General features: G+C 39.8%; 1 protein-coding gene and 1 long non-coding RNA gene across 2 annotated transcripts in view; one reads left to right on the forward strand and one right to left on the reverse strand.

The window, feature by feature from the left end:
- Positions 1-1,630, forward strand: part of LOC122982949 — a 2,007-nt gene extending 377 nt beyond the window's left edge. Inside the window, exons 2-3 of the long non-coding RNA XR_006403563.1 lie at positions 247-348; positions 692-1,630. This is a non-coding gene — a long non-coding RNA (uncharacterized LOC122982949). The remainder of the gene's footprint in view (positions 1-246; positions 349-691) is intronic.
- Positions 1,631-48,004: 46,374 nt separating this feature from the next.
- LOC122981694 (chemokine-like protein TAFA-2) lies at positions 48,005-120,945 on the reverse strand. Its single transcript, XM_044350364.1, has 5 exons — positions 120,346-120,945; positions 87,643-87,743; positions 57,070-57,219; positions 52,573-52,697; positions 48,005-48,946 (listed from the first exon to the last, which is right to left on the reverse strand). Exons 2-5 carry the CDS (start codon positions 87,740-87,742, stop codon positions 48,935-48,937), a joined length of 387 nt encoding a protein of 128 aa, XP_044206299.1. The 5' UTR covers position 87,743; positions 120,346-120,945; the 3' UTR covers positions 48,005-48,934.
- Positions 120,946-133,027: the final 12,082 nt, after the last annotated feature.

Below are 133,027 nucleotides of genomic sequence, written 5' to 3' on the forward strand. Positions count from 1 at the left end.
TCATTTATTTTATGATTTACTTTGGAATTCTTTTGATAAATGTGAGGTTTTTTTTAATCAATGGTTTTATTAACAGTTTTATCATACTGTATCCTGCCTGGTATTTAAATTACAAAAATATATACAAATACTGATATTACCGAAAACTAAAATTTCATTCTTTTCAACAGCATATTATAGCTGAGCAACTAGCCCTAACTTAACATACATGACACTGTAGTAATAAATATACAATTTGTATTGCAGGCTTTAGTACCAATATAGCTGCTGTTAGGCAGAGCAGGGGCCCAGTGAAGTTCCACCAGAGGCCAGCCAAATTGGTTCACAGAGGGAAATTGATTGAATAAGGTACAATTTGTTATTTTGTTTTGTTTTTTCTTTCTTAAAAACACAATTGTTTAACTTTTCAGAAAACACAGTTATGAAAAATGTATATACTGTTCCATAAGATGGCCAAAATCATTACTAGACAAAAATTTGGCATTAGAGCCTGTGTCTTTTTTTAATTTAATTTTAGAAGAAACTGATATATCATGTATATATTGTAAATAACTCCATCCTAAGGCTATTACAAGGTAAAGATTTTGTAAACAGTCATTGAAGAGTAAGTTCTATAAATTAATCGGTATATTTTCTAAAAGGATTGTAGTATTCCTGTGACTGTTTTAAGCCTAATTTTTGTCATCTGAAGGTGAAAATTGGTCCAAATACCACAATCACTGCCGGCCAATTTGCACAAATCAAGTGGGGGGATTCCAAAAAGGCCACAAGGGAGCTGTACATTGTGGTCTTCGGAAGGCAAATGCTTGCAAACCAGAGTGTGACTGGCAAAATACATGTGCAAAATACAATGCATTCAGAAAGAGGCAAAGCCACAGCTGGACCCAGATAAAGTTTCTGACATTATTGGTGAGCCAAAATCCAGAGAAAGTTTTGAGGTTTACTTTAATTTACTTTATTTGTTTATTTGTCAGGGGCAAGACATATTGGAATAGATAGAATACATGTGTGTCAAATCAGGTCTGGGAAGTAAAGCATTTGATTGCAAAGAGGTGCAGAAGATGAAAGAGTTTGGCGACAATGTAACTTAAAGGTTTGTTTAAAGGTGATGTAGGATTTGAGTTTAGAGTAGCTAAGCAAGCAAATCAAGTATGTATGTGAAGACATAGATGTGTCATCTGTTGTTTTCTTAGCCATGAATGCTAAAGCTTTACTTTTTGTCTGTCTTGCTGTCTTTGCTGTTATACACTGTTTCAAATTACTTGTCTCCAGTTAAAAAAAAATAATGGAAGCATAATTGATTACCCACCACAACTGTGAATAGGTGCCGTAGCAGTGCTGTAGTAATGGACTAGAGCAGTCATTGGATCAATTCAGTTGAGTGGGCATTGTTGGCATAAAAGTTTTAAAGCTATATTGCCAAAGTACAACATAGATAATATTAACAGTAATATAATTAATATGTCCTTGAATCACTAATATGATAAATACACAGACACGTCAGTAGATACGAACTGTACCTTGTATTGATCTTATTAATTGCTTGTCCCCTCTGTGTTTCTCTCTGTCTGTCTCTTTCATGACCTCTCCCCAAGTGTCAAGATGGAGTTTAAAATCTTATTTTTTTCTTTGGATGATGAATGTTACTTTTGTAATAATTTCTGTAATGATTTTAAAATATTAAAGTAAGTTAACTGATTAATTGGTTGAGTGTATCCCTGATTATACCATATTAATTTTTAAAATGCTATATCTAGAAATGAAAGGTACGTAAGGTCAATCAAAATTTCTTTAAGAAGCAATAAATTAATTTAAAACCATTTAGGATTTTGAATAAGACAAATAAACCTATAATCCTATAGAATTATAGGATTATAATGATTTTTATACCATGGTCTGGGTGAACACTCTTTTCTGGTTGTAAGCCTCCACGATGTGCCTTAAAACCATTTAACGCTCACCTACTCATTGATTATCCTTTACATAGTCAATCCTATAGGATCATTAATTATCAAAATCCTATAAGAGTATACAATTTTGGAACTATAGGGCCTTTTGTCCTGTAGGACAACCTTATAAGATTTTTGTAGTGTTAATCATATATACTGTAAATCCTATAGGATAAAGTACTATTGGACTTTGTCTGATAGGATTGTTTCCAAAATCAAATAGAATTTTTGGAACTCTATAGGACTTTTTGACTAAGGGTCATCCATCTTTATATGCAGTCTGTGCATGTAGTTAATAGAAGGTTAACATAGCTAGCTTGTGTCATGTAGACTTGATAAAAAAATTGTGTAAGTCTGCAAGACTTAACTACACAACACACACCCCTAACCCTAACCCCTAACCTTAACCCTAACCATCTCACTGCTCATGCCTAAACCTAACCAAGTGGGTGTGTCATGTAGATACTGCAAGTCCACAGATAGACCTACTTGGACCAATGCGGCTTTAGGCTGAGGTTTGGACCACCTACTCAGCTGACATACTGACACAGAAATACAGAGATAAATAAATGAAGAAATGTAGAAATACAGAAATAAATAAATGTAGAAATACTGAAATATCCTAAATAAAAGTTGATGTATGGAAATGTAGAAATAAATCCAAGACATTAATTTAATTATGTCCTTCTTCATTACCAAAATGTATTTATTTATTTTTTTATTTATTCATTTTTTCATTATTTGCTCCATAGTCAGCAGGGTGATTCTTAAATCTTATTCTCCTGCCATCATCTAGCTGATTATGTGATCCAAAGGGCAGAAGTTCTCCCTCACCTTCAGCTTGTGCAGTAATGAAAGAGGCTCAGATTATGAAAATAACCCCCCTCCCGCTGCCACTGACACATATCAGGAGCAAATGGGAGGGCCTTGATTTCTCTGTTCCCTGCTCAGTTTCCCATGCAAACTGTGCGGGTGGCCTGGAGGTCTGGTTAAAGATAGAGATGGGGATGGCAAACACATCGAAATTAGATCAGGATGATTAGATGCTGCATTTGACTTCCACAGTATTATTGAAGAACTCCTCAGACCGAAACTTTCACTCGTTTCAGTTTGGCAAGAAGACGGAAGCAAATGATTACAGAGATAGAGATTCTAAGAAAGAAAATAGGGAGAGCAGAGAAATCAAGGATAGAGGCTCACTCATTGCTACTGTCAGTAATAAATTCCTTTTACATAAAACCTCCCTTAAAGTTGAATTCAGTTTGATTTTGTCCTGCAACTGTAATTGTTCTTTCACTTGCCAGAACGTCATCCATTTGTCATTAAGGAATGTATGCGGCTTATATACATTCACTGAGCACTTTATTAGGAACACTTGTGCAATCTAATGCAATCCAATACAATGGCTCTGCCATAGATTCTACTTTTACAAAGCTTATACATTTTCAGTTTTTGATGACATTGTCAGTAAGGTGATAATTCAGCTTTATGTTTATTATTGAGGTCGTAGTGGGTGATGATGGTGTACTGGAGTACATTATATTGAAAAGTGTTCCTAATACAAAAATACAATTTTCATCTTGAATTATAACCTTTCTTACAATGTCAACAAAAACTGAAAATGTATGAGCTTTGTAAAAGTAGAATTTATGTCAGAGCTGTTGGATTGGATCAGGCCACATTCAGACCAAATCCAGCAATGCGTAAAGAATGGCAGCCTATTCATTTGAATGCTGTCAGTGGGTTTACGCTGCAGGCGTGGGGACCACATGGGGCTCAGCAAAAGAACCCAGCGGCCGTCCAGCAAAAATTTGAACCAAACTCAACTTTTGCCGGAACACAACTCGATGTCACGCTATGTTGGCCATTCTCATACCTGCAAGCACACATTCCTGGCAGATTACTTTGTAATGTGAGCGCCGTATTTAACTGGTTACTTTGCAACCGTCAAGATGAAAGACAAATCAGTTGCCGCTGTGAAAACTTTCCAGAATTATAAATCCTTCTGTGACTTTTACAAGCAATTTTGCAGTGTTTTGGGTTCTTAAAAGGCCTTAAATGCATTAATCTGCAACTCCAACTAGACCTCCTGGATCTTATTTCTTTGTCTCACCAGTACCTCAAACAACTTGTCCCCACAGACAAGTTGTTTGAGGTACCAGTGCAGACCCCTGTACTGTAGTGCTGGATTGCCAAATTTGGTCTGAATGCAGCCTTAGATTGCACAGGTTTTCCTAAAAAAGTGGCTGGTGTATATTCAGTATATTTCCACAATAAGTAAAGTGTAGGTAACCACAGTGAAAACACACAATAAGTAATAATATTCTTTATTTTATTCTACATTTTATTATATTTTTTTTTGTCTTATTCTAAGTATATTTATTCAGACTCTTGCTCAGCAGCTGTAACACCTGAATTTCCCCCACAATTTTTAAATCTTGTCATGGCCCTGGGTAGTATTTCCAAAGTTATAGTCAGTGAACATGACCAAAGAGCTCTATCCATGGCACCAAGAAACACTTTCTAATGGATCTGTGTCTGTGGTGCTGAACTGACTCTGCGTTGCGTGACTAAAGAAGCTCTGTACATTCAGTTGATTTTTGTGACGCACACCCTGTCAGAGGACACACATATGCAATTTTATATAAAGCTGAAGGCTGTTATTAGCGTTGTAACCACTTTGTATCTCAGAGCCATGTATATGCCGCTGATGGCACTCACCCTTATGGACTGCGCACTGCTGGACGGTAACGTCCCAATGACTGACGACCAGAGAGGTAATTGGCTAATGGTGGAGAGAGCATTGCTTAATTACTTCCTTCATTTGATGGGATTGGAAGCAGCACCGAGGTGACATTTGGCTACATCATGTTCGTTCTCTTAGTCAATTAGCCAATCAAGTGAAAGGGAATGAGTAGGAATGGAGGCAGATGCATTAGTCTACCGAGTAATGCCAAACATCTTTTGCCTGACTAGAAGTTTAGTGTAATTCTGCATATTTATGCATGCATGAACACATGTGAATGAGAAACATCCCGGTTTCCTAGTCACTCTCTCTACCTGAAGGTGTCCATTCTTCTCATAAACACACACACACACACACACATTTTTATTTATGTAATCATTATAGCCAGTCTTTCCAACAATCATAGAAGAGTCTGGATGACCTCCTGCAGCTAGAATAGAGATGGGAGCCACTCAGTCAGTGAGAAGTTGCCTTCATTATTATTATGGAGCTGTCTAGATAAGTGAGTTGATTTTCAGAGCATATAGAGATAAAACTGAGCTGCATATTTCCCTGCCAGTGACAGACACACACACACACATACACACACACATGCATAAACGCATAGACATATTTTCTTGCTTATACTGTACAAGCACAGCTACACTGACACACACAGATATACACACAGTAACACACACATGGCCTCTGGTTATATATCTCTCTTTGATGTGGACTCAGGGGACATAGATTTATGACTCTTGTCTCCACAATCACTTTTGGATTCAAAACTCTGTTGAGGACTACACAAAAAGACTGCATGTGTGTGGCAGAGCAGGCAGAGAGGCTGTGTGTGTGTGTGTCCTTGTGTCATCATATCAGAATGATAAATGCACATAACATATTGAGCTGCACATAATGCACCCAAATTGAGATAGCTTCAGGAAATACTTCATGAATATTAAGTGATGGATATACTAGTGTCTACCCAGAGATATTTGAATGCTTTCTTCTTTATAGTGTGATTGTACCATTTCACAATCCATAACTGCAGCCCACAGTTCTTTGAGTGTCCATTTGATGTGACTTATTTCTTTGCAATCATGTCATAATTGAACCTTTACCATGTCATCAGCTTAAAAATGAGCTGCCTCTCTTTTGTTAATCACAGACACTGATTCTGGCTTGTATACAGACTCCCATAATACTATTGTAGACACAGCAGCATTAGGAGTTATCCTCAAGAACCACCTCACCAGTCTCACTCCAAGGGCTTAGAAAGAGGAGCCCCCTGGGACAAATCTGGATTTTGTACCAACGAGACTGCCCCAGGAATATTACTGACACACGAAGCACATGCTTGTCTCAATCATATTCATATGCAGGGGGATTTATTTTTTCATTTAAGATTATGAAAGATTGTCTGAGCGTCTCAATAACAGGGTCTCAACATAAGTAATCTCCTTTGAGGAGGGATAAAAAGAGGAGGGCCTGTGTCTATTTATGTCCAAGACGTTTACCGTAAAGCTTTGCATCGTAGACCAGAAGAGTGCGCATTCACTTCTGGCCTTTGTGAACGAGTTCATAGGGTGTGTGGCTCGTTTAAGTGTGCGTGTCACCAGGGCTGCCAACCATGAATTAATGAATCAAGTTGAAAATGTCAAAGCAGGTCCCATATCGCTCTGCTGTGGCTCAGCTGTAGAGCACTGTCAGCACCAGGCAGCTAACTGATGGTAAGAGGCCTCGCACACAAAACAAACACAGTCAAACACACACACACACACACACACACACACACACACACACACACACACACACACACACACACACTGGCTGCCAAGTCTTCCATTTCTCTTGTTATAAAAAAGGTCATTCTTGTCTCTTTTCCCCTCTCTCGCTTCAGTGGGTGGTCAAATCTATGCACTCTAGCCCCACTATGTATCCGAGAGTGATTACTGCTTGCGAGTGTTGGTACATCATTATTATGTACAATATGTGTTGATGCTACACACAAAATGTTCTCATCCTCCTGCAGCCAGACATTTTCTTTCCATATTTACTTCCTGCTTAGACCCAACATTTTGCACAATAGTTTTTGTCCAGATTGTCATTATCAGACAGGAGGTGTATGTATTCATGTCTGTCTATTTTGGGGTAAATAACGCATCACACAGCTGCATGAGAGGCAGAAGGGTGATAATCTCCTCTTCACACTCTTATTTTTAATCACCACCTCATCTTTCTTTGCCTTTCATCACCCTCTCCTCCTCTGTGCATGCCTGCAGTAACATGTGATTGATAAGGAGAGTATAAACAGCATGACATGTGGACCAGCTGAGTTCATAAAGGAGAAACATGTAAACATTGCTGTTTACATTATACATATATAACATAATTCTTCCTAATCAGTACTTCAGTGTCAATTTTTTTGGCAGATGATGCAGTTTTATATGCCTCCAGGCTCCACCCCAGTCCAGGCTCTGACTTGTCTTCAGTCTGCCTTTGATGCTTTCCAATTATCACTCCTTGATCACAGACTAGTTTTAAATGCACCAAGTACATGGTATTCTCCACCTCCACCAGTGACATTGACCATCCTGCCATTAAAACTTTAAATGGTACCCATATTACTCTTGCTGAGTCATACAAATACTTAGGAATTTGGCTTGACAGCAGACTATAATTTCATTTTAAAGATTCATATTCAACATTTGACTCAGAAATAAAAAATCAAACTAGGCTTCTTCTGTAGAATTAAAGAATTTCTGTCTTCTTCCAACTTTAAAACTATTGTGCAACCTTCATGTCTGTCCTTGACTATGCAGATGTTCTGTATTGTCATGCTGCCCCGTCAACACTTCAGCAATTAAACCCTGTGTATCATAGTGCATTACATTTTTTCACAAATGACAGATTTTGTACTCATCATTGTTCTCTGTATCACAAGGATGGTTTGACGTCCTTACAGTTAAGAAGAAATAACCATCTCATATTATTCATTTATAAAGCTTCCAAACTACCTCACATCTCTTCTCTCATTTAAATCTAGTAAATACAGTACAGGATCCAGTACCTACTTAACCTTAGATATCCCTCATGTTCGCACTAATTTTGGCAGAACTAGTTTCTGGTATTATGAACCTTTTAAATGGAATGAACTGAAAACTGCCCTCAAATGTGACTCTTACATTCCTCTTGGAGATTTTAAAGCCCTGGAAAGGCAAATTTATGATTGGCTATTAATTATGTAATTTGGGATCTAATGTGCATATAGTAAACACCTAAAAAATATGAGAACATAGCCTTTGACATAGCATATGTAATTCTTTAGAACGGTTCTCTCCCTTCCCTTGTTACTGGGTTGCAGTTAGGCGGGGCTAAGCTAAGGAATTTATTACATAATAAATACCTGCCCAATCACATTTAAGAGAAAGATGATTGACGTGGCTATTGGCCAAGCTGACTTCACAACACTTACTCTCATCTCCCCCATAAGAAAACAATGCACTGCACTTTTCTTTGCTTTTAGCTAGAATGAGAATTCAAATTAGCCTGATATGGTTTGAAAGTTACCGTGTTAAGCTAACTAGCAGACTTGGGTACACCATCCAAATCTGTATTAATCACTGAGTAGATAAGTAGCTCAACAGTGTAGCATAGCAGTGCTAATGCTAACCGTTTCATGTAAGTGAATGAAAGATGCTAAAACACTTAGCTTTGTAGTCTGGAAGGTATAGTTCAATAAAAACAGATATGTGTGGTCTACTCTATTCTGCTAGTTAGCCGATTAGTCAATATAACTAGTAGACCACTGGGGTAGTTGATAATAAGCTCAAGAGTTTTGAATAGAAAAGCTAATGCTAACCGTTTCATGTAAGTGAATGGAGAACACAGATTTGGGTGGTCTAACCTATTTTGCTAGTTAGTCGATTAGTCACACTTTCTAACCAAGTAGGGTCCATTTGATAGATTTGGTATTTTATTCCATATCAGCAAAACGTTTTAGAGAATGAATAGAAAATAAAACGGTACTTGAGCTGAAAGTGAGCTGTCAATCAAATGTGATCTGGACACGCCCACACAGTCCTGAGAAATGGTTTGAGCAGCCAAATGAGCTGTTTTTTAGCTAAGTTTTCTAATAGTTATGAATGTTTATTTTCATTCAGATTTTTGTGGATGCTTAGTGAGACACTCAACTTTGATATTATATATGCATTTTTATGATTTCAAGCCACATTTCTAGAGGCTTTAAAGCTTTATTATCTGATGTTTTTTATGATTCTTGTAACAGTTTTCAATAATTCCTTGTTGATTGAGTAGTTGTGTTGTTTCTGTCTGCTGATTGTGTTCTTGTCTTATGAATGTTTCCTGTTCTCAGGTCTCTCTTGGAAAAGAGATCTTTATCTCAATGAGATTGCCTAATTAAATAAAGGAATAAAAAATGAATTAAATTAAATTAATAAAAAAAACGTTATGTACTGAGATTGTTTTTAGGGTTCACAAACAGACACATACATACACTAATACCTACACACAATCAGACTATAATTGCACAATATCATTTTTCTGCTTCCCACGTGTTTGCGTTGTTCTAATGTTCGAGCATGTGTGCTGTGTGATTCACTGTAAGCATCAAGATCATACAGGAGCAATCTAAATCCAATTAACCCAAACCAAATCAGCTGACTGTTTTTTTTAATCAGCAAGTCAAATAAAGCACAGGACACTTTTCTTCTCTTAGCAACATCATCGTATTAGCAACAGGAACAGCTTTCCACCTCTATAATCAACACTATACCACTGTCATAAACACACTGAAGCATGTATACACAAGCCAGTGACTTTCTCGCAGCCTTTAAGTGTGTTTTTCTTTTTTTTACACATGCGTAGATGCAAATTGCCTCTTAAATGTTGTCATATATGTACTGTATATGGATGGATTCTCACTTAGATCTGCAGACACATACATGTGTCAGTAGTGATGCAGCTAATGAAGCTTGCAGCAGTTGGTCATTCAGACAGACAAGCAACACCCAATTATCTCCAAGACATCTTTTAGTGCTGATACATGGTGTATACATCACTCTTCACAGTTTCTCCCCTCTCTCTCTGTGTTTGTTTCCTCCTCTTAACCTTACTTCACAGTGTACATTATTACATAAACACATAGTAATGTTACTTTTTTTGTTGTTGTTTTTTTTTTGTTTTTTGCCGTGGTATTTCTCTGAGAACCACTCTTCGTTCCTGGGGATGGGGCTAATTATTGGTGAGGGTGCAAACACTTGTACATTGCGTGCAACTGAGCTTAATTTAGTTAATGGTATTTCCTGTCTTTTTTTGGAGACAGGCTTTGGATTTAGATTTAAAGTAATTACAAAATCAGACATATCCCAAGTGAAAAAAAATATGTATTTAAGTGTATTAAAAATGCATTGAAATACATGTATGTTTCAAGTACATTTATATAAATGTGTGCTTATTTATTATAGATTGAAAGTATATTGATTTATTTATTTTATTTTGTATGCTATCATGAAATACTCAATCATATATTTTTCTATCACACTTAATTTAAAATTGAAATGTAGTGTACTATTAATATACACTTCTGTGAAATATATTTTTAGTAAAATTTGAATTCAATATTTGAAGTGCACTTTTAAGATAATTGCTGCCAAATACTTTTCTACATATATTTTCAGTGAGTGTACTAAAACACTATCAGCAGGATAGTGTAGTTAAAATACATTGATACAGGTTGAAAGTATATTACTTTTATGCTATCATGAAATACTCAAAAGTGTGATGACCGCATCATGTGACCTACATCAGGTCGTCTTCTGTCACCTTCCACCTTTAAATTTGAAAAACAGCCACCATACCAATACAAAAAAAAAAATCACATTTTTTTTTGTTTTGTTTTTATCAACTTCTCCTTTTACTTTAACCCTGGAGGAACCTTTTTTCAGTGCACTGCATTGTGGGACAATAGTGTGCAGTTGGATGCTGTTTGGGTGGTGAGAGTATTGTTTATTTTATTTACCCTAATTTTCAAAGAAAGAAAAAATACTTGTTTATGTTAAGCAATACTTTTTAAAGTTGTTAACTTTAAATGTTTATTTGTAATTGCATTTTACACAATAAAACTGATGACACAGTATTCATCGAAATCCATTATTCATAAGTACTGGACTCAATTCGATGTATTTTAATGTTACTTAAGTGTATTTGTAATATAAAAAGAACTAAATTTAATTTCTATGTCTCTGCTAATGGCATGTCCTAACATTAAATACAGAGCAGCTGGAGCGCCCTGGTAGCAAAATGTTTACCTCTCATGCCCCACAAGTGCAATGTCCCCGGTTCGATGCCAGCCAGGGACCCTCATCGCCCTTCTTGCTCTCCCCTTGTTTTCTGTCTACCTCTTCACTATCCCCCATCCAATACAGGAAAAACTGAAAAAAAAAAATAAAAAATAAACAAAGCAAACATAAAAAAATACAGAGTAGCCCTTAATACATAATTTGAGTGAGTATATTTAAGCACATCGGTTTACACTTTAACGTCTCCCTTACAATACATTTCTTGGAGTTTTCAAGTATACTTAAAGTGTATTGGAAATGCTCAAGCAGTGTGTAAAATACACTAGTAGACTAATGTAGATGTATTTGTAATCTATTAATATTAAATTTTAGGTACACTCAAAGTACAATTTACAATACATTATAAATGTATTTCAGTTGTAGTGTAAATTAAAGAACAAAAGTGAACATAAAAGAATTAATATATTTTCAGTATATCACTATAAGTATACTTAAAATAGTTCCATTTTAGCACAGTCACATATTATTAATACAATTAAAGTTGGGCTTTTGTACTACTTAAATACTATTTAAGTGTAATAAGTACAAAAATAGTTGTTCCATTTTAGCACACTTTAAGTACACTATTTAATAGTCTGGACGCAAGTACACTTTAGTGTGCTGTAGCATACTAACATTTAGTATACTTTATTGAATTATTTTTTCATTAGGAATGTCATGCTTTAAAGAGTATTGACTGTAAAAAATCAGTAGGTCCAGACAATCTTGACCCTTATTTATTGAAAGTTGCTGCAAATTTTATTGCAGAACCAATCACCTCAATTTTCAATGTAAGTCTTAACTCTAACTTCATCCCTAAAAAAGTCCTGATACAGAATATACCTATCAAAGAGCAGTCATGGCTAAAAATACTTGAATCATCCTTATGAAATACTTAACTCACTCTGTACCTTTTCATTTTTAAAGCCATCATTGGTAAACTTCTTGGTTACCAATGTGAGATGCTTTCTTCTGTTTCTAACAGGTATCAGTATTTTCATATGATGCAACCTGGGCTTTGTTGTGTTGGATGTGATTATTGTAAATTAATGTGTATTTGTGTAACTTTGTGACCCCCTTTTACATGCTGCCATTTCAGCCAGGTCTCCCTTGTAAAAGAGATAATAAATCTCAAGAGTCTTCCTCTTAAATTTTTTTTTAGCATCATTAACTGTATACATTACTGTTAGCACAGCCCCATTTAAGACTGCCTCACTCCCTTTGTAGCCAAACAAGGCTTTTAAAAAACATTAGCCAAAATATCCACAAAACCAATGTCTTATTAGCTTGTTTACCCACAACAGCTCTTTACATTTAAGGTTGTTGAGCAGTTGCTTCCTTTGTCAACATAAAAAAGATTCCTCTGAGGATTCATCCAACTTTTAATACCAAAACTCAGCCAAACTGACTCAACCAAGCCCGCTGTGCCTGTTTCCTGATAGATAATATTAATTGGTTAGAAACAGCTTTATTTTTGTGTTGAGATTGGTTTATTAGTACATTGTCAAGAAATGTACCCTAACCTATCAACAGTATATTGAAGTTTCTCATTTTCTTATCGAGAAGAAACTCCATTACAATCGGTGTTTATATAGTTTATATCACCCTGCCCTACAACACAGAGCAATCAACAGATGGAGTGACTCTTGATGGATGCGTGGCCAGACTATTTCAGCATCCAACACCATATGATTGGCAACTGATATTCGAGATTGCAGGCTTTCTTCATATGTTTACTGTCAATTAGTCTGAGGTTTTGCTTGTCCTCTTGCTACCTGTGCATTTCCAAGACATTTATGACAGCCCTGACTATTTTTAAAGGGATTCCTCTGTTATTCATCCTTCAGTGTAATTGAATTTTAGACTGTTTTGAAAGCAATTGCTGCAATCGTAGTCCTAGAAATCAGATTTTATATAGATATTGCAGACTCCATAATCCATTATGTCTTTTATTATTATGTCTTTTGTGTGTGTGTCTACAGTAGAAGAGTACAGTATAGCCTTTGTCTCGAAATGAACAGATGGAAGAAGCTTTCAAAACTGTTAAAAGAATCAAGTAGATTCTCGCACAGATAACTGATCTTCAGGGCAGGGGAAGAGTACGGTTTTGTCATCTCTCTTTGCCATCAGCCTCAGGGCCAAATGCTGTTAGAATACTTACTATCTAGTGTGTGGTCTATCTGCCACAGACTATGTACATACATATTTTACTTTCTCCTGTACTACATATGTGTCTCAGGGCTGTGACTCAGCAGTGAATAACCCAGTTCCTGACACTGGGGGTGTTAAGTCTGGCTGTAAACACTGCCAGAAGCTTCAGCTCACCATTTACCTCTTTTCCTGTCCCCTGTGGAGTACACATCAAGCCTGAATCCACACTTACAATTTCAGACTGTTGAAAAGATACACACAGCTCTTATACAATCTACAGAGTTAGTCTACTATCGTTGAGGCTTGAGTTACCAAATCTGCTCTGTCTCTTTTTGCATTACGTAGATCAAATGAAGGACAATAGAAAGACACTGTCTTTAAAGAAAACAACAGCATGGGGCTCCCTGCTGGTCTAGGGGTCAATGGTCAAGACCATGAACTACATTGTCCCATGTTCGTGTCATGTCATTCCCCATTTCCCCCCCCTTCTTTCCTGTCATGTCTCCACTATCCGCTATCTAACAAAAAAAAATAAGGCAAAAAAAAAAAACATCAGCAGACCAAAATAAGAGCTTGATGTGACAGTTTGATTGCATGGAGGCCTGACTGGGTTGGCAAGAGATGGGATCATCAGGTACAGGGACATCCAAACAGATGGTTGACATGCGGAGGAACTATGTCATGTTCATCCGCTCCTGAATCATGTGTTGACATCATCTGTTATTACTAAAATGAATGAAATAGTTTCCATTTCTCTCTAATATCTGTAACCATTAAAAATCATACTTTTCCATGTTTGATTATCATTTCATAAGGGGGATAAATACCCAGATATCAGTAACTGCAGAAACCTGAGTTTAACTTATTCTGTCAGTATTTTATGTCTTTCCATTGAAGATGACATTCACTTTGTTTGTCTCACTAACTAAACGCATTTTTAGAGGTGCTAGAGTTCAATTTTAAGACATTTCCTTGATTTACCTTTTAACAGAAGGAAGCCTGATACATTTGTTTGAATAAGTCTTTTTAACAGGGAAATGGACCTTTTAAAATCCTTTCAGGATAGTGGCTGATAAGAGGGTGCTAAAAGGCTGACACAATAAACAGTAAGTTATTTAAGGCCGACAGATGACTTACAGAAACAATCACACACACACACATACACACATTGGCACACACCAGGATCTAAAGAAAGTACTGTGCTTGCACTCTGGGAAAAAACGTTTTCAAAATACATTACCATTTTACATTTGAAGCGTTTAGCTGGAGCTGCTATCACGACTCACTAGAGACAAACACAGTCACTAGAAACTGTGTGCTTGTTGAGCTCAGGTCATGTAGCTTGATTTTACACCACCAAAAGTGTGCTTTTCTTCACCTTGTTCTCCAAAACCCTACTGTACCTTTAATGAACTCATAAGTCTTGTGATACATATTTAGTATCTTTGTGTATGTTTGCATGTGTGTGTGTCTTTTTGTCCAGCACCACGCTGATGTCCACTGCTTTTATGAGGCTTTTGAGTTACGCCCTTTAATAAGAAGGCGTTGTGGGAATTTTTCTCCAGAATTACAATCCTCTGAGGTTGTGCAGTGATAAAGTTGTCAGCTGAATATTACCCATCCAGAGAGAATTTACTCTGTTTTAATGTGTGTGTGTGTGTGTGTGTGTGTGTGTGTGTGTGTGTGTGTGTGTGTGTGTGCTCAGCCTTGTGGCTTGGCTGTGACATTTACGTTGAGTATTATTGCCACACGGAGGCCTGTTGACTGACAGACGTTAATTGCACTTTTTGGGACCATTTTTTTAATTGTTTTTTTCATGTTTACAGAATTTGAAAGATGTCTGTGTTCTGCTTATACTCAGGAGTGTCTCTCCCCACACAGACAGGCACAGATGCACTAATCCACCCTCCATGACCCACATTCTTACCCCACATTTCCACCATTTTGCCCCAGAGACTTGCTCTCTCACCGGGGAAAGTTCTCGGTTTAACCCTCTTTCTTCTCCCTGGATGTCTGGACCGTGTAATAGCAGTAAAACTGTCAATGATGGATGCTGACTGCATAAAAGCTGTGTATGTGTTTGTGTGTGTGGTCCCCACAGATGTCTTTTATGGGGAGCAGGGAGGGATTGTACATGGAGTTTGTTAACCACAGGCTGAGTCTCTCCACTGTATATGCATCAGAGTTTATGATAATCATAATAATGTAACAGTTACAGTCATACCATGTGGTAGATTAATTTGTAATAAACAGCTTGGAAGAGTGTCGCTACATTAAGTTATCTTTCATTTATTTTGTAATTATTCTACCAGTTTGTAAGACCAACATGGATGTAGAACGCCTCCCCTCTCCTCTCCCAACCCTGTCACCTAGAAATTACGTTCATATACTATTAAACTGCAACAGAAAATATGTTTTGCTAGATATGTAATACTGGTTGAATTGCGTTTTCTCTAATAATAATGAGAAAATTTGGTTAATTAACATATTTGGCAATCTGCAAAAATGTTGATACTGAACGTAAGAGTGAAATCTTCAGAGACAACATACCTAGTTGGTGTTTTTCAACCAAAATATCCAATCTTGCAGTACAATATCTGCTAGTAGAAACAACAGCAATATTAAATGTTTGATGTTCCTCCCTGCGACTTCAGAGTGAGAGTATAAATGTAGCATTTCATTCAAAAATGTTACCTGTGAACACAACACAGGCAGTGATTATGTTTGCCATAATTGGGAAAAGAATTTAGTTATATATGAACATCATTTCTAGGAGACGGGGTTGCCTCCTCGCCTCCCTTTTAATCTCCTCTCCTCTCCTCTCCTCTCCTCTCCTCTCCTCTCCTCTCCTCTCCTCTCCTCTCCTCTCCTCTCCTTTCCTCTCCTCCTCTCCTCTCCTCATATATATAAGACAAAATTTCATTAGGAGTTTGCCTGCTCTTCCTTTTTCATCTGCTGAATTGCAACACTGTGTACTGTGACTTTCACTTCACCAGTCAGAAGTAAAAATAGAAATAATCACGTCATTTCAGCTCAACACAGACGTGTTGACTGTGATAGATTTTGCACACTGCCAGTCCATAGCTGTCTGGGGTTGTTGCTATGCTCTATAAACCTGACCCTCCTCTGAATGCAGATCACTAATGGGAGAGAATGAGGCACATGGAAAGAAAGTAAAGGACAGTAGTCTTCCTCATCTTCCACTGAGAAACTTGGTTCATACACTATTCTCCACAGAACGCCTTCAGGGATGCTGGGAGTTGGAGGCACTCGAGTTGCTTGACTGTACTTCTTTAGCTAAATTGAGCTCCAGTTGAATTCCCTGTGGATTAGCCCAAAACAGCAGCCGGCCTGACTGGCAGCTCACAGTCGTCGCCCGCTGTCACTTCAATGCCCAGAGTATAATACAGCAAAGTCCACCACAGCTTTCACTGCAGTAGTGAGACATTATTAATGGGTCATCAGCCTTCTAACACCTAATAGTGTTGACGTGAAGATGGACTTTGACTAAAATTTATTTTGACAGTGTGTCTAAATATGTGAGGGATGGTGAGAGGGAAAGAGAGGAGAGAGTGATGCTATTAACTGTTTTAGAGACTTTTTGAGTGAGAGAAAAGATGGAAGATCAGGCTGTTTTTAGAAGAAGCTCAGAAACTTTCCTTATTTCAGAGGTGTGCAATTTGATGAATCATGCCGAGGATTGATTGGCATTATCTGCATGACTGTATGAGCTTCTTAGCAACCTTAATGTAATGAATTCAAAACACGAATACACACGCATAAACCCTCTTTATCAAATAAATTCTGAGAACCACTCAGAACACAGTTCAGAAGCTGATAAATACATTGATGACTGAAGTTTTAATTCACATCTAGTTTAGGATGAAGTTTCCTCTGTAGTTGATAAGTATAACACATGGAAATCCAACGTGGCACTAACCAGATTTTTGTTTACAACAGTACATGAACACGGCGACCGCTGGAAGACAACAGTGAAATCAAATTACCATGACAACACAATCTGTTCAGTGCCTTGTGCCTTTGCATGTTATAAACTGTTGTTATAAATTAGTAGATAACTGAAGCAAAAATAAACGATTATTCATTGTCACGACTGCAGTATAAGAGGGTGTCAAAAAATACTTGACTTATTGACCTGTTATAATTAAATTCTAATCATGTTTAGGCTTAATATTTAAAATGTCAGTTTGGACTCCTAACATCAGACAACATACATACTGTTGGTCTATCTGCACATAGCTGTCATATCTACCTCCCCCTTCACAAACTTGAGTTCCAGTCCCTCTCTACTCCAAGTTTGCAGCAATCCATGGTCAAGCCCCTAACCGCATGCTAATGCTAATATATGCTAATCCACTCAGAATTTACATGCTACTTTTAGCCAATGAGCTCAGCTAGAACAAAAGGCTGGAGCTAACCTTTCCCTCCTCACTCAGCCGCTGCAGCTCAGGATAAAACTCTTAGGTAACACTTTCTATGAAGCCTGTGTCTATAATACATTATAAACATACGTACAATGCATTATAATCTGCTTATAGCACTGTATAATTATAGTTATCAGCACTCATAAATATTCATAACATTTTATAACAATAATCATAACACATTATAAAGGATTGTATAATGACTTATAAGTTTTTGGCTTACAACTTTTTGATGATGAACAACTGAAGGATGGAAATTTACATTGGTTTCCCCAAAAAACTCACTCTAAAGACTCAATTGACTCAAATATAGATGATACCTGAAACTATTTCTACTTTACCTGTAGCTGTATATTTTACTTTTATGTAAACATTTGATCAACAAAAGTGATTCCTTAAAATAAAAAAATAAAAAACAGGTATAAACCATTGTGTTAACACTTGGTAAGGGCTTGTGTCCATACAGCATTTCTTTCTGGCAGAAAAGCGCTGCCTCGGTGCAGGGGAGCACTGGGATGAAGCGTTTGTGCAGTGAGAGAATCAAAAAGTTGTGTCAAATTGGAGTACTCAATTTCTGTTATGACCCATTAAACATATAAATTAATTTTGGATTTCTCAATTTTTTTAAAAAAAATTCCTTTAGGTTGTTCTTGCATAGTGTCACGGTGCAGGCCCGTGCCCTCGAGAGAGTAATGACCATGGATGACTGATAATTCTTTGGCTGACTGGTTAGCATAGCCATCTATGGTCTGAGAGACTGAGATTTGAGACCTGTTGTGGGAACCCTCCCTCGCTACACATAGCTTTAATGATATTTTTCTCACTTTACTTAAAGCACCCAATGACCACTTAGAGTACATTATAATCACATTATAATGTTTTATAACAGTGATCATAATGCATTATAAAATGATTATAATGTATTATAACTATGATAATTATAATACACTATGATACTTGACCTTATAAGTCATTATAAAATGCTTTACAATGTGTTATGATTATTGTTATAAAGCAATATGAATATGTATAACTATAATTATACAGTGCTATAAGCAGATTATAACGTGTCATAAGTGTGTTTATGATGCGTTATAGACATGGGCTTCATAGAAAGTGTTACCAGCTCTTTTTCAGACAAGACATGCACAGAGACACATCCAGCCTTCCAAACAGCTCCTGCTGTGCACACTTGATTTTTCTACCACACCTTCTCAATGTATAAAAGTGAGAAAATCCCCAGCGAGATTTCAGAGTAGGCAAAGAGTGAGTAATATTCAGGTTTATATCGGTGTGGGTTTCAGTGGCCCTTTCACTAACGAGATAATCCTCAACCTCTCTTCTCTGGAAATCTCCCAGAAAAGGACTTCTTTTGAGTTTGGTCATATTCACCGAAGCATTTGTTCCCTCACCACTAGAGTTTTCTTTTACTCCTTTCTGTGAGTGGAAGGCTGAGTGTGAAAAGTCTGGTTAACCTCAGTCAGGGCCTTGGGGGATACTAGAGTGCTGTATGCTACATGTCAGAGGCTTAATGATGGCTCACAGTCAACTCCAGCTCAACTCAGCCTCCATGGTGTGAGTGTGCATGCACTGTATGTGCACATGGTGAGTGTGTGTGTGTGATTATACATCTGAATGTGCCTCTGTGTGTGTTTCTAAGATCAAGGGTTAACTACATAGGGCATGATGTCAAAGGCAGGTCTTTGGTCGGTGAAAACACTGCCGGCTCCACTCAGCGGTTACCATGGAGACAGCACTACTAATTTTTAGCTCCTCAACAGCTCTGTTACTGTTATCAATGCTATCTACATTGACTTGGTCCCTTTTGTAAATTGCTGTTCAAGTGAGAGTGAGTTTAAATAAATGTTTCAAATGTTCGCTCATCTCAGTTGTTTCATTTTGACAGTTAATCTTCAGCTTTACAGCAAACATGTCAGAGAATCAGTTGCAATTCAGAGTTTCACATGTATTTAAACGTATGTAAAATATTTATAATTGCTTCTAATCACCAGCAGCAGTTGGTTTGAGTTGGGTGCTCTGTTTTACTTTTACTCTTGTTTACTAGATTAACTTCCCACTGGGACTTACCACACTATCACCCGCTGGTTTGGGTTGGAATTACTTCTTCCTTATTGTTAGGTGTTATTCTTCATTGTCATAAGTACAAAAATAACCACTTTTTTAAGGTTAGGGGATGATTGTGGTCATGCTTAAAAAAAAACAAAACAGTGTTGACTCATGGTTGGAAATGGGAAGCAAACTGTCAGAAATCAGGGTGGATTTTTGTTGACACATCCATCCACCATGATTTCCTCCTTTTGCAGACTTTGTCACTATGTATCTACATCATCTGATTTTCTCCTTTACTCTGATCATAATTACTTTACAGAGGGCCTAGTATTGGAGCAATTGCATTTACAATTGATCTTGTTTTTCTTGGGAGGACAGTCTCAAATTAAGGTGCATATGACCTATCTGAACTATACTATACTAACATACAAATGCACATTTATTTACAAACACACACACACACAAAGAAAGTTTCAAGGATAAGCTATACATGGACATTTGACAGCAGAAATCAAAGACAGCAAAGAGCAGTATGACTCAAATTTGAGATTTTCTCTCCATGTTACCAAAAGTACTGAGATTCTTACAATTACTAGACAAGAAACTCTTTAAAAATGGACAGAGGAAGTGGCAATCTATTAAATTGAACACAGTGGAAAAACTGTCAAAACCACCAAAATATTTTCTTATCTAAATTGAAGCACTCAAAGCTTAGCGAGACATGCTTTTAGATATTAGAGCTGTGAAATGACAAACTCGGGACCTTTCATCAGATATTTAATTTGATTTGTAAGCTGTTTTTTAAAACTCAGATCTTTCATTTCTATCAAAGAAAATGAACTGAATAAAAGTGATAATTCAGATGCTTTGAGGACACAAAGAGGTCTCCTGGTTCTGCAGACATTGTGCTATTTTCACAATTGCCTTGTCAGATCACACTGAATTGCTAATCCTGCAGTAGCATGTATTTTTTTATGGTGTAGAGTTGCTCAGTTTCTAGCATGAGATTAGTTAGAGATAGCCAACAACAACCACAATAATAACGACATACAGCACTAATACTACCACTACTACTACTAATGATAATTTCAAATGTAGCCTACCTCACAAGGCCAAAAACAACTATTTTCACATTACTTCACAATAACTTAAACGTTACCTCAGAATACTTTTTACATTCACAGGAACAGTGTGTTGGGCCAGTCCTTGAGAGAGTTATAATACAGATATAGTTTAGGGTAACACTCAGGATGAGAGGAGAGATGATCTGGCACTTAACATTATGTATTTATTATTATGACTCCTTTTGAAATGCTGAACTCTGACAATATAAAGTCACTATCTGCACATGACCACAGCTGTAGCTATGAGCTATGAAGCTGTGGCATTGGACATGGTTATTTCTGGGGCTACAGCTGCAGATGTGGTGACATAGTATGGCTATGCTGCATATTATGGCTATACCGTAACCATGTCCAAAGCTCCGTAGCTTTGGATATCTTAAAGTCCAACACTCTGGATTTGAATGTGTTATCATACACCACAGGAGTTCAGGAATACCTTCACCACAAAGCTCAGCCAGCACAACCATGTCACTTTAGCCCTCACTGTAGTTAGTATTACACCCAGTTAGTGTTATGATGACGTCTTGGTCATCATAACAATCAAAGCCACGGCCATGGATACAGCCACAATGACGGCAACAGAAACTGCTAGCAACACAGAGAATGAGGAAAATGTCCAGAATAGGAAGCAAAAGAAGGCCTGAACACATACAAGGACTGGACCAGAGTGGATGGCACGACGGAGTAAACTTCCAATAGTCTTTATTTTTTGGGAATGAAGACTGTGATATCTAAAAAAAAACAACTAATCATCAGAGTATGATGAAGTTCGTTAAAAGTGGAGCATTGGCACTGCCTGACTCACATCCAATAAAATTGACTAATGGGCACAAAGAAGTGTTTGAACGTACGTATTTGTGTGTGTGAATGGATGTGTGTATCACGCCTCGCAGTGGTTTTCTACTGTGAGAATCTCCAGAGCCAAATATCAGTAAAACTCTCTGGGGCCACACCATCGCATACACAAACACACAAACATGTGCACAACCATTACACAACAACACAACAAACAGTTCTATTAGCCTCCCCCAGACACAGCTACCCTGGTTGCAGCATTAAAGGAAGAGAGATTATTTCCTCTATTTCCAGGGAAATGGATTTTATATCAGTTGTGTGTTTGTAAATCAGGCCTCCATTTCCAAGAAAGCAGGGGGTATTACCCTTATCTCCTTGACTGTATTTGTTAAAGCACAACAATATAGGTTACAACTTCTCGGATTTCCTACCTGCCTGCCTTGGGAACATGCTTTTCCTGTTGCAGCTGGTGTATCTCCAGTGAAATAAATCAATTAAAGTGCAAAGGCAGAATAAAGAAACATGACCATGGCATGTTTCCTGCTACTTTTGAAAATAGATTTTTTTAAAAACCTCATTCCCAGATCTTGATTGGTTATCGCTCTCCTTGAACCCAGTCTTCCAACAGTAAGTTAAGGAACAGTATATCATTTGCATTTAGACAGATAAGTTACTGCAGGAAATTCAGTTCTCACTATTGACTGCTTGCTGAATTAAGTTCAATTTTGCATGCCTTCAATTCATTGCTTAGAGTTTTGAAATGCTGATCCCAGTTTTCTGATAATATGGGAGCTGTTGGATAAGAGATCCTGGACTCCTTAGACATCGCCCTACCCACGCACGCCCACTGCGGCACAGTAAAGTTGGGCACAGCCACCATCAAAGTTTTTTTTTTTTCGGTTCATCATAGACTTGTAAGATACCCCACCGACAAGAGGGGAGATGGAAATGCAGAGAAAGAGCAATCACAGATGGAAATTGATGAAGATGATGAAGACTAAGGTAGTCTGATTGAAATCTGCAGAGCTTAAGTCATTTATGAGATCTGCAAAACCAAATGTGATTACCCATACCTCCCTGGACCTCCCTCCCCATCCCCCCCTACTCCTTCTCTCTTTTCATTCTTCACTGGATCTGTCACTCAGCCCTGAAATATTCATGCCCGGCTCTGAAAAATGAATGCATCTGCCGAAAGGAGCAGAAGTTGAAGAGAGAGAAGTTAGTGGTTTCGATAGATACTCTCTCATGATGAAAGTGACAGAGGGCTTTGAGTTGAGCTGTCGCTGCAGGAGATTTGGATGGCGTGATGCCTTGAGGTGACAGTAACGTGTTTGTGTGTGTTTGTGTATGTGCACATGTGTCACGTTTGCATGTGATCACGTGAGAAAATCGAGGTAACGTTATGCAATTTTAAATGATGCAGGTTCGAAGAAAATTAAAATTGATACAGGGAATCACAGTCTTCTCCTAAGAGAGTAAATGAATGAATGAATGAGGGAAAGAGATCTGAAGATTTGCTGAGTGTGTATTACTACCACATGAATAATTGAGAGATGAATTCTGCAATATTTGACCTCTGGATTCTACAGGTTGATGAGACTACACACACACACACACACACACACACACACACACACACATACATAATAACAACAGGGTGAACATGGTTGTGTCCGGATCAGTGTAAAGAAAATAATGGATCTTCATCAGATGGTCTCAATTAAATATAATTCAGTATGCTTTATTGGCATGAATGTAACAAAGACAATATTGTGAAAGTGACAAGTGATAATGAGATTAAAAAGAAAAAGATACAATTCATGAAATCAAGAAAACAGTGAACACTTGCTCTGTGTGTGTGTTTGTGAAAGACTGTGGAAGTGAGTGTTGAAGTTGTTAGTGTGTGTGCATGCATGCGGATATTGTTGGTGTGTGTGTGTGTGTATCAGTACCTGGACAGTGGAGGTCTACATTAGATCCTCCATCACACAGTGAGTATCAGTATCAGTCGTTTTAAGAACAGGAATTGTTTAAAATTATCAAATTTTTAAAGTCTTAAGAATTATAGTAACACAAATATGTATAGCAACATATATATAACCAGGTTATAATAGCAAAATGTAATCATTAAATTATTTAAAAATCAAATAATGTATACCAGTCAGGTTTTAATAAACCAGATCAATTATAGGTCTATCAACCACATTGACTGATATATACAAAAGAAAAAAGATGAAATAATTAAAAATTAAACCCTTAAAAAGAAGTCAGTACAGAGTTGTGTTTCTCAGGTTCCTCTGACTGGCTACTTCTCTCTCTCTCTCTCTCTGATCTTTCTATTTAATTGGCTGCAGAGTTTCTCTGCTCTCAGTCTCCACAAAGTACATTTTGTATTGATCCTCTTTCCTTGGCTTCACACACTCTGCTTCCCATAGTTATCCCATCTACTGCTGGTGTCTCTATCAGTTGGTCTCACACACCCACACATACACACACACCCTGGAGAACACAAACACTAAAATAGTGCCTCTTTATGAAGTCTTTGAGCCTTGGGAAATTAAATTGGGCAGAATTTGTCACAGATAATCCTGTAAGTTTCTTTTAGTTTTCAGTTTTTCCTAATCACTCTGCTTTGAAATGAGCACAGGTGTAACTTTACCCTGCAATCAAATGTTAAAACAAGCAAACAATCAAAAAATCATGTTCACTGCTTTCAGAAGAAGAAAAAAAAACATTTCTTCATTTTATACCATGTATAATTTACAAAATTGGTAATATTGTAGCATTTCATCTTTTATACTGTAACTAGTGTCTTCCCTTACTATAGAGTTTAGTGGGCGAGTTAGTGCACAGGCAACTTACCAGCCCAGTAATCGTTGGCATAAATATCGATGGTGCAACCGGGGCCCAGAAGCTGTTAGGGGCCGCATTGACTGTTTCATGCAGTCTTCAAAGTAACCATTCAATGATAACATTAAAATTACTTGTAACACTTACGGTTTTGAGTCATAGCCTATTTTTATGTATTTTTATTCGTCCTTATTGAATTGTTCCAAAACTGCATGTTTTATTAAAAATAAATATCATATCTACCCACCACTTATTTAATTTAGTTGCTTTCTTCTCAAAAGTTATGAAGTAAGAAGGCTAGCTGGGAAATGCTAATTTATTGGATGACCTTGCTCCCTGTCCTTTGTGATAACTCCCATGGACGTCAATTTTTTTTCTCAACCTTTTAGCGAGAAGCAAGTGTTCTTCAGCAAATGGACGTTAAGCTAGCAGCATAATGTTTAGCAAGCCCAAACAAAAAAGCAGCAGTCAAAAGAAGAAGGATAAAAGAGAACAGGATGAGTATACTGCTAAACTGACAAAATTAGAGTCTTTTACTTATAACCATCCTGCATCGAATACTAACAATGTTGACATGCAGCTGGAGGCTAACGTTAGCTCACCATTGCCATCTAGCTCCACAAGTGGAGCTGTATTGGCCCAGCCGAGACCCCCTTCTCCAGCCAGCCAGAAGGAGATTTCCCTGCCGCTGTGGCCTCAGAGGTCGGACTTGGCTGTGCCCGGCGATGGTCCTACAAAGATTCCCCACATAGACAGGAGAATCTGGGCCTCCCGACACCAAGATCAAGAACTAGGATGAACTAATGTGTGAGTACAGGTTTGTCCTTGTTATGAAGTGGAATCAGGGATTTAAATCTATAGCAATGAAACTGTTACCTCTCATATGTTGGAAAATGCACAACTACTGTAAGCTGTGTCTGATGAATGAATGATGAATTCTATAAATGCAAGTGATTGTATGATCAGGTGCTGTCATCCATTCATTCATACTGTGTAGGCATATAATAAGTTGCTCTGCTTTTCTTGATCTGTTCCATGCTTATCGACATACCATGTGAACTACCTTTGTGTTGATTTGTTAGTGTCAGCTGGCTAAAGCTATTTCAGATGTTTGATAGTTGGAGAAATCAGGATGTGGAGGTTTGACTCCAGTGACACCTGTTTTAGATTAGTGTTGTCAAATTTGGCGCTTCACCTGCTGTTCATGGTGCTGATTAAAGGGTGGTTTGCAGGGCGGGAGTTGTATGGTGAGCCTCTCCATGGTGACATAGCAACTGTCTGCTTTGCAATAGTCTGGAGCAGTTCTGTGTGTCAGTAGAAAACTAATAAACAAAAGTGATTTGTGATGTAAGTATTTTGTTTTTATTGGAAACATTCTGAATCGCCACACGTGTTGCAATGATTAATTCTTTAGTTGATCGACAGAAAATTAATTAGCAACTATTTTGATAAATAAATATTCACATCAGTCAATTTTTCAAGCAAAAACATTCCCATGGCCTCTAAGAAATTGTGAATGCAATTTATTCACAATTTTTCAACATTTCACAGAGACTAATTGATAAATTGAGAAAATAATTAGCAGATTAATCGATAATGAAAATAAGCGTTAGTTGCAGCCCTAAACTGAATGTCATGAAGAGGCATATTCACCCACTTTTGTATAATCCACTCAAATTCATCTATTTTTTCTTCCCTTCACATATCCTCTCTACAGATCCTAAATGGATATTATTAAGAGCTCATAATGTTTATTAGGAAGACTTTGTTCACTTTGTTACAGAGGAGTATGGTCAGCTAGCAAACCTATAGTTGGTGATGTAGTGAAGAAAATGGTGCAGTGACCTTAACAGGAAACAAATCAGCTAAAACACAGTGAAAGATCCCTGTTGATGTGGTAACAGTGCTATAAAAAACATTCACTGAGGCCTGTCTCTTGACATCCCCAATCACTTAAATGCCTGCTGATGTCAGAGGTGATCAGCACACCTGTGCAAAGCTTTGATGCTCTCCTGTTTTGGTTTGTCAGGCCTGTCAGAGTCACATAACTGGATGGGGGTACTCATGAATAATACACACCTGAAAGGTTGTACACAACACACTGCTGTACTGACACATAGTGCAACTTGTGTACCACCACGCTTACAACATCAACGCGTCTGGAACAAGATGTTGGGATTGATATTCATGCTGTTTCACGCACATACACCGAAACACACATGCAGTTGTGCGGGGCGTCCCACAGGTAGCTAATGCAGAATAACATTGTTTCCAGCACGCTGGGCTATTAATCATGGATGAACTCCTGCATCACTGACAAATCAGCCTAATCTCACAGGGGAGGGTGTGAGTGTACATACACAGGCATACACACACCTAAACACACACACAGACACATGCATACACACAGAGGAGTGTGTGTGGACACGCACGCGCTTGTACACACATGCATTTTATCAGTCTAATCTCATAGGAAAGAGCATGCTCTGACTGGCAAACAGAGAATTAATGCAGAGCAGGGGGCTCTCCTCCCCTCTCCCTCCTCCTGTCTCAATCTTTACTTATCTGTCTCTCTCATGTCCTTCTCCTCCCCTCTCGTCTTCTCTCTCTCCTTTTCCTCCTTGTTTCTTTTTTTTTGTTGAAAACAACAAAACAACATCTGCACCACAGTCCGCAGACAGGCTGGTGTAACACGGCCAGCAGGCTGATGGTCACAGCGACAACCCTCGCATTTCCCCTGAATTTTTATCAAGTAGCACACATCTACAGCATTTACTTTAATAACAGAATGAATGCCAGAATAAAAATTTTTAAAAAAAACAAAACAGGGGCTTCTTTATTCAGCAAACACATGAATGCACACATGCACATTTAATGACTAAGCAGACTAATGGCCTGAGCCACGCTGGAAGAGGAAGGCTACGCCGCAGCAGAGAATATCCACTTTGCATGAGGTGTGTGTCAACGTAGGTTTACATATGCGTGTTTATGAGTGTGTGCATGGTCAAGAGAAAGAGAGCAAATGAGAGCATAATCTGAACACATGTTTTGCTAAATAAATAAAATGTTGTAGGCTTAGCTAATCAGTTCAGAATGAAGGGGGGGAGTGAGTGGAAAAGGATTGATAGGGGTTACTGAAGGGGAAACTTATTTTCGCGTGTGTGTGCGCGCATGTGCTGTTGACACAAATATGTGCACATATTGTATGACAGTGTGGGTGGAAACGCATGTATTCATGAAACAAACCTTTGACTTCTAAATCCTCCTTCAGCTGTGTCTTAAACACTTGCATATCTTAAAGCCCTGTTGGAACACACAATGACATCCTGTCCCCTTAACGCCCACCTCTGTTCCATTCCCTTTTCCCTTGGCCCTCTGACTGGCTGCTTTGTACCCTGACAGATATACAGCTCTTGGCCGCCCTAAAGGGCTCTGGGGAAATGAGATACAAATGCCACAGTATCTGCGGTATCACTGCCCAAAACCGATGCTATAGCCTGTGGCAATAAAACAGCAGCTAGGACACTGACACCACAATGGTCGGGATAAAACAACACAATACATGATAAGATGATTCTAGGCATACTGTAGAATTGGAGATGTCCACCTCGATTCTAACTCTCTCATTTAATCTGGTACAATGTATTTAACTTCCTCTGGCCTCCAGGCTAATCTGTAAGTTTATTTCTTTGATGCAATTAAGGGGTTAAGCTTCAAAGCATTGTATGAGTTATTACGAATGCAGGGCATGTCTTCTATTCACTGCTTCTGATGTAGTGTAAATACGCTCTTAATCTCTGATCCAAACATGGAAGACACACAAAATGTTCTTACATCACTGTATATCTAACACAGTGTATCTATGTGTCCTTTAATTTGCCCGGCTAATGCAGCACTCTAGCATAGTGATAAGAGAGTGTAATCTTCTTAGGTGTGGCGAAAGCTTAATCAATATTAACATATTCCTCAGCTCCCTCTCCATTGAATAATTGATATCCCCACACAGTCTTGCTGAGAATGAAATAAGATGTAGGAGTATTAAAATAACTTCCCCGAGATAAAAGAAAATTGATTAAAAAAAGATGGCTGAAAATTAAAGAGAAGGAAAGGGAGCCTAAGGGATTGGACTTTGCATACAAATGAAGAAAAGGGGTTTGGGGGGGTGGAGAAAAAAGGAACTTTAGGGAAGTTATGAGCCCATTTATCTAACTCCAGTCATTGCACACTCGGTCGGCTGGGTTTTACCGAACCAATCACAGCGCTTAATCTGAAGGATCCACTGTACCCTTACCAATCCCTGACCCCCTTGTAAAACATGTAGTTATTAATCAATGATTGCTCATCTGTAATTTCCGCATGATTACCTCTTCATTAAAACTTACGGCGATGACATCTCAGAGTTCACCTGGCAGGCTACCTCTCTGCTCCCAACTCGAACATCCTAAGTATTCTCCAGGCCTAACAGACCGTGTCTGCAGGCTCCAGCCGACCCGGCCAATAATTTCCCAGCTAGAATGATAATTAGAATTAATTGAAGTTTTTAAAACTTATTTCCACAAGGTCCTCTAGTTCAACCGCTGTGTTTAAAGTTTAAAGTTATGCCAGCTAGCCACAAATTGCTAAATTACTTTGAATTAAATAAAAAAAAATCACAGTGCATTTAAGTCTCTGGCCTTGGGATTGTAAGCTCATCCTCCATAGCTGCAGGGACAACACAGGGATGGATTTTCAAGATTGATGCAGTGAGAGGATCAGGGTTAAGAGAAATCATGCATTTGGACCACCTCAGCGCTATCAGATCACTGCTGACACCTCACCTACTGTACCAACCCCTCCTCGGGGCTTTAGCACAGATCACGAGTTGAGAGGGAGAAGGCGGACAGATGCTTGTGAGTTCGCGTTTGTGTGTACGTGTGAGTTTGTCTGCGCAGTTTCTGTATGTGCCTGTTGTGTATGTTTGCGCGTGAGCGAAAAAGAAGGACAGAAACTTCTTCAGCTGTCAGCAGACGGGGACACATTCATCTCAAGGTTGCTGCACTCACAGAGGCGACACATGAAGGACAAATGTTTGTGAAGTGTTGAGCGGCGCATCTGACAGCTGTGTTCAATCAGCGAGAGAAAAACTGATGGGTGAAAATGAGATGTCAACAAGATGAGGACATGGGCGATATGGAACAAAGATATAGGCGACATCCACACATACATACAGTAAACCTGTATATGATACAAATACACAGGAGGTAAACAGCAGTTGTGTTCTCTGTAGAAAATAATTACATGTGGGAGATGATGGCTTGAATGAAATTAGTCGAGTAGGCGCTTACAGTACGGGCGTTGACTGAAGAAGTGTTCATGGGTGAATATATATATAAGCATGTCTCTCTCATTCATTCAGCACTGTATCAGATACCCTCCATCTCCATTTGACAGGCAGCTGACGTGCAGTGAGGTGAGATAGCAGCTCTAATCAATGCCTTCGATTTACACTCACTGACAGTTACTAACACACTCGCAGACCTATCCTTCATGATTAACTCTTGTTTTTTATTTTCACTTGGAAAAAAAATGTCAATTAAACTCATACTGCCTGTCCTCCTCCCTTTCTCTAAATAGAATCAACCATCTGTCACAATTAATAGTCGGAGGATTCACTATAAACACCTCCTCTAATTCTGGAAAGGCTATGGTAGGTAGCCATAATAATAACTTATGACAGTGCAATTAAAAATGACTAAAATCTTTTTCATAGCCTGTTAAAGTGTTATTCTTTTAATAGCTGGCATTAAGATGTTGAATTCATGGGGAGAAAATGGCAAATTGCAGTCATTCATACCTCCATCTCATACCTCTGACTAATCAAACTGTAGCCTGTTAACTGTCTGTTCTAATTACACTGCATCAATACACAGAGTGACTTTACTATCTGCCTGTCTGAGGGTCTGGTGGTGCTTTTTTATGAAGGAAAGCTTGAAATGCACTAATGCTACACACTGATTTTTCTTTTTTTAGGTGCATGCTGACACAATTTTCTTTCTACTTTTTCGGTTTCTTTGCATGAATTATGGGTAAATGTGTGAATTTTGTGTTTGATATGAAGTAAAATATTCCCCCTGTCCTTTTCTCACTCCTTCTTTGTCCTCTGTCTTTTCCCCTCCTGTTCTATTTCCTTTCTCTCGTTTTCTCTCTCTGCTGCACTGAGCTCCTGTCAGCTGAGACAAATCGCTGTTTCTCAGACAACCAGAGCACTGGGCAGATGTCAGTCAGGCTGCAGAGCGCAGAAATTGATCACAGTTGGGTACAAAGTCAATAAAAACTAAAATAACATTTTGTCTTACCAGCAATATACATGCATGTAATGTGCATGCAGTACTTAGGTTGTGCACTTTTCCATCCATTATTCCATCTATCTAGTATGACAGGTTCCGCTTTGACATGCTGCAGTAATTTCTAGTTGAAGTATCCAAGCACTATAAACTATATATCACATCTCTCATCCCAATTCAGTAAATTCATAATTTGTTGCTGTCTTCACATTTAATGTTGGCACATATTGACCTACTTCAGATTCAAAGGTGCAAAGCCTTCCTACCACTGATTTTACCAAGAGTTCCTGATCATGCGCAAGTGTTCCCTGTATTTTAAGAGGGTTTTTAGAGGATATTGGTATCTGATATATTGTATTCAGTACAAGTCAAAGGTTTGGATATACCTACCTATTCATGGTTTTTTGTTTGTTTGTTTGTTTTTTTACTATTTTCTACATTGCAGAACAAAACTAAAGACATCAAAACTATGAAATAACATGGAATTATGTAGTAAACAAAAAAGCGTTAACTGGTACTGTATATGATATATGTGTGATATAAAGTAAAGCCTGATTTATAGTCAACTCAAGGGGTTTGATACCTACAGTGTAGCTTCTGACTTTATTTCAGGGTTATGGCTCAGGAGGTAGAGTGGGTCATCTAATAATCACAGGGTTGGCGGTTTGATCCCTGGCTGCTCCTGTCCATATGTCAATGTGTCCTTGAGCAACACAATGAAGTTGCTCCTGATGGATCTTGCATGGCAGCTCTGCCTCGATTAGTGTCTATATGTGAGAATGAGAGGCAAGCTGTAAAGCGCTATATACAGGTAAGTGCAGTCCATTAACTATTTATAGTTCAGCGTTGGATTTCTCCCGTTGACATTGATGGATGTATCATACATGATCAGGCTGTATCATGCGTGAATTATATTCCCCACTGTAGCTCTGTTTACATTCTTTTATTTACTTTGTGATATGAACAAAGGTGGAAAGGTTTGTCTTAAGTATTTATATTGTTTCATTCATTCTTTGTGATAGGAAGCCGGCTTGCAGTGAGCAGAGGGTGAGTTATTGAAAGGAGTAGATAACGGAGTCTTTTTTTTCTCCTTCACTATCAACAATCCCAACAAAAAAAAAACAAGCAGCCCATGCTATATGGAGCCAATGCCCATAGCGACTGGAAGTACACCTCAACACAGAAGTGAAAATAAAGCTGAAGAGTACTGTGATCAGAAGATTAGGAGGTTGTAGTTTTTTTATGAACAGACCAAGAAGAAACAAAAAGGTGATGAAGCATACAAATAAATGTAGACAAACATTTCTAAAACGGACAAACCTCTATCTCTCTCTCCTTGCAAACTGAAGAAAACTTCCCCTTGTGAGAGTCCTATGACTACAGCTGAACAGGCAAGAATGGTGTCAGCTAATGTTGTTCCTGTTAATGTGTGAATCAGACCCCATTTACAGCCTTCTTGGTCTGCCTTCTGGCCTCACAAGTAGAGCTGCATTCGGTCAGCCATCTTTGCTTCACAGTTTCAACTTCTCAGTATCTCGTAGTCCTCTGTGTTTTGTGATACTTGACTGAAGCGTAAAGCGATGATGATGAAAGACTTTTATCTACTTGATGACATGATTTGATCTGTCTGCAACTGATGATAATTTTCACTGTTGATCAATCTTTTTTTTATTTTTCTTAATGAATGAATGAATGAAATGTGAGAAATTGTGAAATATGGCCATCAGATGTGCAATCTTGAGGTCCATTGTTTTGTGTTATCAACAGTCCCAAACCCAAAAGTTTTGAATTTACAATTATATATATCCAAAAATTTCCAGAATTGTTATAAACACTGTCATTATAAATCTTTGAGAAGTACCTTTCTAATCCCCTTCAAATTACTCTCCTTGTGGTGCGACACACACGTCCCAGCACTTCTCTCATTCCTGGAAACATTTCCTGTGGTCATCTTTTATCAACTATGCTCAGAGTCTCCTATGATTTTTCCTGGATTTCTTCCATGGTGGTGAATCTTCTCCCTTTCAGTCCCAATTTTAGTTTCGGGAAACAAAAAGAATTCACAGGAAGCAAGATCCGGTGAACGTTGTTTTTGATCAAAAAAAGCTTGTTCAAGCATAGTCACCACTTCAGCAGCAGTTTCACCAAGCAAAAAGACAAAATTTTGCACAAACTCTTTGCTCTTTAAAATCTGCCATGGTAGTTTGATGAGAAAAATCACTGAAGTTACGATTATGATCGTAGAAAAAAAGCCAGAGATACCACTTCTGCAATCCACTTTAATTGTTTCCCCATTAATCTGATTAAATGTTGAACTGGCTTTCACACAACATATTTGACTGCACAAAATGAATCAAAACTAAATAAAAGAAGAGATAAAGAAAAAAAGGAAGAGAGCGTCAAATACTTTGTGTACATGAAAAAGACTCATAACGTGCCATGGCAGGTTAGGTGTACGAACACATCACATCACCCCTCTGCCAGTCTTTTCTCGATTTTCTGTTTTCCTCTCATCTCTTCATCAGAAATATCTGATTGAGAAGGCAAACTAATCCTCACACGAAACAAGAACATCTCTTTCCGCAGTGTTCTTTTTTACACAGTTATTCCCAGCTCGCCAGTACTTCTGTTGTTAACCAGCGAGTCGTTACACACGCACAACAAATCTGCCACTCGCATATGGTGAGTGAAAATGTAAAGAAAACAGCAAAGGGAATGCTGGGTGTCTTGCAGGTCTTTTCACGTCTCACAGATGTCCAACCCACGTTGCAGCTATTTTTGACCGCCTGTTTTCTGCTCTTTTTAGTTGACATGCATTGAAGCTGACTTCTTCCATTTACATTCAGGAAAACATGGAAGGAGAACCTCATCCACCTCATCTAGTCCATCAGAGGGAGAGAGAGAGAGACAGACGGGGGGACAGACAGAGCAGGAAATGTTTGAAAGCACAGGAAACACAGCTAAAAACTATTTCCATCGTCAGACCCCACACCACCATCTCAAACGTCACTCACTGCCCTCCCCACGCACACACTAAAACATTTATACACTCAGGCCTGTCTGCTGATGGCTCTGCCTGTGAATTATTTACCAGTGGAAATGCAGGAACAATCTAATTGAATAGGAGGGAACTCCATTGGAGATGAAACTCTGCTTTTTTTTCCCCCTTATAAGATAAATTCCTTTCGGTTGATGTGGTTCGATTCTGTTGCCGTCGTCTGTGCCATTTTGTATTCTCAAAGCTCGCTGTCTGCAGCTGTCCGCAATTACCGCAACGGTAATGACTTCTCCTCTGCAAGTTACATATTGGAGTGCTATCTTTAAATTTATATTTTCAGGAAGTACGCGTCTACTTCATAGGCTGTTTGTGTCACTTACGCAGTCTGAGGCAGTAGGAGGGAAATGTTGTTCACAGTAAACATCTGGCCAATTAACACTGGTGTGCTGTAAAGGATAGAATAGGAGATGTATTGATTTCAATTTTCACACCTTTGTGGATGACTTCTGAGTCTTGTTATTTGAAGAGAGAGAGAGAGCGAACACAAAGACTTCAAAAATAGCTCCATCTGTATTCTGAGGGATGAATATATCGCCAAACTAGACTTTTCTTGAGGGAAAATCACAATTTGTAATCTGAAAGCAACAATATTTAATCTTAATCAATCAGTTCATGCGACTATATAACAATATATTTCCACCACCACTGTGAATCTTGAATTTAGTGTCATGAGAAAACAGAAATGAATGGTAATGGAAGGGAAAAGACCAATATATTACCAAAAACGACATTTTTACATTTGGCTCTGGTGGAGAAGTTGCTTTATCTGTAAAAATATACAAAAAAAGCCATAAATGACATGACATGCAGGAGCTGGTCACCTTGTCCTTTCTGTTTTATTTCTGACATGGATGCTGCTTCACCATACGGCTGCTAGATTCCATTTCTGCTCTATCAGAGAGGTGAAAAAAACTAAAGACACAAAAATAGTGTCGAACAAAAACACCACATTTTAAGCACATAGAGGGGAAAAATTAATGCAGTGGACATAAATGGCACATTAGGTGAGATGCAGCAGAGGTACAGGAAATCGGCGGTAATGCATTCTTGATGCGCCCTCATGGTCAAACACATTGATGCACACTTTTTACTGGTTGAAATTCACTCAAAATTTGCATTTGGAAAACATTTGAATGGAGAAGTGCCTCCTGCTGCCTACTAACAAACACAAATACAAGCAAACACCCTTGCAAGACATCTCGCTTTTGAGCCAAACCCAAGTTGCTTACAGCACATTCCAGATTAAGAAAAAAAAGTTTGCACACACTGCAGGATAAATATTGGCTGAGGACATCACTGTTGTGCGCCTGATGATGAGATTCCCTGCACAAAGCAAAACAAATCTCCCACTTACACTGTATTGCACGTGTACACACTCCCACTGCTACACACACGTGCAGCTCCCCCCCCCCTTTGAAGTGCTGCATCACTAGGCTGTAATGAAATTCTACTAGCTGACTGCTGACTGGAGGCTTTGCAGGGGGATGGATGGAGAAATGGATGGATGGAGAGAGAAATGAAAGGAGTGGTAGGAAAGGTGGGAAAAATTGATTGAAGGAAAAATGGTGGACTGTTCTTGTGTTCGTGCGTTTGAAAAATTGCGCCCCCCTGCTTCGTCTGGGTTTTGCATGCATGTCAGTGTGTGTGTGTGTGTGTTTGAGCACTCTTAGGGTGATGCCATCGATATTACGTGTGACATGCTGAGGTACAAAGGTTCATTTTCTTCTAATGCCTGATTTAAAAACCCCACCTTGCTCACAACTTCAAAAAGGCTCCCGAGGGTGAGGATGTAAGTGTATGCAACACCTCCCACCCTCCTTCCCTGCCTCCTTTTCAATCTACGTTTTAGCAGGGGACAAGAGGGTACAGTAAATTACCTTTTGATTCATCCCCTTTAATTATGCAAATAGACTTCATTATCTGCAGTGACTCTAAAGTGTTGTGGAATGTTTTCATTAGTCTGCATGTGGAGCTGTGAGAGTGTTCATTGAGAGGTACTCAAGTGTGTACAATTTGGCATGCTCCCTTTTTTTTCATAGGTGCAAGTGTCCAATATATTCAACAAGGTGTGTGTGTGTGTGGATGTGTGTCTGTGCAACTTTCTTGTTCAGAGTGAACTCTTGAAGTCATGGTGAAACGTTTAGAGTGTTTTTAGATTTCGTACTGTGGCATATTGATGAGTAAAGAGGGATATGTGGGTGGGTTGTGATTTACTAAGAGGAATTAAATCAGATTTGATTGTATCGCTCAAAGGTGGGCGTGACTTAGCTAATACGGAGAGATACAGAGCTGTAGAGAGGTATAGAGGTGTAAGATGATACAGAATTTCTTCATCTTGCCTTCACTTTTAACATTTTAACCGTAACCTTCATTACATTTCTGAGGAGGTGCATGTCATCACATATATAGTTTGCCTAGGCTTCATTGCTGCGCCATAACCATCTAACACGAACAGATAAATTAGCCTTAACTGTGCGCATTGGTCTGTGTTATGACTTATTTCCCCCCATAGAACTTGTTCATTCTCCCAGCGACAAACACAGAGACGTTCTTTGGTCGAGACTATCTTTAGAGCAGGAACTCTCCTGAGTTTTGGCTTCAGCACAAAATGTATGTGACTGTAATTATGCAAAATAGGTCATTAACTTAATAAACAGCATCTGTAAACAACAGCACAAAGACAGATTCCCCACTTCCTCCCTTTCTTTTCTCTCTCTCTCTCACTTTCACTCTCTGTCTCTCTGTCTATTACCTCTTTCCCTTTATCCCTCTCCAAATTTAACACTGAGGTCTTTCAGTCTTGGTGAAGAGAAGCGTCTGAAGTCGAGAGAAGAAAACATCCGCACTATCTCAATAGCTGAATAAACAGCTGATGGCGCAGCATGGGAGCTGAATAGGTTTAATGAGTAGACTATGGCAGTGTGACCTAGATCTAGTTTCTAGACTGTCACTAAGCTGCCTACAAAAAGCGAACTGACAATAACAATCATCAACAACAAGTCTCATTAATTACAGTGGCGACACTCACGGTCTCCATTCTCAAAATCGACCGAAACAAACTCCCTTGTGTCTGCTGTGTGTGTGTGTGTGTGTGTGAGAGAGAGAGATATCTCTCAATCGTTCCTCCCCCCTAATCTCTGCTTCTCATCCCCCTATCTCTTCCATGTTCTGTAAAGCTCTTACTCTAACTTGGCATCATCCCTCCCTCACATCCTAACTGCTTCACACTAAATGTCAACAACTGAATATTCATCACAACGCTGACACCCCTCCTCTCTGTCTCTCTAAATCTCATCCAAGACTGACGATTTTTTTTTGTCTCTCTCCCTCCACAGACTGATTAGCAGCAGATTTGAATATTACCAATTACCAATATTAGAATAGTAATTTCCTGCAATATTCTGCTTCTCCGCCCTCCTTGCAATTCAAACAGCTCAGAAGTTTTACTCCTTATTTGCCTAATTTCAAGGCATACAACGGATTTTCTGAAATAGTATTTTATGATTCATTGGTCTCAGTTGTTTCTGAGTTTCCAAATGTAAAACTGGTGCTACATTTTTACTGTATTTTTAAACACAAAATACTCTGCTTACATGCAAAGTGCAAGACTCTGAATTGCAAATTTGCAAAGGAGAGAGAGAGAAAAGGAGTTTTAGGGAAGTGGTGAGATAAGTAATGGGACAGATATTGTATATACTAATAGATTTAAAAGTTATGAAGAACCCCAAAACAGAACAGAAAACTACCTTTCCCACCTATGGTTCACAGCATGACCAGTAACCCTCCTCTATCAAGCTCACCATGATGGTAACATCATAATTTACTACATAAGCTGACACTGCAAACTAACACCCAGTAGGGAATTCTGCCGTGTACTGCTGAGCTATACTGAGGCATACAGGTGCCTGTCTGCTAGACTCAATCTGGGAAAGCAATGGCAGTCAACAGAAATCAAGTTGACCAAACTATGACCTGCAGCCATCTGTGGCCAGACACCCTTATTGAAACCCCTTGATTTATGGCCTTTGAGTTATTTCAAAACTAAAATTGGATTTTAAACTGCTTTACCTTACTTGGAAAATTAAGTTATTGAATTAATTTCTAATTGGAGTATAAATATGAACTTTTCTCAATAAAGTCACGAATAATCAAGTTATCAGTGATGCATGATGCAAGATTTTTTTTACAATAAAACAATAGCCTTTACAATAAAAGGCTTTATAATAAAAAAGACAGATAAATACTGATAGCAAAGCTAATGGCTAGCTGCTCAATAAAGCAGCATGTAATAGCTTAAGGTCAGTCAGCTCCAGTGGTTGTAAATTAAAAACAATGTTCCATGATTTATCATGTGTAATTAAACTTAGGTTCCTATTTTAATCATGCAAGTGCAACAACAAGCGCACAGCCGTAGGTCTTCAGCGCACAGACTGTGTCAGCGTCTCCAAGCACACCTGCTATTTTGGTCCATGTATGTTCAGCAGTGCAAAGTGCAAAAGGGCTGGGTGAAATGGAATATAGATCAGAAGATGCAGTGATCAATAAATGCTCTCTCAGCCAGTCACATCACTGGTTTCGTAGCTCTGACCCAGCTGTGCCAATCACAGTGAAGCATGACAACAGTAGCTCAACAAATGGAAAGACACTTCTTCAGGGAACCATGTTGTTGCCTGGAAGATGCACAGCGTCACAAAATGAACACACATCACCACAATGCTGTAGTCGAAGGCAGATGTGGGTTTTTAACAGTTATGATGTAATGATGATAGAAATATATTAAGAATGTGGATGAAGCTGTTTATGTGATTTAAATTTTAATTCTATTGTATTTCATGTTGTAAATTAGTGTTTAAAAAAGACAGTTTGGTCCAAGTAAGATGCCAGTGAAGTGGCATTGAGCCAGAAACAGACATGGTTCTGAGACATCTAATTTCAGCACAAAATCTAGGACCCAATTTCTGCCAAAATACCAACAATTTGCTTTGCACAGCCTCATTTGAATGAACCTCCCACTTTACTGCGTCTCACCTCCCACTTGTGCACTGCGTGTACTGTGGGCAGCACTAAAACACCACACAGACACGCGTTGACATCAAGAAAATACCAAGTGCTGCTTGCGCTGGTTGTTGCATGGCCACGAAAATAGGGCCCATAACGTGCAAATGTTGCTTTGGCTTCAGCTACTTAACTGGCGTTCATTTTGATGGCGGCTCACTCGGCTTACAGCAGCAGGGTCGGTCAGTTTAGGAGCGTGAGGAATGGTCATCTGTTGAGCCAGAATTGCCATCAATTTTGTAGCTATAGCTGGAGTGAATGGTGACAATAATGAAATGTCTTATTGGTATAGCAGTACCAAGCATGCATTATAAATTGCTTGTAATTCACTCATTGAGATAGCTTTGCAATTTAAATTTAAAGGTCTGTTGCCTATCTATTTAAATTTAAAAGTCTATTACTATTCTATAGACCTGTTTTCAGTGGTCAAATCACTGGTATTAAAGTTTGGACACCCCTGACTAAATGAAAATTATTTTTGTGAGGCCGCACAGAGGAGATGGATAAATACAGGTTTTACAGGGTGGAACAGTATGGTAGTCCATTGTTTGCCCTTGTTTGTGTTAGCCCAGCAATGTCAGGATCAATGTCATGAGCTCAGTGTTTCTCCAAGATGTTAGTCAAGAAAGGATTAAACCAAACAACCACCTGACAATTGACTTGCCACCTTCAAATCTTATGGTTCAAATACTGGATTTAAAGTAGGCCATGCAGCTGATTTGCCAGCTGCATGGCCTACTTCTCATCTCAAAATTATTCAGTTTTGGTGGATAATTTGGGAGAGATTTACAAAACTGTCACCATTTTTCTCAAGTCTGAAGGTTGGAAGCAAAGACTAATAACATCCTAGTGAGAGGTGCATTTGTCAGGTGTAGGTAGGGTTCATTTTGATGTCTCAGTGAAGTAGAGCACTTGTCAGTCATCTATTGTGCGGCACGGTTGACACTTGCCTGTCCCCGGGTAATGCCTCCTGAGCCTTGCCCGCCCACAATTAATGAAATGTGTGGGTTGGCTTTGCAAGGTTATGCTTGTGTCTCTGTGGACAGAATGTGTCAACAGCCTGCTAGCAAGTCTAGATGTCATGGAAATGAAAACCACAAGCAAAAAACACTCACACACACACACACACACACACACACATATATTATGCAGCAAGTATAGATGAGAGGTCATCTTATCTGTGTGAGTCATCAGCACAACCTTAATCATTGCGGTTAGTGCTCATTGAGGAGCGACTCGTAGGGAACAGAAAGGGGAGCATACACCTCCTTCCATTGACATGAATGACACAGTCAGGGTTGGGGTTATCTGCCTTTGTGTGCATGTGTGTGGATATCAGGAAGTGTGTTTGAGGAAAGTGACAGGTTGAGACCGCCATGTGAAGAACCCCTTGGGCCTGTGCTGCTTATCAGTCTCACACACACTCTTTTTTTTCTCACATGCTATCCACTTTGCACACACACACACACACACACACACACACACACACACACACACACACACACACACACACACACACACATGTCCTCTCCCCGATGAATTATATGTCACACTGATCTGTTGAGTTTATTTGTAACCTGCTCAGATCTGCTCTGTTTCTCCTAGTCTGACGACAGAAGCCATATTACTTGTGGGCCATCACTTCCCACTAGCATCACAGGATTCCCCCTCCATTATTTTTGTCTTTCCGCTTCCCTCTGTTTTTCCTCACCATCCTTTCATGTCTTTATTTATCTATGTGTCAGGATCAGAGGAATCAGACAAGAGAAGGGTTATGGCTGCATACCTGCATAACACACAAGCTGGATGGTATATTGAATTACAATGAATATGGAAAATCGTACAGGAATTATGCTTTTGTTTGTTGTTTTAGCCATACTCTAACTGCATAGCTCTCAGGATGGTAAAACCAACACAGTGAACATGAAAGACATTATATTTGCTAAAAATCAACATGCTAGCTTTATCATTTTGAGCATGTTAGCATGCTGATGTGAGCATTTAGCTGGAGAGCTGCAGACGAGTCTTGTTAGCATACAAGGCATACAGGCTAGTGGGACACCTTTTCACTTTCTGGTTCTGTTTACACATGGTGTGACATAGCTATTGACTAGATTTGGGTCAAGGCATTTAAGTGGTTAAATCGTACATGCATACATCAGACTATGTATGATTTAAAATCCCTGTTGTTCTTGAAAATCCATATATAAGATTGTTCCAGTCCGCCTGTGGTTTCTCAACCACAAACAGAGAAGTACATCAAAAATGTGCAGCTACCAGTTAACATTTCTGTCTTTGACAAGCATGCTGTAGCATAGAGACTTGCTATGGTAACCATGAAATAATGTTTTTAAAGCATACTTTTTCACCAGGTATTTTTTTTATTGGAAACCCCCAAATCAACCAGACATGTTTAAATTGCTCAGTCTCTTACCTAAAAAATAGCTGACCAATTTAGAAGTGATTACAAGCATTTAACAAAGCTGTTTATTAAAATGCAGTTACAGTAGGCATCTTGTTTCTTCTTATTGTGGTATTAACTAAAGTAATTCTATTTCAGTTATGATGATTTGTGTCAAACCAAAACTGGATTACTTAAAGTCACCCTCCACTCAAAAATATGTTTTTCTTCTTGTTCCTACAGTTGGATATTTGAGCTTCACTATGCAGAATGATCACAAATAGTTTGGAAGCCAATCCTGGTCCAGTATTAAACTTGTAAAAGCATGATATGGAAACTTAAAGCTTCCAGTGCACCAACACTGAGAATGGACTTTATAGTGAAGTAGGAGACATCTTGTGTCCAACAGTTAAACTTCTGAATTGATATATGTTTGCATATTTATTGATTCTGGGATTTTTAAGGAGATAGAAGAGGTACATGACATTTTAAGGATTTTAACAAGATAATTGAACTTTTTTTGTGGAAAAACCATATGAGACACAAATTATTATTCAAAGTAGAGTATTTTATATAAATCTTAAAACATGTCTGGAGGGATCTTTAAATGTTAAATCCAGAAAAGGCTGTGCATGTAAACCTAACCACTAATAATGGCTCTTTTATACCATTTATTTTATATATTTATATATATATATATATATATATATATATATATATATATATATATATACATATCATACTGTACCATGACTTTGTCAACAATGTGTAGCCAGGTTCAGTCATGATAGCTGGCTCAAACAATAGGTAAATATCAACTCTGATACTTACGTACTTGATTTCTTTCCGAGTTGCCTTGGACACAGCAGGAAAGCAGAGAGGAACATCATTACAGTTTGAGGAAGACTGCTTGATTCACGTTGCGCGAGGGGACAATTAAGACACACAGCTGTTCATTTTCTCATCTGTTTCAACTGCCACTATGCTTTATATTGTAAACTGCAGCACTGCTGGCAAATGATGCATCATCACATTTGAAATAAATCACTGGGCTTAATATTCATACTCGTCAGCCATGTCGCGTTATGGAAATATTTGTATTACTAAATTACATGCCTGTCCTTTTAATTGATTCCTAATTATGCTGATTATTACTAATTATGATATCTGTAATAATTACATATTAATTAATAACATAATTATTGTTAATTATAACATAATTTGTAAAGTAAAAGTTATTTTTCTCATTGAGCCCACACCAGCAAAAGCTTCCTGCCTTCATGATGAGGAAAATCTTCATCAAACCCCTGGCACATGAGAAAAAGACTTTCAAATAGAAATCTTAAGAGATATCCAACCCTACAGTGCAGTGCAAATGGAGCTGTAGGTGGGAAAATGCCAATTAGAAAAACAAAAAAATGTAAAAGTTTTAATAATGGACATTTCTCTCTGAATAACATCATACCAGATAAAGCACAGGTGTAAATAATCACAATAATGAGAGATCTGTTTGTTTGAGTGCCAGTTAACCATGTCAGTAAGATACTGTAGCATGCACAGTACAGGGCTGTTGGCAATGGCTCACCTATGAAACACAGCCACTGTTAATATTATCATAGTAAGTTTACCTGTGTTTGACAAGTCAAAATGTCCACCATGACAAAGTTCAGCAGTAGGATTATAGGATTAAGTCCAATATTGACTTTGTGAGAACAATTTATGAAGTACATAAGATAAGTCCGGTGAATATAAGTCAGAGAAAAAAGAAAATCAGGTCTTATCATCATGAGGAGCCAAGAGCCAATACCTCATGTCAGGGTGGGGTTAGAGTGGGTGGGACTGTGGGTGGACGGGGAAGCATGGAAGGCCGAGCTCTTCCAAACAACCCAGAAGAGATAGATAGTAGAGTCAGGATAGCTTTGCTGTTGCTCTAGCTAACAGAAGCTAATCGGCTAAATGCGGTAGCAGTTGTCGAGCTTGCTTTCTTAAGAGGCAGAGGGTACGTGATTGGCCGAAAGGTTTCCGCTGTCATGAAAAGTGACATTATGAAATAAAAGTTGACATAAAATGAAAGTGTTACTGGGAAGATGCCATTATGAAATAAAAGAAAGACTTTCGAAAAACAGTATTTAAAATTTCAAAAATTTTGTTACGAAATAAAAAATATATACAATCAAACTCTGTCACAAAAATAGGAATGATGATATAAAAGTTCATAAAGATTTGAGTTTTAATTATTTGTTAATTATATCACAAATTATTGTTTCATTTAAATGTTCCATTTGCATAATATCTTTATGTGATTATTTCCTCACCTGAAATACAGATCACCCTACTAATGTCAAAATAAAGGCAGTGCTTACATCTGTTAATCAGCTGCCTGATGGAAACCCTGATCACACTAGAACCAATCATATTTGTCAGACATGTTGAAGTTTTATCCTTCTACTGCCTCGTTTTGGTGTATCTATTTTTGAAAAGAGAAGCTCTCCAACATTAATCAAGGGTATCTTAGATGCTCAGTCTACTGCACGGCCTGTTGGAAAAATGAAACAATCTCAGTAAACTTGATAATATAGCAGTTAAGAAACATACAGGCTTGGTTACGCATGTGTGCGCATGCCATTTAACCCTCAGTGTGTCATCTCCCTTAATCATCGTCCTGGTGATGTAATCATCATGTAGTGTAGTCCATCTCATCGTTTAGCCTGCCGTAGCACCTGCTCCGGCATCTGTTAGCAGCAACCACTTTATTGCCGCTGCTAACCAGAGAGCATATTGACTAATCTCAGCATCGTCTGGATATTTGGAGCATAGTCACAGATGACGAGATTAATGCTTTGCAATAGAGTTGAAGATGAGAACTGCCAGACAGATATGAGGAGACAGTTAGAGCTACACCTGATAACTTGCTTCAGCACCGGTGTTCAATGTTTCGTGTAACTACGTGAGAGCGAGAGCGGCTTGGTATTACTGGTGTTGTGGAAGAATTTCAACAAGCCTCACATGGTTGACTTGCGATTGGATTCAGACGCAGCTCGAGAAACAACTTGCGAACAGTTAACAAAAGTCCCCCCCGAAAAATGGAAGCTGTCATATTCTGATGTCAAAACCCTTTTACACATTTGTCTCTCTGTAATTATAGCAGTCTGTTCAACGCTCACTTCCTCTCCCTTGCCTCTCGTGTGTGTATGTGTGAGAATCTGTATGTGGGTTTATTCTCTGTAATCTTTTAATGACATGCACTAACGATGCGTTGAAGCTCAGAAAGAGCCCAGGCCATGAAACACACACACACGCACACACACCCACACACACAAAAGGAGTGAGGCTCAGTGGAAGGCCGCAGCCCCTGAGAGGATCCACTGGGAGATTAGCCAAATCAGAAAAGAGTTTTACAGAAAGGCAGCTTTAATGCAACACAACACAGATAGTGTTTTTGTGTGTGTGTGTGTGTGTGTGTGTGTGTGTGTGTGTGTGTGTGTGTGTGTGTATATGTGTGTGTATGTGTGTGTGTGTGTGTGTGTGTGTGTGTCATGGTGAGAAAAGATAGATGTCCACAGCCTCAAACCTACCCAAACCTAATTTTGTTTGCAACTTTCTCAGTCTGTACCCTCTGTTTCATCTCCTTCATCATCTGCTTCACAACAGAAGCAATCCTGCCGCTCAGCATCAACATCAATCACGGGCAGTTGCACGCTTACAGTACAGTACATCCCCATGTTTAGATCCCATATTTCCACAACATCCTGTACTGTCATGAAATGGCTCTATATTTAAACCTACATTAACCTCATCTTACTGTAATACTTAATATGACAGCACTTGCTCTCCTGGGTTGTGACTGAGTAGAGTTTCTCGTCTACTTGTCAAACTTGATGACTTGCACGGATAGTAGGAATGAGAAATGGGGACATAAGGGCAGGAAATACCACACGCATGACCTAATTGGAGAGCATATAAACAATACAGTATACAGTGTTTTTGACTCAGTACTTCAAAGTAGGCACTAGTGTTGTTCCTGCAAGCATTTGTTGTTGATTCATTGTACTGTTGTCAGTGACTGAGAGCTGTAGTATAGTCATACTGTAGCATTTCCATCAGGTTTCTGTGCTCTGCTACTTGGTCCAGTTGAAGTGGATGTTAGGAGAACCATATTTATTTGATGTGACCAAGTTAAAGAACTCATGAGTACTCTCTGTCTTAAAGCTACAAGAAACTTGGTATATTTTCCAATGTATAAGGCATAAAAGAGTCCCTCCAGGAAACTGCGATTTTGCTATCGCAATAATTAGCGTAAATTCAATTCTCTGCAATATTTGCGAGAGCTTGCAATTTAGCTAAATTACCTTAACTTTTCACCATGAAATGGCCAAATCAACAGGCCGCTTGTGATTTGGACCAATTGTCACATTTTGTGTCATGGTAACTTATGTCATTGCAGCACACATTCAGGTGGAAGATGGACAAATTTCACCTGTAAACAAAAACGATGCCATAGATCGTGCAAAACAATTCCCAAATGAATTGAAATGATTCTCCAATGCATTCAGTTAGTCAGAAGAATACAGGTTGATGTTGTTCAGACAGCAAAGATGAATGTAATCTACCTCCAACATAAAAAAAACTTTGGAAATTAAACTGTTTTTATGTTAATGGGTTTATTTAATGGCATTATTGACTGATTTTATTTGCGAATGTTGAGGTGAAAGTTTATTTAATAAAGGCTTATGAATGGAACTCAAGTACATAATTTTCTTTCTTATATAACCTTGAGCTCATGGTTCTCATGTTCAGAAAACAAGTTTAAAAATTAGCACTGAAATGTAGTTGTCTCTGTGATATGCAGTATGCTTTTTATTGAAGGTAGTGATTATATATGACTCTTTATTTGTAGTAGTTTTTTTAAAAATCATATTATTTTCCTTTGCTTACAACTTTCCCATTACCTGCAATTTTACTGCAATAACAGCAATTGAGACATTGCAAATTGCATCACAATTTTTGAGAAAAGCTACAGCAAAATCAAACATTTTTGGCAGCAATAATCACCAAAAACCTCTGTGAAATCCTGGAGAGACTGATATGATCCTCAATGATGTTGATACTAATATTAATATTTGAAAGTTTAACAGCATCAATAAAGATATATGGGCAATATTCATTATGTACACTTTGTAGGTAACAGAGGTTTTTTGTACATTCAATTTCAGGCTGATGAGCTTTTAATAACCCAAACTGAAAATACAGCTGAGTAGCCTCGCCATGTCAGCACAACATCAATCACAACAACAGTCCAGACAGCAAGTGTTTGGACAATTACACATTTTTTGTTCTTCAGACTCTCCGCTTCAGCACATTCAATTTGAAGTAAAATAATGGACGCTACAAAGTGTTAAAGTGCCATGTCTCGGCTTTAATTTGAGTAGGTCTATATCAACCCTTCCCCAAATTGCAAGCATTCAAAAGTAATTGGACACTTGGCTTCTAAATGTTAGTTTGTTAGTGCACACATAACCAAGCTCACACATAGCTCGGAGTTGATTGAGAGTTTTTATTCGGATTGAGGTGGAGTTGTCTGTCAATATGAGAAGTAAAGAAGTGAACTGAATGTGCAAAAGCACAAAGTCTGAAGAGCAAAAAATTGTGTAACTGTCCAAATACTTACGGTATGGATTGTATCTAAACAGAAAGTTTGTTTGTGAGGAACACTGACGGAGTATAAGTACACCTGAGATAAGACCAGCTTACACTTCATGTGTCACGTACCAAATCTATTCAACAACGCCATGAAAAGTACATCAAGGTCTGTATTTCAGTGTGTGTGTTTACGTGAGGCAGAGGGAGTAAGATTTTTTTTTTAACGTTTAACAGTTATTTCACGTTACATATCAGACCAAAGCTGCAGTTTTAATAGTAAAACATGTGTAGGTAACCAGGAAAAAAAGTATCACTGCCAATTCACAATCAATGTGGAAAAACTCACATATTGATTGAGCTCCAATAATAAATAGCCATGTAATAAATAAAGTAAAGGTAAATGAAGTCAACACATCCTGCACTAAATCTTGTTTACCAGCCCAGTTTGTTTTCTGAGTCAAGGCTGAAATGTGCAGCATACAAATATCCTTTTTCTTCCTACCTGCTTGGAATTTCTGTGGTCAAAAAAAAAAATCCAGCCAAATGTACAGATTTCTCCTGTAATGTCCTTGCATTGTTCAATACTATACACACAGAGGTGAGTAAATGCTATTCTCTTAACTCCAACCAGCTCATTAATCACTTGTCACTCACACAACACAGGCGACACCCGAGGAAGAACAGTATTCCATATTTGGAGCTTTTTCTTTCCAAAACAGATCAGTCTGCAATGTTCACAGCTGTTTGTCTGAAGCCGGAAATAAAGATAATAAAATTTAAGTTCAAAGATAACAGGAAAAGCAATTACCAGTTATTGACAACATTTCTTGGAGCCAACACAATTAACACCAGTGGTTATTAATTCATGATTTCCTGTAGCTTCAAGGTTTCTTGGGAAGTTAATTCACATTACTGTTATCAACAATGCATACAGTGCTTTGGTGTTATTTTAATTACAATTGTGTGCACAGTATAGAATGTGTGAAACCTCAACTGATCTTGAATTTAAGTTGAATCTTTGCAAAGAGGCTAAAACATAATGCAGAGATTTCTATGTTCTTTTGAAAGGTTTTTATTCATTTCATATAATACTGACACATGTACTCAATAGCGGTTAACAGGCGTTTAAAAACACAGATATTAAAACCATTAGAGCATCAATTTATTTTTAGCCCCGTTGATTCCATGGACCATTTTTTACACGTTTACATGATTCAATATACCATAACATCTACTTGGTATTAGTCTAACCTCACCCCTGAAAGGATTTTGTCCTTTGTCAAAAAGCAAAAGAAAAAGAAGACTGACAAACTGTCTCCCCATTTTAAAAAATGGCATGTGGTAAGCCACAAAACTATTCAAGGTAAAATATTCTTATGGAGGTGAAATCTGCGAGAAGAAAAAGGTTTCGGTTTCAGAACTGAGGAACATGACGACAGCATCGAGTGTGTCATATGTGGCACAGTTAAATTTAATCGTGTCATCCAGACGACATGAGGCAGCCATTCTGGATCCACTCCCTTTTTTTTTCATAGTGACGTTTGTAATACAGGATCGCTGTCTAAAATCCAGATCACCTTTATTCCCGGTATGCATACGGAACACAACTAAGCCACAGAAGAGAGATGAAGAATACAGATTGTTGTAAAGAAAGTTGCTTTTTTTATCGTCTAATCCAGTGCTGTTTAGGTCATAGTTCACTTTGTTGAAGTTGTTGTTTTGTAATAGCAGTAAAGGATTGTGGGTGATGCAGTCCTGTGCAGCAAAGGACCAAAGACACTCAGTTGTGTTTAAAGTGATGGCAGGCAGTGTTAGAGTCCTGTCTCTTCAGCCACCATGTCTTAGATGTCCTCAGAAAAACGAAACAACAATTGGATCCTCATAGAAGTCCGTCTGAGTGCATTTCCTTACTACTGATAGGCCCATTGTGCTGTGTAAGTACCTCCACCGAGAGAAGTACCTCTTCTCTTCTTGAGGCGGGCAGGACTATCGGGTCACCTGAAACAGTGAGAAAAGAAGTGTGTTAAAACTCGCTGACAATAGCCCCCTCAAAAAAAAGTTAGGAAGTACTGTAGCTTGAAACGGTAAAGGTCAAAGAAAAGAGTGTACAACCAGAACTTGTCAACAGAGGTTTTTAAATAATGCAGCACAGCGCAGCACAGTCCACTATTTAGAAGTAATGGGAACTGATTCTTGTTGGTGGAGCACCGACAACATGGCTAGCATGGTCTCTGTCTCTTCTGGCAAGAGACTAAATAAGACACAGCTTGAATCATGGCAGTTGGCCCACAATGCCTCACTCTCAGCGTCTGGCCCACTGCCATGTCATTTTGTCTCTTTGTCGAGACGGTCGCTCTAATCACATGGTCTCTTTATCTCGTCCATCCATCTTTCCATTTTCTTTGCTCATGCAACCACTTTTGGTTTATTTCAAGCTATTAGGAGACATTTTCTAGCAGCCAGCGACCAAACAGACACAAATTGCTGTACAACTGCCAGTGCTTGGGCATGTAATAGACCAGACTCTCCAAGACGGTTCCTCTGTTTTCCTGCATGCCTTTCTTTGTTATTTTATTTCCCAGTGGCTTCCCCTCTTAGCCCCAACACATGCTGCCCCCTCCTGTGTTTCCTCTTGAGGGAGCCGGTCTTTTGTCCGACCCAGGTGCCAGCTAACAAAGTGTGAAGGCCAGCCATCACTGAGAGAGAGCGCAGAACAGCCTTCCCTCTGAGCTGGCAGCTGAGACTGTTCTACTGTATCTGCTCTCAATGGCTCCAGGCCACCCTTCCTGGGCCCGCTCCCGTTGCCTTCAGGCATCTACTCCTGTGCCTGATCAAAGAGTCTGCAGGCGTTTGTTGTCATGCCAGTTCACTACACACGCACACCGCTGCATCTCTGTGCCTGCTATGCTTTTAGGTGCTAAGTCAAAGTCCCTTTAGGTGTTCAGCCGTTTGCCTGTTTAAATATGCCTGTAGGTGACGGTTTCTGTGCCCAATTAGAAAGCGGATTTAGGTGGTTTGATCTCAATTTACAAAACACACAAGCAGTGGTTGAGTGTCATCTCTATGGGCCTTTTTTAGGCCCACGAATGTCACATTTTCCACAAGCTTTAACCGTCTACAATAGCGGCTGCTCATATGGCCACAAGGCAAATGTCCCCTTCACTCGTACATTATACAGACTCTTTATGACTCACTTAGTTACAGAAGAGTAAATTATGGAAAGTCATTACCTAAATTGTTTGATCTTGATTTGTTTTGTCTTATACTTTAATATTCTAAAAGCAGCATCAAATTACGTCTAAACAAAATGTTTGATTTACTGTTTGTATTGTTTCTAACAAAGGGGAAATGCTTGCAGAACATCTTGCTGAAAGAGATTCATGGCGCTTGCAGAGTGCCACATCTGTTTAGTGCTATTGTAAATTAGTTATATAGGAAGTGAAACGAACATACGCTGCTGACACCTTGTCGTTTGTTAACTAATTTGTGTATATGACCACGTGTGCTTCTACACAAATGCACACACACTTCTATGTCTATGACAGCTCAGTGGCTTGGCAGGCCGGCTGTGTCTGTCTGCTCATCCATATGATATTATTTGGCATTGATCGAACTGTCTTCCATCCCCTCCCTCTCTCCTCCCTCTGCCCTCCTCCTCTCCTCCTCTCCTCAGGTCCCAGCCAGGGATGGAGGGAGGGATAGAGGGTGCCAAACCCTCTTTTGTATTCTTGCCTGCTCTGTGTACCCAGGCACAAGCATACGCTCCTTGTCAGCTGATGAGCTTCCATATTCTTGTTTTCAAGTGTTTTCTTTATTCTTTTATCTACCTATCACCTCTGCCTTCAGCCTTTCCTCTCCAGTCTCCAGTTGTTATTTTTTCTTTCTAATCCATCTCACCCTGCCTCTCTCTTCCTTTTTACAGCTCTCCATTTCTCTCTCTCTCTCTCACATCCTCTCTCTCTCTCACTCCATTGTCAATTTCGATTTACGAGTGGGTCTTAATGGGACTATAAGAGATCGTTCGATGCTATTGATCTGGATGCCTGCGCATCTTGACCTCAGCGTAGCACACCAGAGGAAGAAAAAAAACACTCTTTTCATCATCAGGCAAACACATCAGCTAACACGCTCACATAGTGTACACACAAACACACACACATGCAAGCACACACACAGATCATTGATCAAAGACCTGAATGCAAGAGACAGCAAATATTTGTGCTCTTTCAAACTATGACAGAGTCAATGATAAAACGATGCCTGGATGAAACTGGTTTGCTTTGATCTTGTTCAGGAAATTGCAAATGCGCACTTTGGGGTTGATAAAAACATGAGATCAGATATATGGAGCTACTTCCTAACAGCACTCACATATTTAAAAATGGCATCATTTTCATATCTGATCAACCCTCATGTGCCTCTCTTCAATTATGCCCATTACATACTCCAAGATAACTTTATCATTTTCTGTTTGTCTCTCTATTTCCCTGTTATTGGGCTGTGAATTGAGTCGAACGCAAATCCAGGCTTGGGCCAGCACAGTAGAAAGGGTGAGAATAAGAGGAGGAATGGTTGAAGAGGAAAGACGGAAAGAGTGCAACTTGAGGAGGCTAGATCCACTTTGCCAGGTGAGAGGTGAGCAGAGGAAAAAGTAGGAAAGGAATTCTTAATCAGCCGGCATACAGGAGACTGTCTGTGAGTGTTTTAGAGAGACAGAAAAAGAGGAGAGCATGTGTGTGTATAAGCTTTTACCCAAGGAGATGCACTCTCCCTCCTCTGACCACACCTTCAATCAATTATTTAGGCAGAAAACAAAGGTCTGCACCCAGCCATGAATAATGGAAGGTGAGAAGGCAGAGAGAAGGATGGAGGTTAGACACAGAAGCATACAGTGACAAGAGGTGAGTCTCGCACAAATTCCTCCCTATGACAGACAGCTAAGAGCCTGCTCAGGTCAAGTCACTGAAGAGAAGGCAACAGGTGCCGACGGGGGCTAAGCAGAGAGATACATTATGTACACCCACACCTACACACACACACACACACACAGAAGACACAGACAAATGGACAGTACATGAAAAGTGTACAGGGAAAAGAGCATGCACACACTGTATTATGGGAGAATCAGAGCATAAAAACTATCCGAGGACAATTACCACTCTGGTGTATCCGATGTAGCGAGCTGTTTTTGCATCGAGTCAGATGGTATGCCAGTCAGATGCAGGGAAGCAGGGCAAGCGGGAGTGAAGGGGATTGTGGTGCTGTGTGTGTGTGTGTGTGTGTGTTTTGGCTTGTTCCTGTTGGCTTTGTTTTTCTTCAGAGAATGTTTGATGTTAGATCCAAGAGAGGCGGGAGGAGAAAGAGAGAGAAAATGGGTGAGGAAAAGAATGATATGAGGTGAAAAAGAGAAAAAAAGTAGGGGATGGAGACATATAAGACAGAAAGGCGAAAGAGAGAAGACAGATATAACACAATGGAGGTGGAAGTGGGTCACACAGTGGTGGGTCTGACTGTGTGTGCATGCATGTATGTATAAAAGAGAGGGAAATACTGTGGAGATATAAGAGAGAGAGAGAGAGAGAGAGAGAGAGAGAGAGAGAGAGAGAGAGAGTGTGCAAACCAACCTTTGTGGTCTTGACTTTGTTGCCTGTGCTGCAGCTCCATCCTGTGAGGTCTGGGAGAACCTTACACTCCTCGCCGTCCATACATGGCTGCATCTGACACCACCACTTCTGGGCTACAATAGAGGCTGGAAAAAGAACGAGAGAGAGGCAGATTTTTTAGTTTGTTAAAGGCACAGCTTGATGTTGATGGGCCTGTTTTCACTCTGTGTTTTCATGCATTTGCAGACTGTGTATTTGTGAATTTCGGCGCCAAGCTTTTCCTGATAGAGTACTCCATATAAATGCAAATTTGTCCATTGGTGGCCCCAAACATTCTGGCACAAACCATAAATGATTTCCAATGTTGAGAAGTTGCACAGTTGGTTACAGAACCAAATGTTGCACAACTCTTCTCCACTGCATCATGAATTCACCAAACGTTTCCGGCTATGTTGCCTTAATTGGGATTGTGTCTGATGTTGTTTTTGGTTTTCTTATGATCATAGATACAAAAGAATACATACAATATTACAACCGTCTTTTCAAAAATATTATTTAATAAATACAACCTTTCATCTTAACCCATCAATAGGAAAAAAGGGTTTCTGCAGTCTTTCAGCCTAATTTTCATTTCTTCCATCTCTTTTCCAAAAAAATCCTGCTCTTGTAGATTACACTGCAGGGATCTGGGGTTGTTGTCGACAAACAAAACGTGATAAAGGGCTAAACAGAGCTATGAGTTGATTTCTGGGTGTGCGTTACCCAAAAATGTCTCGAAAACTGTCAGTATGGGGTGATATGAGATGGGAGCCATGTGAAGTGAGGGCAAAAGGTCAACATGCCTCAACTGTGTAATTGGTTAGTCAACATTAATATAGACTTACTAAACAAATCTTCTATTGAGATTGTTCAAGTAACTTTACTATATATAGCAATACGTTGCCTCGTAGTGTTAGTTATTTTAAGTCTTTGCTATTTGAAAATTATACAGAAAAATGGTGAGAAGAAATATAGCAAACCAAATTGAGAACATCAAAGACACATTTCCATCACCTTGTAATGGACAATGATATTTTTCTGATACTGATTCTGATGAATATCAAGATGATTATTTAGATGTTGTCCAAATATCTCACCTCTATTACCCCTCAGAGGAATATGAAGTAGAATTTTCCTCTGAATATTTTGACAACATTTCAGCTCAGTAAAAAAAAAATGGTCCTGTTCAGTCTGGAGATTCTTTTTTACTTTTTAAATCACGCTATTACTATTCTAATAGTACTACTGTATGCGTGGGTTTCACGGGCGCTAGAGTCATGTGAATTTAATCAGCACATAAGGGATCATTTTATTTTCAATTCAAGTAGAAAGAAGAATCAAAAAAGACAAAACTGAAGGCAAGATATGCATGAGACAGCTGGGATATGTTGTGATCTTTTCGGGTTTAGACTAGATTTGTGCACAACAAATCAAATCAGATAAAAATGAATTGATGAAGTGCCTTTAGCTAACATCACAGAGAAAAAGTCCCCGAAAGACTCAAACACATCAAGAACAAGAAGATGATTAAATATCATCACAAAGAAGAAAGTAACAAAAGAACCCTCGGCACAGTAAAAGCTGACTTACTGACTGAATATGTGACAAAATGTTTTTATGAATATGATTTCCTCAACAGTCAATTATAGGTAATTGCATGTTTAGCATGTAAGTATTCATGTAACTGTCACTCCTGCTCAGTACCTGAACAATTCATCAAAAAAACAGCCTGCATTCAGTGACAGATTTCCCACAGGGATAGTGACACTTTGAGAGAGATTCTTTCTTCTATAGTCCAACTTTTCTATAGCGTCAGAGAAATTTTCAAAGGATTTTTTCTTAGTAATCAGATGTTGCATACATGGTACAGCCATTTTCCGCGGAGAAATCCCAGTATACAAAGCTTAAGCAGACTTTCATCCAGTCATCTTCATGCGGTCTGTCAGAATTTCTGTCAGCTCCATTTAGACGTAATGCCCGCAAGCGGTTTAAGAGTTTTATGGTTAATAACCCCTTTGTAAGTGGATAGAGCCATGAGCACGTACAGCGTATTAAAGCACTTTTTTGCCATTAATTATTCCCTTCAATCATACAGTACACAATTAAAGCAGAACTACTACTAACGGTACGCTAAGTGAAAACATTAAGCACCACAATGACTTAAAAGATACTCTCATAAAGTTATGATGATGACGACTGAAGTCAAATTTGTTGTTAATATTTAACAACCAATGGCACTGACACACTCTGTTACTGTGGTTGTTGATCTACTGAGTAAAATTTGTGTGGTGGTTTAAGCAATTCAACTGTGATTTCTAAATATCTACGTAGTTATGATTGTACTCCCTTATTTGTTCCCTTTATATATGGATTTATGGCTATGTTAAATTTATGGCTATGTCTGATTACGTCCCAATTGCAGAACAATCCAAACATAAACTTCAAATTCAAAGGCAAATTTAACCCTACTATTCAAATGAGGAAATTTGTTGCATCCAGGGGTGAAAACAAAAGGTAACGATACAGAAAATACATAAAATAAGGTAATGAACTAGAGAAAAACTACATACCGTCATGGTATACTCATGGTACTGTGTCCAGTATCTCTCTCTCCCTACCAGCTGGCTTCTCCCTAAATACCCATCATCTCTAAATTAACACTCCTCTCCTATCAACTCACACATGCTCACATGCACAAATGTCATGTACCTTATTTAAAACAAGGTCATTATACAGCTGTGCTACTGATGTCAGTTTGCTTCTAATAAATCTGATTTTCTGTCTTTATATGTGCATATTCCCAAACACACAGGTCAAACCAAAAGTTAAAACAAGCTGGACACTTTGGACTTGTTAAAAAGTTGGAGGACCCAATGATCCATTTTAAATCTTTTTAACTGACTCAAGAAAACACATTTGTCGCTGCACTCACACCCAAAGGCGAGAAACAACAGAGCCGCTGAAACTGAAGCCTGTGATTTCATCAAGTGCTACTCTTCATAGCTGCAAGGGGTGTAGGATACTGATTTTGTGAACACAGGAACAGTAGCCAGGGGGATTTTCCATGTATAGGGGTACATCTCCTATCTTAGAATTGTCAGCACTACTACAAAATGAAGCTCATTTATTTGTAAAAGTTAGAGTAAACACTTCGGCCCACAGAATCAACCTTTAATTCACTCTCAACAAAGCAGCTCCAGAAAGATAGAAGTGAACTGAAGACCTGAATCCTTCGTCATGGAGCATTTTCCCTTTTCTGCCCGTCAGTTATGGAGCCATTAAGTTGTATTAGAATTTGTTATTTTCAAATTTTATGTGCATCATTGGAATTATTTGCTTGGTTTTGAATCACATATTGCTTTTACTGTTCAGAATAGTTCAGATTTCTGTTCCTTATACCTTTACGGTTCATTTGGGTAATAGGCAGAGTAGGCATTTCATTATTTTTGATTTGCTGATGTGTGCAGTGTAACCTTATGCCATCCATCATCTTTGTGATTCCTCATTAGTTCCTAATTCCCTTCTTCATCACAAAAATATAATGGACAGAGGCTGTTTATAATAAATCAGGCTCCTGAAGTTACCAGCAGAAAACAACATTGGACAGAAGAGCAGGGCAAAGTTTACAAGGACACCTAGTTTTGGCTCCCATATACAAAAATACTGCCAAAAGAATATTGACATATATATCTTCACTGTCATATCAAAGTTTACTTCACTCATACATCAATTTTTATATAAAGTCTCAGCAGAGAGCGGCACGTACAGTACCTGAACACCTATCTAAAATTGACAGATGTATGCATTATAGTGGAAGGATTTATTTCACCTAAGAACTCTGCCTCAAATTACACCTTACTATATTTTAGAGTGCCACATTTGTGAGGATTACTGTGTCAGCACCAGCCTGAGAGTATCAATTATTTTCAGAGACACTTAAGTGAGTGAATTGACCATTTATAGAAAATGGTTCTATCTGGCAGAAAAGGCTCTGCTCTTAGAGAGAGGGAGCTCTCAAATAATCCATGCTAGTCCCCCTCCTCTCCTTTTACAATCAAATACATGAACCTAATGGCTAAATCATGAATATCAAAAATTATAGCATACAAGGAGGAGGTTGGGGTAGTGGAAGGGGCTGCAGCAGCAAACAGCATGAGCGAATCAGCAGAGAAATTGTGAGAAGAGGTCTGGTTATATTGTACCATGGTGTACCACGGCATAATTGGATGTCAGGTGCTAGCCAAACAGCTAAGGAATGAACCAGGGATGAAGCAGCAATCAGCTAATGCATGCGCAAACCTCTATGCTTGGCCTGAACTGACGCTATGCTCCATTATCGTACACAGAAAAAGCATAGTGAGCATGAAATCATCAAAATCCATTAAAGGCATTTTAACACTCTTCTCAAAACAGGTGTGGCTCTGGCAGATGTGTTCAAAATAATACACACAAACGTACATACGGTACAATGGTACGTACCATCAACACAGGAGGGCATGGCCCGAGTGGTGCCGGCAACCTGTCCAGGGAAGCAGGAACATTTGACAGTCTGAGATCTCTCCTCGATCTTGTTCTTGTTGCAGCAGCGATGAGCAGCGATCACCTCGCACGTCCCTGCCTTCACATGCACTGCAAAACAGAGAGAGAAAGAGAGAAAAATCACTCATTACACTTCTTGCTCTAATTTTTAATGTGTCTAATATCGAATATAAACAAGTAAGACAGTTTTTAATGTGATCTAATATCAAATAAAAAAGAGTAAGAAAGTAGACAGACAGATATTTTTGTGATGACATTAGCTTGGTTCCAGACTTATGAATAGCTGGCCACAACTCAAGATTGGAAGAACAATCAAGCCAATCACAGCTTTGTTGTTGGGATTAAGAATGAATACATCATCTTGAGAATCCTGTGCCAGAACCAGAAAAATAGCAGAATAACATAAAAATTACAGATACAAATAACAAAAAAATTGCCACAAAAATGGTGACACGTGACATCAGTGCAGATATACAGCTTGTTGTGAGTGGACTTAAATAAATCGCAACACTTAAATCAACCTTGAAAAGCCAAAAGTATGTCAGTCGTCCCCATGCCCAAACGGAAAATGCTAATCTGAACGCAACGATAAGTGAAATGGCAATTGAGTCTGATTATCAGACTCCTTTACAATGAAATGAAGCATTTTATGTATTCTCATGCTTTATTTATGCACTGATGTGTGCAAAAACACAAGCAAAACTATGCACACATGTAAAATGTTGGCTTACAGACACTCACACACAGTGACTCACAACCACAGCTTCTCTGGAAGTCCCAGTTTTTACTACACGGCTGCTGAGCAGCAACTACTCCTTCACTAAGAGGATCTGTGCAGAAAATACATGTTAAGTTGCTTGTAGCCCTTCTTCAATACACAGGGAATAAAATAGTAACTCGGTAATTGAAAGAAGGAAAAACAACCAATGTTTGTATGAGAATATAGTATAGTATAACATTTCAAGTGAGAATTAGTTGCAGTACTAATGAAGCGTAGATGTGGGAAGCCCTCTACTACTTTCACTATAGCTACCATTTAGGGTGCACATGTATACGCACACTTCAATCAGGCGGCCCTGTGGTTAATTAACAACAAGTCCACCCAAAGCATAGAAGTCCCTTGAGTCAGCTAAGAGAGTGGGAACAAAGAAATCACACTACATTTGAAGATTTGTGATGTAAACACATGCCCCTTTCATACCAGCCTTTCATCAAATACATGAAAATGTCAAGGACAAACAATAAGCCTCGTCAGGAGCGTTATGTGCAAGAATGCAGTGAGCGTGCGTCTGTGTTACACTCAAAATGCGTGATCACTTTGGTATTTATTTGTGGAATTATTGGTTATATATTAGTACAATTATTTTAAGTATTGTTGAGTACTTTATTTTTGCTGGTTGTAACAAGCAAAACATTTCAGTATTGAGATTGAGACCCAAAGTAATTAATTTCACATCTCTTGTGAGAAGAAGCCTTAGTTTATTAGGAAAGAGAAGAGTGGAACCAATGAGCCCAGGTTTCCTAGGGTGAGGGTTTCCACCCTCTCCCCAGAGGAAAACTTTGAAGAGAAATGCATGTTTCGTGTCTTCATTCCTTTGAACATTTTATCTGTTTTTCAGGTCATTACACTGTGAAAATCACAAAAAAAAACTACCTAAAAACTACCTACTTCCTAAAGCTAAAGTTTATGTAGCACAAGTGTGATGAGTTTTGTTAATGGATTTGAATATTCAGTATCGGGTTTAAAAAGTGTGAAAGTGTAGAGTTGCGTATTGCAGCATTCTTAGAAAAAAAAATAGAAAATGGTGACTGTCACATTATGAGCTACAGACAGCATTCATATTTCTATGGGTCCCTGAACACATTATTAGCGTGATTGTGTACATTGAATAGCAACATTTTCAATGCTGAGGCCCTAAACACTCGACAGATATATTGAATAAGGTTATTTCTGTTGATTGGATGCTTATAAGATTTGTGAACAAGTTCTTTGCAGAAATGCACTTCAATCCCCAATTTTGTGAGTTTGAATCAAACTGATAATATAAGTTAATTAACATTCCTTATGTGACGTGTTGAATGAGAACCATTTTAAACTACTAAAAGTAGGTTAAAGTGAAAGTATGTTGATTTATGTTGCTCAGTGAATTAATAGTATATGTAATGTGTAACTTCTAGTGGATCTAATTGCATCATGTGATAGTAGCCATGGAACCAATACAGATGCTGAAAAGATGGACTTGAACAAATAGTAATGTTCATTTGGTTTAAAGAGTGTGGTGGAACTGACAATAAGTTGAAAGAAAAAAAAAAACATACTAATGTACCTTATTGAAACAAGGCAAGGACAGTGAACCAAACAATGGACACTGAAACAAAGAGACACTAATGCACTAGGGAAAGTTTTGAATATTTATTTCATGTTTTCAAAATTTTGAAATAAACAACATTAAAATTGGGAAGAGAAATGCCTTCATTCCTTTGAACATTTCATCTGTGTTTTTCAGGGAAATCATTTGTTACTGGGGTTCTAGCCTTGGGAGCCATAACAAGTATGCGTGTTTGTGTGTATACATGTGCATATGTGTTTAGGGTTGTTTTTGTGAAAGTCAAAGTCTGGTGTATGTGCGTCTTTTCACACTGAAGTTACTGCCATTTCCATTACAAAAGAGTCCGCCCACAATACAACAAAGGGTGCACACTGCATGGCAATGAAAACTAAAGCAGCAAACAATGACTGTGCTCTGTCTAAAGAGTATTTAAAAGTGAGGCACGCTGTACTGAAAGACCCAGTATGAATATGTTAAACAGACTAACAGAGATTTGAAAAGTTCTTAATTTGCTCAGTTAATGAGAAAAAGACAAAGCAGGAATCCTGCAAAGCCCAGTTCAATTAATATCTCGGTGAAAAGCACATTTTAATATCTCACCCGCTGTTTGTGTCTCTCATCGTTCTTTCCTCTGATTTCCCTTTTTCCCCACTAGCAGTGGGACCAAAGGATAGTGATGTTGGTTGATTGATGTGTCCGTCTGTCTGTCCATCTATCCAACGCTTTGGTCCACAGCTAGATATCTCAACAACTACTGGACAGATTGCCACGATATTCAGTGTGTGTATTTATGCTCCATCAGAGAACGATTCCCAGTGATTCTAATGATCCCCTAACGTTTCATTTAGCATCGCTATTAGGCAGAAAGTTCCATTTGAATAGAAGAAATATCCACATGTATTGAGAAGATTGTCAGGAAGTGTATTGTGCAAATTCATTGTTCCCAGAGGATAAGAGCTTTACATTTTGGACACCCTATGAGCTTTACTTTACGACCAGCATCACATCAAATGGTGAACTACTCACATTACTTTATTTACTGGCTGTAATGCTGTGAAATTAGAGGATGAAGCATATTGACCATGGTGACCCCTTGACCTTTTCTCTATTGAGAAAATTTCATTGCCATGAAATTTGCTCAATATTGACTATATTGACTACTTACTGACAGCATGTGATGATCTAACCTGTTAACTGTTACACCAAAATAACTGTACACTAGATACTGCATAATGTAGTAAAGTGAGTCGACTGACATTTGCAGAGCACATTTACGCTCCCCAGAGGAAGAAGCTTTCAGAATTTGTTCTTTAGTTCATCCTTAGTTCACTCTGACATTTTTATCTCCTTTTGTGGTGAGACTCAAAGATTAGCACTATCAATAGTGTAGTATGTCATTCATTCCAGTCTTGTACCTTGGGTTAAAATGAGCATTGCAGCCTAGAGTTTTAGTTTTGTTTGTTACTCATACCTCTTTATTACTCACATATATCTTTGCACTATTCTAATTGACTTTTTTTTTCTTATAAGCTTTTCTGTGAACCCTTTTGGCAGACACACCACTCAGGAAAATCAACACAAACAGAGTAAACACCTTAACCCAACCCCTCCAGCAGGCACACTATGGCCCTTTTTTTAGCTTCAGCACCTGCAGTAGTAATTGACTCAATATTAGTAAGACAGGCAGAGCGCTGAGCTGAGCCTAGAAGAGAAATGATGAGGCGAATTGGGGGAATTTTACTGGAGGAATGTAAAAGTTCATTGTGACTTGATTACACGTTAATGTTAATAGATGCCAGTAAATGTCCTCAATGTGGTAAAATAAAGCTCTATGACAGGATGGTTCAGTGATTATTTTGAAAAGCTTTAAATTGTTCTGTTAAGTATTACTTTCACTTTTAAAGTGATACATTGGTTCAATTACATACTTTGATTGTCTTGCTTTATTTTATGCACACACTCATTTGCTGCTTTTTTTAACCTTTCTTTATTCAGGGAAGTTTCACTGAGAAACTTTTGCCTCTCTTTTGCAGGGATTCCCTGATCACATCCACATAGTTAAACACATTCACACCTCGAGGCTGCCCAGTACAACCACAGTCTGACCTGTTGACCACTGAGCAGCTCCACAGGAGCAGTTTTGGGTTAAGGACCTTGCTCAAGGGCACCTCAGTGGTGGTAATAAGGGAGGGGCAAGCATTGCTTTTTTCACTTTCCCCACCCAGATTTATCTTGCCAGTCAGGGGATTGAACTGACAACCTTCCAGTCACAAGCTAACTTTTCTAACCTTTAGGCCACCACTGCCCAGCTGGATCTGTTTAAGATCTCCACCAGGCAACTCTTAAACCATTACTGGTACAGTAATGGTTTTAAAATCTCTGATTATGCACTTAGTTGCCCAGACAACAAAAATGAAGACACAGGAAAATGAGCTCTGATGCGCTACTGGCTAAAATTGTTTGATTATTGTAATTTCTTTGATAGCTGCTATTTGTGGGATATACAAAATGCAGCCAATGGTAGTCATCATCTGCCTGAGGTCTGGTTTTGGTTTTAATCCTCCAAATAAAAAAAAACCAAAATTGCTAAAACGCTATCTGGGCCCAACTTAGTTATTATGGTATTTTTTAAAGGATGCCTCACTCACAGTGCCAAAAAGGCTGTATTAACAATACTGATTTTACATGTGATAAAATGGAAAATGGCAGTATTCGTCCTCATGTAGGTTCATGCTGCTTCAACATTAATCTCAATATGTTCCATTTTTCAACAACGAAAACAATTCTGTTTGTGGTGGATTTGTACTTAATATTTTTAAGGATCATTTTAAGAATTTTTATGATGGTGATATTTGTTCCAGTAAACCTCTCTGGTTTGCAATAACATAATGGAAGTCATAATGGAAGGCTCCTGAGACAGCACATCATTTCAAACAGTAATTTTCTTCCATGGTTTGACCTGTTCCCAAAAGAGGATTTAGGAGTTGGACTTAACATCGGAAGAGATTTGATTTGAGAGTTAATAAATTGACAGGACAAAGACAGAAAACACAAACCGTGTTTGCTTTTCACTCTTTTGTTGAGGGCTGCTCTCTTCTTCCATCACCCTCACTTTCGGAGGAAGAGGTACAAAAGAATAGATATGTTTTTACCGACATCATGCTGTAATCAGTATGTGATACCCTGCATGTCTGAGCTTCTTGCAGTGCAGAGAGCAGCTGCTCATGTTGGCAATATTGTTGTAAGTTACTGCTGCTATTCCTTCAAGCCCCTACATCTATCATCACCTTCTATTGGATAGCATTTTTATATATGCCTCCAAGATGCATCAGATAAGAGATTTTAACTCTTTTACAGGAAGCAAAAAGCAATTTGGGGATAAAATCCATAAAACAGCATTGTGTGACAAATATCTGACATATAATAACAGAGAGCGGCTCAGTACTCACAGGGAAATGGCACTGACAAGGCATGTGCATATGTGCTTACCATGTTTAGTGTGCTCTCTTACTCTGTAATACAGAGGAAGTTGTCAACACTGTGAGGCTGTGTTGTGCTGAGATGTTAATAATTACCAATCTGCCAGAGTGAAGCAGGGGCCCACAGACTCCAATAAACTCTAATAAATACTCAGCTAAATTAGGCATTATTCACACATGACATACAGAGAGGGATGCACACAAAAATATTCACATTAAATACACACACAAAGAATTTATTTCAACACTATGTAATAATTTGTGTACGCAATATGAACAACGGTAAACACTAAGACAGGTCACAGTCTCTAAAGTTATAAAAATTCACTGTTGTGTGCGTGTGTGTATACTTGTATTACTCATGTTGTGGGGACATTCATCTGTTTACACACTTTTGGGCACAAAAAGCAAGTCCAAATAACAAAAATCATTACATTTTAGGGTGAAGTTAAGGAGAGGGTTAGGGTTAGGATTAGGATGAGTCCCCAGGAAATTGATGTAAGTCAATGCAACGTCCTCTTAAGTGATGTGTGTGTGTGTTCAAAAAGAAAAAAAGTGTTTAGTTCAGTCCTACGAGGTGAGCAGGTTTACTGTAAGTTCTCAGCAAAGACAAAACTCATCTTTTTCCACTCGTCACGTCTGTGCTGCCTGCCCGTCCTTGCAACCCTCTTCCTATTTCATAAATGGCGCTTACCTTCCCCACAATCTTTTTTCCACCCTTGCACACTATCCATTTCTACTCTCCTCCCTTCTCCTCCTCTTTCTCCCCCTTTCTCCTCCTCATCTTCTTTGTCTGTCTCACCTCGTCCCACTGCTATTTCATAAATGACGCCTCCTTTTCTCAATCTCTCTTAGCCACTCCAGCGCTCAATTTTTCCTCTGCTCTCTCTTGCTCTTAGCTCAGCATGGCAAACTCAGCAGGGTAGTAAACCATTATCCTCAATCACAGACCTTAAATCAGAGAGTTTTTACACTTTCTATAATGTGTTCTCCCTCTCTCTCTGTCTCTTTCTCTGCCTGTTGATGCCTCTCCCTCTCAAAGCCCCCTCCCATCTCTCTCTGTGGCATGAGGACTTGTTATCCCTGCCTCTCTTAACACAGCAGTGGCTGTTAACCCCATTTACTAAGGATGACGTGCTACTGACAGACTAACAGATGGACAGATTGCCCAGACTCTGAACAACCATAGTCTGCGTGTGTATGTGTGTGATTTCGTTGACACACACAAAGCAGTGGGATAGCTCTCTTGGTCCCAGTGATGTACTTCTTTCAAATGTCAATCCTACCACTGGGGGCCTCTCTCTCTCACAGACACACACACACATGCTGTATATAGGCACACACAAATGCAGTGCATTTAGTATTAGGAACCTGCAGAAATGCTAAATAACACAACAAAAATAGGACTAAATCTTATTTCAGTGTCCAATGTACATACATCCAGTTGTTTCACATCTGTCAAATGTTGACACAGTTGATACAGATGAATCTGGCAGCTGATTTATGTGTTGCACTCTCAAGCGCCCCCCCCCCCCCGCCATTACTGCAGTGGCAGGGTTGAACTGAACACGTTCACACTGACAGTAGAAGCAGAGATGTTTGGGTTAATCATAGCCACCAGTTGCCCCCTCCGACAGATGAAGGGGGAGAGGTATTCAGTCTCCAACTATCAATTAATTATGATGCAGGCTTTGTGAAGAAAATAACATTAACGTGTTTACATACTTTGTACTACATTATAAATTTCTCAAAAGAACTTCAGTACAAAGTCGAGAAATTGTGATACAGAAATGCATTCCTGTGCATGCGCAGTGGCATGTGCCTCACGCAGAACTTCTCTCCGGAGACATTTTACATCACATTTTGTCATTTGGCAGACGCTTTTATCCAAAGCAGCTAACAACTGAAAACATGATCACTGTTATTAGTCTTTGGAGCCATTTCTAAACAAACCAACGTGACAATAATCTTTGTGGTGAGGGCACATGTCACCCAGTGCAGCAGTGCGGTTTGGTTTTTGGACAATAACAGGTCTACAGCACAGAGGAATAAGATATATCAGGCTTTGGATACACACAATACTTGTAAGTAGAATAAATTCATTGTTGGTTTGGCTCAGCATGATTTCTGTCATTGTAATCAGAAGAAATGCAATATTTAATCAAAACACACACACAATAGCCTATTTTAAAAGTGGGATTTTGGTCAGGAAACATAGTATCAAACTAGCAAGAGATAAGTGGGATGGTGGCTCATGTGTAGGCAGATAGCTCAGTCTTTAGCAGTCCCTGATTGGTGTTGGAAACATGAGGATTTAAAGGAAATTTATGAAAGTAACTTGTGACTTTTGACAATATATTCAACATATAACCTGTGCTACAGGATCTCCTGGACAGATTTCTTGGCAGAAGTGCTTAAAAAGTGAAATTCTTCATAAACATTACAGTGATATATGCAGATTTACTAGTGAGGTGCCACCACAGTAATGGGGACTCTCATCCACCTGTGACCTCGATTCCTTTTTAGGCCAATAGGCCAATTGAAGTGAGTCCATGTGGTGCTTTTACATTGCATATTGTAAAGTTAAACCTTTACAATATAATTGGTGCTGTTGACCAACTTCAAACCGTCTTTATAGTACTAACCTTTGAGGAATAGAAAAATCATACATTATTACATAGCATATAAAACTCTCCTCTACAGAGTGAGAAACATCACCAGTAGAGCTTTACTCTTTGTGTCTCTCTTTATTTTGCCACGAACAAAACTAGCCACGACCAAACGCAGACATTGGACAACCTGCAGGTAGTCACTATGTCACCAAGCCTCCATCATCATCTATTTTGTGATGACATGCCTATGAATTTTGCTTTGCCACTTTCTGATCTGACCTGGTACTAAGCCGATCATCTTTGGCAGCTTAAACTCTGCCAGCAGTCCACTCTCCTCTCTGTTGTGTTTTCTCCAACCAGTTGGATGGGATGTTAAAGCCAACTGACCACCACACACATTTACAAATTACTCTTTGAATTATCTCAATCCATTCATCTGTTAGATCCAATATATATAAACATATATTTAAAACCCACAAAGAGTCATTTAAAGACACTGTTTTTGTTTCATGTGTGCAGACAGTTAGCCAGGTAAAGCTAGGTGCTAATGTGAATGTTGCACCCAAAGTAGGAAGCTGAAGATGCTTTTCCATCATATTTGCTGGGTTAGCAGCTTTCATTAGAATGAATGAGCCAACATGTTTGGATTCCTCATCAATGTTGTGCAAAGCAGCCAGCCCTTATTAAAGTGATAGTTGCATTGGGTTGTAGATGAATGAATTCTTTACTAGTAGTACAATTTCTTGACAGTTTCTAAGCACCACAGTTCAAATTGGCTCATTTTTAAAAACACGTACAATAAATAGACGCACATTCAGGGCCAAGTGAGTGTGTTGCCAAAGCAGCAACAGAAGCTGACAATCCCTTATCAGGTCTGATTGATGTACTGGCTCATTCATACTTTTACAGTTGATAAATACATTTATTCTGACTACATTTCAAATTAATTTGTATATTAAAAATGCAGTAGTAGAAATATACAAGAAACAGGCCTGACCTACTGGCCCAAGTCTAAGTAACTGACAGAAGGAAATGTCTGCTTCAACTTACTAAATGTATCCATGGTGAATGTACATTAAATGCATTATATAAATTACATATTTAGTATGTATAAATATTTAAGCGTTTCCTTAAGGCCCAAGGTCTTCTATTCACAAAGAGCATAGTTTGAAATGGAAAATGAGTTGAGAATGCTTGCCAAGTTAATTAGATTACAATGTACGTTTCTTGGTGCATGTGTGTGTGCCCATCAGTGCATGTACGTTCATGCATTTGTGTTAATAATTAGATTACATTGGCCTCTGAGATGGCACCATTCCTTATGAATCGTAAACACAGAGCAAATTAAAATTCTGTTTAAGAGCCTGCCAAGAAAATTAGCATCGAGAGAAAGGGAGGCACGCACACTCGACCACCACTTTCTTCACTTTCCTCAACCCTGTTTTATATTCTCCCCCATGTCTGAATGACTGCTGCATGTTTACAACTCTTTTCCACCTCTCTTCTCATCTACTGCCACGCCATCTCTACGCAATGCTTATTAAGAAAAGAGGGATAAAAGGGTACACAACAAGTACACGAGACAAATGTTTCTCTAATGTTGTTTGAGATATAGTTAAAGGTACCATAACTAGAAGCTTTTTTCAATCTTCCATGGATTCCTTTTGGATATGAACATAACATTAGCAGTGCACTTCCTGAGCTGTATATCTACTGTATGCTCACATTGTATGAGGAGACTCTTCTCACATACTAATGTCCCTCTGTTAATATAACCCTTGAAACAACAGGGGGTAAAAAATGAGGATAAAAGAGCCGAAGGATGAGCATTATGACTAAAAATAGTGCCTCTTTAGGTTTTGGAAGATGTTTACATCTCATTATGCCTTTTATCTGTTTTCTTTCTTAAAGATCTTCTAGCTGGAACAATATTTTTTGACTAACCAGCCTTTAATACATGTTTTTTTAGGCAAAAGAGAATCAGAATAAAATACAGTCAAAATAACAGGTCTATTTTCCACTTGGGTAGCTCAGAGAACAAGGCAAAATTACTGTATATAACATAAAATTCTGACTTAATGCTGTAAAGCACCACAAACAACTGTTAAAAACAACCAACAGCTGAAATCATCAAAGCAAGTTGTCAGTTACCAGAACAGGAGGTGATCTTTTTTTCTTGTAAAATTGTTCTAATGTTTCCTCATTTCCAACACACAACAAACTACAATGACATTAACCATCACGACTGACATTTCAGACAACAGAACAATAATTTGAGCGCAGCTTGTTCCCCCTTTCTCTCTCTCTCTCAATTTCTCACTCACAGAAAGAAAACACAACCAGCAGAGTCACAGCAGCACAACAAAGTTTCACCGCATGGCTGAATTTCTTCCAGTGAAATAAACCTGAAGACAAAACATGCGCTTGCAACTACTGAAACTGAAAGAAATAGTGGACTAACAGTTCCAAATCCCCAATTTGTTGTAATGCCAGTGCTGGTCATAGTTTAACTAAATGTTTTGGTGGTCAGCAGTACTGGACTGCACAGGCCCCCTTTCACATATAACAACATCAAATTAAATGACAAAATACATTGTCTGTTGCATCCAGAACATCCCATATAAGCATTTTTGGATCTGATACCTCCATCAGCAGGATGACCTCATTTGGAAACAGACTTTCTGATCTCACACTGTTATGGTTAAGGTTTGGTTAGGGTAGGGGAAACATCTTGGTTTGGGTGAAAACAACTACCCCGTTAGAGGTTAGAGGACCTTTATTGTCATGGTTACAAAATGAATCACCTGGTTAAGGTCAAGAAACGATGGTCAAAATGGTTAAAAGACACCAACGTTTGGTTTCCAAGTCACTTAGATGTTTGGTCTCCTGTGTCAGAGTACAAAGTACATTTTGTTGACCCTTCAAACCACCCCGACCTCCTTCTTCTGTGGACTTTGCGGCTCTATAAAAATTTAACACTACTTCCTCCTTGACAGACAGGGCTCTAAATCATAAGGCCGCTCGAGGGCTTGGCAATTAAGCATAAATATATGTCATTATATGCCATTTGCTGAAGTGACAAAATTATCAAGAATAAAACTAGATATGTAAATCAAAGCTGGACTTGCTGAACTATGTCATAGCTGAACTAGCACTGAAAGAACTGAGGAAGTCAATCAAAATTAAAACATCAGCCACAGAGTCTGCCTAAAAAATAGCAGGTTTAGCACAGACTGCAGACTCTACACGGTATTCTCCCACACTGTCCTAACGCACAGCATCTCAACTCAGCGTCCTCTGAGTGAGTGAACGAGTGAGTGACCACATTTGGAAACTGTTTGGCTCACAGCATCAGTTCCTCCTCACAATGTGACAAAAATAAAGAGTGAAAGAGAGAAAGATTGTGCTCGTCGGAATGTAGATTTAAAAGGAAAAACAAAATACCGTAGGCGTCCACACAGAGGGGGATCATCCCTGTCAGAAAATATGCCTCGCCAAAACTCCCACAACCCATTTAGACAACACTCACTGCACAGAAAACAAAAACAACATTATCAATTACACTCAATCAATTTTTTGTTCAGTTGTGTGAAACTGACTCTCTTTTACCTTAACAAAGTGATAATTTTGTCATTAAGAATTAAGCTGACCGGGACCATCTGTAACACGCTCCATCCAACACCTATCCACCCACCCCATCGCTGTACTGATCATCCTCGCAGTGTCTGCTACTCCCCCAAACCACACCTCTGGTTCTCCTTCACTTATCTCCAAAGCAGCACAGACAAGGGAATTATCTCCCTACACCAACAACACTTCCCTCCTGCTACATCATACAAGATATTAGCTCATGCGACAGGGCGGGCCTGGTGACACATAGCGTGTCCTGACATATTAGTAACCCCGCCACCACCATCGCTACCACCCCACAGCAGACAATTTGTACTAATTTGCGCTTCAGGCCAGATATTAGGGCGGTGAATTGCGTATAAATTGTTAATATGCTCAGATGTATTAACACAGCATTACCACTCACGCATTAACCTGTAGCAGCGTGTGTGTGTGTGTGTGTGTGTGTGTGGACCAGGTATTCCTCATGTTGTGGGGACATAGATCTGTTTACACAGTCATGTTGTGGGGACTTGCCTCCCTTATGGAGACAAAAAGCAAGTCCCCTTGATGTAAATCATTAATTTTAGGGTGAAGACTTGGTTTAAAGTTAAGGTTAGTTTAAGATTATGTTAAGGTTAAGGTAAGGGTTAGTGGTTATGGTTAAGGTTAGGATAAGTCTCCAGGAAATTAATATAAGTTGATGAAATGTCCTCTGAAGTGATGGAAACATCACGTGGGCACACACACCTTTTAAACCCTGTGTTAATTGTTAACTGCTGACTGGAGGTGACTTTTCACGAGCCCTTGGGGAATGTCCAGGTCTCGTTACTCATCTGTCCCACTTTTGCTGCCTCCTTCCCCTCCCACTCCATCTGAAGTTAGGAACCTGCCCAGTGCACGGGAGTATTTGCATTGTTTTTCTCCTCCTCCAGCGGTTTCTCATGTGCATTGTTGTGAGGGAGCTCAGAGCCATGCCAGTCTCCTTTTATTTCTCTGACTGAAGCTCTCTGTCTTTCTTTCTTTGCCTCTTTCAATCCCTCTTTCTCCTTCTCTGTGTCATTCAGGAAAACCAGTATATAGCCAGAAATGTAAGGATTGTGTTCATTCCAAACCCCCCCCCATCATCCTCCGTTCTCTTTGTCAGTGAGTGAACGGAGAGGAGAGATCTATAGCATAGCAGCCATGTTGATGAGGATTTTATTCTGTCTGAATTCTTTCCCCGTCAAAGGAATAATGACGGACACTCGTAAACGTCAAGCCCTGTGTATTTCACTTTAACAGGTGTGTTAGTGTGCACACATACGTTAGTATGTTCGTGTGAGTTATGGTTGTTTATGTCACTCTGTTGTAGAGGTGTCGTTTCACAGATCTAGATAAATGGCTTGCCATCACCCTCTTTGCTCTCTGTGAATGATTGGACAGTCCCATATGTTACACCACAAACACACTACCAGCACACAATGCTGCTGTCATCTGCAAACCTCCAAAGTCCAATGTTTCCTTTTTTGGAACTGAAGGTTTTTTTAGAGAAGAAAAAGAATTCAATTGCAATTTTTTTAATTGGAAATATTTTTTTCCAATAATGACACCAGAATCAGGTTTACATGACAAACTATAAGTTGAAGACTAACAGTCAGTAAACTCTCTCATTGCCAAATCATTGCAGTTTTGTGGTTATACAATCAACATTCAGGCACAGAGATTTAAGTCTGATTGTTAAGAGCACACCTACATCTGCATCTACAGCTCAGTGTATGCAATTTGATCACTGTAAGGGGTCCCTCTCATCAGTATTTATAACTATGACATTTTGGACCAAAATAAACTTATTTCAACGGAATTGCTGCAATCAATGGATCTGTTTGCGAAGGTGACCTCAGTTGTACTTACGATACAATGTGACGAACTTTGACATGCAAATTTGCACTGTTGACTAAATGCAAACCTTGATAGTGCTTATCTTTGAGGAAACAGAGTAAATAGTAAAGTCCAAAATGGAGGAAGCTATATATATCATATTAGCTGTGTCAAACCATCAAAATTGTTCTGCTGAATGAAAAGTGATGCCACTAGAGCTTTCTTTCTCGTATCCATTTTGCCACCATCGACACCGGCCACAACCAGCAGTAGCCACTGCATGTAGTCACTACGTCAGCAAGCTGGAAGCATTAACATACGGATGCATTTGTGGTCCTACATACTGGTGTGACTGGGCACTAACGCCTTGAAAACAAGTCATGCAGATCAATTTTGCAGGGAATATTATTGCAAAATTGGAACGGGAAAAGAATCAACAGCCATAATGAATTGAAGAGCTGCAGGCTTCAACTAATCAGCTGCTGATGAACAAATACTGTTGGGCATCGTAATTACTATACTTTTATTCAATAATTTCCTTAACAGTAATAGATCAAGACAATACAGCGTCATATTTTGTCCTCTTCTCATGTTTGGATCTTGTCTACACCTTAAACTATTTGAATATGCTTATTGGTTTCCCACAGGAGAAAAATAAATGTCCCTCTCTCCTCCCCTCCTAAATTTAAAATATATTGTTCATAGTTAACGCCGCAGTAGACCTTAAATGAATTAAACAAATTGCAGCTCATGTGGAATCAGCACCTTAATAATCAATGTACAGCAGTATTGTATCAGGAGGTCCCTGCCAATTTCTGTCTCTAATTGTTTACGCAGTCCTGTATAGATTGAGCACGTTTGATGACTCCGGCGAAAATAAAAACTAATTTCATTTCCCTCATGGCAGATACACACATCATCGTCAGAAGATAAGTTATTACATTTATGTGTATACCTGACAGAAGCAACAGAAGAACACAGCAAACACCCAAATGTTCATTACGTTGGAACATTATTACTCAATGTATTACTTTGATAATGATGCTTAATTCATATTTCAAACACCTTTATTGGCCATTGAACATTGTCATGTGGTCTGATGAGCTTTGTGATTGGTGCATTAAGCCCATCTCTTCTTAAAGCCTCTCTTCCATTGTGTCAGCACTTTCTCTCTAACTGCATTCATCAGGACAGATCATTACATCCTTCCACTCCTCTCCTCTCTTGCCGTCCTCTGTCTCTCATCCCATCCCTCACTACCAAATGAAAGGGAAACCCTGGTGCGTCTGAGGCTGGCTGGCAGCAGAGCCAGAGGTAGAAAGATGAGAAGAGAGAAAGGAGGGGAGATGAAGGCAAAGGGGAGGAATGAGAAAAGAGGGAGAGAAGAGAAAAAGCACAGTCTGCTCTGACTGTAAATGGTGTGAGAGAAGACGAGAGTTTGTGATGAAGGGATGATTAGTCTCTGTTAGGACTCTGTGGGAAGGAAACTGAAGAACCACCATGGTTAGGCTATTAGTACGCAGCATGATAAAACTTCATCTCCAAGTCTGACTGCTGAAACTTTCAAAATCCCACTGATACCAATGTGTCTGAACAATCACCCACTGTATGCTCAGTGCCAATTGGTACATTTCAGTTGACATTTTGCTCCCATTTTCTCCCTGTTCATTTGTTTTTAATGTTGACGAGCACTGATTTTTGTCCATCAGTGGTTATGTTGAAACCAGCACCTCACACAGAGTTTGAACTACGACACACAAAATCATGAGAGAGAGAGAGAGAGAGAGAGAGAGAGAGATTTCTTAAATAGCTGCTCATTTAAGAAATAATGTTTGTTTATATTCTTGGTAATATAACTGCAAGGCGAAATAATACAGGAAGCAGAGAAGGAGGGATTGTCCACTGCTGCTGTTAAAGGCTGCGAGTAAATTTCATCAGGAAAAATCCTGTCTGACTGCACGTTATTACTGTTTTTTGCCCACTAGTGATTATGTTGTAAACACAAGCTAAAAGCATTTGTAAAAGCTTTGCATTTCAATTATTGGTTCGCTTTGTCTACATAGGGCATCTCTTCTTCCTATAGACATTTTGACTTGTCAAAGCAGTAAAAGCTCAGTTGTAAATAATAACAGTAATGATGGAGCCATTATTAATGTTATTAACTCCATTTGTCCTTTTCCTTGCTTTGACAAGTCAAAATGTCTGCTGTGAAAACGGTCTATTGGCTTTAAAGCCCCCTTTACGTTGCCTGATTAGACTCTTCTGTGCATGTGATTGACATCCTCACTCTCCAGTTAGTGTTGTTGCTCATGTTAGGGCAGGACAATTTACACCTTTATCATTCTTAGTACATAGAGTTTGGTGATATGACGCAATTCCCAGCGTACTCCTGACACATCTTCCACCTGACTACAAGTCTAATTAGGCAGAGTAATTAAAAACATCTCTGTGGGTGTGCTGAGCCTTTGAAGGCCTAATATGCCCTTTTTAAACCCACACAGGTGTTTTCATTTACTTGACCTGATAACAGTAGATCTCTTCCCAGTACTAAGTAAGCATACATAGAGTATTGTATATCAATTGTGCTTGATTGACATCTCCCTTACTCTCTTGTTGCACCTTTAAGGCAGAACAACTTCCAACATGGCTCCACCCAATTTTAACCTGAGCAGATGTCTCATCAGCAGAATAACTGAAAGTATCTTTGTGGGTGTGCGCAGCCTTCAAAAGAGACAGGACATTGCCCAAATACTGTACCTTTTTGCATATCCCTTTGACTCTCACAGCTCCACATTTTGGAAATATTTCATTTTTTGTTAAAGAAAATAACACGAGAAAAGGTTGCAGCACAGCAGATATTCTGTATTTGCTTCAGGCGGCTTGTATAATTCACTTCAGACTCACCAGGGGAGACATTAAAGAACTCATTGGCAGAGTTTCAGTTTGAGAGAAAGAAAAAAAAACACTTAGGCTATTTATTTCATACACATTTCAAGGTTTCTTCAGTTTTCTTAACAACAGCATTTGTTATTTTTTCAGTAAGGTACAATCTTTAAACATTGCCTCAGGGCTACATTGCTTACATATTTATCTCTGTGTACGCAAATGCCTGTATGTTTATCCTTAGTCCTGTCCCTCTTGCCACATCTTATTTACATAAAAAAGAAGGACGATGTTGTGAGATCCCCAGATTTTGGTTATTTGTTCGTAACACTTATCAGCAAAAAAACACTTTCCAGACAGGTTTTGCCAAAGGAAGGGATTTTTTTAATCTATTGACGACGTATGTGTAATTTAAATTTCAAAAGAGCAATTTCTTAATTAACATTTTGAAGAGGCAAGTTTTTTTCTTAATTATCGAGGAGGCATTTCCCTATTAATTAGGTTACCTTGCACTTCACATGTCCTTGTAATTGCAAATTTTCTTGGCACACAACCCAACCTGAGCCCAAATGTCGCTGAGTGAAGGTGAAATTCGCGCTGCCATTGCATTTTGGTATTTGTTTGGATGGTAAGATAAGATGGTAAGACAAAGAGGTCACTGTACACCATAAAAAATTTCTTTCTTTCTGGATTGTACAGTTTATAGCGGCCCACGCAATCCTCAAATGAATGGCATCTTCAGTATTGTGACCTCCGTGAAAAGCTGTAACCACAGGTCATCTCAGATCCATTCCTATGGCTGCTGTCTATCTCAAGCACACAGAGTCTTGTATTGATTCTCACAGTCAGTACCTCATGTACTGGCTACAGCACACTTCAGTACAAAGATATTGTATATAAAAACACACACATAAACACACAAAAGCCACACAGAAATGGTCCAAATGGAAGCCCAGTTATTTCTGGGACATCTCTGTTGTAGATGAAAAATAGAAGAATTTCTATTAATCTGAACCAAAATAAGCATAAAACACTCAGTGAGGGATTGAGTGATTTTGCTTTAATGCAGCCCACAGAGTATTTACAGTGGTGTTCTGCTAGGATTAGTTGTGTGTGAGAGGATTAGTGAAGCTGCATTACTGCTGTTTTATTTAACTCACAACAGCAAAAGACTAAAAATAAAAGCCTCTTAACCACATTTAGGCAACATGAGAGGCCAGGCCGGACAGTTAGACAAACATGATGTTTGTGTCCTCTTTAAAGACCTGCGCTGAAAAGGGATGTGAAACAAAACACACACACACACACACACACACACTTTCACACACAGCCAACTCAACTGTACTTAATCTATAATCTAGTAATCTGCTGAAAGTTGCCCTGTGCAGCATATGCTCCGCGTGGAAACACTGTGTCATATTAGTTAAGGCGATGATGCTGGTGAGAGTGCAGCATATGCAGATACTGGCAGGATCAACAGAGTGGGAAACTCACAGAGAGAGGAGAGGATTAATGCAAAAAGACGGTGAAAGAGAGAGAATGAAGAGAGAGATTTGCAGAGGCAGCACATTACCTCTCTCTCTCTCTCGCTCTATCTCTCTCTCTCTTGCTCTATCGCTCTCTCTCTTTCTCTCTCTTTCTCTCTCTCTCTCTTTCTCTCTCTTTCTCTCTCTGTCCATCTCTCTTTCCTTGCATCAGCATTGATCACAGTACATCAGTAAAGTAAAGAGCACCCCATCCATCAGTGCATGGCTCTGGAGCTGCTGTTAAGAATACTAAAGCTGCTCTTCATGGTGCACGCACACACACACTCACACAAAAGCACAATCATACACAGACTGTTTACTATATCAACATTAGCATAAAACCCACCAAAATAGAGGCACTGCTAATCCACTGAAATTCGACTACATTTGAGACTACATGCTGGGATTGTTCACAATGTATCACCAAGAAATGTTCTCCAATCATATTTTTAGTGTTGCAATCACAGTCGGGCGCAATTTTACATCGATAACAGTGGCGGTCAATTATCTCTGCATGAACCAAACAGAGACACCACTGAAGGTCTTCTTCTAATGGATTGTTTTGGAAGATAAAAGTATAAACTTGTACGGCTACATTTTTCACATATGAAGCTCTTATATAGGATAAGCACTGTATGTTCCATTCATTATTCACACAGCTCCAAGCGTGCCAGCTCTACTGGGAGAACTGCTATTCCACTTTAGATCCAGCCAACAGAAGACAAGCAACACTTGGGAATCATTAACATGTACCTACAGAAGCTATGGGTAAAGAATAGTGTTGCTGGTTTATGATACAAAGCACAATATATGGCAATAATCCCTCCAAATCATTATCAGGTACAAATATACACATGGCCGAGAAAACAAAAGCTTTGGATGGATTCCTGTCTCTCCTTAAAGCCTGTCTCAAATTTCCAAATGGTTCAAAAGGTAACATCCAGCCATTTGTTCCCTTTCCAAACATCTGGTCATTTGCAGAATCTCCTGAGACTGTATATCAGAAAGTGTGTATATGGGGAATGAAAGGGGAGGGAAATGGGGGCAAAAGGACCCCAAGGAGGCAGAGAAAAACACTTTGATGTGCTTAGAGCTTGGCTGTTTGCAAATTATACAACAACATTCAAGGAGTCGTGTTCTTCTATGTTAATTCTTAACTATCCAAATAATGAATTTCAGTGAAATATATGTACAGTATGCCTCGATAACAAATCTCCTAGTATGGTTTGCATGTTTTCAGTGTGTCCTCCTGGTGCTCTGTTGTTTTTCCCCATTTGAAACAATAAAATTTCCCATAGGTGTGAATCTGAGCATTAATGTTATATTTGTTAGTCATGTTGATAGAGAGACAGTCTGTCTCTCCACAAACCTCGACAGAATAAGTTAGACAGTGAATAAATTTAAGATAAGACCCCTAAAGCAAAAAGCAGGCAAAAACAGATAATATATCAGTTTCTGAGTATTCCAAAATTAGTTCTCTTCATTTTTGACTTTCTTTTTTGTATTACTGCCCTTATTCTTGCTCATGTCTGCACAGTCAACAAAAGAGAGCTCAGATATTTGATGTAATTTAGGGATTAAAGCACATATTTTATTATAGTTATTTATTTCAATGCTGGCAAAAAAAAAACATGGGGATATAATAAAGCACAGGCGACATGATTCAAAAACTCAAGAAAGAACTAATGAACATAATAACCTATGGTACAGTTTTCAGTTCACTCAAATAATACTGATTCCTTTTACTCCAGACTGTCTGAGTTTGCAAAAATGAAACAAAAGAACTTCACCATTAAACTTCTGAACTATGATACAGTAAATTTACAACCTAGCATCATGTATTCAATCAAATTTAAGATTATGATAAGTAATCTAATAATTAGAAAATGCTAGGTTTTTGTGAAACATAAAAGGCATTTGAATATTTTTATTTTAGAACGGCCCCTAATGATCCCTTTCATTTGTATTTTCTTCTGTTAGGGGGTTAAAACCCTTCTAACAATTCAAACCCTGCGGCTGGAAATGTTCTCGTATTTCTTAGTAGATCTTCAATAACACTATTGTGCATCCAAAATCTATGTAATGTATAGTTTTCTGTCTGAGGGCGTGAGATGAATCAACAACCTTCAAGTCTCAAAGTAAGCTCCTCTGGTCATCCTTGACTCTAATAAAAGGAAATGGTATGTATTGGTCATACATATTTCAGAGCATCTCTCCTTGCTTGCCAAGAGCTTACTTGAAAGGGTGATTCCCATCTCAATGTGACTTTCATGTAAAATAAAGCTAAAAGAACTGCAGACACAGAAATTGGAAATTCAAATGCGTGTATTCGTAAGACTGTGGTTCTATGAATACCAAAGGCGAGTATTGTACAAACACATAAGAACAAAACCGCTGCGCCACCCACCAGGCAAATACCTCTGGAGGACAAATTGGAAATTGAATCATAAACTATAAAGAGCCAAGGTTGAGTTCAGCTGTGGAAGAAAAGAGAGACGAGACAGAGGTGGAGAGGAGAAAAGAAAGAATGGCTGCATTAAATAAAAGTTTGCTCTTTCTCTCCTGCCCCTGCAGAAATTCACGCTGTGCTACCTGATTGAAATTTCCTGGTTTAACAGCTGTGAAATAAAGTAAAAGTTGGGAAGAGAGAATATGAAACAGAGGGCAAAAGAGGGGAACTGAGTGGTAGCAAAAAGATGGAGAGGGAGGGAGACTTGGAAACTCAAAGACCAACAGATACATGGACTTAATGGAAAGTGAATTACTTGTAAAGACTGCAATCAAGGCTAATTAGCCATTACTGTTTTAAAAGTATATCCCTGTAGTTCTCTTGCCAAACTGTTAATCCACACCGCTGTTGTTACCCTCCTAGTTCCACACAGTGGCTTAAGAAACCATACAGTTGTACCAGGCTGGGTCTATGCTGGGTTGGCTGGTGAGCTAACAGGTAACGATTAGCACTAATGAATGCAATGAGAAGGCCCAGATGAGGGAATCTCCCTGTGCAGCCAGAGGAAACTCTCATTTACATCAATTAGCTCAAACACATAATCACACAGTGACCATAGCACTGTAAATGCTTTCAATTTTAACTAGGAGGGTTTAGCTTTTGAATGCATAATGCTAATGCCTTTGTCAGTTTCTCTACAATTAAGGAAAGTTGAAATCTGTCCATAAAATGTAGTTGCGGGCTTCTGTGTAGGATTCTTTCTTTCTGGCTTTGCCAAAATACCTGTACCTCAAGACTTTCATACAAGAGTGCAGAAGGACATCTTTAGGTTACCAACTATCCATTGAAAAGTGGTATTTAAAAATGTGCTTTTTTTTTTTTTTTTTAAACTGATCACAGTATGTTTTATATTTTTCTAGGGCTGCCCTCTAAAAGTCAATGAGTCAATGCATCATTCGATAAGCCCCCGAGTCGACCCGCGCTGCGTCCATCGAATAGCTGCCTTTTCATAGGCCACGGTCATTACACACAGGGATACAGCATAACAGGTACACAGAGCAATTGTTTCCTGCATCTCTACATTTCCTCCTCTATCCGGTGTGATCGACTCTTCGGCTGACAGCGCTGTCAGCAACCAGCAGGAGAGATGCTCAATCTTACAGTCCTATAACTGAACTAATACCAGGATGCACACTTCTTATTTCTCTGACTATGTGGAAATCTGACATTTTCACACAACAAATGATGAACAACAGCAATAAAACGTGAGTCTTACAGGTAAAATATGAGACTCATGTAGGCTGTTATAACAGTTTAGTGTGAGGTAGCTGCTCTGCAGGTGCGCTTGATTGTACTGTAACTGTGGTAACTGGACAGAGACATGAATAATATTTCTCATAAGAGGCTGTATCGAAGAAAGAAACAAAAAGTAATAAAGTTGTTTAGTATGTAGGCCTATAAGAATGAAATATATGTAAGGAGATAAATGTGAGAAATATAGATGATTCCCCTCATGATGCAGTTTAATAACTCTGATGATCCTTTAACTTTTCATCTACTGTCATCATCAGGTCAAATTTTTAATTTGTCCAGTACTTTGGTTTATGACCAAATACCTGCAAAGCTATAATGACATTACCATCAGCCTCAGGTGTGTTTAGTACTAATTAGCAAATGTTAGCATGCTAACATGCTAAACTAAGATGGTAAACATGAACCCGCGTTTCATGTAGAATTACTTCCGTTAAGCTGTGAAACACACACACATAATAGATATTTGGAGAAGACATAAATACATTGTTAGATATGTGCACAGCAGATGGCACTTTTGTTTATCTGTCGACTTGGTTCTTAAGGTATATGCCATGAATCATAGTGCCTCCTAGCTGAGTGCATCTCACTGTCTGTCATCACCTCTCTACTTTCATAGATATTCATTTTCAGCACTTGGTAGAAAATAACCGCTATAAACACACCTCCCCCTGGTAGAAAAACCCATTTTGGCTGCTTTGTGATCTCCCTGTTCAATATTTCAGCAGTCTGCCTGACAGACATTTGAAAATATATTTCTCATCTCCCTGTCCCTTGAATATGTGATGGAATCATGTCTGAGCAGGAATAAACACAGAAGATTATCCTGTGATAGACCACAAAAGGCCAGAGTGCTTGTAACCAGTTATCAGATACACTCCTGGCACCTTAATAACTGAATACATCATGGTTAAAACAACACGTGCGTTACCAAGGACACACTGATTGGTGAAGGTGAGCATATGCAAATGTAGTTCCTTGGAATTTGTCGACAACACCGATTGAAGTGGAGCGAGGGAGAAAAAAAGAGCCAGGGGCTATATAACACACATAATGATGAACAAATGGAGAGATTACCATTAACAGATACAGTATCTCAGTTGCTGTAAGGCAATAGGACAAAGATCATGACATCTTCAGGAGGAACAAGTATCACAAATTGTATTTGATAATCCTATGAGCAAGAATATGGTAATTTTTAAACATGGCATGACCTGTTAAGACTGAAAAAGGCATTAAAAGTACCATTTATCTATATTTTTTTACATTTTTTTCCCATCCCACACAGCGGCGTATCCCCTTACTAGCCTCCCTTTTCTCCTCCTCAGCCACAATAATCTCGTCTAATATTACTCTCAATTTTTGACACGGCTCTGTTGCCTTCAAAATTCAAATTCATCCAGTGCAACAGCAAGTGAGAGGCTTAACCGCTCTATACATAAGAATTTCATCACAGGGTTAAGGTCTGTTTTGAGAGGTATGTGAATAAAACTGTGAAAGATGAATTATTATGAACCTTAAAATATACAACTCATCCTGAAGACAGGAATAAAGATTACTTTTTCCAAGTTTTTATCTTATATCCCTGCGTTAATTCTCCTCTCTTGGAATATGTCAAGTTTATGTCAAAAAATATATACAAGAGTAGAAATCCTCTTGTAAAAATTTGACTTTGTTCGCTCGTGGATTGTATAAGAAACTAGCACAACAACATCATAGGGCCAAAGGTATGTGTTTGAATTAATTGGCGAACACTTTATTTACATCCTGATCTAAGGGAGGTGTGGGTGGAGGTGAACAGTCTTTTATAGCTGTGTAGTCGGTTGTATTCCAATTCTTAGGGGTGAAACTCCATGCTCACTATGTCACATCCACTTTTGAGTGATCAAATCAAATCCCTGTCGAATTAACAACCTGCTCTCATATTCTACTTATTTTTGGGAATGTGTCTGCTGTGTGGGGGGTGTTATGACATCACTCAATGAAGGCAATTTCTGGTCTATATCTTTATATGATATTGTGTGTATGACAATCACTATGACAATATTTATATTGTCATAATGCAACATATACTCAATTTTAGTGAAGCACATTTTATATTTTTTTAAAGCAGGAATCAATCACATACTGTATATATTCAGTGCATTACAGCTTTTATTTTCACAGTTTATATACCTAGTTGACATAGAACAGTGGGTAAAGTGCACACAGTCTGAGCCTTTTTAACAAACACACACACACACACAGCAAGATTAACATATGTGTAATCACTAAAATGTCAAACAGTCATGAACTGGCGAAAGGATGAACTGCCAGAAAGCAGCACGGTTCAAATATCTGCAAGAAAAGAAGGAAATACCTCTGCAGCAGTACCACAAGAGAGCGGAACACAATTACAGCACCACTTTATTCCTTACCTATCACCAGACAAGAACAATATTGGAAGATTCTGCAAAACCCTGGATTACATTCAAGGTTTATTTATGGCTAATGCCAACATTTATGCAAATTTCATTTGTCAATATCTGCACATGGCACCTATGGTAATGATTACAGTTAGGGAAAGATTGTGGTTAAAAGTCTGTGATGAGATGATGCATCCGTACGCATCCAACCACCCTGATCTCCACAAACTAAATAAAGGAAACACTACTTTCTACCTCGGCACTGAACATTGGCATTGGACATAAATCATGAGGTGCAGAACTGTCCAATATAAACATAATTCCAAGGAATACTGAGCTCATTTATCCACAAGGTATTGCATGTGGCTGAATCATAAATTGTAATCTTGATTATTTGTCCCACTACTAATAATTTCATTAACTTGGTCTTTCTCTATCTCTCTCTCACAAATATACACATAAACACACTTTTTCTGTCTCTTGACCAGTGAATTTTAAGTGGTACGGAATGCCGGGATGTTTGTCAGCATGAAAAATTTCACATTTGTAATTTGAAGCTTTTGAATTTGAAGCAGCTTGAATTTTTCACAAGCCATATGGAACTGAGTTGTAGAGAGCATAGAGTGTAGCTTTACTGTGGAGCAGCCTCTACGGAGGGCAGACAGCCTGCCTCCACACATCACATTAGAGAGCCTCAATGAGTGTGCATGCATGTAAGAGTGTGTGTGCATGTGTTTGTGTGTGTCTTACCGTGTACTGCGTGCCTGACTGAATGCACATGTCCCTCTGAGCGTGTGTGAGAGAGGTTAAGCACATATATCTTAGCGTCCCTTATATATCTTTGTCCTTATACCTCTATTTCCCCTTGTTGGCAGATAGAATGCTTTTCAGAGTAAGTGAAGTTCTTAGTAGCCTCTAATCAGTGGCGATGTATGGAGATTGCAGCCTATAGACTGAGAATCAATGACTCGACAGTGTGTGGTGAAGTGATCAGCATAATCGCTGTTCCGCTTGACTTCAAAATCCAAGCCAAGCTGTTTCGCCCAGACTATTGGCAAAGCCACTGAGACATTTCACCACGGCCTAGACTTTGTCGACAAATACGATCTCTTCACTGCAGGAGATCCGCAGTCCATTAAAAGTGTTAGAGCTCTGTGGTCTGGGTATAAAGCCTGTAATTTCCACACATTTCTGCAGTGATGTGTATAATAAAGCGTGTGAATAACAGAAGAAGACAGGAGGATAGATGGTTTAACAGATGGAGTTGCACCAATAGCAAAGGAGAGGCATGTTTTTTTGTTCTGGCCCTCCACCTCTCTGAGAGATACGAATCTGGACAATAAAAGCTGAATACAAACTAGGCTAACACACACACACACGTTGAGACTTTTTATGCCACTTCTCAGCCCCATCGACTTCCCTTCTTAGGTCGTTACAGTTGTCTTGTCAGCACATGCCTTTTCAATCAATCAATCAATCAATCAAGATGATTTGTCACATGTAATCATATAAGGTACACTCACAGTGAAATTTAATCCTGCCAGTTCCTTCAATTTGTGCATTAAAAATTGAGGGGCAGTCTCATGCATGACCTCATTTAGGATCCCAGTGGTCCGAGGGTAGAAGCTCTTCCTGAGCCTCTCGATGCTGCTGGCCTGGTGTATCCAGCACTAGAGCTGGGTTTAAAAAAGTAAAAAAAGATTCCGATTCAAATCAATCTCCATTTGAATGATCCGATATTGACATTAAGATTGATTTTTTCATATATTCTGTGGATGCATGAAGCTTTAACCCCATTAGTCTCACCAGTGGCCAGCCTTTGGTTCTTAGCACAACAAGATCTGGCCACGTGAGAGACTAGTAAACCTCAGTTGAATCAAAAAACATGGCGGGAGCTGCTCCACTGAAGGCACCACCAAGCCTGAAGGCAGATGTCTGTCTGTCTGTCTCTGTCTCTCTCTCTCCCAGGGCCCAGACTATATTACGATTTTTCTGTGTCCTTTTACTACATTTACTCTGTTATAATGTTCATATTGCAGTACTTGACTTACCACCTGCAACTGTACGGATACAGAAATAAGTAATAACACACTTGTGTCTACATGATGCATACCGTCTCTGCACCACACCCTCCATTCAGTCTGATCACATTTCAAAAGTCTAAAAGAGCTGCACGATTGAATCGCTTTACCCCCATTCAAATTAGCCAGAGGGCTAAACCAGATGTTAGCCGTCTCGGCCGGCGGAAGTCTCTAGTGAGCATGTTCTATGGGCACATTGGGCCCACAGAGCATGTGCAGTATGTTCAAAATTTCTTTACAGCAGAAAGTGACTTTTTGGCTTCATGCGCCACTGAGCAACTCTCATAGGAATGAACAGGGCCCCACCTCTGACACCATATCCAGTTGTCTCTATACATCCATGAGGCAGAGAGGAGAAGAGGACGTAATCGTTGCAACCATCATGCACTGGGGCACCTTCTTCATAAGAGCTGAACTGAATGACTTCAGTCACTCCCTCCGCCCAATAACATTACAATCAAATTTTCTTTGTAAGCCAGCATGTTTGTGTGTGTGCGTGTAAGTGAAAGAGACAGTGTATGTGTATTACATGTATGCGAGCGTCAAGCTTGATGTGACCTAAGGGATTCTATTCAGTAATTATCTGATTACCCGTCTGTTTTTTCCCCACTCAGACAACCTGCAACTGGATAACACTGTAACTCCCTGATTACAACTTACTCTACAATCAATCACCCATTAACAGGAACACACAGACACATAACCCCCCCCCCCCCTCAAACACACAAACACACACACACACACAGTGTCAAGCTAAAACACCACCACCACATTATTGCCACTACAAGATAGTAAAGGATAGTCTGACATTTAAAAAAAAAAAAAGACAGAATCCTTAGTGACACAAAGGTACGACTGCTAAACTTTTTTGTATCTTGTGACTTTGCTATCCATCTCTCTCAACCTGTGTTTTCAGTGTTTTCATTGCTTTGTGCAGACCTCAGCACTTCACTGAAAACCTGGTGCTGCACCACAATAAGAGTGCGCCTACGTCCTCTCTCCATGTCTTTTCACCATCCTTCCATTTATGAAAATGTTTGCCCTTGCCTTGTCAAGAATCTCTGTGTGAGAGGAGGAGATAATGCCTAGCAGCAAGAGAACAGCAGAGTCAATCTTTCACACAAACAGACTCACACAACCACACACACTCACAAATCCATCGTTATAGGTACTCGCATTCCAGCAAGGACACACATTTTTCTGTACACACACATAATATCACACAAAGAACCTTGTAGTCTCCAAGAAATAATAGCATATGCACAATTTTCCATTTCTGTACAGAAGGCCAAAGGACAAGTACACTATCTGTCTAAGATTTTGCATCCTTTGAAAAGAAAAACACTCGGACTCATCAATCATTTTTCCTTCCAGTTATCTGCTAATGGAACATCTATGTGAGGCAGATATTGAGTCATACAATACACCGACTGCAGCAGCATCAGTGACGTTAGACAGTCACAACAATGACAAACAAAGACAAGCAGTTCAGATGAAGGGCAGCTGGTGCACACCACTTTATCACTACATGAAAGCCAAAGGCAGAGCTTAACATTTTCAAGCCATCACTGTCTTTCATATGCAGCCAAACCAAACTTAAAATCCGCTATCATCACTTCTTGATTTTATCCTGAGGTGATTTTATCATTGCCAATTACTTATTTTGGTCAGATTTGTTTTTTAATGTATTAGTCACATCCCTGCTTTGGTCTTCCTTTTTCTCCACAAGTCTGGAGGAGCAGTGTTGAAATTGAATTTGCTGGCTAAATAATCATGTCTGTAGCACAGGCATGACACTTTAAAACTTTCAGCTTGATATCTTGCAACACCTGACACCAACAATCTGCATCTTTGACACTATCACTGTGTGGACTTGGAGGAGGATCACCTAATCTCAGGTCCCATTTGTGGCCTATTTTGACTACACAGGCCCCAAATGGCACCTGAGGCTATGTTTGGGATTATTTTTTCATTAATCTATATCAGAGTGATTTTATCCACCCCCATTGACGTTATCTATTTGAAATACATTTCAGTATAATATAATCACACCTCCACTGGCTCACTGTCCCACAACCAATTCATTTCAAACTCCTTCTCTTCACTTCTTAAAGGTCTTCATAACCAGGCCCCCTCATACCTCACCAGCCTTCTTCCAGCACCAATCTCTCGTCCCAAACATTTATAACTGCTTCAAAGGTTTGGTAAAGTCAGTCGGTTGGTTGGTCGGTCCATCAGTTTGGTCCAGACTTAAATATCTCAACAACTATTGGATGGATTGCCATGACATTTTGTACAAACATTCATGATCCCTAGAGGATGAATCGAGTTATCACTAACATTTAACTTTCCATCTAGCACCATCACAGTCAGTGGGTGGATGGGAAATACTTTTTCTCTATTGGTGGCAGTCAATGGTAGCTTATTTAAATGTTGCACAACTCCTGATGTTCACATTTAGCTCAAAGAACTGCTGTTCCTTGTTTGAATTGACAATTTTGTCATGTAAAGTATCTTGAGTAACTAAAAGAGTGCTCCATAAATAAAATGTTTTTAAAAAAGTAATCCAATACCAACACCTCCCTAAAAGTCTCAGTTTCACAAAGCTAGCATTTATTTTGATTTGTGTATTGGTTAAGTGTAGCTACTAAACTGGCAACTTAGTGAACATATTAACATTCACACATACAGGGAGGGAAAATTATTTATTATTTAAAATTATTTACATCTCAGTTCCAAATCGGATAACCTAAATCTGTAGTTTTACATTTCTGACCATTGACTGTGTATAAATATGGACGATGCATCCCCACTTCCTGCTGCTATGCAAAAGTGAAGCCAAAATATCTCCTTTCCAGTAGCTGCTTTCTTGCTTGTGTGATGTCATTGGGAGCCAGAGTCTGTGTGTCTGCGTCTGCTGTCCCGCTGCCTGACAGAGCTTTGAGAGTGGCTGTCACAGCTGTCAATCCTGACGTCACACCCCCTTTTTATATCGTCAAATAACTAATTAAAAATGAACTCATCAGAAAAATGAGCACTTGGACAAACATCAGCAATGTTGATAAGAAACCATCTTTGGGAAAAAAATAATTTAACATGAGCTTTGATTTTTTTTAGTTTAGCTCATGTCCCATCCGCTAACATGGAGGGGGCGGGACTTATGACCTATACTGCAGCCAGCCACCAGGGGGCGATTGAGATGTTCGAGAGCTGTCATGATGCCCATCTTTATATACAATCAGTATCTCCGACACATTCTCAACAAAATATTAAGAACTTTACAATGATACACAAAGTTTTTCATATTCATATTTCCATCCCTGAGCAGCATGACCTCAGGCACATAAAAAACTCTTATCCATACACAGGTAGCAGGTACAATGTTCTCTCCATTAAGACTTTTTCTCCCAGAGGTAATTTTCAGTCACACACAGGTAATCATTGTGAACCAGAGAGGCGAAGATACCCAACCCTCACACAAGAAATGAACTGTAAAGTAGTAAGAGGCCTCTGGGCTCAATCATGCTAGCGACTCAGCCACTTGGCCCACATGGGAGGGATATCACACAACCAGGGAATTCTAATCCATAAGGCTCCCTGCTCACTGTCTGCGCTGTAACCTACAGGCAATTTCAGGAGTCGCCTCACCCTGATGGGACTGCAAAGACGTGAAAGCCTCTGAACTGCGAAGACCTTTTTTGTTGAGTTACTCGTTTCCCTCTTCCTTTTATTAAAGAACTTTTTTTGTGTGTTCTTCCTGGCAACACGCCTCTGTGGTCTCGTATTTCATTGTGAATCTGACCTCTTCGTCGCCTCGGGTGGCACAGGGGCTTATTCACTCAAACTTTACAACATGTGAAAAGAAATTGGCTGCAGAGTCTGCTGCAGTGATAATCTAGGTTAGATGCAATACACTGCTGTACACAGTAATATGTACTGTACACACACACATATGTGCATTCACCTACCTGTGTGGCTCCTGTGTGCATGTGTGAGGGAAGCCAGACAGAGGGACAGCAGTAGACTCCACACACCTACTCCGCAAATGCAAGGACCCCGTTCCCGCATTCTGCCAGATAGAAACAAAAACACACATTAGAGAACACACACAAACACAGTGTCTTTTAACGTCTTTTTTTTTTTTTACTAACTGTTGGTAGCAGATACAGTATTCTCCCTTTCTGCCTTTTTAAAGCACACATGCATAAATGTAGGATAACTGTAAAACATATAGACAGAGAAGACGTTCACAGAGTGGTACCTTTGCCTTGCCAAAGAAAGAAAGTATTTACACATGGAAAACTATTGTTTACTGCAAACACATTCAAACAGAAGAGTATGAAGTTACTTCTATGTCTTTATTATGCAATCAAACAGAATAGGATTGCCATCAAAAAATAGATTTGAGAGTAAAACTATCAACACTGCCATCCAAAAGTTTTAATGCAAATCAAATAAATTTGTGATTAAAATGCGAATCAAAAACTTTTGCTCGTTGTTGAGCTTAATTTCATGAGCGGGACCTACACTGAAAGATGTATTGGCCAGTCGCAGATCTGGAGAGGACAGATAATCAATGCACAGGTATGTTTAAACATAACTTCCATCTTAGTAATGTTATGTTTGAGCTGGTGCATGTAGATTGCTTTTTTTTAACAATCTGTGATGTTTTAATGGGTTAAAAGATGTATATTATTGTGATTTTCTGCCTCCACTCCCGCTCTGTCTTCTCCATGGACTTCAAAACTCCGTCTCTCGTTTACTAATGTGGATGTTGCCAAGCTGTCACTCTGTTCGAGACTGGCCAATAGAGGCATGTCTTACATGTTTCAGCATAGGTCCCACCCAGGAAATTCAGCTCAACAGCAAACAAAACTTTTGGATTCGCAAAGAAAAGTTTTAGATTTACATTTTAATCACAAATTTATTTTACTTGCAATGAAACATTTTTTGATTGCAGTGCTCATAGTTTTACTCTCAAATCTATTTTTTGATTGCAACCTTATTCTGTTTGATTGCGTAATAAAGACACAAAAGTAACTCCATTCAAGGAGAGATGGTGAGAGGACAGAGAGAGAGAGGGAGAGAAACAAAGGGATGAAGGACAGAAAAAGATGTTAGGAGACCAACATTACATGTAGATTAGTTCAATTTCCCATGTTGTCATGCAAAAGGCAAACAATGTCAAACAGACATGAGCCAAGTGCTGTTGATACAGACTACATTGTCATGTCTTTGTATGTGTTTGTATATTTGGATGGTTGCAAACAGATGGCATCTGCTGAGTGAAGAGTATTTAATCCAAACCAAAGCAGTCCGAAGCTTTTACAACCTTATGTCTGTTGGGAAAACCTTATAATAATAATAAAAAAAACATTAAATAAAAAACTACATAAACCAATTGTGTCTTATCAGCAATGTTGCATTATTAATAATGGATCATCTTTCCTTGTAATAATTATTCCGGGGGAGGATGTAAACAATTATGAGTAAACATGCAGAAACTCTTGTTCTGTGTCTTCCTCTGTGTCCAAATGATGCCAGGTGTTTACATTGAAGTGCTGAGCGGGGATGCATATGATTAAAGCACTTTATATTCTGAGCACTGAGAAGGATGAAAACAGACAAACTCATTTTCTCCACCAGGGAAACTGTGTTTTTTGAGTATGCTTGTGTGTGTGTTTGTGTATGTAGGTCTGTGAATGCATAACGGCAGGAGGCTAGCAAAGCGAAAGCAAATGTATGAGGACAACCCATTTTAGCTTGAACGCAGCCTGTTTACTTTTTTTTTTTTTTTTTTTGGTTCCACAGTAAGTGGATGTGTCTGAGTGGTTGAAAAGATGTAGATTTGCCTTGAACACTGTGAACTACTGCTTCTACTCTTGGTTGCACATTTTTGATCTCTTTGCAACTCTAAACTCTCCACACCACCGAGAGTTGCTTTCTGTTTTATAATGTCTTGAAAGGGGAGTCCAGATTGAAGTGAACATGTCGTTTCCTTGTATTTGTACAGTGCATGGAGTGCAAGGCAACATCACACAGACTTTTTCTTTTGGTCTAGAGCGCATTATAACTAGTATTATCCAATTTTCTCTGCATAAAGCCAAGAAAAAAGGGGAAAAAAGCCAAGAACTGCAATTTGAACCAGAGCTGTATTAGTCAATTAATCAGTCAACAGAAAATTAATCTGCAACTATTTTGATAATTAAACAATCTTATTAGTGTTTTTCAAAGCAAAAATACCAAACATCTGCTGGTTGCAGCTTCTCAAATGTGAAGATTTGAGACATTTCTGTGTCATACATGATAGTAAACTGAATATCTTCGGATTTTGGACTATTGATCAGACAAAACAAGACATTTGAAGACATCATCATGAGCTCTACAAAATGGTAACAGGTGTTTTTCAGAGTTTTAATCGAGAAAATAATCAACAGAAAATCGATGATGATGTCACTCGTAATAAACAACCCTGCCTCTTTCACATGAACGTGCTTGTAGGTGGATAGGAAAACCCAGAGTTGATTGAGCTGGTTGATAACCAGCTTCATAGAGGTACTGGACGGCCAGTGTTAGGCTCAGTGAAGCCAGCTAATGGAAAGATATCCTGCATATGTTGAACTTGCTTCCAGGCTCCAGGTTTGCGTGAGAGTTTGTGCAGATGAGCTCAGTGCAGACACGATTATACACGCACACCTGAGCAGGCCTGGGTATGTGCTGATTGATGTGTTTATTTTGTGCGCATGTATTTGGGCATATGTCTGTGTGCATGTGTGTGAGCACTTTTGCCATGAGGAAGTGTGTGTGTTAAGCCCTGGCTTGAGTCCTGAGCTGGGTGTGTGAGTCATCTGGCTACGTAGCCAGGCATCTCTAAAGCTGGGTGAAGCTGCAAAGCCAGACAGGCTGAGCCAAGGCTTTTTCTGGTTAGAGGGCATCACACACACACACACACACAATCATACACATATATGCTTTATTTTCGCACTTCATCTCTTGTCTCATTCATCACCTCTCATCTCCTTTACAGTACTCTTCCTATATCCTATATCCTCGCCTCTCTGCCTCTCCCTCCTCCTCTTTCCCCCCTTCCTCCTGTCCTCACCTGTGCTCTGCAGAGACGCTGCCTGCTTCCTCTCCAGCTCATTTAGGCACACAGTGTTTGTGATGATGCAGTGCCACTTCATTACGGCTGGTTGTTTGGTGTGTCTGCTGCAGAATGAGTGGGTGTGTGATGTAGAAATGGATCCAGAAAGGAGCAGGAAAAGAGAGAGTGAGAGAAAAGGGGGGGTGGGTGGGGATAGGGGGTGGGGGGTTTGTGCGTGTGCCTGACTGCTCTTGAACACGGGGTTCTGATCAATAGCATCTAAACAGCTTGACTCTCCATCAGTATCAAGCTCAGCAGCCGACGGTGACTCATGTGCACACACACACACACACAGATCTGAGCACAGTCACATACACAAACTCACAAACAACAGCAGCTTTTATGCACTGATAAACCCAAAGCTTGCATGGTGCGAGTTAAGGAGTTTTAAATTTTTAAAACTGATTGTATACTAACTGCCTGTAAACGATCATGTTTCCACTTGTTTACATCTCTTTGTTTATTGCTCCAGTGCACAAGCATTAAGAAAATGTTTCCAGCAGTCCCTTGAGGTACTGCAGACGTCAGATAGAAATTCCTAAACTCCTCTGATTATATCAGCCGGCGTGAATAGTGGTAAGATAGCAGCATTGGGTCCTGTAACCCTGGATGATGTAGCTATTATTAACTAAACGCAGAGGAGCAAAAGAGAGAGAAAGAGCGAGAGGAGAAAGAGGTAGAGTTGGAGAAAAGAGTGGTGGTCTCAGATGAGTTCTGCAGTCTGTTCCATCCCTTTAATTAGTCCCATTGGAATGCCCTCCCCGCTCCATGCGGCTGATCAGCTTCCCCTCTATATCCCCAGTCCGTGTTTGTGTGTATGCGCACGTGGGTGTGTGTGTGTGTGTTTGTATGCATCTTAGCTAAAGCCGGACAGACATCTCACGGGCATAGGAGCTCTGGTTGAGCTCCCAACGGTTGAGAAGAAATACATTAATATTCAAAGAGTTTCCATTCCCTGAGATATTCGCCATTTGGAAAATGGGATGCCTTTACTCTCTACATCAGTCACAGCGGCAATTAACAGGAAGTGATTTTGCTATCAGAAGATATAGAGCGCCACTACATTACTCCTTGTCCCGAAAAACTGAATTGGTGGTTTTTAATACTGAGGAATGAGTTTAATCTGTGTCAGTGAAATAAAATTTGCGTGAGAATAAATCGTTTTGAGGCAGCAGGTTACACCACTACACTGTAAAACACTTTTAAATGTCCCCGGTGATATATTGTGTCAAATTGTATTAATATGAGAGAAGATTTCTGCACCGCAAAACACCAATTAGTGGTGAAATCAGTGATTCCTACAAGCTGTTGCCATGTTTGTGTATGTTCTTCTGTCTTTGTGCAGGAGGTGTGCCTTCGTCTCCCCCTCTCCCACACAAAGTTAACTAGCATTTGTATGACTGAATTAGGAGCCATAGATATGGATCTTATTCAACAGAGAACTTAAGAGAGATGACTATCGCAGTCTCCTGTGGAGCTGCACTGCGGTTAAGGTCATCAGGATACTCACAGTAGCTTGCTGTTCCATTCAAAGTCACTGTGTCAAAAGAAAATGGAAGATATTGTCTGAGATTGTCAAGAGGCAGCAAAGAGGAACGAAAAGGACACAGAGATGATAGAAAGACAGAAAGTTGAAGATGAAAGGAAGGGAAGCGAGTGCATATCGTATAAGGGAAGTGAAGAAGAGAAAGGTACAAGGATGAGGAAGAGGGAAGGAAACATAGGTTCCCACTATAGGACATGAAGGAAGAATGATGATGACATATACTGGTGATATTAAAGATTTTGACTTTTTCAATCTATGTACAATTGATCATTCTCTAAAACTTGCAATTCAAATTCAGTTCTTGCAATTCTATTTCAGTTGAATGAGACACACATCCAGTCGTGGAGGAAGAGGAGCAATCGAGTGTAGATTCACAGAACTTTTCAGCCAATCAGCACTTATGTTTTTGACCATTTCCTTCACTCCCATTGATCCACAGTAAGTGGAAAGGAGTTCTGTGAATCTGCACTTGATTGCTCCTCTTCCTCCACGACCGGATGTGTGTCTCAGTGAACTGAAATTGAATTGCACGAACTGAATGTGAAAGTATATAGAGTTGAATTGTCAGTGATATGTATATTACATGCAGTTTCAAGATTAGTGGAATTCAATTACAAATTATGCCATTCAGATTGAGTTTTTAAATGCAATTATTCAAGTTAAACAATTCAAATTCAAATATAAATGATTCTATAAATGATTCTGCCCATAATGCAAGCTCACACTGTACACACACACACACACACACATATAGCACAAAGTTGTGCCAAACAGGAAAGGTTATTCAGGTCAAAACCTTGGGTAACTTGAACGAGAAGACATTATTGCAATACCAGAAGAAAATAAGCCATGAAAAGTTGCAGGTGTGTGTGTGTGTGTCACTTGTACTTTATTTCTCCAATGGTCTGTAAATGTGTAGCGGCTAAGTTAGCACACAGAATAAGCTGGTTGTGAATGGATGGAACACAATAGCATGATGATTCGTCAGAGCAGATCTGTGTATTCTTCTGACTTAATGGAAGGGTTTGATTTGTAGCCGGAGTTAGGACTGTGGTTCTCCAAACCTAATTGCAACCTCGGGAGATTTCAGCTTGATTAGGACTTCCTGATCCTGCCAGGAGTGTGTGTGTGTGTGTGTGTGTGTACATGAGTGTGTGTTTCATGTGCGTTTCATTAATGAAATCCACAGTTTGGCCTTTGTGGATAAATTCACTCCATGTGACCTGTGGAGAAAGCCAGCGGCTCCAAATTAAGCCTCCAATTTAACAAGCATTGCGGTAACTCAATACTCTGTGTGTGTGTGTGTGTGTGTGTGTGTGTGTGTGTGTGTGTGTGTGTGTAGGGGGGAAATAGGGAGAAAGATGGGAGAGAAAATGAGGAGTGGGAAGCTTTTGGTCCTTTCCTCCTCCATTCCTCAGCTTCTTATCCCTCTCTCACTAGTTAACAGTGTGACGTCAGCAGAGTGCACATCACAGACTTGACATTCCCATCTTTCAAATCAGCTTTTGCCTACTGCTGCTGCAACATGTGTGTCCCTAACACATCCCTAAAGCTCGATTCGACCCAAGGGTGTCACACTCCATCTATCTCCCTCCTCTCTGTCTCTGTCTCCCTTTTTTTGCTCTGTCTCTGTCTGTCGCTCGCCTGGAGAACTCGTTGCACCGTGAGGTACAATCCTGATGTCACTACAAATCCATCGTCCACACACGACAGAGCCACCCCTAAAACATCCTCAGGTCAAACACACACGAAGATGTGAGCATGCACACACACACACATACAGAAACAACACACCACTGCGGTGAGTCTGCTGACAGTGCAGATCCAGGTGGTAAACGCAGTTATGTTGTCTGAGCCTTTCTATCACCCACAAGTCCAACAGCATCAGACAATAAAAGAAAAAGGGAATTGCCAGCCTTCACCTACAGGCGCAAGCTACACCATAGCTATAAGCTGGCTTAACACTGCAAAAATAACATCAAAGTCCCTCTCTTCATAGAATGCACAGCGCACCACTTTCATATTTATCTATCACATTTTGACTTCACTTCAATTTTCTGCAAGGTTCTTGGGCAATAACAGAAAAAAACCTCTTTGAACTAAATAAACAAATGCAAAGTAGGGATCTCTTGAAGCTTTGGAATTTAGGAAATACATTAAAGCGAAATGCAAATGGCCTGCACTGTGTGGTCCCTGACGCGAGGGAGAGAGGAGAGCGTCAGGCATGGGAGAACACGGACGTAAAAAATAATCCAGAGGGAAGAAATGGCTTCTTTAATTCAATTTCTATCCAGGTTTCTTGACTTTTGTAGCCTCTTGGCTGGGATTATTAAAGCACTAGATGAGCAAAGTGAAAATCTATCCAATACTATAAGCCTTTGTTGACAAATGTAGTGCAGAGTAGGAAGAACAGCAGAAGAAGAACAACACTGACTCCAAAGAACTGATGATGTTGCTGAACGAGCAACTTTAAGAAATTGGGCAGTTCAATAAAGCCCAAAATACACTGCCGCCCAACGGTCCACATCGAAACAGCTACCCCTATTATTGTCTATGTACAACTCCACACTGGTAGTGGCGGCAGCGGCAGCTATGCGCGACACTTCACACCACCTATTTCCAGCCTCACTGATCCTGAAAAAACGCATTTTATTTACTAGTTTGTTGCTTGCTTTTCAATGTACTTTTAATCATTTCACTTGAGCCTGTTTCCTCTAAGGCAAAAATTAAAAAAAAAAAAAAAAAAAAAAACTCCACTTCCTCTCTGCTTGCTCCAGTAGCAGCTTGACTTCCTCTACAACTGGTCAAGTTATTAATCAAAAAATAGACAACTACAATTAGGGGTAAAAATTGATTCTTAGATGTAGCGCAATGCGGATGATTCTGCATAAATTCACAAATGTCAAAAAACAATTTTCTACGCCGTCACTCAGAGACTAACGTTAGCAGAGCAGCAAACTCCAGCAGTAACAAACAAGAACAGCTGACCAACACACACTGCAGCATTAAACAACTTAAACCAACTCTGAGGTGAAGAAAATAACTCGGTGCTCAGTCTGTTTCACCTCAAAAACCGTGCACCCACTCAGCGGGTTGGACAGCAGGAGACTGTAAGATGCTTTCAAATTAATTAATTAATTAATGCAGTTAACTTTTTAAAATAAATCGGCTGCAGACCATTTATCTCATCTGCCAGTTATGTTTCATATTGTATTTCAGTGGACTAAGGTGTGAATGGTTTTGCACACAGTATACTTGAGCAAGAGACCAAAAATTGTGCTTCCTTTTCTATTCATTCAATCGAGAGTCGATTCTGAATCGAATCGGACACCAAAGAATCGGAATCGAATCATGAGATTCCCAAAGATTCACACCCCCACTACAACAGGCAACTCACCCATGGCAATTCGTTGTCTCGCACTGTGTTTGGTCTTCCTGTTGACACGCTGCGGTGCAACACTTCCTATTGGTGCTCAGGGCGGCACTTGACGCACATCATATGATGCGCCGTGGCACTGCGGCGGCAGTGTGTTTTGCGCTTTTAAGAGTCTCATCCAATAAGGAACCACTGAGCCTCAGATGCTTCAGGATAATTACCACTAGCACTGTGAAGATGCCGGAGGCTGAAAGAGAGTGCAGCTGTGCCCTTGTTTCTGGACACACTGACAGAGGAAGAATGCAGCTTCTACTTTTCCAACTCATTTAATAGGAGTCTGATTTCATCCGTCCATCTCCCAGACAGACAGGTGAAAGTGAGCTGCAGTAAAAGCCCTCTCTCCCCTCTACTCCTCTCTTGTTCTCTCTATTCTCTCCTCTCACTTGTGCTTCCCAACTTAATTTTTCATCGTACTGTGGTTTTCAGAGGGCCAGTGTATTTTCTTCTCTCCGCCGCCCTCAGCTGGTATATTTAGATTGTGTCTCTCCTTCCTCCTTTACCTCGCTCATCTGCTTCCTTAACACTCACTGATTTCTTTATCATTAACATGAACACTTTTTCAGTCACTTCCACGACATCTTTGCATGCACAGACACCAGTGTTGGGCATGTTGTTGCTTACGTAGTATGTATAACGCCTTAACAATGTTATCACATCACCTTACTAATTACTCAACAGCGAAAGTAATTAGTTACATCACTCATTACTTTACTTTCATTTCTCAGCCGACAGCTCCTTCAAAGGTGCCTACTAAACAGCTTTAAAGCCTCCACATCCACATGTTACATCTTCTGTGCTTAACACAAGTAGACAAAGAAAATGAGACAATGTGGTTTAACAAGCAGCCAGTCTACAGTTTAGAAGTATTTATTTAACAGCAGCTAGGTTAATGTTAGCCCAATATCCCACATAACCCGTATAACCGCATCCCCACACCTTCAGAACCCGCACGTAACCAGCATGTACCAGACCAGTCCGTCCACCGAACGCACAGACACCAAACCGACCTTTCACTGTTTATCTAGTCATGATTACTTAATGTTATAGAGAGATACTCAAAGCCAAGGTTTCAGGGGCTTTCAAAATAAGTTAGGCTACACAAAAATACCATGATTAGGAATGTGGATAAAAAGTTGCATAAAGTTTAACAACTGTACAGTATATTTAAAGTTTTTCAACACATGACAAATACATGGATATGAATGGATAAATTAGACTGTCAGTGTTCCTCGAGTACAGGAAACATGTTGATGGGACGTTGTATGTGGTAATGTTTTGTAATATCAAAATTTTCTGTCCAATTATAAATTTTGATAAAGCTAATTTTCATGGATTTTTCTGCTCCCGGTTGTATTTTCTGTTTATCTCTGTTTATCTCTTCATGAATATGTTTTGCTCATGCTGCACGAGAAAATATGCCACTGAGTTAGTCCTGTTTCTATTTAACTGAGTTATGACTTCAAAAGGATGTGATTTTTTTATGGAAATTGCTTCAATCGGGTGCCAATTGTTAAACACACAAAAACATTATCTTAGCTGTTAAACCACTTTATGTCCTGCTTAGAGGAAGCCTCTCGTGTTTCTCAGTAGAGATTCAAAACTGAAGTGGCCTATAAGGACCACCCACACACATTAAGAGGTTGTCCCTACAGGAAAACAGTCTCAAACACTTTGAAACCAACACCTGCCACTGAGGGACACGCTGCACTGGCAATACTCTGTTTAAAATCAGTCACGTCGAGTTATAAGAAAGCCTGCTGCCATTTGGGAACCTGAAAGAATGTTCAAACCGAGCGTGAAAAACTTCATCTAGAACTGGATTCATCCATGTGTGTCAGCAGAGGAGAACGCTGCCAACGCTGCTGGTTACAGTTTATGTAGGAAAAAAAATGAGAGCGAAAGAGATAGGCAGGATAAAAGTATATTAGAGGAGTCAACAATCTACTTTCCCTGTTGTTTTTTTCCATTTTAGAGAGAAAGTGTGGGCGGGGGAGAGAGAGAAAGAGTCTAATGATCAGTGATGTGAGTAGATGAGAGGCAGGAGGTAATGATTAGTGTCCAAGCTGCCCTTAGAAACTTCTGCCTCAGTTTAATGAATACTTAAAGAGGGGGAAAAGAGCCCAAGAGATGGCGAAAGGGCATTGGTGTATCTTCTTTCTCTCCCTTCCTTACTTTTTTTTCTCCTTTCTTTGTCTCTCTTTCTCTCCCTGACACACAGGGCAGGAGTTTCTTAAGAACAAACGTAAAGATCACAACAGGGGACTTTGCTGATGGCTTCAGTCCATTCTGGTCTCATTTTGTAACTCTCTTAAACTCCCCCAGTTCAGACCTATTTCTCTGCCCTAAATGCATAATTTTGTAAATGAAGCATCTGCTTGGGTGGTCCCTGTAGATCCGTGTGTATCCGGCTGAGGCTGACAGACACACACACTATCACTCAAAAATAGTTTTGCTAACTTTCCCCAAAAAATTGCAGCACCTATTCTGTTAGGAGCAAACGACAGGGATTCATATGTTAATGTTTCAAGTTTGGAGCAATAATAATGAGAAGAGGGATGTTTGCAAAGAAAGTTTGATAATAACATATGCTTGTAACTGTTACAATGATTAATCATAACACTGAGAAGGTGGGTTGCTTTGTGAACTGAAGCAAAGTCTGTATTTAGGTTTTTGCCTAAATTAGGACAGGCCCGTATTAAGAGCACATTTATTCCGTGCAAGTCTGGATGTGGTGCCATACAGATAAATAATACACTGGAAAAACTGCAGAGAAAAGCTAACAAATAGTTGTCATTATTTATCTGTACAAAATCGCTGTCAGTGTTACTTTAATAACATAACTGGTGTATTGACAGCAAACAAATCTATTTAGGTCTACTAATGGATTATAATTAAGTCGTATAGGGGTGATCAGTGGGTCTCTTGATGACAAAAATCAAGAAAAAGGATAAAAATAGTAAGATAAACTAACTGCACATGCAGCACACAAAGCTTTTGTCTCTCCTCCCCACATCATTCCTCCTTGCATCCCTATTTCAACTCACTGCTTGGTGCACATAACTTATGCATGCTGTTTTCATACAGGTTGCCATGTTTTGGTTTGTGCTTTTGTGTATGTCCATTGTGTGTGTGTGTGTGTGTGTGTATGTTGTGTTTGCAACTAGCAACCGTAGATAGCAGCAGAGCAGTAATGGTGTATAACTCATCCTAATGATGCAACAGTAAAAGCAGCAGGTAAGGTCAATACGAGAGGATGTGACAGAGGGTGAACCGCCAAACACACACACACACATGAACACACACGGACAGACTTATGAATAAATGAATCCCACACGCACACACACACACACCTCCAGGCCCATAAACATGTGCCCTGCCCATCTCTATATCACTCCCCATCCACTGTCTCCCATTATTTTTTTCTCCTGTTATTTTTCTTCTTCTCTTCCCTCCACCCTTCACCCACCCCTCCTCCCCTCCATCTCTCATGGTAATATTGTTGGAGGTCAGCCGACACCCTGAGGAGAACAGCTGATGAATGGATCTATGATCACTGGCTGTAATTACAGTGTCAAATGAACTGTTGGCTGTCCACTATGTGCAGGTTGGGTGTGCACATGTGTGTGTGTGTTCCTTCCTAATGTGCAAGTCAGCTCCCCACAGATGCAGTTGCAATATCAGCATACACAACAACAGATGGGCTCCGGTTACACACACATGCATGCAAAACCTCTGTCTCATGTATCATTTATCATAGTAGGAAGTAACGAAAAATAACAGCATGTCCCATTAGAATATTTTTAACCGTATGTGCTGTTCGTGTGCAGCAACGGAGCTTCTGTCTTCATCCTAATTATAACATAAGTGTACAGACTCATGACACAAGCAGGTTAGTATCTAAACACGTAACCATAATGCATCTTGTCATAGCAAATTCAACTCAGCAGGAACCGCTTAACAGTGCCAATAAGTCTGGCAGATGTGTAGCTTTTGGCACACACACACACCAGAATTCCCATCACAAGTTATGCCAACAGATCAGGGTGAGCTATTGACTTTTACACACATCCACTGCACCAGACATAATAATGGAGAGCTGAAGCCACTGGGGCAGGCAGATCAGCAGCTGGGCTGGCAAGAATCAGAGGCAGACAGACGGACAAGCAGAGACTTTCGTTTTTCCGGAGGGCGAAGTTGTTTCTCTTTTTGTTCTGTCTCACTCTCGGAGAGAAAGAAAGAAAGAAAGAAAGAAAACAGTCAAACAAGATGCTCTTGAAACTGAGCCAATATACTCTCAGCATTGTTGAATTAACATTTATTTACATAAGTCAAAGCTTAGGTCTCAGACTAATGTATGGCTTTTATCCACTAATAGAGGGTCTTTCTTGAACTTGCTGCCGGTACGTGTGTGGTTTGACTGTTTCTGCATCTGAGTTTGTGAGTGATTCTGTTTTCCACATCCTGTTAATCTGGGCAGACATTTTCCCTCACTGTCAATGTAAATTGAGTAAATAATTTATACTGCTTGGCCTCATGCACCCATGTGCCTGCAAGACACACACACACACTCAGATATCCACATGCCAGCATCTGTTTCCATGGATGCATCATATGCACAAGAAAACATTTTCGCCATGGCAAGGCACCACCTAATCCAATTCAGAGCTACATCTAGAGGAAGAGTAAACATGGATACACATTCCTGTCACGTGTGTGTACGCGTGAATATGTGTCTGCATGTGTATGCATCTGTATGTGTGTGTCAGAAAGAGAGACAGACAGAGAGAGAGTGTATGTGTGTGCGTGTCTGGTTGGTATTCCAGGGTGGCTTGTGGTGAGTGTGGTTTCCCACAGTTCTTATCAGAGTTGTGATCACAGAAAACTGGTCTCCTCAAATAGAACACATCCCTCCCTCGCACTATCAGGGACACACACAAAGACACACGCACACTCATGCACAAACACAAGGACAGACAGACACGCAGCCATCGCTGTGTTTCTGTTTGTGATTCCCTTCCTTGAGTCTAATTCAATCCTAAACTTATAACCCGACGCCGAAACACTCGTGCAACCAAGAACATGAATGCAATTTGGAACAATCTGAGGTGAGTGTGTCTATCTTATGAATATATAAGAGTTTTTTCCTTTGGAAGACCTGCTCAGAACCGGCAGAGGTGTTCAGCCTGGGGATGGATAAAACAATTGCTGGCTTAGAAAAACTGAAAACAAAGAGAAAAAAAAATGCTGCAGCAAATACAAAGTACCAAGGAAAAGAGGACATGTAATATTCAGTGGGAAAAGTAAAGAGGTCGACATTTTGAGGATTGGTTGCTGGGGTAAAGGTGGGGTGGAAAAAAAAAAGCAAATGGCTGCCAGGTTGTACATGAGTTTGCCTCTTTCACCCTGCAGTTTCATTCCTGAGATGCAAACACTCTTTGTGTGTGCTCGCTTTTTATCAAGAAACGGTCTAATTGACAAGCCAGTGATGTAGTGTAGTAACTCAAAGTACATAAGCTGTGTACTCACATTAAAGCAACTCAGCACTTCAGTAGCAGTGAGGCAGATCTGCATGCTGATATGCTGAGGAATGCATCGCACACAGCAGCAGTTCATGCAGAGGTAAAAAAGTGACTAGAAAAATACTTAGATAAGAAGAATCTTGTTCAAAATCTGGCTTTGCTTCACTCTGGGAAATATGTCCTAGTTAGCACCCTAGTGTACACACACAGACACTGCTAATGAACAGGCTGCTTTCTCACTTGGGATTTCTCTCCTTATATGTGTCTTTCTCTCTACCTTTACCACATCCCTCCCTCCTTCTACGTTCCCATGACAGCTCCTTCTCTCCAGGGTTTAGATATTTGACGTGTGTCACTCAGACCTGCAAGTTGTGAACCCACACACACACCCTTGTATGTAAATAACACCCAGAATGACAAAGCACCTTTCCCCGAAACAAGAAAACACAAATATAATGAAATAGTAATGACATACTCCTTGTGCTCTCTCTCTCTCTCTCACACACACACACACACACACACACACACACACACACACCTGTGATCTGAGCTAGTCCTCAGTCAGTGAATACAGGAGCACAAGTCACTATGACACCTCTCGTAAGTGGCACCTCTGCATTAGCAAATTGGGCGAACAAATAAATCTATAATTCTCAAACATCACAGGCTATTTGTAATGCGTCAACCCCTCCGATCCGTAATGTATTCATGTTATTCATCTTCACGCTTGCCATACACAACCCCTCTTATTCCAATACTTGTTTTCACATCCTTTTAATCAAATTTGCATGGATTAATTTTCAGAATGTTTAAACCATTGAGTCTCTTGCCTATAGATAGCTCGGCAATCCGTTTGAAGACTGAGAGATACACTTCATAGTTTAACGTTGTATTGTGTGATATGTGTGGTAATTGAAGCAACTAGTTATTTCCCTGCTTTTGTTGCGGGTCACAGTAATGTTTCATCAAAGACTTACAGCTGTGAGCCTCAGTGTCAAACAGCCCCACATTTTGAGGCAGACTTCAAACAGTTCATTTTTAGTCAGTCGTATTAGCCGTTTTACTCGGAGGCGGAAGGCAATGGTTTGTTCAAGCCAGGTCGAAAAACCTTTGAAAATTATCTGGTGCATGCAGTTGTGTCACAGAAATAGAGAAAAGGGAGGAAGAGAAATGGAAGGAGAGAATGGATCATCATTGCTGGTGTCAGTTAACAGGAAACACAAAGTAAAAACATGAGCCAACGTGGCCGTCTGAAACCACTTCTTAAACTGAATCTCTAACATGGAGAATCATGTGATATATAAAAGAGAGAATGATTTTTACCACCCATGGCTCTGCTTGCGGGACTTTGCAGGATCTCGTAGGTCACTGTGGTCATTTTCAAAAAGAGAGCCATGTCATAAAAATAAGTCACGTTCAATGCATGGCAGAGTATACAACAGAAACCTTAAAAATATGATGTCCCCCTACCTTCAAAGCAGTCTGGCAGTCCAACCATGTAATAAATGCTTTGACACTATCTCCAAATTCACTGCAAGGTAGTGCCAGTAGGTGTTATGTTGCTTCAGTATAGTTACCTTGTGAGACAGCTGGATTCGCAAGATTCAAGGATTCAAGGAAGTTTTATTGTCATTCCAGATCATGTTGGTACATGAAGGGAATGAAATTAGGTACTCAGGTCCCGGATCATGACATCACAAGATCACACGAGGATCCATCTTGTCAGGCTTCAAGTTATGCGCTCATAGGACCAATCAGCATCCTATGAGATTTCTCGCATGATCGTGTGATCTCGCGAATCCAAGACAGTGACAGACAGATGGTTCATCCAATCATCTGCCAAGTATTTTTTGAAAGTACTTGCCCTTTTCCAAACAGTTTCCATTGACAACTTCTCAGATGGTTCTGTGTAATAAACATTCTGGCGCATCAGGTTATCAGTATAGGTCAAGACCTCTAAAGATATCAAACTTTCAAGTTTTTCAGTTTTTGGAGTGTTAAGATGCGGTCACATTTCATTTCAGGTCAACAAATATTCGCTCCATTTCCCATTCACTGTGCTTGTGTATTATTTTTTCAGGACAATTTGTAACAGTCTGGGAGTTACTTTGGTAATATATAATAAAAACTGAGTGGGTAGCAGAAGTTGAGAGCTTTTCTGAATTTTCAGGCTCAGAGTGCGAGGCACTGGCTATTTCCTGTAAGCAGTACATATAGCTGCAGAACAGGCACATAACAAACTCCTCCCAGAAAAACAGAAGTAGAAAAGACTTGTTTATTTATTTTGTTATCAGCATTATTGCAAGGGTCTAATGATCAAATCCTGCCCATTTGTTTTCATTTGCATAGACTTTCACCAAAATAGTGAGTGTGCTCTGCCCATAGAGAATACTACGCATTCAACCAGATTAAAAACTTTGGTATACTGTGAAATACAGAGAGAGTTATCTGGCAGTAATTATTCAGCATTGTGTGAACTTGTTTGGCAAGAGCTTGAATGTAACAGACGTTCATTTATGCGTAAAAGTTCTGCACTGCAGGTTTAAATAACACCCTAAGTATTGTGTTTGTGTACTTGTGCCCAAGACCCATGTTAGACACCGAAAGGTATTCCACATGGTTCCAATAAATTATAGTGTTGCATTTGCCCCCTCACTGGTTTTACTATCTAGCAGCTGCAGTTAGCTGTAGGGTGCTATCTCACAGACAAAACTACATCAAACATAATAGCAGACAAACAATTAAGTGATCAAGGAGATATAAAAATTACAAGTTTGGAAAGTCATGCAGCACTAATGCAAACTACTAGATGCAGTTTAGAGGCTTTTTACACAGCTGTCAAGAGTTTGTGGGCGCGTGTGTGCGTGGGTGGGTCCATAATTACACCTGATTCCTGTTGAGCTTTTCCAGAACTACACACATACACATACAGCGCAAGCATGCACAACCATACACACCACTTGATTATGCCTGATTACAGACTGCTGTCTTCAGGGTGTGACAGCAATTTAGATGTACAACTCCGCGCACACACCAACCCTCCAGCAGCACACCCCCTTCAGCACACACACACACACACACAGCCAGTGTCCCACCGCCGCTGACAACATATTGCCAAAATAAACAGCATCAGCCCTGTCAACACAGAGATCTCTCACCGCGTGCAAGAGAGACTCAGACACACACCTGGTTGTCACACACACATAGACAAACATAAATCCACACATACACACTATAAACACATTTGGCAATCAGAGATGTGCAGAGACACACACAGCAGGGAGAAGGGGATCAGCAGGGTATTGATACAAACACACATGAATACACCTGCTCTCTCTCACTTTCGCTCTGTCTCTCTCTCTCTCTCTCACTCACACACACACACACACTCTACCCCTGACAGAGATACAGACTGTTACTGACAGGCTGGAGGACAAGTGATTTCCTGGCAGCCATCGTCTCCTTGCCTCTTAATCCAAGCTGTGTGAGGTGGGTGGTGTTGACATCTGAGACCAGTGTATGGGATCTTCTCATATCTGACCTTTAACACAGCCAGACTGGAGCAGGTAAAGGTCTACAGCTCCCCAGTGACTTGCATAGGTTTGATACTGCACACACAACAGCAAAAGCAAGAGACAGAGAGAGAGAGAGAGCACACTGGAACAAACGGAGAGTCCTTGCTACAAAGGGAAATATGTTCCTTCCTCTTTCCTTTCAAGATCACTCATTCAGATTCAGATTTTTCTCAATAGAGATTTGTGCCCATGAGACGACATTAGCAAAAGCTTGAAATGGTATGACACTTTCTGAGTATCAGTGTATTCACTGGACTATTCTGTCTACTTGTTCTGGCTTCTCTGAAAATGTAGCTAGTGAAGCTACAAAATACTCATCATAAGAAATAGTTTAGCTACAGAATCTCTACACTTTTGTTGAAAGTATAAAGCTTCACTCACATTGACCAAAGGCATGGTTAAGGTAAGGTCAAGCAAATATTCCATCAATTTTTCCTTAACCATAACTATACATTAACCAAACTGCATTTGCCATTTGTGGATATTGAGTAGAAATAAATCATTTTAAAATCTTTCACACTGAACATTTTAAAACATGACTGAACATTAACCAGGATTTTGCCAAATTCTCCAATATCATCCCGTCCTGTCTGGTGACCGGATTGAAATAAGACATCTTCTAGTTTGGGAAAGTTGCTTTGACGTTGCATGGCAACATGATGAGTGTTAATCATCAGGCAGCCCCACCAGACGATCTCCCACATTCACATTTCTCTCCAGCCAAGAGAGGAGAGATAAGGCCAGGCTTTGACCTGACTCCCATACCCTTGACACCTGCCATGCGGGTCAATCAGCCAGGGGTGCAACGTCTGTCAGGGCCAGGGTGAGCCGGGTAACTGGTTACCAAGCAGTTTAATCTCCAACAGATTCCCACCACCTGGCTTTACTGGCATCATACCAGGCCCTGCAGCCCTCCAATCTGGCAACTCCTACTGTCATATTACAAAGGGTTCAACAGGCACTCAACTGGAAATGGGTGGAGGGACTCATGAATGGGTGTATGCTTGGCCGTGCAGCCTATTTTTGAACCTCCAACTCTTAAAGAAAATAGTTTGAACACATCTACTGCATTCTCTGATAAGTCCTGCTGTGTGCTGGGTACAGTTGGCGCCATGGGTGGCCTGCAGGCTATACTGCTGCACCAGTGTATGTGAATACATGAATGTTTTGCCTCAGGGGAGGATTTGCTCTTGGGTCTTTGATTACCACTTCGCAGTCAGGCTTTTCAAAATGACACAATTCTTAGATTCCCCTTCAGCAATATAGCATGTAGCTCGTGGTTAAATCCCCCATCTGTTGGATGAGGACTTAGCATTTTGACTTGGCTGTTCTTGTCTTTGTTGTGAGCGTTTGCTGCACAATTGTTTTATGTCTTTGAATGGGGTGTGAGATTAACCATTTATGGCTTTACTGTGAAAGGAGGCTGGTGAAAAGAAAAGAGACGCTTTTCTTGGTTTTGTGGAATAGTAAAGATGATCACATTTCGTATTGCCAGTAATTTAGAAGTGTAACTGGCTGCACTGGGTTGCATAAGAAACTGGAATCTGTGACAAAATTTGGACACAGCAGCTTCATTTCTCTATCCTCCAAATCCTTTGCTCAGCACATTATCAGCCTTTGTACACATATGAAAAAACCAAAGATATGCACACAGACACGCACTCTTCTTCCATTCCCCAACACCCACACAGAGATACAGTACACACGTCACTTTGCAGGAGATTTAACTAAAGGCTGAATCTGTACTCTTTAGAAACTTGTGTGTGTCTATATGCATGTCAACACTTCACATTTCTGCTAACACAAGAAGCAACGCTGCATGCAGTCGAGCAAACAGATAACATGAATTCATCAAATAAGCTGCATCTGTTGAGTTGCTGTAAGAACAAAGAAAAATCAAATCAAGCTCCTGTCAACACACTGAGACACACGCATGCAGCAAAGAGCAGGGATATTACATAGGACTGCAATTAATCACCAGTTTCATTATTGATCAACCTACTTATTTTTTAATTAATCAAATAATTATTTACTGTTAAAAACAAAGACAAATGCCCATTACCAGAGTTACCAGTGAACCCAATTTAAAGTTGTAAATTAAATTATCCTAGCCCAACAACCAATACCCCCAAAGGCATTCAACTTATAATGATATGAAACAGAGAAAACGAAACAAATCTTTGCATTTCGGAAGCCAAAACCAAAACAATTTTTGTTTTTTTATGATTTTTTCCTAACATAACTAACTGAAAATATAAATAGATGATTAAATATTCCATTAACATCACATCGAATTGAATTAAACTAAATCGAGTCGATTTAAATTAAGACACAGAGTGTGGTGCAGAAACAGGAGAAACACGCTTTCACCTCTCAGACCCTGAAGGAATAACACAAACCGCACCGCCTGATCTAGTCACACTTCTGTTTTCCCACTGTATTATGTATCCCTCATTTGAGGGACTAATAATAGTCCACACTGTTCTATGAAATCACGCTTATAAAGTGCAGTAAGAGAAAATAATTTCACCTACATACATCTCCGCTCTGCTTATATTTCATGATCTTATTAAGCAGAAAAAGTTAAGAGACACAGGCACCAAACACTCACTCACCAACAAAAAAAAAGCATCTCTATGACTCAGCATTATTACACAGAGAAGCAAATGAAGAGGTTATATTTGCATGGCACAAGTCCACCACTTGAAAGCAAACGGATAGAGTCAGAGAAACGGAGAACCCAGACTGAAATAGATGAGTGTAAGACAAGAAAAGAAGCCAAGAGGCATGGAGTCGTGTAGAGAGAAAGACAGACAGACAGAGAGACACAGAGGAAGAGAGAGGAATGGTTAGTAGGTGGGGACCTTGAAAAGCTTTTGTTCTCCGAACATGGAGGGTTAGTGAGACAGCAATTGGCAGTTGGTTCAAAGCAACAGACTCTGAATCAATCTTTTACAGCTTGTCCAAACAGACTCACACAGACACATACACATACACACAATAGCAACCACAAATAACCAGACACTTTGTAGTAGACCTGTGTTGTGGAACAAAAGCTTTTCACTTCCTATGCATACAGTCTGAAGGATAGAGAGTCTGTCTTGATACTGAGACTCTGTGTGTATGAAAGTGTGTGCTAGTGTGTGGCCAAAGCTGTGTTTCTTTAATGAGCTCGGTTTACACACTTCGTTAATTGGCTGGCACAGCAAAGGACTGTCCAACATCTACAGACCAGTCTGCCACACACACACACACACACATACACACACACACTCACATCTCCATTTCACTATGCTTATTTATTCATGTATTAGTTAGTTTGTTCCACTAGGTTCACTTGCAGGCTGCTGTAGTAATTGCTACTATATTCTCTGCATTGATTTCCACTCCGACTGCAATGCTCTGTGCCACGCATGCACACACACCTACACGCATGCATGCACAGTCGCCCTGGAAGCGCCACTTCTTTGCAAATCTGCCTTCACAGGAAACAAAGCAAGTGCAAATTGTATTCTCAGTCAATTTATCTATCTATTTATCCATTTACCTGTATCTTCCAAACATGCATTCACTCCTGGTAACAAAGAGACAGGTGAGACAGCAGGGACTGCAAGTGTTCTAATTAAAGTATCTGGGAGTTGAAGAGAGAGCCCAGCTTTCTTTCAGCACACCCCTCATCACACTGGCTGTAAAAATAGCATCAACCCCACAATCCCAGGCAATCTTCTGTCTGCTTTCAGCTCAGGACTTGTTTCTAGTGAGCAATAGGAGGTACAGTGGAGAGATTTTGTGCTGCTGCTGCACAACAAATACAGAACAGCCAGACTCAGTCTGCATAGGCATTCTGTTCTAGCAGGATGTGATAGTCCATTCCGGCTGGACTCTGTGTGTGTGTGTGTGTGTGTGTGTGCGTGTGTGTGTGTGAGAGAGAGAGAGAGAGAGCCATGCTAAACATGATTACAGATGGGAATGGTGTATATTTGTGTGTGTCTGTGTGATGTGTGTGGTGTGTGTGTGCGGATATGTGGGCAGGCAGGACAGGAGGTCTGCAGGGAGAGATAACTGCTCAAATCTGTCCTCTCCTTCTCACTCACACCCTTCTGCTCAGACCTCTAAAAGCTTACCCCTAGGCTTACCCTGCACGCACACACCCACACACACATATACTTACACACAGGAGCCTCACATCAACCCTATCCCCAACTCCCATTTCAAGCCTTCACAGTTCTCCCAAGTCCAAAGTAGTTGCGGTTAATTTGAGAGAGTCGAGGAAAAAGACGGATGGACAACAAGTGCATTAGAACAGCTCTGTCCAGCCACGGTTATAATCTATTAATGAGATGCAAGACACAAGTTCATACATGCATGCGTGTATACAGTATGCACATATGCACTCAGTTGCACTAGCAAGCACACACACATTCAAGAGAAGAAGAGAGAGAGTTGGAGAGGGGTTTAATATTTAAACAGGATGCTTTAAAGTTGAAATTGAATTAGGGTGGCACTGGGAGATGCTAAGAGTTCCCTTTAAAAAAACTAAAACCTTCTGCATTCTGCAGATATTTATACTGCATGAAACTCAGAGGGAAACCACACAATGCTTCCGTCACAAATCTCCATCTTTTGTTTATCCTCTGTCTGCTCGCTTTCGGGCATTCCTTTTTGTTTTTTTTAGGCAGCTGTTCTTCTTTCGCAGCGACCCATTGCCCTCCGCTCACCTCTCTCTCCCCATGAATAAACAACTCTGCGTCAGATGGATTTTCCCTACACCATGCCTCATTGCATTATCTCCTCTTTTATAAACACCTTTGGGGGTCGTGCCATGTCAAGGAGATTCTTAAGATCACCATCCACATGCAGAGAAGTCTCAACTGTGAACAAATCTCTCTCCCACCTCTGCCCTGGAGAGGTAACCAGAGGGCAGCACTGTCATCATCATGTGGGTGGCCAGAACTCTGAGAATGACACATTCACAGCAAGAAATGGTTGTGATCTGATGAACTGCTGTGATGCATACCAAGTGGTTTGCAATGACCACTGGTAAAGTCTTTATTTCCCTTATTTTCCAAATAAGGAGTGCAGGGTGTTGCCTTTCATGCTCTGGAAACACACACCACTACCTTGGACCAAAGCAAACACCAGCTTGCTGGCAACACCAACCGGTGCACACTTGGAATAACATTAGCTACTTCAGCTAAACTGTGCTAACAGAGCAGGTATCGTAGTCAAATAACATTAAAGTTACCGAAATATTGCATGACAGCATCCTGTTAGGGTCTTGTTAGTGTAACACCTTCACCACAAACACAGTAGGACTGTGTGTTTGGAGAGAGATCACTGTTTATTCTTTAAACAAAAGCTCCAAAAGTCAGTCAGGAGCCCAGGAGAGCAGCAGGTGAGCGAGTTGTCAATCACGGCAGACATCAAAGCCTACTATAAATTTATTAACAGGGAAATTATTTCCAAAATTACCACCAGTACACTTATGACTTAGTATTTCTAGCAAGAGAAGTTGACACTTTCTGAATTGGAGTCAGTTGGAGCATCTAGCGGCTGTCGGTGGCATTGCACATCATGGTGTTTCCGCAGGCGCTTCAGCCTCAAGCCATGGTAGTTGCTGCTTGCTTCCTAGCTGCACATCATTCCTGCAGCACCACGGACAGCTCCCTCAGAGGAGAAGTCAGCGAGTTGCGTTGCACTGATCAGCACCACAGACAGCTCCCCAGTCTTGCAGTCCTGACACTGGACAGCAATTCTCAAATAGGGGTCCAAGGACCTTTAGAGGCCTTTTTAGTATAGTCAGGGGTATGCAGATTGTGCAGAGTATTCAACTCAGTCAGACACTAATGCCTCCAGCATACAACATGGATGGCAAATCTTATCTGATGTCTCACCTTATAAAAAATCACTATCACCTCCTCCATTACCACCTTTCCAGTTGAGGAAATTCAAGAAAGATTAATGAGCCTATCCAACAGGATTAAAGTGTAAAACAAGTATACAGGACAGTACATGGCATACTCATGGTGATGAGATTTAAAAACTTTATTGTCATACTCTTAACTCTGCTAATCCACTGCTGTAATCTCTTTTATGTAAAATGTATATCACAGTCATCAACTTTTATGTTGCTCAAAAAGTCAAAATGAAATCAGGGATCTTTAATAGATTGTAGATGATGATACATGAAATAAAAATATAACTTTGCTACTGTTTAAATTTACACAATATGACTGACATGCTAAATAAGTCAAATCCAAGGTATTCCTATGTGGCATAAGAGGAGAAAACATGTAGTAAACATATTGACAAAATAATTGTCAATGTAATTCCTTGTGACTGAAGGCCCATAAAGCCAGTGGCATCACAAATTAAGGTCCTCTTTGTGCCCTTCTCTGCCACAGCTGCAGCCTGGGAGAGGACACAAGGCCGACTCAGCCTCATCACATAAAGGCAGGCGGAATGCTAATAAAGTTGGATTCAATCAAATTGAAAGCAGTCTTTTGGTAATTCATGGCTTTAAAATTAGAATTCTTGTTCTGCATTCAGAGCCTCTCTCTGTCTCTCCCACACAGCCCGAGTCTTATCCTACCTCGAACTGAAAGAATGCTGTGTTATCTACTGACAAGAAGGACGTGCGAGGCATTTTTTTTGCCTTTAATCATACAAAAGCGTAAACACTTAAAAACATTTTTTTTCTTTTTTTTTCTTTTTTTTTAACTGTAACACAATCTTTGGTGCTAAATGGACACTGCACTCCCATTGTTCCATTTCCTAGATAGCATCTTTTTGCAGTCACTGCTGCTTTTTCCTCACGCCATTTGTTGATTAAGTCTTGTTTTCTGTAGGCACTGACACGTATCTTTTTTCTCTTCAGCTTTGGGGGCTATCACGAGTCCAGCTCAGCAACATGTTCCTGTAATGAACAACTGCTGCATCGTTATCTGTCCACCACATTTCTTTTTTCTCCAGAAATGACCAAACCAACAGCTAGATCGCTGTTGTGTTGTTTCAGTCAGATACAGAGGGCATTAAAACTGCTGTTTTTATTTATATGAAAATGTTGAGGATTAAAACTTAAAACCTGCCCAAACACCGCTGACGCTCTGTTTGTGTGCGTGCACATGAGTACGGCTATAGTTTTCTCCCTGTATGTGCCCTCAGAGTGCTGTGGCTAATGGCAGTGTCATAATATTAGTCATATTAGGAGGGGATTAGTAACAGAAACCGTCTTAAGGATGTGATCCCTGGGAGGGGGTGCCAGATATTGCTTGTATTACTGTCAGCCCTGTCTCGCACACACACTGGGAGCCTAGCAGCCTCGCCTGCTTTCCTCAATAGGATCTGTAGAGAAACATGACATACTGAAGCGCACCACCTACTGTAGCTCATTCCCCTCTTCCACTGTGTTTTTGTATCTCATCTATTGAAGTGCTGGTGTGAAACATGTCTCGTAGAAAAACAGAAATGCTCTAGCTGTGTTGGAAGGTGAAGCATACGGATTAGGAGAAGCAGTCCTATGCACTCTCAAGCTTCTTAACAAGGTGTTCCCTCTTACCCGGGGAGGCCGTGTCATTTATGGTGTGACAAAGTGACAAATTGGTTGGTGGCTCAAGCAAGCACATATACGATACAGTATGTTCCTGAATATGTGGTGTTGATATGTGGACATAAAAGTATTCATTTCTGATTTTCTGTCATTTATATACCTTTATAATGTCGGTTCTCTACATTAAACATGGTCAAACTTCCGAAACATGAGGTGAACATATGTAAAAATGCTCCCTGAAAAACCCAGGGCTTCAGCCTGCTCTGCCTTTGCAAGGCTACACGGTTGTTTCATGGGCTGTTCGCATTGTCCAGATCAGGCTTGAATATGTACAGAAGTTGGCATTTTGAGTAAAGAACGAGAAGACTACTATTGTTTGTTTACATAGCCTACGGAGCCAGCGGATGTCTGACGGGGGGCTGCTTCCGGGAGCTGGCCAATCAAAACAGAGTGGGCTCCTCGGTAGGGAGGCCTTAAAGAGACAGTAGCAAAAAGTTTCAGACAGAAGCTGAACTGAGGGCCTGTGTAAAGGGCCAGTATAAGATAAATGAGGAGTTTTTTTTAATCATTCAAACATATTTGAGTAGAGCCCAGAAAAAAAAAATATGGACCTGGTAATGTGTGTGATATGTCCCCTTTAAAATATGTGTGTGTTCCTCTATCACCTTTTTCATCTCTAACAACAATGAGCTTCAGCTTCTTGTAAACCTCAAACACACCACAACCACCCGCAAAACTGCACTAATTACTGTTGTGTTTGTGCTCAAACATAAGAATCTACAGTCTATAAAGCTCCATAATGCATAATTGCATAATTAGGTATAATTGTGTGTGCTGTGAGCTTGCCTGACAACCTAATGAGGCAGCCATAAAATAGCTAAGGGTTCCACTTACAAGAACATAATCAAAGACTACAAGATAAAAGGGCATACACAGACAAACACAGGCAGGCGGTAGGACAGGCCCAGAGCTACACACAGGCAAAAAAAAGAAAAGAAATTATTAAAGGAAAGAAAAGACAGAGTGAGTTAGTGAGTTTACTGCTCTCATTATACTCTGTCAACAGTCTGCCATGACTGTGAGTGTGTCTGCGGTTCCTATGTCACAGCCTTTGGGACGTCATTTGCTCCCTACCTTTCCTTACTCTTCATCATTGCCAGAGGAATGACCAAGCCAAGCTCCAATCAGACTCACACAGGCCTCAAGAGAGCAGAGATAGGACACACACCGACAGACACACACAACACACACAAATACACACGAGGCCAGGCCTAATTATGCTGGGCTAATGACCACAGTGATTGCTGTCTAGTTGTTGTTGATGAAGAAAGCTGCCGCAGCCGGAGGGTTGTATGTGTGGTGTAGCTCTGACTTCTGGCTAACAGCTCCTCTTTGCCATCAGCCATAATGAGTCAGCCCTGACACCGCCAAAGCTACAGTGTCTGTGTTGGTCCGTTTATAACCGCTACTGAATGTGATACCACCTCCCAGCCCACACAATGGTGGAGAGTCCTGTCACTGCACACTCATTAGCAGAAGCTAAAGCTGAGCTAAAATCAACTAATCAAATTGCTTTCTTAACAAGTTGCAACATGTCACAGCAAGTTGGGTGCTACAGTAGCAGCAACCGTAGTTGCAGCTCACTTACACACCATCAATTTACCTGCCATGGCATCCTCCACAATCTAATGTTTCTGATCAGTGAGCCTGTAGCTTTTACAGTTCTGCAACACAACACTGGTGTCAATCGCACCATTGATTACGAGGCAAATCATTTGCTTTCCATTCAGAGTAAAACATGGCTTTACCTAGTAACACTACACTATGCAATTTATTGATATTTAGGATGGTTTCCAAATATTCTGAGCTCAATCGAGGTAGAAAATAGAACATGTCCAGGCAGGGGGAAAAGGTCAAATCCAGCCTACATCAGGATGTAGTAGTGAGTGAAGAGACAGTGGTGTAGAGAAACTACACAGCCAGGCCGTAATGCAGTTTATGTTATAGTTCTCATTTTGTTACATTAATTACTTATTTTCAACTATTCTTCTTTTATTATAGCATACTTTTCTGAAAAATTCAGAAACATTTGTACAAGAATAAATCTTGTACAAAATGCTCTGGAAATACTTGATTACAGTTGTGCCAGTAAGGTAAGTCTGAACATAGAGGAGTTCAGTACATGCACAAACAAATCTTAGACAGTACTGAATCATCACTGTTACTGACCAGATCACTAGCTTTTAGCAGCTCTTCTTACTGGTTGTCAGCACTGTTGTCAGCTGTGTGATTCACAGTACGTTACTTTGTCGTTAAAAGATTACTGGAAGACCGTGAAAGTCACATAAACAGTCATGATGTGGTAACTGTTGCTAATAGTTGGCTGCTGAACCTTCTTAACAGACTTAGTTTTAAACCAGCAACAGACTGGTCACGTCACGGCGGTGTGAAGAGTGATGAGTTCACTTAATGTTGTAAATACTGAAGTGCATTTACAGTGATGTGTTTGCTTAGCTTAGAAGAAAAGCTACATCAGTGACTACAAATCTTTGAACTAAACTGGACAACATGAAGAAAAATCAGCAAAGTGATGTTTGATTTGCACCAATATTTGAATTTAAGAGAGAAAAATGTGAGAGAGCACAGGAGAGAGTTTGGTCAAGAGAGAGATGAGATTAACAGTGTAAATGAAGGGAAACATAGAGTCACTGATGAGGGTGATGGATGGCTTTCGACTCAAATACATGGCAGTTCATCACTCACCTCAGACAAAAACACACACACACACACATTTTCTTACACTGCATATTCACACACACACTCACTCATGCTCTCTCACATTATTAACCTTCTGCACATCCACTTACTGTACGGTGTTTTGCACAAGTCATTCAGCATTATACTGCAATCACATCTATAGCCTTGGAAAACACTCATGTATACTTGCACACACAAACACACACACACACACACACACATACACACACATACACACCCCATTGCCCTATCACATACCCTCATTAGTCAAAGAGGGAGAGCACTGCCACATAGTATTCCCTTGTCATCTCTGTCTGTCTCTCTGTTATTGTCATTATTATCTAATAGCTATTGCTTATTATTTTCAGTAAATCGATGAATCTTGTAGAGAATTGCTACAAAATGTCAGAAAATAACAGTCACAGATTAACAGACTTGTATGTGATGTTCTAAAATGTCTTGTTTTTGTGACTAATAGTAAAAAATAATCCCCAAGTAAAGCAACAAGCAAAGGTTTGGTATTTAAACTTGATGAATGACTAATTAATTTAATATAATTTAATGATTATATAATTGTCAATTACTATATACCAGTATGTATAAAATGCTATATAGTTATATAAAAGTAGAGTAAACAAAAAAAGCAGCAAATCCTCACATATGAGAAGCTGAATAACCAGAAAATATAATTAAAACCCCAAAATATTCATATTTTATATCATGTATGACACTAAAAAGCAGCAAGACACATGGCAGGATTCACCCTCTACGGGGCCCCTGGGCAAAAGTGTGTTGTTGGGCCCCTAGAGCTGAAACTGTTCGATGATTTATCAATTAGTCAACTGACAGAAAATTAATTGGCAACAACTTTGATAACTGATTAATCATTCAAGTCATTTTTCATTCATTCATTCATGTTATATTGCAAAAATTGTCAAAATTCACTGAAGCCACCTCCTCAAATGTAAATATTTGATAGTTTTCCCAGTTTGACATGATAGTAAACTCACCATCATTTGGGTTTTCAACTGTTGGTCACAAAACAAGTCATCTGTTAACTTGGGCTTCAGGGAATAATCGATCACTGTTTTCTGACTTTTTATACACTGAATAATCAATTGATTATTAGAGAAAATAATTGTCAGACCTACTGATAATGAAAATAATTGTTGGTTGCTGCCTTACAGCTATGATGGAATAATAGTACCTTGCCCTCAGTTTGATAAAACACAACAACAACAAATTAATGCAGTATAAACTAAAACAATTAGTCTTAAAACTACATTTTGACAAAATGTAGTTTCAAAATCTAGTCCCTCTTCAAGAACAGGACCACAAGATGAAGGATAGAGGACCTTTCATAGTTGATATTGTACTTCAGTGCTGCAAATTTAAGTTACGTAATTATTGAAACTACGAAGACACAAATAAAATGGAACAAACCTGAAACATGGAAACAATTGAGGTTTGGAATTTTCACTAGAAAAAAGGACAAACCATTAGTCGATTATAACAGTTGTAGTAGTTGACGATTAATTTTCCATCTAATCGACAGAATCAATTATTTTCTCTCATTTGGATTAACCAACTTTTAGTGTTACACTCCTCTGGCAGAGACAAAGACAGTCACGCTTCATGTTTTCCTCCCATGCAACTTTCCCCTTTCTCCTCACCCTTTGGTCTTCACCCCTTCTTTGCTCTGTAGTCATGGGAAACAGTGTGTGGGGCACCGAGGTGCTGGGTAAACAGTGGCTCTGCAAAGTGCTTTTTCCCGGGGTGTGTATACCTGGGTAATAGAGGCAGTAATGGAGTTTGTTCAGGCTAAGGTAATCCTGGAGCTGTGAGCGCAGCATCTGCTGCTGTTTCTCTCTGACGCTGCTCTGTTCCACAGCAGGTACTGATGCTGTTGTAGCTGTCACTGTTACTGTCTCACACAAGCCATTTGGGAGCAAAGAAATGTGTGTGTGTGTGTGTGTGTTTGTGTAAGAGAATGTGTATTTTCTGAAAAAGAAAAAAAAAGTGTGTATTTCATAAAATATATGCGTGTGTATTGTGTATGTGTCAGATAAATGAGATTCTGCTGAAAGATGTGTGTCTGTGGGGGAGGGTCTGGTGTCTGGATGTGTGCATGTTTGGTGGAACAAGTCTGGGTCTGTGTGTGTGTGTGTGTGTGTGTGTGTGTGTAGAAAGAATCTAAAAAATATATGTGTTTGGATGTTATAGTTCACCTTTGGGAGGTGGGATAAGAACGGGGCTGGCGGCTAGGAATGAATTTACAGGGCCCGATCTCCCAGAAACAATTTCTTTATGTGGGTTACACACATTTAGAGTGGCTACTCGTCCCCCCTGGGCCTCAGCACACCACACACAGCTACAGGAGATGGCCAATGAAATACAGAACACCTTTTATAGGACACATGCTTTTTATTTATTTTTATTTATCCCCTGTAGCTTTCTCTTTTTTCCCCTCTGCTTCTCTCTCTCTCTCTCTCTCTCTCTCTCTCTCTCTCTCTCTCTTTCAGTTGAGGTCTTCATCTCTCTCATTCCTTGTCCTTTTTTCACTTCTCTCCTTTTCTCTTCTCATCATGCACAGCTACAGGAGGTGGCAAATAAAAAAGAGATCACCTTTTTATAGGACACATACTGTACTTGTCATTTCTGCTGGTTGCTCTCTTTGTCTTTGTCTCTTTCTCTCTCTTTCTTGCTCACTCACTCTCTCTCTCTCTCTCTCTCTCTCTCTCTCTCTCTGGACTTTAACATTAGTCCCATGGCCCAGAGGGCTTATTGCTAGAAGAAGAGGATAAAGGAAGTAAGTGAGAAATGTGCAGGGAGAAGGGAGAGAGTGTGCTAAAAGTGTACTGGGAGACATAAAGAAGTATTTTTGATTGTGTGTGTGTGTGTGTGTGTGTGTGTGTGTGTGTGCTGCTGCTTTATAAAAAGATAGCAATAATGTCATTATCTCATGCTGATTCTTATTCCTATTCTTCCCTCTTCATGGCCTAATGTTTCCTCTTTTGTCAGTGTCCCTCTCTCCTCGCTGTTTAATCTATCCATCTATGAAAAATATGTTCCAGGAAGTTAGATACAGCCTAAACATCTGCAGACGCTACGCAAAAGCAAAGATCTGTAGAGTAATCTGTGCAGAAAGTGTTTATTGAATAAACTGGTGATGTTATATTTCACAACGGTATTCATCTGCCTGTGGCCACATTAAAAATACATACATCCACTTCTTGGAGCAACTAATCAGTGACCACATATTTGTTTCTCTCAATCTATTCCCGTATCTGCAACATCCAATCTTCCTGCTTGCTCCACTCTCCACCTCCCTGCATCTCTCTCTCTCTCTCCTGTCAATCGCGTCTCACTGTCAGCTCCCTTCCTCCTTATTTTGTAACTTCCTCACTCTGTTTCTCTGCCCCGTCTCCTCTCTGTTCTTCACACAGGCTTGTGAAAACAGAGGGAGGGTGAGAGACAGATGGAGCGGGAGGATATCAAAGATATATTCACAGTTGGAATGACCATCTTTGTTTAAATCAAACCAGCTTGCGGAGCTTTATAAACAGCTCAAGGTCATGATAAAACCATCATGGGCCACAAATGAACATGATCAGGAGATGCAAATGTTACTTGTCACCTTTCTCATTGTCTGTTAATACATCCAGAGCTAAAAAAGCAGCCACTAACACCCCTAACACCTTGCAGCCTCTACTCTGCCACCAAACTGATGCATTATGTTGCTACTAAGTCACCAATAAAGATGATCATATATGAATCGCCATTTACACAAGGTGATCCATGCTGCGCAAATAACGCCCGCAGATGTGCCACTGCTATCAGGGTGATGAGTTTTTCTATATGCTCAACTCACATATTCACAATTTAAATCTTTTTATGTTCCCTTCATCTAAAGAATATAAACCACTGTTGAGTGCAACTATTTCTAAATGGCAGACAAGTAGCAGTGCGTCACAGCGAAGGGAAACATTCGTTATCTGGTCTTTCCCTGTGAAATAAGGTGACAACTAGGGCCCGACTGATACTGGATTTTAGGGCCGATGCCAATACCAATATTAGAAAGTAAAATAATTCTAATATATATCGGCTGATAACCTTATATATACAGAACATATATATATAAACGCCCATTTTTTGCAAAGATCCCTTGAATATGGTTATGAAACACTTTTGACAAGGATATATAATGGAGGCATGATATTTTACAGTTTAACAATAAACATTATTGTATAAAATGACATCAGTGCACTGAAACAGTAAACTTCACTGGGAATTTAATTATCATAAATAACTGTAGATAAAAAAACAGAACAAAAAACATATGTAGTATATATTAAGAAAAAGGATCAAATATACATAAAATGCTGCCTATGTAACTTCAAAAAATAAAAAATAGATATCGGCACATATCGGATAACATATACGCTGATACCGATGTATCTGTAATAGGCCAATATCAGCCGATAATATCGGCTGACCGATATATCGGTCGGGATCTAGATACTAAAGCATTTAGCACCTCTGGAGATACCAGAGCTCCCAAAATCAATCAACACGAGGCAAGACAGCTGTTTGCCACCGCTGAACACCAGCTCTGCCTAAAGCGCACTGAACCCTGCGCCATATGCCCATATATACGCACAACTAAGACCTGCGGTGTGTGTGTTTGTGTGTGTGTGTATGAGAGAGAGAGAGAGAGAGAGAGAGAGAGAGAGAGAGAGAGAGAGAGAGAGAGAGAGAGAAGCACATATAGGCTGTGCAACACTTGAAACAACCGCAATCATTTGTCTTTGCTCTAAAACCACAACCGTGATAAATAAAACTAATAGGCTACCATATCAGAGCAGGCTGATGGGATATTCCCATGAGCAATCTTTTTGCATAACTGTCATGCCTTCATAAAACCAAATCCTTGTCTATTCCCTTGAATCAAACAGATGAAGAGTAATCCATTCTGTGCGGAAATGGTTTTCAAAGACGAGATAACCAGCAGCCCGTTATACAATCATTAATTTACTTTTGTCTTTATCACGCACACTTTTCATACAGTTAACAAAAAGCGCATTATACCCATGATGTGCACCAGGATGTTCTGTACAGGTGTAAAAGCTATCCAGAGATCCATACCTGTTGGTATGTCGGTGTGGTCTTGTTCTGTTAGCCCAGCAGGTAGACTTCTCTCCTCATAGCCGCTCCGTTATCCGAGACGGAGGAGAGGCTCGCATCCCCTTCCTAACACCGTCAAAACGGCTCCTCTCTCACACCGGCCGCTCAGGTTCCACTGGAGCGGAAAAGTTATACCATACCATCCACCTCCGGAGCCGGGCAGTAGAGAAACGGAGCCGGTGGCAGATGTGACCTCCTGTGATAAAAACCAGCAAGAAAAAGGTCCTCTGAAAGTTCCGCTCTTCTCCTCCTCTTCTGCACAGGAAACTTAGTTATTTGGCCATACCGACATGGAGGAAACATCCAACTTAACTCCCCCTTATCAGGCTTTTTTGTTGTTGTTGTTGTTGTCCTTTCTTTATCCTCTTTAATGGAGGTGATGAGAAAGTAGCCCTGCGTGGCGGGACAGAGGTGCGATGCTGTCGGGGAGTCAGGCAGACTGTTGTTGCGCTCCTGTCTGTCCGCCTGGAAGACGAAGAGCGCTGCTTGACTGTCAGCTCCGAAGTGGAGCAGCGCTCCCCAGCGGCCCGATGAGGGATCAGCTGACTAGAGAGGCGAATGCAATAAATGTAAATGATACCGTACAGTAATGTGAAGAAGGCTGTATGGACTGTGCCAGGACCTGTTGGATATATGATATTAGTCTTCTCTTGTCAGCCTAGACTGGCAGACAAATAGAGAATAAATGTATCAACACAGACACACAGGCAGGCAGGCACTAACATCACTAACATACACACACACACAACTCAAGATGCGTCAGCAATGCCTCTCAAGGGGCTGGATGCTGGACACTGAAAAAGTCTGAAATGTTTGTGTCACTTCAAGAAGGACAAAACAATATTGGCTCTCACACTCTTTCCCCCCCTCTATCTCTCAACCCCCCCGCTCTATATCTCTCTCTCTGGACTGTGTGAAGTTCAAATTAAATTGAACTCACTTTAGCTGAGCTATGGGCATTTCCCAGTAGACTACACCAACACGGAGGGGTGATCGACACCATGCCCAACCAAACTGACCTGAGTGTGTGTGTGTGTGTGTGTGTGTGTGTGTGTGTGTGTGTGTGTGTGTGTGTGTGTGTGTGTGTGTGTGTGTGTGGTCGCGGTCTCTCCACTGCATGAAATGACCTGAGCTGCCCAAAGAAGTTTACTCACAACAAATGACTTTGTCCAGACTCAGTCACTCTGGCCAGTGCAGTTCATTTAAGGAAGCAGCCCTGCAGGCTCCAGGGGTGTAACAATGTTTGACTGTGCATGTATATGTGTGTGTGTGTTTGTGTGTGTGTCTGTGTGTGCATGCATGGGCCGTGTGCAGTTTTCTCCTCTGGTGGCAAGAGAAACAGATCGACAGCAGTAGGTATTAAGGGCACAGAAACCAGGCGGTGGAGAAACTTGGTCTAAAAAACACTACACACACACAAACACACAGCCTAGTCAATGAAACAAAGTACAGCTGAAGTTCCAGCAGTGTGTGTGTATAGTATATATAGGAGTCAGCATACAAGTGTCAGAGTTTTTGTGTGTGTGCTTGTGTGTGTGTGAGATGTAATCGAGGTGATGATGTATGGTTGCACACATGGATGACAGGGTAATTGATCCATAGTGGGGGTGTGATTGTGCGCGTGTGCATGTGAGGAGGCCCAGTGCCAGTCATATATCATTTCACCCAGTGAGCTAATCTGTTACTCTGACAAAGAGTTCAGATTACTGATCTCTCCTCTGCTTTCTGTCCTCCTTCAGCCTTCAACACTCATCTCCTCTCTTTTTTCACCTTTTACCTACCTCTGTGTTTGCATTTTTCATCTTCTGATCCATTCATATCATCTTCTTAATAAACCAAAGCATACTCCTTCTCTCTCTCTCTCTCTCTGTCTCTCTCTGTCTCTCTCTCTCTATCTCTCTCTCTCTCTCTTTCTCTCTCTATCTCTCTCTCTCTCTCTCCCTCTCTCTCTCTCTCTCTCTCTCTCTCTCTCTCTCTCTCTCTCTCTCTCTCTCTCTCTCTCTCTCTCTCTCTCTCTCTCTCTCTCACAGGTGAATCATGGGTAACCTAGCCATGGGATTTGTCTTCTGCATCGCTCTCTTGCAGCACACTTGAACTCAGCGTGTGGACAGCAAGATAACAAGTAGACACACACACATGTAAAGGTCCCAGGGCCTTTTGGAAGCCCTCAAAACTAAACCTCATTCCTTTGGGATGTGTGGCTTTTGCACACAAACATCCTCACCCACACATTTGGACACACACATACACACTCCAGTTGGTGGCCTCCCAATGCCACAGCGAGGGATTTAAAATGTGCCAATCAGAGACTCTGGTGCATTTCTGTCACGGAAAAGATAGTCAATTCCCATAGAGAGAAGCTTTTCAGACCACATGACAGCCTCAAAGAGGCATGTTGTGTGTACATTGAGTAGCACACACACACAACCACAGCCACGTGGACTTATGAATAGAGCAGATCAGAATAGTCTAATCACATTCATTTGTCAGACATTTCCTTTAGTCGCTGGACTGAACGATAAATCAGCTCAACAAAATAGCTGAAATGGAGACAAATGCTGCTGGACCATGAGATAATCCTTACGAACATGAGGAGTTTGCCACATGGCTCATATTCATAATAATCAGAGCTATTAATGAGTGTGGACAATGTACCATGTGGCAGCTGTTACATGAAAACCTCATCATGAAAAGGTTTTAAACGACAAGGCTGCCATTCCATGTCTTTATTGTCCACAAATCCTATGAAAAAACACAATACTCCTCCACAAGACTCCTCCAGCCTGTCTGTGGCACTCCTTCCCACTGAGGACGTACATCTTTAAAAATAAGTATATATACTTTCTTTTTTTTTAAAGTTTAAAGCAGCTATATTCAATATTTTCCATAATTAACTGAATCAAATGACAATATGTAATGTCAGAGGTGTGGCTTGTAGTGATGAACCTACAGAAAATTATCACCTGAATCTGCAGCTTCCCTCAGCTTTACGGAGCTTAATGGTAAATTTCAGCTCATTGTTTAGCTGTCTGGCTGGTTCACTCTTAGTGTCGTTTTCAATCACAGTAGGCAGCTGTTTTTAGAGAAAAATCTCTAAAACCCGACTATACACAACCTGCTCAGCACCAAACTGCAAACAGACACATTTAGCAACTAGCTGGTGAACACAGTGTGACATTTAGCAGCTAAATAGCCAGATGTTCCCTTCAAGAGATGGTAAAACAGCTAAAGGGGAGTTAATATTAGACTTACATTCTGGAAAAGAAATACGGTTCCAAATGAGTGATGATGTTGCTCTGTAAGTGCTTGATGTGTAAATAAGCAACAGTTTGCTAACAAGTTCAACACATCAACTTAAAAGTTGGTAATAGTCAGTGTTGTGTTCACAAGTGGCCAAAAACAGTTAATGCAGGTTTAAGTAATTTCCCATAACAGCTGGGCACTTTGTTAGAGACTATTTTCAGCCACAGATTTGGTACACTAGTGAGTATTTATTAGGGGTGTGCCCGAGTACAAAAATGTTATTCAGCAAAGCATATAATGGGTTTTTTACAAATATTTGTTCCATGCAAATATTTTTTAAAAATTCTTTCCGGGAAGAAAAAAAAAACATGTCAAATACCATCGCGCCAGTTGGTTACATCGCTATCTCAGTCCCTGTCCTCATTGAGACCCGTCCACCAGCAGGTCTCAATGAGGGGAGTCACATTCACCTGCTACATGACAAACATTTACTTATTTGGACATCACTCCAGGAGTTGGGGGTGTAATAAAAACAAAAACAGGATTTTTAAGCCTCTTTCCACTTTTGTGCGAAAAAAAATACAAATATTTTTGCTGCCTCAACAAATACAGATACAAATACTGGGCTCTCTGCACATCCCTACTATTTACAGCAGCCGGACGGTGTGTGTGGTATCAAACTAAAATACTGTACCCATGATCTTCACATTGAAGGAGCATGTTAGTATCGCTTCATCCATACTTTACCATGGCTGCCACCTGTTACAACATATTCTAACTCACATCACAAAACTTTCCCAGTACAATTCTGTGTAACATTTAATTTCATGTAAAACATCAAAGTAAAGATGAAGGCTGCAGCATAACGTGAGCACATGTGCATGTTTCAAAGCCTTTGCCAGATGACTCTTATTATCAATACCATGTGGCACAAGAGTGCTGAGCACATCACTATGGAATACACACACACACACACGCACACACATTGTCTTCTGTGTTGCACTGGCAGGCAGTAATACCAGTATTAGCATATGAAAGCAAGCAGCTGGAAGGTGTAGCTGTCACTGTTGTTGTTGTTGTTGCTTGTGTTATCCATTTGGACGGCAGATCCTCTGTTCTTGCTATCCCCTCGTCTTACTAACGTTCACTGTTGCACTACCTCCTATCTCTCTGTGTGTCAGTCATGCTCCTTTTTTTCTGACTATATGACTGATCACATCCCTCGGGGAACGTAAGGGACATACAGTACAGTATGTATAAAGAGTGGACACTCATTACAGACAGATCTGACAAATATGGTGTAAACAGGCTTTGCTTTGTATATTTTGTGTAATCTTTCTGTCACAATACTGACTTTCAGGAAATCCCAAAAGTTATTTCCTAAAAGTTTTTCCCTCTAATCTAGAAATTGGTGTGTTCATTTATTAAATTGAAACTGCTGAAGAAATCATTTTTTACTTGAGCAGCGATTCCTCAGAACCCCCGAATAATGCGAGTTACGGTGTAAAAAAGAAGTTACAGTAGATCACTTATCACAGGCTGTAAGTTGAGTTGAAAGACAGAGCTGCCCTCAGCAAAGAACACTTTATCTCAGATAACAGCAGGGTGCAACCTACCGACTCAACACTCTCTTCTCGTGTCTGTTTCTCTGTCTCTCTCTTTCACTCAAAGATGTAAATGTTCAAACGGACTAATTCCTTCAAAGCAACGATGAGCATGAAAGACCAGTCTCCGCCCTCATTGCTAATTGATGGCCTTGCATCTCAGCATGAAAGCTAGATGAGCCTTGCTTGAGACTCTCATTAGTGGTAACTACACTACAGTTAGCTCCATTAAAATTACATTACAGACATCCTGGACACACCTTATAGTGATCTCCTTTCAGTCTTATTCATTCACTTTAAATGTCATTTACAGCACATGCAAGCAAGCTAAATGAACCTATTGTGCTTAAAATGGAAGGATGTCCCCACTGTTTTTCATATGGTCTCACTAATTTTACATTTACATAACAGTAAAGACACGCTCTTAATAAATAGAAGAAGGTTGTGTGATAAAAGAAATATTCTCTGATCATGAAGGAGGTTTCAAACAAAAAAATATTTACTCTCTTCCACATCTGCATTTTGTCCAACATAAGCATCAAGCACAGCTCTTTACTGTCTCGTGACTGGTCGAATCAAAAGAGCATGCTTCTTCTTTTTCAGATTGTGCCTTTCCCCTGGGAAATCTGGTAGATGCTAGATTTTGGCTCTAGGCAGTTGTTGAACCTCAGACACAACAGCGACATGACAGAGTGACTGACAACATTTCCCAGCTGGTATGGCAGCACCTGGAGATCCTCCAGAGAGAGCTGGAGGACGTCTTTGATGCAGCGCTTGCCCTCTGTTGCCACTGTACCCTTAACCTGAAGGAACCGCTGGAAAATAGACAGATAAATGCAGATGAAGCTGTAAAAGTAAAGAAACTTTCTCTTATGAGGAGTAATTCATTATTTTGCCACTGGGCACAGCAGAACAATACATAAATACAACTTTGACACATGTTGTCAGTGTTGACTATATAAAGTTATGGCAGATGCTTTAGCAAAGAGTTTATTTTCACAGCCAGCAGATACAGAGCATAATTAACATTCATTTGAAGCTGTGTTTCTGGCCATCTGGTTAATATAAATCCAGTTTTTTCACTCACCTTTAAGCTGCTTAGTCTTGAGCATCTCCTGAGGGAAATTTTGGGTTCTTTTGCTGCTAAATGTTCCATTATGTGCACCAGCTACTTGCTAACTTTGTCTGCCAGCTGTTTGGTGCTGAACAGGTAGCATATAGTGGGTTTATTAGCTGCTGAAAACAGCTGCCTGCTGGGAACTAGGATGATGACAGCAACAATGGACTAAACCAAAAATCAAGACAATGAGCTGAAAGACATTAAAACACTCTGTGGAGATGTGGGTTCATCACTACGAGCCACACTTATCACAATACACAAGGTCTGTTGTCTGTTGCTGCAATAAGAATATTGATTAGTGCAGCTTTAAACATGCTTTAGAGTTTAAAACAAATCATATTTAACAATATAATAAATGGTATGAGAAACTGTTTTCTTAAGTTCAGTTATCTTAACGTAACCGTGAATCCTCTTTTCAACACACACATACACACACATACAGGTTCATCCCAGGCAGCAGCCTGACTTTGATAAACACATCAAATGTGCCATGTATTTTGTCTCTAAGGAGGAAATGAAGAAAATTGTGCTACTACTTTATGATTTCTCTTCTGTTCTCAAAATGTCACATCTTTACGCCATCTTCCCACTCAGCGGGTTGTTCATTAATGTTGTCAGTGACCCTACAGGGGTGCAACAGGGACACCTCTGCAGGAACAAACTGTCCTTTACAGAAAGAAAAAAAAGGTTTTTTAGGTCCTTATGTGCTGATTCGGTGCCAAACTTGGAACTAGTGACATTTTCAAAGGGTTTGACCTTTGGCACTTACCTTGTTAATGTTGGTGTCTTTTTACTCAGCCTTAAGCTGGTGTTTTATTTGATCATACATTAACTGATGTGGGTAGTAGATGGGAAATGCTCATATGTGTTGTTTAGGAAAACACAAAGACCTTTTTTTTTCTTTCATTAATGTAGTTATGAGCTTGTTGAAAGAGTCATCTGCTGTCTCACAACAAAAACAGCACCCAGAGTGATGATCCTTTAACTTATCAGATATCCATGTGTGGCTGGGAGTCAGTTATCCCATACATGTAGGATGATATGCACACCAGCCGGATAGCTCTCTGAGTGCAACAGGAGAGGGTGCAGAGAGACTTGTTTCCATGGCTTTTTAAAATATTCAGTGGTGAAGGTGAAGATGATGGTACAGGTTTGTGAGGCACTCTGGCTTAGATAGCGCAAATAAAAGTAGTATTTCTTTGTACTGCAGTCTGACAGCCAATTTCTTTTACAGTTATCGGGGACCAATAAAGAGAAAAGGGAAGAGAGAGAATTTTCTTTTTTATTGAAGTCATCTTATCATTTTTAGACCAAATCTTTAGGAACACTCAAAGCTCCTCCTCCTTTCTCCTCTTCATCTTTTCTCCCAGTCTCCGATTCTTTTGCCTTGACTTCTCAGCTCCACTCATCTGAACAACAGGGCCGTGGGGTCATGTTTATAATCTGCTGAGCACAATGAGATACAGGCGCTATAATGCAACAGCCACTCATAATCCAAAAGCCTTTCAGGAAAAACAACGCCCATAAAAATCCGGGATTATGTTGTTCCGCACTGCTGGTTCGGGGACAGGAATATCTGTCGTTCCTTCTGTCTTTCTTTTTTAAATCCTCTCTCACTCTCAGTTTTTTTTGTCTTTCTCTCTTACAGCTTTTCTCTCCCTCCTTTTCTAAATCTCATAAACGGCTTTAGTTCTTATCAGGATGGGATCAGACAGAAAAGGCTCTATTTGGGGACTGAAGAGAAAAGTTTTCTGTAAATGCATTTGTCAGGTTTATACTGTACTAACAGTACAGTTAGGAGAGACTCACACAGAGAGAGAGAGGCAGAGAGCATATAGTTTCTGAGGGTTTAGAGACTGTTCTTCCCCTTGCATTGAAAAGTATTAGTAGATACTATGCCCTCAACCCATCCCTGCATCCAACACCCTGCCTCACTATGGCTCAGTGTACATAAGCTGGATTAGAAGGTCTGACACAAACACAAGCATGGATGCACGCCTTTAGCTTTACATATTTGAGCAGCACAGCTGGCTATGTGGCCCAAGTGATAAAACTTTTACTGTCTCCTCAATTCTTGTTTTCTTTGTTGTTGTTTTCTTTCATGTCCACGTGGCTCGCTCATCCCTGTAAAGCCTTAAATAAAGGAGGCAATTGTTTTTAAAGTCCTTGTGAACACAGTCCGCCAAACAAAAAGTCTGCTCAGCCTGGATCATACTCACACAGGTTTAAATTGCCTGATACTCAAACAACATCCCGCCCATACAAATGTGTGTCTATAACCCGCAGAGACATCACTGTGCAAAGCACGGCCACTGAAAGCAATTCAGTCCGTTTGTGTACGCTGCCAGTGGGACCACACTGCATTCATTCATCCGCCTCACCCCTCCCTCACCCTTCCTTTTCCACCTGCTTCTCCCTTTCCCCTCGCTGCTCTCCTGCGACCTCCTCATTTCCCCTCTGATGACAACACCTACACATGATTAATGATAATCCATGCTGGCCATCGGCTGCGATTCGGGAGCATTTTATATGAGAGGCAGCAGGGGGAATATTAACTCCCTCTTTCTCTGTTCCCAGTAGTATCTTTTACTCAACTGACTCCAGCGTACTGAGGAAAAAGACAGCAGAGGGAGCCAAGATGAAAGACGCAAACAGTGAGCCCACATTCTCTGCTACTAATAGCACTATTTTGAAGAAAAATCTGCTCCAAGCACGAGTAGGAGGAGGTAGACGAGGGCGGTGGTTATAAATGTCATCTTGTGGAGAAATATCTTATTATTTGGTTTTGGCCTAGTTTAAAAAATCCCAAACTTATCTTCTGCAGGGGTGAACGAGCACATGAAATAATGTGAAAGAAAAAGTTTATGACAGACTCAAAGTTTCAGTCATGGACTTTCATCAGGCATCATATTCACAGTGCGAAACAACACATTTTTATACTAAAGCCAAAGGCTGTAACAACCAATCAAAAAGTGGAGCCATATCTTAAACTCCTGAGACAATTAAGACATCAATAATTGATTTTTTTTGTTGTGTTAGAAAGTTATCAATTGAATTATTTATATATTGTCCCTGTCCTGATGAAAAGTATGTATTTAATGTATGATCTGTTTTTCTTCAAGGCTGTGAAGATATTCCCAGTCTGAATATGAGACATGTTGTCTGGTTATTATATCGCCCTTTTAAACTTTTTATGTTGATAAAAGTCATTAATTTACCTTGCCATTCTAGTCTTATATTTTATCCAAAAAAAAAAAATTCTTATTTTTCTTTTCTTTTGTCTATTTTCATTCACATTCTTTGATATGTATTTTTTTGGCTTCTGTTATTTGTCTCAGGTGTTTGGCTCCCCTCTCTGATTGGTTGTTACAGCCTGTAATTTTAGTATAAACATGTTTTGTTTCACATTTTGAATTCTGATTTGTTTTGTCTTTAATAAACTCACCAGCAATATGGGGGAATTCAACTTTTTCTCATGAAAAGGAGCCCAGATGGCCATCTCTATTCTTTTAACCAGACCACGTCAGATGGTTGTCTAATGACTTCATCAACCATCAAACAAAAGACTGAGAGCGGCATCAAACAGAGGTTGATAAGCTGATTTCCTTCTGTTCCTTCAGCATTCCTCAACGTCCACTCTCTTTCTATTCATTGAGCATGCAGAGATAATAACATTCACGCAGGTTGTACTGACTAAGTAACACCACTAAGTGTCACTGTGTGCTTATATTTCAGCTGTGTCGGTGGCGTAAAGGTGAAGTGAGGACATCTAGTCCACCTCCTCTCTCTCGAGTAAACTTCCACTGGGACATGATGGGTGACTCAGTAGCTCACAACAACTTTAAGCCTGTTCTCTTGTTTTTTCTGTGTTCACTGATCCACAATGATGACCGGCGTGGGGAAAATGATGAGAAATGCCAAGTCTGGGTTTCACAGAGATATTATTGATATTTTGATGTTTTGTCCTGAGGGTGAGTGAGGGTGTACGACCACAACACTGAGTTACATAAACACTGATAAATCGATAAGAGGCTTAGGTCATTGTGTGTTCAACTTTTGATGCACAAGCGGTCCTTTCACAGTGGTACTTGTGGTATGTTAATCTCTCATCTCATTTTGTGTGGGTGTCTTCATACTTAAAAAAAACTAGTAGCTAACTTCCCTTGAAAAGCACCAATGTTTTAGATTTAGAAGATTTAGAAAGACACACATAAAACACTTGACACTCTGATGATTTACTACCATCTAATCTGTAGTGGTTTAATAATCATTTCTATTAATCTGTGCATTGATTCTCACATCAGATTTTCATCGAATTAAAAAAAACACCAACTCACTCTCTTCCTGTGACAAAGTCTAGCTTACTTTTAGCAGTGTGGGTGGTGACAAGTATTCCCCTTGAGGCTTACTGTAGCCGCTGAGACCGTTCATTATTACAGAAAAATCTGTGTACTCGACTTTACTCACATGCAGATGTCACTGCGGATACTGATCATTTCAGTACTTCCGCTACATTCTCGGGTGTTGCAACAGTTAAGTATTCCTTAGCCCACACTAGAAAATCAACCACTCACAACACATGCTGGTGATACTGGATATAACAGATGAAGAATTTTGGGTCTTTTTGTTTATTTAAATGATTCAGAATAACAGTGTCAGCTCATCATCAATCATCCATTTCAGATTATAATTTAAGTATAAAGAAATAACAGTGGTTAGATGTGAATAGAGATGTTTTTTAAAGCTATAAGTTTTGTTGTAACAGCTCTTCTGTGTTGTCCAGCAGCACAAAGCATGAAATTAAAGGTGTGTGCGTAATGGTTAAGGTCCATACAACATAACCACAACATCCGCAGTTTGACTCTTTGCCAGCAGACCCTGTGTTTCCTGTCTCTCTTCACTGACTGTCAAATAAAGGCAAACTCTCCCCCAAAAAATAATCTTAACAGAAAAAAATCCCCCACAAATTTAAGGGTTAAGTGCACGGTCACATCAGAAAGTGGCAGTTCCTATGTGAAATAAGTGATACTGGAAGCTTGATGTTGACACAACTTGTGCTCCCAGGTTGCTAATCAGACATCAAGTTACCATAGTTAGTCTAATTCAAAGGAATGTATTGGTACCATCTACTCCTGTCTCATGATTGACTGCAAACTATGCCACATCTCTGTTGTGGAGCAGTTTACACTCTGGCAGAGGAAAGTATTTTAAATTGGAGGATGTGTCACAGTTAATATGATATTTTTCTCTCTATATTCACTGGTTTCTCTGGTCCTTCAAAGGTCAGTACTGTCAAGGTGAACTACAACTGGTTGACATGACACAAATTCACATCTTGCTAAAGTTGAACTCTACCTAAAAGCACTGCACTGATTTCTCTGTAATTAATACAACTGGACTGTCTCTCAAATAAACAGAAATAAGCAGAGGCACCTTGTCTATGGAGGGTTAGAGAGAGTATTGGAGAGTTGTAAATCCATATGCAGGGTTACGTTCCCTCTGAACTCTGGCTCCACTTCAAACACTCATCTTTCTCCAGTCAACACACATCAGCCGGCAGCTCCCGCTTCCCCGGCAGCTTACAGAAATAGCATCAGTATTCTATGGGACTGGGAGGTGCCACTGTGCACCGTTTTATCTCAAACTACAGTATGTGGTTATTACCATGGAAACTGCAGAGAACTGTCCAAATTACTGTCAAAGTGCCAGGATGCAGAGAAGTCAAATACATTCAGTTTGTTGTGAAAGCTTGCGGCTCCAACCTCTCAACAACAAGGCTTTTGTTTTGACCATTTTTTTTTTACTCATGAGAAGCAAAAGTGATTCACTTGAAATTTGCCATTAGGTGTTTTTCTTTGGGTACAATAAAACTTCCTGATTTGACTTTATAAGAGCCGTGTCCTGATATGATTGTGAGTGCATATAATAGGCAACTGTTGGTTTATAATAAGACCACTGTAGGTCACGAAATGCTCGTCTCACCCTGGAGCTGCAGTGTTTTTGTGCTGTACTGAACTCTTGGGTGAATGAACTTGTGACCTCGTGAGAGAATGGCATGTCAAAAAGCTTAAATCCCTGTTGTGTGATTTCCTGTTGCACTGTGGGAGAAAAACACTTGGGTCAAAGTCCATTTCCTTACACAAGGAATAAATAAATTAAGGAATAATAATAATAATAGAATATAAATATAAATTTCTAATATAAATATATTATAATATGTGTTCCAGTCAGCATTTATAAAACTCTGAGGAACACTGTCACATTGCTTATAAGATCTTTAAAACACAGACCACCTTTTTATATAAATGATGTCATTATTTTCTAACCGTAAAGGGGCGGGGTCCTTATAACGGTTAAATCCTTTCAGCCAATAGCGTGCAGGCGCTGAACTCTCAAACTGCAAGACGCCGTGATGCATTCAAGTAATATCGGGAATTTTACTGGTCGTGATTTGATCGCTGTGAACCGAGCCAAGAGTATGGCATGCAGCTGACCCTGTGTCCAAAACAGGGCGTCACCAGGATTTAAAAAATGCTCATGCACACGACTTTTATGGGAAAGAGTTTTTGTGTCTGTTTCATTCAACTAGCAACTAACATGTAGGCTTATGGTTGTGCAGTTTCATTATTTCTAGACGCATTTTTATGAAAAGGTCTTTATATTTTGTTGTAAGTTT

This window comes from Thunnus albacares, chromosome 5 (assembly GCF_914725855.1).
Source record: "Thunnus albacares chromosome 5, fThuAlb1.1, whole genome shotgun sequence".
Lineage (NCBI taxonomy): Eukaryota > Metazoa > Chordata > Actinopteri > Scombriformes > Scombridae > Thunnus > Thunnus albacares.

Coding starts and splice junctions, on each gene's coding strand:
- LOC122981694 (XM_044350364.1), bottom strand. CDS start 87,742: ATGCGGGAACGGGGTCCTTGCATTTGCGGAGTAGGTGTGTGGAGTCTA. Junction 57,220..87,642: donor TGCACACAGGAGCCACACAG/GTAGGTGAATGC, acceptor TCTGTTTTGCAG/TGCATGTGAAGGCAGGGACG. Junction 52,698..57,069: donor CATGCCCTCCTGTGTTGATG/GTACGTACCATT, acceptor TTCTTTTTCCAG/CCTCTATTGTAGCCCAGAAG.